The sequence below is a fragment of the Urtica dioica genome, chromosome 12, assembly GCF_054948205.1.
Source record: "Urtica dioica subsp. dioica isolate 48M chromosome 12, U.dioica_male_clone48M_v1_H2, whole genome shotgun sequence".
Taxonomy (NCBI): domain Eukaryota; kingdom Viridiplantae; phylum Streptophyta; class Magnoliopsida; order Rosales; family Urticaceae; genus Urtica; species Urtica dioica.
Genome location: NC_142767.1, coordinates 15,916,816 through 16,058,380, shown reverse-complemented (window position 1 = coordinate 16,058,380; position 141,565 = coordinate 15,916,816). Strand labels below are relative to the sequence as shown.

Below are 141,565 nucleotides of genomic sequence, written 5' to 3'. Positions count from 1 at the left end.
TAGTTTGTAATATGATTGTTCTCTACTTTCCCTACACTCATCCTTTCTAAGCTTTTGGTAGTCTTTTAGGAACAGTGGCTAGAGCAAGACAAATTTATTTATTTATGAAATCTAGCGATTGGTTTTCCTTTGAATAACAGATCTAGATAACTATTATTGGTTTGAACATTCTTCTTCTTGAACTTATTTTGGCATGCAAATCTTTATTTTCCTTTTCTCACAAACATTCTTGTTCTTAACCTTTCCCAAACAGACGTCGTGCTGTATCTCTGTGAGAAAGAGCACATTGAAGGGGGCATGATTTTTCAGCTGCTGGAAGATTTAACCGAAATGTCTACAATGAGAAATTGCAAAGATGTTTTCGGGTATATAGAGGGTAAACAGGATGTACTGGGGAAGGTTGTCATTTTCTTCTTCTTCTTCGTATTTGAAGCAGTGGATGGGCTTTTTGGATCTTCCATCAGTTTTTAATTCTCAACCAGTGTGTTAAATTATGGTCAGTAATGTGTAATGTGCAGGTCGAGCTTTTTGCACGCGGTAAATTGGTAATGCTGAGAACATGCAATCAACTTCTTCGTCGATTGTCAAAGGTTTGTTCCTGGTTTATAACTCGTAATTCATGTCAACCCTCTACAGAAATTTGCAAACATTTCAAAATTTGACTATCTAATCTTTCGTTCATTGGAATTCGCTCTTCTAGGCAAACGACGTTGTGTTCTGCGGACGAATTCTCATGTTTCTTGCACACTTTTTTCCATTATCTGAGCGCTCGGGTATTTGTTTGCTACAGTCTCTCTCCTTTTTTTTTTTTTAATTTTTTTTTTATTCTTTTTAGCATTTTTTTTAAATTTTTTTTGCTTCTGGTATTAACTTTGATGTTCTTGTCATTCCATGCAGCTGTAAATATAAAAGGAGTTTTTAACACATCAAATGACACAAAATACGAAAAAGACCCTCCTGATGGTACAGTCTTTCTTTATTCGGTGAATACTTTTTTATTGATTTAATATAATCTACTATTTTTATTATACCAATTCGCCTTTGTGTATCAGGGATTTCCATTGATTTCAACTTTTATAAGACCTTTTGGAGTTTACAGGTACGTTTACCATTTGATGTACGATCACAAAAAATATTTCAAACAACCCAACCTGTATTTCTGTTTTATCGTAAAAAAAAAAATACGAGTCAATGACGTCATTGCGAGAAAAAAAAGTTGTTCAGCTAGTATATGTCACAGCATGGAGTATGATAAAGAAAAATTTGATTTTTATGTAGGAGGTATAGACTGTAGACAAATTTGTTAGTAACTGCAGGTATTAGCTCTGATATTGCTTGGTATTGATTTGGAGTTCTTATTATAAAATATAATTTGATCCGGGAAGTCATTAAATTTTTGGTCATCCACCACTTTCCATCATAGTTGTGGGTTTAATGGGCCGTATGATGGCAAGTGCTTATTGCACACCACAGTGATAAGTATTCCGAAATAATTCGGAAAGAACCTGGTTCTTTCGATATATTTCTTGATAGAAAACATGCTCCAGAGTTATTGCTTAACAAATGCATATATGAGTTATATTTGACTCCCCTTTTATGGATCTAAAGGAATACTTCAGCAACCCAGCTCCCCTAGCTGCTACTCCCGCCAAGTGGCAGAAATTTTCTACCAGTTTATCGGTACATTGGATCCCTTTATAACACTTTTCATTTATTTTGTATTCACATCAAATTGAGAGCCAATTCAAGTATTCTTGAGTTTAATTATCTCCAGGTTGTGCTAAATACGTTCGAGTCTCAACCTTTAAGTGACGAAGAAGGGGATGCGAATAATTTGGAGGAGGAAGCAGCGACTTTCAGTATAAAGTATCTTACTAGCAGCAAGCTTATGAGTTTGGAGGTAAGCTCTATGACAATTGATGCTAATTCAATTTATACTTTCCGTTTGATCATTATTCTGATTTAAGGTTTTTTTTAAAATTTTTTTTTTTTATATGAGGATACAGTTAAAGGATCCGAGTTTCCGACGCCATGTTCTTGTGCAGTGCCTCATACTGTTCGACTATTTGAAGGTAGCATGATATGTATATATATATATATATATATATATATATATATATATATATATATATATATATATATATATATACTGATTTAACTTTTTATATGTGCCTAATCTGACTCATTATCTACCACTAGGCCCCGGGAAAAAATGAAAAGGAATCGGCTTCTGAGAGTATGGTAAGTGATGATCGTATTATATAGTTTGTTTGAACACTTGAATTCTTGTTTATGTTTTCTTTAATAATATCATGCCGCTTCCAGAAAGAGGAAATAAGGTCTTGCGAAGAGCATGTTAAAAAGCTGCTTGAATTGACACCGCCTAAGGGTAAAGATTTTCTTCAAAAGGTCGAGCATATATTAGAACGTGAAAAAAATTGGGTAAGACATTGATTATATCACTCTTCTCTCGCCACCTCTTGTTTGGACCTTAAATTTTACCAAGGGCGAAAAAAATGACACTCATCATTTTTTTGCCTCGACCTAAAAAGAAAAAAAATATTGCGGAAATATAGTGCGGAAAATATTCGCCTAATTGTAGAAAACCGTGAGAAGAACATTGTTTCCTCAAAGTTTATTCGTTCTAGCCATCACAATGCTCTCTTTCCATCTGTTCAAATTCCAAGCATCATAAGAAATTTTGATTTCACGCGAATTTTACTGTTTTCTATATTTTATTTTATCATGTTTCTTAGACTTTGTGATAGAAATATATGATCATTGCAATCAACCTTAGTTTGGTTTTTATTTTTCTAGGCCTGGTGGAAACGTGATGGTTGTCCTCCATTTGAAAAACAGCCGATAGAGAAGAAATCAAGCCAAGACGGAAATAAAAAAAGGTGTAGTTTTTAAGCTTTCTTCACCATAGATCTTTTCCATTTCCAGTAGTAAATTCATCAATTTCTCATTATGAGCTAATTTCTTCTGTTAGGCTACGACACCTTGAAGTTTTGAACTTATGGAATTCATTAGCAGTTTGGAAAATTGAAGAATTATTATTTTTTTCACCGAAAGGAAATATTAAAGTTCAAATTGTTTTCTCACCAATAAAATCATTTAATTAGTTTAGAAATGTGCATTTTCAATTAGAAATGTAGGAAACATATTCTGAAAAGAAAATATTTTGCCCATTTTCTTATATTTATTTCACCGATCAGGAGGCTAAGATGGAGACTTGGAAATAAAGAACTCTCTCAATTATGGAAGTGGGCAGACCAGAATCAGGTTAATTAATTTGAAGTTTACTTTTGAAAGATAAATATACCGTTTCATGATACTGACGTTTCATTGATTTGAGGAAAAGTAATTTTGAAGCTAATTCGCGATGTTTTCATGATGCCAACAGTTGCATTAATTTTTATTAACTATTAAATACGTACAGAACGCTTTAACTAATCCTCAACGAGTTCAAACACCGTCCATCTACGAGTACTGGAAACCGTTGGCTGAAGATGTGAGCTTGTTCTTCATTAGAAATCGAAAAATTTCTTTTTTGCAATAACCTTGTTATTATAATTAATATCAAGCGTTTATTCGATGCGATCACAGATGGACCCAGCGGCAGGTATAGAGGCCGAATATCACCATAAATATAACAAGGTGTGTTTTAGTTATTTTTCACATTAGTTTTTAATTCTGATTTCCCTACCAATGCTCATAATTTGTTAATTCTAATGTTGATTATTTTATTGAAAATACTGAGAAGTGGCAATATGTTTTGAGGGTATTTTTATAGTCTTGTCTACCGAATGTGTATACTCTAAGTTGGGGTTGATGCTTCTGAAAAATTCATAAAATGAACCGAAAATAAAATTACACTATTATTAAGTGGGAAAAAGTGTACTGTGTCTTTTTATCTTTGTAAGCCATCCAAAATATAACAAGTGTTCTCTGTGCAGGTTTATTGCTGGAAAGGTCTACGGTTCTCGGCTAGACAGGACTTGGATGGGTTTTCTAAAGTATGTCTAACTGATATCGGAGACATTGATTTGCGTAAAGTTATTCGGCAATGAACCATTTTGTATTTGATTTGTTTGCAGTTCACTGACCAAGGTATTGAAGGAGTTGTGCCTTTGGAACTCTTACCACCCGATGTCCGCTCCAAGTATCAAGCAAAGCAAAACGAAAGATCCAAACGGGCTAAGAGAGAAGAAGCCAAGAGTGTTGCACCGCAAGGTGAAGAAAACCAGGTATAGAATTGATGAATTTTATTTCGATTTTTATTTATTATTATTTTAATTTTTTTGACAGATTTTTTCAGGAATCGTATTATTACAGGACAATATCATATATTATTATTATTATTTTTTTGAAAAATGCTACATACCTTCTATTTTCAAGTGCATAACAAGAATCCCCTGAATTCGCACAAAATAATAATATCTCCCTTTTTGTAATTTGGCGTTTCAGCCTGTTAATATAAGATTCTTGTTTCAGAAAAAATTAAAAATAATATCATCCCTCTTAACACAAATTTTGTTCAATTTTTTTTAGCATATTTAGTTATAAAAAGACTAAATTACCTGTGTATAAAAAGTATATAAACACAAGTAAACAACATAAAAAATCACAAAATATATTTTACTCGGTTCATATATATTTGGTCGACATGATAAGCTATCATTACTTTATTTGTTTTTTTAGTCTATTTTAGTCTAGAAAGATTAATCATAGAAAAAGTCGACTGTATTTGAAACTAAGAGTAGATTGGTAATGTCTTTATATACAAAGGATGATATGGCATTTTATTTGTGATTGTCTTTATAAAAGATATGATGGGTAGCATTTTCTTAGACATACGGAAAATCTCCGATTTTTCCCTATAATCACTACCAAGGTTTTTTTTTTTTTTTTTTTTTTTCATTAAAGAGAATGAAACCGTTCCAACACTGCAAATCCCCACAATAAAAATGTGAACTTCATTTTATTATTTGTATGTATAGACTTCAATGCCGGATGCGGACGAAGGGACGAGGGTTGATCTGGAAGCCTCTGCGACCCCAATGGACGCCGAAGCAGCGACTGTGGGCGGTGATGTGTCCCAAAGCGAGAGTCCAGTGCTCGATGAACACCAAAAAGAAGGCTCTGATACAGAAGCCGGGCAAGAGGAAGCAGAGGCCGAAGTAGAAGAAGGTACAATCGACGCTGACGCTGACACGGAGGTCGACTTGGAGACAACTACCTGACACATTTCACGCAGGTTTATTTTTCATTTATTTGTTTATTTTATATTTCTCATGCAAAATGGTTTCTTCCTTCCAATCGAAAATTTGACGACTTAGTCCTTATTTGGTACTAATTTCGACTTTGTTTTATCTCTTGTGGGTGAAGCAAATTTGATGTGTATTGTTCTTCGTATAGAGTACCATGAACTTCACTAATGGGAAAAGCATCAACCTGCTAAAACAAAGTAGCAAGGTTGAATTGATACATTGAAGCTTGGTTCTTTAAAAAGTACACTATATAATATCCATTCAAATATGACTTTAATCAGTACAATTGTCTAGGATAAGCCAAAAATTTCAAAGCAGGTATCTAGTGAATGTTCATATTGAAGTCTTTATACTACAACAAGCAATGGAACAGCTTTGAAGTCCCAATATAAAACCCAAAGCCACGTCATCTCCAAGCTGTTGATATTGATCCACCAAAAAACAAGCGCATGAGATTTGTTAGGGCAAATAGTTTAAAGCAAGTTAGGACATCGACTAAGGAGTTCCGAAAATACCTGAGTTTTAGGGTGATGCCGTAGGCGAACATGCAAACGGTTTCGGTGGCATAAGTATTGATTCAAGTTTACCTTCAAGCATTTCAAGCACACTAGTCATTGTCGGGCGATCCGGAGGATTAGTTTGAATGCACCATAGACTCACCAATACCATCTTTTTCACGATTTCATTTTCCTCTTCATTGTTGATATCGTCTAGGTCCAAATCCTCACCGGCCTCGACATGCTTGTACGCATAGTACGGAAAATATATTTTGCTCGTCTTGGATGCGTGAGGATTGACATTTCTCCTTCTCCCAGCCATCTCTAGAACCATCATCCCGTAACTATACACGTCGGACTTGTAAGATACTCTCCCAAAGTGGTTTGAACAAATCTCCGGGGCGATATACCCAATAGTCCCTCTAGGGCCCACAAGGGTCGAAATGTTGCTCTGACCAATCTTGGGCAACTTGGCAAGCCCAAAATCAGATATCTTTGCGCAAAACTTTGCGTCAAGAAGAATGTTGTGCGGCTTGATATCGAAGTGCAATATTTGTGTGTTGCAGCCCTGGTGAAGGTATTCCAATCCTCTCGCAATCCCAACCGTGATATTGTACATTGTTTTCCACCCTAATTGGCTCGTAGAAACGGACGGTCCTAGTTGGTCGTATATCAACTTGTCAAGCGACCCGTTTGGCATGTACTCGTATATAAGCACTCTCTTGGTTTCATAGCAAAACCCTAGAAGAGAAACCACATTGACGTGGGAGGTTCTACTAATGCTCGAGACTTCGTTGATGAAATCTTCGCCGTCGGTTTTTGAGTCGTTCAAGACTTTCACGGCTACGAGTCTACCATTGGGAAGTATTCCCTTGTACACGGAACCGAAGCCTCCTTGGCCAATCTTGTCCCTAAACCAGTTGGTCATTCTTTTTATCTCTAGGTAGGTGTGTTGCTTTGGAAGAGGTAGATCATGGCTTCTTAAGAATGCCCTAATTTTGTTGTTGTCCATTATCTTCCGTTCGAGGCAAAATTTTTCAAACAATGATCTACCGTTTCGAAAGATGTAGAGAACGATTGCTAAGAAAATCATGGCTCCAATGGCCGCGGGAACTGCTTGGCACAAAACAATTTAGAGTTACACACCATGTTATATATAATTCATAGGTTGATTTGGGACACATTGAATGTTGATGCTTGTAAAATATTGAAACCAAAAGAAGCCTCCTTCTATTACGTCTTTGAACTTTTTGAGCTGTAGTTAAATGGTCCATTTTTTTGCTATGTACTTTCTAAAACTTGGCACCATAATCTTTTCTAACTTTGATCTAAATTCAAACTGAAATTTACATTTTAATAATATGATACTTATTAAAAAAAAAAAAATTGTTATGATTTATTATTATTATTATTATTATTTTAAATAAGTATTAAATTGAAATAGCTGAATTGCCTCTAAAAAAACAGATCATGTATGTTATACATGCATGCCAATTTTCATTCAAAACGAAAATCAGAAAAGAAGAGGTGTCAAAGTTTTTTGGAAGTTTCTCGTGTCAAAAGAAATGTGTAACAGTAAAATTTTCGCAGGTGCAAAGAAATGAAAAGTAGAAAAGTCAAACTAAATAAAATAATAAGAATTACCTAGCAGGCGGACATTATTGCCGGGATCCCCTGGATTCAGGACAAAATGAAAAATGAAGGTAACACAAACATGAGTTAGGCAAATAAATATTATACATAAGCATAATTAAACATGTGAGACTTCAATTATGTGGAATTAAACTGGGTGGGTAATTTTTTCACATGCTCGATTTATTTCTCTTATACGTCTTGGAGGCTTGTCAAATTTTTGTATGGATTCAAACTAGGATTTAAAATTTTGGTTGCCAATAATGTACCGGGTCTTAAAAATTGGACATTACGACGGCCTATGAAAATTGTGATGAAAAAAAATGCGGAGAGAAATGTAGGCCGATGAAAAATTATAACGGAAATAATATTGTTGAATATATTATAAAAATAAGTTAGGAAAGTTTACAGGTTTAGTATTTTTGAAGTGTAACATTTTGATTGTTTTAAATCTTTTCAAGAATAGAGTTTTTTTTCAAACTTTAACTAATAATTTGAGATTACTTTCCTTATAAATGAAACTATAAATAGTAAATAAAGTTAGGTAGAGCCCAAAATAGTAAACAATTTTTTAATTTTTTTGTAAACATGAAAAAAAAAATGATTGCTTACATCTTGAAAAACATTATTTTTGTGATAAAAAAAAAAACTTTAGACAAGCTATACTTGCAATTAGTTTTAAAAAGTACCATCACATGCAATTTTCACAATATAAGGGAAAACATGTAGCCCAATCCACCTACCTCATTTAAAATACTAAAAGTATTATTTACATGAAAAAGTAACTCACTAAGACTAAACAATATCACACTATTCCACAAATACTCAAATCGACTATGCTCGTAATTTTAATAGACTAAAAACCTGATAAATCTCCAGACGGACTAGGAGAACCAGAAGTCGAAGACATGACTGAGAGAAATGAACTTTTTAATAAAATAAACCTGCAAAGATTTTGTTTTAAAAGTCAATCATCAAGTATATAAATTATAGGAAACTACAAGAAAGCTCCATCCCAATGATAAATTAAAGTTAATATCCTAGTAATTTTAATTTATCAGAAAAACGTGGAATATTTTCAAATGAACTACAAGAATCGAAAGCATAATTCGTGATGAATGATTCGAATTAATTAGAGAATAAACTGACAAAAGAAAACTTTCATTTAAAGTTTAAACAACATAATTCCAAAGAATCTAGGAAAACATAGAATTATACAATATGCATGGAATCATAAAAAATCACTAGAAGCATAGTATGAAATGAAACAAAAGAAAAAATTTATTCCCTGAGAGAATCTCGATGCAGGTAGGAGATAATAAGGAAGCTCTATTTGAATGGTAAATTAAATTTATTATTATAGTAATTTAATTTACTAAAAATACCTGGATATTACCAGATGAACTACAAGTATCAGAAGGAGAATCTGTGACAAAATGACTTAAATTGATAATCGAATGAACCTGCAAAATAAGATTTTCATTTAAATAACGTAGTTAAAAAAAAAGAGAAATTGAAAATTATCAAATAATCATTGAAAATCACGAAAAATTTAGAGAATGAACTGAAACAACAAAAGTTCTAATTCCTCAGGGAATCTTGAGTGGGTATGCGATAATAAGAAAGATTTATCCGAATGGTAAATTAAATTTATTATTTGGATCATTTTAATTTAAAAAAAAATTGGAAATTTTCAGATGAACTATAAAAATTATTAGTAGAAGGAATGACAGTATAATAGGGAATGTCTTAAAGCTATTTTGTTAAATGAAACTTCGACTAATATTTCAAGGAATGCCAATTCATATAAATTATTCTTAGTATATGTGTTCATCGACGTATAAATGTTATAAGTGTATAACAACTGACTAAATATACCTTAATTTAAGAAACTGTTTGAAATAGCTAAAAGGTTAACCTCGAATATTAAAAATGTAACCCAGCTCATGTCTAGAACAGAACATAACCAGAACTCCATTCCGTATTGATTGAAAAACAGTATTAAAATTATGCATAGCATGTTGAGAAATTGAGAGAAATAATACAAATTGCTTGTTACTTATAAAAAAAATAAACCAAAACTCAAATATTAACACATTTAATATCAAATCGGTCACGAACTGCAATCAGTTCGTGACCAATGTGTCACGAAATCAACTCAGTTCGTGATCGATTTGGTACTAGATGTGTCAATATTTGAGTTTTGATTGATTTTTGGTAAGTGACAAGTAATTGGTATTATTGTTGTCAATTTCCCTAACACGTTCACAAAACATAATTTCCTATACTATTCCAGACTGTTAACTAGATTATTTTTTGCTATATTTTTAATTTTTTTTCTTCGGGATATATCATAATCTAATTTGGGTTTTATTTCTTTATAATTTCATGAATAGTGTCATAATAAACCGGATATGAGTGTTGTGTTCCGGTTTGACCAAAATTCCAGTATTATTCGGAACGGAACACTCCGATCCATTAAGTCCTGGAATTTTGGTAAGCTTGTAATTGAAAAAAACGGAACATATATATTTAACTCTCTCATAGTTGACGGATGTGACTTGTCTTAGTTTGAACAGTTCTCTTAATTATTAAAAGATTAATATAGTTTTAATATAGTGGGTCTAAATGGATCAGATACGGGAACTTTCTAATTTAATGATAGATGACAAGAACGAATAAATTGACAAGCTTAATAGCTAATAATTTGTTAAATATATGCGTGAAACATGACAAATATAAGAACACGCATTTAACAATTGATTTGAAAAATTGTACCACACAACATACTATTTTAATTTTACCAAACGTCACATCAAATTAATATTTAACTGACCCAAAAACTTATTGAACTAATATGTTTTTTAATAATAATAAATAAAAACCTTATTGAACCTCTCAATTTGTTCCCCTCCCATTCTACATAACGAGCTAAATGACAGTCATCTTCATCCATTAGCTAGCCAATCGCACGATTTCTCCTTAATTTCGATGCAAAATCACGAAATTTTGAAACTTTGATTCAAACAACCACCAACACAGCAGGATGAAAAGTTTGACTTGATCATAATTTCGAACATTTGTCTCTAACATGTGCGATAAGTTTTTGCACACAAAAGTGCCTAATAAGATTTTCAAAGAATTCATATCAGATTGAACAGAGAATTTCAGATCTATAAATCTTTCAAAACCAACATCAGATCTCCAAAATACTCCCAAAGTAGTTTACACTTACGCAAACAAGTTATAATGGCAAAATCAGTACAATTGCGCTATAATCGTAAAAAAAAATTCCCTCGTGATATATTTCTCGACAGCCAAACAGAAATCGAGAAGTTCTTACAAAATTTTCCTTCAAGTTTGAAGGTGGAAATGGAAATGAAAATCAATTCGGGTCGAAGAATCTGATTTTACCTCGAATTTCTCAGTCTCGATGATTCGGAGTGGATGTACGTCGAAACCCTAAACCGCGAAATAGGGTTTTGGGATTTTTTTTTCGAACTGACCTTGTAAGATGAGAACTATGGTCGCGAGTTCACCTAATAGCAAGTTTACAACTCCAATTATATTTATATTTTCTGAAAAGCCCTCGTGACTTTACTAAAGGTGCCATTAAATTTCAGAGTGGTCCTTTGTTTTCCTGTTGTAATAATAAGGTAAGCCACAACTTGCGTAGAATTGTCTTTTTTTCTTTACTTTTTTGTAACTTTTTTTTTTGGGGGGGACAAAATGCGCCAAGTTTTTCATTCGGCATCGGTATAACAACTAACAATCCAAGAATTTTAACAAGGTTCTAATAAAATCTTAGTGTTAATAAAATCTGTTACTACAATCTTAGTTAATCATATTATGCTGAGAAAATGTTTACAGTTTAGGTATATAAAGTTCAAGGAAGTAAAAACCCCATTGAATCTAAGTGTTACACTTAAAAAACGATGGAAGAGTCATGGCTCGATAAGAATATACAAGTGCTGATGCAATGCACTCAACAAAATATAACATTCACATTAATATGATACTAGAGTGAGACAACTAATTTGCTAAAAACTTAAATAGGTATTGAATTTCCAGAGAACAAAAGAAGAAAATAAAATAAAAAAAAGGGAATAGACTTACTTGTTTGGGCTCGCTTTCTTGTCGAGGCCATGGAATAACCTGTGTCTCCTCTCATAATATAATAATATCTTTTTTATAACTTTGTTTGATCGATGCCAAGAACAAAATGAATATAAACATGTATGATATGAAGGCTGTTTCCTTTAAAACTTTTATTTCTTTTTTTCAGCTTAGAATACTGTGGAGAGACGCAATTTATACATTTTGAACAGAAGACAAAAAAAAAAAAAAAAATACTACAGAGGCACACCAAGCTTCCCTTTATTTGAAGTCTCTCTCTCTCTTCATAACTTTTTTTTTTCTCTCTTTCTTTCTTATTTGTAAGTGTAGATGAGTCTTAACTATCGGCCGTTGGTGGGATTAAGAATACTTAACATCCACGTCACATTTTGATGTGATGTTATAACATTCAACTTTTTTTAGTAACAACTACACACTTTATTTATCATAATTTATTAACTTATAACTAATAACTTATATAAACGAAAAATAAAAATCTCAAATCGTCAAAAACAAAATCTCAAAATTCACAACATATGATCTAAATTAGGCCACCTGTTTAGTTTAGTTATGTTTCTTTAATTTTTTTATCATTTATAAAATCTTTTGAAGGTCATTTAATTTGTCACACTCATAAGTTATAATACTGTCGTTTCTATACTACTTCTTACCATTATAATATCTATTTTTGGACTAATTTTTTTATAAGAATTTTTTGTAATATTTTAGCAGTAATATATACATAGACGTATAAATTTAAAATGTAAAGATGGCATAATTTAAAGACTAGTTAGAGTAATAATATGACTCTGGTGAAGAATTTGAAAGTCAAAGGTTGTATTCATATGAGTATTTGTTTCTTCTCACTCTTTATTATTATAATTATTTTCAGAGACGCGTTTTTTCATCAGTAATAATACGACTACTCTGGGTGAAGACTTTGACTCACAGTCACATGAAAGAGTTTATTAACAAAAAAATTATCCTTATAATAACATATTTATTCAGGTTCCTCAAATGTATGTCCGTTCATACAGCAAGAGTAGTGCTAAAAAGACAACAAAGGATTTTTTTTTTATTTTACTATATATATATATCCAAAACAAGGGTTTGTTTAGCTTTGCATCTTTGAGTTTTGATAAGCAACGCTGCTTTATCTAGTAGGTAATTTCACACCATCATAACATGTTTTTAATTTTCTATTGAAGCCTTTTATTCATGTGAACATGTGATCAAATTTGTCCAAGAGAAGCATTTAGACGAATAGAAACAGACCGAAATATGCCCCATAATACGGGCCTTTGAATTGCTGTTTAAAAAAAAAAAAAAAAAAAGTCACTTATTTTGAATTGCTGTCCACAAAGTCACTTTCACACCCTTGAGTTTTGATAAGCAACGCTGCTTTATCTAGTAGGTAATTTCACACCATCATAACATGTTTTTAATTTTCTATTGAAGCCTTTTATTCATGTGAACATGTGATCAAATTTGTCCAAGAGAAGCATTTAGACGAATAGAAACAGACCGAAATATGCCCCATAATACGGGCCTTTGAATTGCTGTTTAAAAAAAAAAAAGTCACTTATTTTGAATTGCTGTCCACAAAGTCACTTTCACACCCTTGAGTTTTGATAAGCAACGCTGCTTTATCTAGTAGGTAATTTCACACCATCATAACATGTTTTTAATTTTCTATTAAAGCCTTTTATTCATGTGAACATGTGATCAAATTTGTCCAAGAGAAGCATTTAGACGAATAGAAACAGACCGAAATATGCCCCATAATACGGGCCTTTGAATTGCTGTTTAAAAAAAAAAAAAAGTCACTTATTTTGAATTGCTGTCCACAAAGTCACTTTCACACCCTTGAGTTTTCACCAAAACTCTCCCCTTTGTCCTTCACTTATTTTGAGTACATTCAAAACCATGAAAGCTTCAAACAAAGTAGTTTTACTGCAAAATCTCATACAAATCACTTCTCATGTGTCCTTTGGGCGCTCGCTCTCGCGGTCAAGTCAAGCCTTCTGCAACGTAATAATAATAATAAAATAACTCAGAGTTTAGCGACCCACATATGTTACACAGAATATAGTTTTTAATTTAATTTTTTTTTTTTTTTTTTTTTTTTTTTTTACCTGTGTTGGAAGGTACAGCTTGAACTCGGGCGGGAGTTCCTCCTCGGAGTAGAGGCGATCGGCGAAATAAATACGCCTCAACCGGCAATTAGCGTGAACCTGAACACGCAGCGTTTCAACGTAATTGGTTCCATATGCCCGTTTGGTAAAATCGGCAAGATTAAACTGTATTTGATTCCAACCCTCGTCCATCTTCAGCGGCATTGTGCAGATATACGGCTTAACTCGCGTAACACCCTTCCAATAAAAAGAAATAAAGAGTATTTAGGACTTGTCTGGCATCATTATTATAAATAAAAAAAAAAAAAAAAAACTGTTTTTTAAATCCACAGAGTTCCAAAAATAAAAGAATTTTGAGAATAGCATTTTTAATGTTTTCACTAGTTTTCTGGTAAAAAATAGTATACAAAGTTACAAACCAAAGACAAAATAAAGTGAGAATTCGTGTTTCTTTTTTTTTTTTTTTTTTTTTTTTTTTGCATTTTATAATTTTGAGTATTTTCTGTGATAATTGTTGAAACGAAATATAATGTAAAACTGTTTTTTAAAAAACAATAGCCAGAAACACATGATTTTACAGCAAACACTATAAACTGTTTTTGTTTTGATTATTTAAACAGATTCATAGAAAAAAAAGTTAAAAAAAAAAAAGATAACGATGCAGAACAAGTAGAAGCTCCGTTGGGGCTTAATTTGTTTAACGTTTGTTCCCTAAGAAACGAACTAATTAATCCCAAAGGAGAAATGGTAAACAGGACTGAAAAAAAAATGGGCAAACTTACAGACTTGAAAATTTGAAGCTCGGAAACGCCGCCTGACATTCTTATCGTCGAGCACTTGAATCTCAAACGTGAAATATTTCTTCAGGTTCTTTACTATTATGACAAGGAACGGAAGCTTTATGCCGAGCGTTGCGTTCATGTCCGCCGGACAGGTGATGAACGTTGACTGTACATTAGAACCCACTATTTCGAGCACATTCGACTGTATATCTTCATCTTGTGGCCGTTTTATATGCCCATCAGAAACTGCTCGATTGGAATATAACACGAAAACATAATGAAGCTTTGAAGAGCAACATCTATATACAAAGTTATGAGATGCTAAAAATATGCTTCAATGACGACCGACTTTGACCATTCCATGACTGACTTCTAAAGAATCCTGTTTGATATTATTAGGATTCCTCTAAATGGATAATCGAGATCCTGATCTAATGCACCTAAATCTAAAGCTGAGCATCTCAATTTGGTTTTAGTTGGAAATCTCGGAATTGGTCCATAAAATTTAGATTCCATCGAAGTTGTATGCTTTCCTTTTTGTTTACAAGAAACTTCAGTTTTGTTTTTTTTCCAGGAATGAAAATCAGCCTAAAAAACCATGAAAGGCTTCGATTGATCATTGAACCACCTTAGCAAATGGTATATTCTTTTGCAAAGTGTTATGAAGAGGAGCTTCTGGTAAGAGTTTACGTATTTTAAACGAACATATATTAAAAAAAAAAAATAAAGGGCCTCAAAACCAGATTATGATGATGTGTGATACTAGAATTGACATATCTACTTATCAAGGCCTCAAATCATCAAGTTATCTTCAATATAGCGAGCACAGACCTTTGCTTTTTGAGACTCACATTTTCACTTATTAATCGGTATCCAATATAATCATTTTCGATGATTGTGGTTTTAGTGGTCACATAAGCTGAATAAGTTCAAATTTCAAAACAAGGACAAGGATACAGTTGAACGAACAAAATTTTATAGAACCCAGAAACACAGCAATTTGATTTTGATTCGGCTCAGTAATAATCCAATTACTACTCTCAAGAATTCTGTATTGTTAATCACACCCCTAAAAATTGGGGGTTTTTTTTTTTTTTTTTTTCCTTCTCTAAAAATACAATAAATAATTTGGTGAAAGAAATCAAACGATTAGCTCATACACCAAGATCAAATAACAAACACATTACCGAACAAGTTATGAATTAAGAAATTCTCACCTTCTTTGTCCCAAATCTGCAAAGGCTTGCTCCTAAACAAACACAAATAAGCGACACGCATTAACACATGCCACAAAACCTACACCTAAAATAACAAAAAATGGAAACTAAATAGCAAAAAAGAAAGTCGCATACCCAAGACTGTACAGAATCGAGAGAAAACCAGATTGGAACGTGTTCTTAAACATGGTTTTACGTCACTGCGAGGCTTTACCTACATATACAATCAGAATGAAACCCCACCTTTTTTTTATTTCAATAATTTTTACGAAAACAGCGATCAGGCGAAGAAAATATTGAATAGGAATTCTGAAATTTACCCAATCAAAGTTCTGTCTCTTTCGCTTGTCAGCGACAATGTGAGCGAGAGAACTCGAGAAGGACAGTGGCTCTTAACCGTTTAGCATAAACGACACTATTCAGGAAATTAAAAAATTTAATTAATTTATATATATATATATATATATATATATATATATATATGTTTTTTCATTTTTGGCTGTCTAATAAGTAACATAATTATCACAATCGAACTTTGGAGTTAATAAAATAAGGAAGTTAGTTTAAAAATTAGTGAAATGGATTAAATTTAGCTATTTAAAAAAGTGTTATAGCTATTTAGTCAATTTCAAATTTGATTTTAAGGAACTAGTCAATGTTTTGTTTATTTTAGTAAATTAGTCATTTATTGTCATTTACCAAAATTAACGTATTAAAATAAGAAATTTGTAACTAACTAAGCCATCTTAATCTTAACGTTTGAGATTTAGTCAACGTTTAGAAAGTTATTGAAAAATAGCCAAATGTATGAGGTGGCAGTTGGGGTAATGGTTTAAAATTTCAAAAGTGTCCTTAAATCAATTTAGTGGTTTTTTATTTTTATTTTTATTTTTTTAGATTCGTCACTTTCTCTCTTTTGGTTTTGAATTCTTACTTTCTCTCTTCTATTTTTTTCATTCAAACTTCAAAAATCCATATATATCTCACATGAACTCGAAATTGAGTGATTCCAAATCTACGAATTTGTGACGCTGAGATCTTCACAAATAGACTCATTGTGTTGGATGAAAAATAATTTTTTAATGCCATAGATGTAGAAAAATCATACTACTGTCATATATATAAAAATAACTGAAAATTTTCGGAAATCTTCTGAAAATAAATGGAAATTTATTGAATATTTATGGAAAAGTCATTACAAACATATGTAAACATGACCCATTAAATATGATTTTTCATCAAACACAATTGATTTATTTTTGAAGATCTCAGCGCCATAAATCCATGAGATTTGAAATCACTCCATTTCGAGTTCATATGAGATAGATATGGACTTTTGAAGTTTTTATGAAAAAAATGTAGGAAAAAAAATAGGAGACAAAAAAATGACGAATTCAAAATCAGAAGAGAGAAAGTGACGAATTCAAAAAGCTAAAGTCATAAAGTAATTTTTAATTAGCTATCACTTATGCCACATATGCCGTTTGACTATTTTTCCAAAAGTTTGCAAACGTTGATTATTTCCAAAACATGAATATTTTTGTTGGTTATTAAATTACACTGCCCTTAAAATAATAAAAATAATTATGTAAAATTTAATTAATGATGACACATCATCAAATATGGTTGTAATTTAAACATAATTAAAACGTTGACTAAATTGTAAATCCAACATTTAAAATGACTTAGTCCGTGAGAGTTTTTTAAAATTTATAATTTTTTTTTGTAATTATCAATTTTACTAATTTTGTTAATATTATTAGTAAAAAAAATATAAACTAGTACTCGAGCTAAATGAACACCAATTCAATGTGTTCGCTATAATATGGGGTTCGGAGGTCTAAATCGACCTATATATGCAAGAGACTTATGGCATTAATCGATTTTTTTAGGTAATTAGGCTAATAGTCTAATAATCTACCATTTTTTTTTTAAAGAATAACCAAATTTTTATTTTATTAACCAACATGTTATTAGGCTGAAATACATTAGATTATTTGGTTTAGAACTTAATGGGCTATACTTTTAATAAAATACAATTTTGGCTAAAATCTTAAAAGAAGTTAAGAATTGACTAGTTGTAACAAATTCTATATATTTTTTTTAATATCCTCATAATCCCTATGCTAAAATCTGGTCATTTTTCTCTATAACTTTAAGCATTCTCAATGCATTTTTATCTACGACCTATAAATAAATAAATAAACAACTATTAATATTGTAATCTATTTTATTATTCATCCCTATATATATATATACAGTATATATATATACAGTATATATATATATATATATATATATATATATATATTATCAAAGTAAATGGGAATCGGGCTCGTAAACAGAGTTTAAGCCCAACATTATAAATTAAAATTGGACTCTTATTCCTGAAAGCTTTAGATTATTTGAGGTGAATTAAAACACGCATGAAATGTCAATTCTAATTTCTACATATTATTACAGTCAACCATGACTTGCCATGATAATGAAACCAACAAAACAAGTATTAGGTAAAAACAAAACCAATGAATTGAGTAATTAATCCAACTCAGATTTCTTTTTCTTTTTTGGGAAAATATCAACAATAACTCATGCGTTTAATCAAAATACCTAAATACCTGACTTATTTTTCAGTTTTCAGAAATATCATACATCTCTCATTCGTTTAATATAAATGACATATATTTCTCCTTAATTTGCGATATAACATATTTTAGATTAGATATGTGTCATTTATATTAAATTGAGGAGAGATATTTGATATTTCTAAAAACTGTGAAGATAAATTGCTTATTTCGAATAAACAGATAAAATATTGTTGGTCTTTTTTTTAACTCCAACGTGATGAAACTTAACACAGATTCGAGGCGAATATTGAATTTTGAAAATTTGACCATCTCGTGATCTCTTTTGCCCAACTTTAGTCAGAACAAGTTGATACTTAAACCAACTCTACATTATGTACGACATCTTGTCTCCGTCTAAACAAAATTTCAATTGGTATCAGAGCGGACACTCAAACTCTTAAGTGGTTTCCTAGTCTTGTTGACTTTTTCTATTTATGATGGATAATACCAAGGAAGGAGGATTTATTGATCGTCCAGTGCTCTATGGGACAAATTATGGCTATTGGAAAGCTCGAATATGTGCCTTCCTCAAATCCGTTGATAGCAGGATTTGGACTGCCCGCACCATAAAAGATGATGAAGGTGTTGTTCCTTGCCTTTGGTCTGTTTTTGAGGCAATCATGGGGAAGATGTACTTAATATGTCATTTAGTTTGGCTTGTTAATTACTTGTCTCTTTGCGGAGCGTCCATCTATTTTTTACTGAGACTTTTTTTTTATTATTTTTTTTATGAGTACTGCTCTAGAAGTGCTTGCCTAAAAAAATAACTAAATGGGGAGTTTGTTATTACATGTGTTATTGGCTTATTTTTTTACTGCAAGTTTATTTGACAAAATGTCTGTTATGCTCCAGGATATGTTGAAACATCTTTACCTTTGTGTGCAGAGTTGTATTTTTTTTTGCAAGTTTCCTAAATTGCCAGAATGATTCGCCGATCGAAGACTTTCTACTTTGCTTCTCTTCGTGTGTATGAGTAAGGAAACCCTACATCGACTTTCAGAGGTGTTGACTACTATAAAAACCAAGCGTTTTTCCCTTAGTAGTCTTGAGACATTCATTCACACTTTTAGGGTTTTTAGACGTACACGATCGGCGGAGTCGAAAATTGAATGTGTGATGTTTGTGGTGTAATTCTCGAAATACAGCTTCTGTTCCATTGAATGTGAGAGAATTGTTGTGGATTCTGTAATTGCGTGATTGCTTGTTCACGTGCGTTGATATTGAGATCTACCAAAAACACGAGAGAGTGTTTGAGAGTGAAAGTGAGAGGAGCTCAGATTCAGGAAGAGTCTGAGTTGAAATTCACGAGTAGTATTAGGAAAATTGCATTGATGCATGGGTTGTTCATATAAGTCTATTGTACTTTTACTACTTTTCATATAGTGAATTTCCTTTTCACTGGGCAAACTGCAGTCCAAAATAAGTAACGTTGCACCAAATCGGATCATCACATCTTGTGTCATTTTATTTCTCCCTGTTTATTTAATTATCTATCTTTTGCATCATAGCAAGTTATCGCTTATATTGACTCTATATTTTCTGTCTTTTTCAATAATGTGACTAACAAGTAAACAACTAAAATATTTTTCTATGTAACGTATGATTATACTATATATACTTACAGATTTGTAGATTATAGATGGTGCATATCTACAAAAAAAAAAAAAAAAACTTTCTTTCTAATGACAAATCTTCATTCCATAGAAAGATGGGTTAAAAATCATTATATGATTCTATGTCTATTTTTCAATTCGATTATTTTTATTTTATTTTTTATCCCTTTATTATTATACTTTTTTTTAACATATATTTATATATTCATCTTTTATGAAGATTTCTCTATGGTATTTATTTCAACTTTTTTTTTTTTATGTTTTGGTATGTTTGCCTCTTTTGTTTGAACTTTTCTTTTAATGTAATCTTATAAATTCATGTATTAACTAAATAGAGTTCTCATATCTAAATAATTAATTTAAACTAATAAATTTACAAAATAATCAAGCGTTGTATAAAATTAGTGAAATAATTGAAAAGTTTAAATTTGTTGGGAGTATCAAGCGCAAATAAATATTTTTACCATTGTGTATAAGTTTATAATTAAGTATATTATCTTCCCCTCTATATATAAGTTATATGTTGGCATGGTGTTCATATTTTTATGGGCGGTCTAAACAAGTAGCTCAAACAACCCCCACTTTAAAATTACAAAAAATTGGTTACGTAAGCCACCTAAACTATAAGAATTGTAAATTAGTCAACCTTTGGTAAATAATTTGTAAATAACCAACTTGCATACGTGGCAGCCTATTAACTACCTAAAATATATGTTTGAATGTGTTAAATAAGTCTTTTACTAATCTGTTAATAAGTTTACTTGGCTATTTACAAGAAATTAACCAAATGTGGGCTATATCTCAATTCACTATATCCATGTGGCTATATAACTTAATAACCCTTAAAATTATAGTTCAACTATTAACATTTTTAGGAAAGTAGCCAATTTGTTATAATAACATTCAAATATTCCAATAATACCTTTTAAGGTTAATATATTAACTGTCATAGTAAATAAAATTAACAGTAACAAAAAAAGTAAATCTCATTAACGGTAAAAAAACAACAGTAAATATTATTAACGGTGACATGAACAACAATAAATCTTATTAACCGTGGTAAAAAAACATTAAATCTTGTTAACTATAACAAGAACAACTGTAAATCTTATTAATCATAGTAAAAATAACCATAAATCTTATTAACCATAACAAGAACAATAGTAAACATTATAACGGTGACACGGACAATAGTAAATATTATATAATCACCTCAGTCACGCGCCGATCCAGTACTGTATACCGAGTTGCAAGCTCAGTTGGCAGCACAACAAATGCAGATGGAAGAGATGCAGCGACAGCTGCTTTCGTTTACACAGATGCATACTCAGGCTTCCCCTACGCCGACATCAGCGGCAATGGCTGATAATGAAACGCCAGGTTCTGCGGAGTTTCAGCGTGATCGTCCTAGCGGTAGCGGCAATGGCCGAGGAGGAAGCAGCAGTAGTGGCCGCGGAGGCAACTTATTTGGAGGAAGAGGAAATTCCTCTATAGATAAGTTTTATAGGCAACAACGAAAATAGTTGCACTTGTATATTTTTATATTAGCGAACAAACTCGTATTAGTTGCTTGTATATTAAAAATATTTTAATATGAAATATTAATTTCTAATTCTAATTATAATTCTAATAATATTAATTCCAATTCTAATAATATTATATTTTTATTCTAATATTTATAATTTTTTTTTAAATAAATTGGGAATCGGGTGCTACTAGTCGCACCCAATACTATGGCGGGAAGGGTATTGGGTGCAACTAGTCGCACCCAATCAGTTGGCGGGTAGGTTATTGGGTGCGACTAGTCGCACCCAATACGTTGGCGGGTAGGGTATTGGGTGCGACATGTCGCACCCAAAAGTCAAATTCCCGCCTTATTCTTAAATTCCCACGGAAAAATAGGCGCGACTTCAGGTGCGATAAGTCGCACCCAATAGTATATACTATTGGGTGCGACATGTCGCACCCAATAGTATTAGCTGCGGACTATTAGGTGCGACTTAATCGCACCTAAAGTCGCACCCGATAGTACTATCGGGTGCGACTTCTTGGGCATCAGGTGCGACTTTTGTCGCACCTGATGCTCATATTTGTAGTAGTGTATTAACCTTAACAAGAACAGCCGTATATCTTATTAACCGTGTTAAAAACAATAATAAATCTTATTAACCGTAACAAAAACAATAGTAAATCTTATTAATTATGGTAAAAACAATAATAAATCCTATTAACCATGGTAAAAATAACAATAATTTTATTAACCGTAACAAGAACAACAATAAATTTGACAATAAATCTAATTAACTGAAAGTTAAACAGTATTTTTCGCATTGCATTTCTTATGTTCGATTTTAATACCAAATATAATCATAAATATAATCATTCGATATCGAGACAAATTTTTGCCATCTTACCCCTTATATTTAACAATATCCTGTTCAGAATAGTAACGTTTAGTACTAGCTTTTCTTAGATAAAAACACATAACCATATTTCATTCAATCCAATTTCCAAAAAAATTTAAAAATCATGCAATCAGATAATCTTAAGACAATACCATAAACTGACAGAATCTAATATCGAAACAGAGCTAATTTATTAATAGAAGATCAAAAAGTACATAGAGGATAGCTATTTTGGGTTTTTTTTTTGTCTTTTTGAGTGCCGTAAATAAGTCGAGGTGGCTAACTAAAAAAAATTACAAAAGGTTGGCTATTATACAAAACGCTACAAGTTAATTGACTATATAGCTAAAAGACCCTCTTTTTTTTGCTAATTTTTTAATAAAACACAAACCTTGACTATTATTTTAGAAGACTTCTCATTAAATGACTACTTGTTTATAAATCTCTATATTAAATAGCTTAACTATTGGAATATTAAATAAATACCCAACTCATACACACTTCTTTTTCATGGCGCATACCATTTGTCGTGATTTGAACTGTTCTCTTAATTATTAGATAATTAGACTAATATTGTGATCTAAATTATGAATTATAGGCCTAGCTCAGATGAACTCAGCTAAGAAAGGAAACACTACGAATATACAAAAAAAAGATTCTAATCCAGACACATCAAGCCAATCCTTGCAATATATACTAACAGATAATGAATATACAATCCATTTTAATAGATATTGTCTTCAAGCAGAACTATGATTTTGTTGTAATTTAGTCCAAATTGTGACTCTGTAACTTTTGAACACAAATTATCAAGTCGATAAAATATACATGATTTAATATGGGGTAGTTAGGCGTATGGTCACTTTAAACTCCTTGCATTAAAATTTAAAAATATAGTATAATTATATAAAAATCAAGAAAAATAACCCAAACTAAAGCAAAACACATAAACTATAGCGCATGCATGCATGAGTTAAGATATTATTTTAATATTTGAAGAAGTGAACTATTATTTTAATGGAAACTAATTATTAGACTAGCTATTCCATACATTTTCTTCATTTAATATTTTAAAATAAAATATTTGTTTAAGTTAATCAAATCACTGTATTAATTTACATTTGTTTGTATTTAGTTTTTTGTGTGAAGTGTTCTAAAACTGTGCTATTTGAATGGATAGGTCTTTTTAAGTGGTATCAGTGGTGGTGCTAGAATTTATAGCCAGGGGCAAATTGATTATTTTTTTCTTTCTAAAAAGGGCGTGTAAGATAAAAATATGATTTTTTATTTATTTATTTTTTTTTTTATTTTTTTTATTTTTATAATTTGGAGTAAAAGTTGTAAATTTATAAGTGGTGTGTAAGTAAAAAAAATTCAAGAGGGACGAATATGAACAAAATTATATAATTTTGAAATAAAAATATAAATATTATTGTAATTTTTTTAAATTTAAAAGTAAAAGTAAATTTTTTGAAAAGTCCCACCCTAAGTTTAACTTTAAACTGCCTCCGCCTTGGAGTGGGTCGTTTCTTTCGAAAGTCAGAAGAACTAGGCCTTTTTTCCCTCGGTAAACAATATATATATATATATATATATATATATATATATATATATATATATATATATATATATATATTAATATTTTAAAATCAAATATATATTAAAAAAAATGTTCCTATTTAACCGCGTATTTCAGTCCTTACTATATACTATCTGATACAATGAGGAATTTTATATTTCTATATTGATAACTTCGTCAAAATTATTGATTTTGTAACTCTTTAACGCAAACTATCGTTTTTATAATCGATAAAATGTACATGATTATTAATATTTTAAAATCATATATATATATATATATATATATATTAAAAAAATTAACAATTAGAATTTATGTAATTTTTTCTTCTTTTTTGACGAAAATGACTAATGTGGCTAAATTACAATACATTGCTCACGAGTTTCGGGACATCAAATAATTCTTACCAACAAATAATACTTTTATTCAGTAACAAACAAAGATGGTGCTCCATATATATACATACAGACAATTAAAAAAAGTTTCTTGGAGCAGCGCAGCTCACTTTATTTATTTTAAAACGATACAATAATGTTTGGTAACATAATTCTCTTTCCATCTCTCATTATTACCATATCTCACGACCCCCCAGTACTGCTGGACCTACATGATCAGCAACCACGACGGTCGAACACGGCGTCGTATTGAAGCCGTTGAAATTAGACTTGAAGACATAACAATACGCACCCATCTCCGGAAACCCTAGCCAGTCTCCGACCTCCATCTCCGGTAGCCGGTGGCCCTTCAGCACCACGTCCTGCGAATCGCACGTCGGCCCAAAAACTGTGGACTCAAACCACGTCGCTTCTTGTCCCTGGCATGCCTGGAGATTCTCCAATAAGGGCACGCACGTCAAGTCAGTCCCGTTCCCACCTCCGATGACCACTCTCCCAAGAAATGACCCGTAAATGCCGTCGTTTATCCAGTACTCCCTCTTATCTCCCCGAGCCCGCTTCCCGACGATCTTCACCGCCAGACTGAACGCCGACTCCGCGAAGAACCGCCCCGGCTCCGCAATGAGGCTAAGACCCGCATTGAAGTCTCCGCATTGACCCGCATCTATGTCAACAATGTTGACATCTCATAGTGAAACGCAAAAATAGATGTCAACATTGTTGACATAGGTGGTGGTATTTTGGGAAAAATTAGTCTTTTGGTGGAAAGTGAGAAAAAATTATAAAATTGGTGGCAAATGGGGTAATTTCATAATTCTTTTAAACCAAATTATAGGAGAGTGAGTATAATAATGGTGTTTTAAAGCGATACACGATCTATCGATGGCTCTTTAATCATTTGTGAAATTTTCATTATGAAACAATACATGATCTACAAATTCCAGCGGGGTCATGTACTGCGTTCTTCACACAACCATTTTTATTTTTTGCGGAATAATGGTATAAGGTATGATTATACCACCGTGATGAGCTTTGTAGATTGCAAATGGTGTTATTAAGTAGCGGATAGGGGACACATTAATAAAATTGAATTTTTTTTAAAGATACAAAATATATAATAAAGGATCTAGCGGCTAACTAGCCATTTGAAACTTTGGCCTTGGCAAAATAGCCAACATTTCACAATTTGAAGTAAAATAACCCAAACTTTAAAAAACCCAATAATATTCTTAGACCCAAACAGTAAGACATCAAACTAGAATACCCAAATCATTCAATCGTCAAAATACCCTATAAAATCGTGCCCAGAGATCGATCGAATAGCTTCGGAGACACAGGACCTTCGAACTCGTTGAATCGGAGGTCGAGAAACTTCAGGCGAGGAAGTGAAAGCACCGACGTCTGATAACAACCGGCGAATCAGTTGTTGGAGAGATTGAGTTTCGTGAAGGATTATCAGACTCCGCGAGAAGCTTCCGATCTTGGAGAATCCTCATTGCTTGGAGCTTTTTTAGGGTTCTGATTCAAATAGAAGGCGTCCCTGGAGAGTCGAGCCTCGTCCGGACATTCGTCGGCACTGCTCGAATCTTCCGGCGAGAGCGACGATCGGTGGTGGTGGTGGTGGTTCAATGATGGATCGACTTATGGTTTGATTAAGATCGGATTTGATCGACGAATATGAGGACGAGAAGAGCGGCTTGAAAGGCTCCGATTGATAATTGGAAAGTGGTTTCACCGTCGATCATCATCACCGCCATCTTCTTCTTCTTCTTCTTCTTCTTCTTCTTCTTCTTCTTCTTCTTCTTCTTCTTCTTCTTCTTCTTGGTTTATCGAACATTGGATTAATTTTTTTGAAAGCGGGATTAAATTTTTTGACATCTTCTCTTTCTTCTTATTTTTCTTCTTTTGGTTTATCAAACAGTGGATTAAATTTTTTGAAAGCATGATTAAATTTTTTGACATCATTTTCGTCTTTTCTTTTCTTCTTCTGATTTATCAAATAGTGGATTAATTTTTTTGAAAGTATGATTAAAGTTTTTGACATCTTCTTATTTTTCTTCTTATGGTTTATTGAAGAGCGGATTAATACATAAAATGCACTAGATTAAAATTTTGGAAGTTTAGATCAATTATATTGAAAATAATTAAGGGTATATTAGTACTTATACATTATAAGTGGCTAAAATGCATGAACTTGTGAAACCTTGACCATTTTGCTAAACACTAAGTTTGAAATGACTAGTTCATACAAAAATTCCTATAATAAAATCATCTAATAATATTACAAATTAATTTTCATGTTCTTAAATTATTAAAACATTGCATAATAACTACACAATCAATGCAATGTTTTTTTTTTTTTTCAATGTAGATAACTAAACTATATCATTCAACAAGTGATATGCACAACCTAGTTTTTACGAAATGCATTCCAAAAAACACTCTTTTGACAATATTAGTAGTAACAAGAAAAATTAACGACAATGTCAATAATCAATAGACTGAACTTTTAAAAAATAAATTTTTACCTCTAATTTTTTTACCCTAATATTTTATATTTTTAGCCCAAAATTATAAAATTTTTCATATTTGCCCCTCTTAAATATTTTGTTTTCTTACATGCCCCTTAGAGAATTAAATTATAAAACAAAATTTAATCAAATTTGCCCTCTCTAGCTACAAATTCTAGCTCCGCCACTGGAAGCATATATCTTGTCTCTTTCCTTTTCAACCATTTTTTTTTTGTAAGAGATTAATCTCCTTCAAATCTGAAAAAGTTTAGACTTGAGAACATAAATAAAGTTTTTAAGTTGATCATCAAGTGTCATGAGCTCAATTGCAAAAAAATATTTTGGATGATAACCGAAAATTAAATTAGGTTTTGCTTCTAGAAAGCAACAAACAATTTGTCAAGACACAAACACGATTTACACGCTACACAAAAAAAAGCAATATACAGTACTTACCTCGTTAAAACGATTACTCAGTTTTTCAAGTTGCATATGAATGATGGAATAATATAACTCCACGCGGTATAGTGATATAAATTCATAGTCTCACAATCTTGCGTCGTGATCTACTTTGGGGTATGTAGATAACACTTATGTCGGGTGCTTGTATTGTGACTTTGACATAAAGATGACACTAGACCAATAAAACAATCCCAACCATTTTCCCTCATTCCTTTAGCCGCTTACAAAATTTGACTAAGGACATTTATAATATGGACTAATTACAAAATTTTCCCCATAACTCTAACATCTTTAAGACTCCACTCCCTGATATTGAAAACCGTACAAAACTTGTCACTACAAGAAATACCACATTTAGCGACGAAACTATTAGCGACGACTTTATCGTCGCTAATAAATCGTCGCTAATCACCCATTTAGCGACGATAATCTCGTCGCTGATTGTTTGGTGCCAAAAATATAAAAGTTTGGCGGCAAAGATAATTAGCGACGAATTTATCGTCGGTAATTTGTTTTTGTCGTCGCTAAGTTCGCGGGAAAATCTTTAGCGACGAAAAACTCGTCGCTAAATAGTTGTGAATTCAGTTAGCGACGATATTATCGTCGCTAATAATTAAGAATTAATTTCGAATTGTAAAGAGGGAAAAATCCCTCCAATTTAATTAAAACGAAAACATTTAGCGACGATCAAATCGTCGCTAAATATTTAAATGTCGTCGCTATACATTTAGCGACGATCAAATCGTCGCTAAATGATTTCGAATTTTAACGAATTTTAAAGAGGGAAAAATCCCTCCAATTTAATTAAAACGAAATGATTTAGCGACGAGAATATCGTCGCTAAAGATGTACAAAAACATTTAGCGACGAATAAGTCGTCGTTAAATGCCTGATTATGAACTGAAAACGTAAGTTCAATTAGCGACGAATTGTAACAATTCAGCGACGATAAAATCGTCGCTAAATGTCTTTAAATACCAGATCGCGCGTTTCAGTTTTCTCCATTTCAGTTCACTCATTTCAACCTAAATCCCCAAATCAAAAACGCATTTTATCCCCTCCCCGTCCTCCGCCGCCGTTGTCCTCCGCCGCCGCTATCCTCCGCGCCTCCGCTGTTGTCCTCCGCCGCCGCTGTCCTCCGCCAATCCTCTTCGGTCCTCACGTCTCTCTCTCTCCTAACCGGCCTCTCTCTCTCCTAACCGGCCTCTCTCTCTCCTCACGGTTTTCTCTCTCCGGCCGCGCGTCTGAAGCTGCGCCGTCCTCCGCCGGCTTTCTCTCTCCTCACGTCTGTAAGTCGCTATCCCTCTCTCTATCTCTCTCACTTTCACTGCTCTCTCTCTCCCTTTTCTGCTCTCTCTCTCTCCCCTCCGGTCCTCACGCATCTCTCTCCCCATTTGCAGGTCACCCGAGTCCCGCCGCCATCCTCCGCCGTTCCGCCGCCGACGCCGAAGTCCTTCAGTCTGCGATATATACAAGTATGTATATATATACATATATAAATATTAATATTTACATAAATGTTTAAACTATGTATAAGTATAATTATTTATATATATATAAATATAAATTAGGATTAGATATATAAATATTTATATTACGAAAAAAAAATATATAATAATAATAATTAGCGACGATAAAATCGTCGCTAATTATTATTCCACACAACGTTTTAGCGACGACTTTGTCGTCGCTAATTCACGCGGGAATTTTTCCCGCGTCTATTAGCGACGACAAAGTCGTCGCTAATTATCTGTTTCACAACGAAAAAAACTTCTCGTCACAACATTTAGCGACGACTTTGTCGTCGCTAATTGACGCGGGATTTTTTCCCGCGGTAATTAGCGACGACAAATTCGTCGCTAATTGTCTGTTTCAAAATGAAAAAAAACTTCTCGTCACAACATTTAGGGACGACTTTATCGTCGCTAAATATTTACCGACGATTAAATCGTCGCTAAGATCATCGCTAAATACATTTAGCGACGATTTTAGGGTTATTACCGACGAAAAAAATCGTCGGTAAATGTTATAAATGTTGAAGTGTGTCTAATAATCCTACATCGTAACAAATGTAGTGTTTTTTGTCACGTTTTTAGCCCGTGAATTGATTTTTTCTTTGTGAAATTATCAACATAGCCCTAGATATCATATTAATAGGTATTTTTTTTTATAAGCATATCATATTTCAATGTAAAACACAGCCATGGATGAATCAAAATCTGAACTGAATACATCTTTCAAAAAACGGAATCTGTAAACTCTAATTTTAAGGAGATAATTTTGATGATTGTTGAAAACTCTTGCCGATCCTTCCATCGGGGTGAATAATCTCTAGTAAGACTCTTGGCCTCAATGAACGCGGCGGCGAGGGGTTTACCTCGACGGAGATGAGGGCGACGATGAGAACGCCGTGCGCGTTGGCGCAGGGATAAGGCCGAGGAGCTCGTTGGTGGAGTTCGCTTGGTGGTGCGATCACATTCTCGAGATCCTTGAGCTCTTCCTTCGCCGACTTCGTGTCCTCGAAGAACTTGCTATTGGCATTTGATTAACCAATTGGATCGGAGAGAGAAAGAGAAGAAGAAGAAGAAGAAGAAGAAGAAGAAGAAGAAGAAGAAGAAGAAGAAGAAGAAGAAGAAGAAGGAGAAGAAGTACAAATAGGAATTGAATGAGAGGAATAAATGTAAAGAGGTTTCCTCTGTTTGGTTGGTCGGAGAGAGACAAAGAAGAAGAAGATGTAGAAATAGGAAAACGAAGAAGACGAAGGAGTCTGGTTTTAGTATAGTCAAAATTGTGTTGGAATCCCCAACCATTTTTGTTTGTTTTGAACAAAATTAATAAAATAGGGTTCGTGTATGTATATACTATATTTTACATATTTGCGTGTGTACATGTCTGTATATCCTGGCTATACATGTGTGTGTGGGTTTGTGTATATGCAAATTTTTTTAGGAGCTGTGTATATGTATTTTGTTCGTGTGTTCAACTCCAATCCTCTCAATGTTACCGCAACACGACTTGTGCACATCGGAACAATACTTTACACAATGGAAGTTATTTGCATTTGTGTTTTCCTTTGGCAAATTCATCACCTCCCAAGTCTCATTTTTTTCTTCTATGCTCACAATTCTTTCAATAGAACATCTCTCCACTGTGAAATATATAGAGCTCCCTGTATACGTACAACTAGGAATCTCTCCAAAACAAATGCTCTAAATTTGGGGACAGGTTTAGCTAGGAGATCGACGTAATAAAGGATATAATATGGATATTTTGTGTAGGCCAAGACTCCTTTCCTAAGAGCTATAGGTTCTAATTCTCTTTGTGTTTATCAAACAGACTCACGCTATGGATTCTTCTATGGGTAAATATCGGTGAATAGTTGACTAAAGCTAGTTTATACCTAAGCTCTCGGATCTAACTTTCCTCTTTTGGTGAGAGAGAGAGAGAGAGAGAGAGAGAGAGAGAGAGAGAGAGAGAGAGAGAGAGAGAGATCATGTGAAAACTCGTGCCCTTTGATGTTCATTTGGAGTGCCTGTATCACGTGCACGGTACCGTATGAAAGCAACAAGATTGGTTGCGGAATAAAAATCTATTTTTTTAGAGCAAATAATGAAAATCTATTTAATTAGGTAAAAAAATGAAGTCGACAGATCAACTTATAGTGATATTTAATTAATTTATTTGCTTATCTTTCAACAGGATTAATTTTCGTTGTAATTCAATAAATATTGCTAGTATATGGTAAATAATATTGAAGAAAAGAAGTCTTAATTAATTTTGGAAAATGGAATCATTCAGTCTTTAAAATTGTATTAATGTTCCTTCATTTCTCACTAGTAGAAAAATGACTTTTAATGGCGCCTCTTTAATGGCGTTAGTGAAAAAAAACGCCATTAAAAATAATTATTGTATTTTCGAGATTGTGTTTAAAGCAAAAGACGAATTAGAGAGCGCCACGTCACTTTCGGAAGAGGTACAACAAAAAAATATTCATGGCGTTTAAATTTGAAACGCCATTAAAAAATATAAACCAACTATTGAATGCCATGTGGTTAAAATTATATATGATGACATTTAAAATAAAAACGCCATTAAAAATGTTAAAATTTCGCTGTTGACATGTGAGAATTGAATATATAATAGCGTTCCTTTTTCAAACGCCAATAAAAGATTTATACCAAGCCACGCGGTAGCCACACGGCGTTTTGTGGTTGGGTTAGAGTTGTAATGGCGTGCAGAATTTGAACGCAATTAAAGATATGTTTAAATTATTTTTACAGAACGCACTCTACCATATTCTGAGGCATATACAAAATCATAAAACTAATATAATATAAGCATGTGTGTGTAGACGATATAAGGGATTAATAATTATTGTCATATGTAGGGTAACGAAAATGTGTATCAGTTAGGAAATACATTTATCGTAGCTTTATGATGAATCCACAGGATATTTATTTATCAATATTGTTCTCGTTTCATTGAATTATTCGCGAATACGTAAATTATAATAAAGGAAATTCTTTACTTTTGGAGTCGCGTAAACTCATCACCACACAATTACACAAACAAATTACAAGACGCTTGACATTAAGTGAACACATTGCGTGAGATTTTTATATACCCCACGCGTTATCGTTATCATTTCTTACCGTATGATATATCGCCAAATGTTCACTCCAGTGGAGCTATACGTCATCAGCAACCACGATGGTCGAACACGGCGTCGTATTGAAGCCGTTGAAATTAGACTTGAAGACATAACAATACGCACCCATCTCCGGAAACCCTAGCCAGTCTCCGACCTCCATCTCCGGCAACCGGTGACCCTTCAGCACCGTGTCTAGAGAATCGCACGTCTGTCCGAAAACGGTGGACTCGAACCATGTCGCAGTGTCGATCTCGTTGCATGCATTATTCCCAAATAAGGGCACGCACTTCAAGTCGCTTATTCCGTTGCCCGTTCCGGTCACGACTCTCCCCAGAAACGACCCGTAAATCCCGTCGTTTATCCAGTACTCCCTCTCCTCTCTCCGGGCCCGCTTCCCGACGATCCTCACCGCCAGACTGAACGCCGACTCCGCGAAGAACCGCCCCGGCTCCGCCATGAGGCTAAGACTACCCTCTTTGCACTCGCCGCCGAAATGCTCGGAAACTGCCGAGTTGATGGCTGAGGCTGCGTCCTCGAAGACATCGTCCACGGCGAAGAACCCGCCGCCGACGTTCAACACGCTCATCCACGGCATGCCGAGATTCTCCGCAGTGTCGAAGACTTTTTTCGCTGCAGCGATGGCGGCGGTGTAGGAGTGGGGGTTTGTGGCGGCGCTTCCTACGTGGAACGACACTCCGATGACGGAGAGACGATATTTTATGGCGGCACTGAGGAGCGTCTCGACCTCGTCCGGGAGAGCGCCGTACTTAAACCCTAACGGCCGTACGGCTCCAGATTCGGTTGGAGGCTTGATTCGGAGGAGGAGGGTACACCTCGGGTGGAGCTTCCGAATCTTGTGGAGTTCGGAGACGGAGTCAAAGGTGGTGAGGTTGACTCCGGCGGCGGCGGCGAACTCGACGTCGGAGTTGAGCTTGCACGGGTTGGCGAAGATGATTCTGTCGGGGGAGACTCCGAGGGCGAGCACTGCCTCGATCTCGGCTCTGGAAGCGCAGTCGAAGGCAGAGCCAACGGCGGCGAGGGCGGCGAGGAGGGTCGGGTCAGGATTGCACTTGACGGCGTAGAACGGGCGATACTCCGGCAGAGAGTGGGCCCACCTCTCCATCAAACTTGCCACGACGCCCAAGTCGAGGACGTAGAAAGGGTGGTCGGAGTTGAGAGTGAGAGATCGCATGAATCCAAGGTCTTTTTTCGTGATTGACACTACTTTGCCTTTGATCAAGGGTGATTCTGTCATAATCTCTAGGTAGCTTTTGGAGTAGTTTGGAATTGAACCCATTTTCTGATGCAAAACTATTATTATGGGAGAGTATAACAGTGATGGTGTTCCAAAGAGATATGATATATCGGTCGATCTTTGGTGATTTGGAAAATGGGTCTTCATGAATCAATATATATAGTACTGAGGTTTGAAATCCCGGGGAAACCGGACAAAAACCAATCTGGAAACCGTTTTTTTCAAAGTTCTGGTAACGGTCACTATTACATATATGACATTTAAAGACTTGAATTTTAAGACGTTTTCTAAATTGAACAACTTCAATAGTCTAAATTCCAATGTTAGCTTTTCAAGTCATCTAGAAAATGACTCCTATAAACATTTCAAGACACTTGAAAACCTTCGAACAAATATTTTAAGTCACTTTAAAAATGACTTTAAATGAGTATATATTTTTAAGACGTTTAAAGTACAATTTTAAAAGATATTGTTATGTTTTTTTAAAAAACGACTTTGTAAATAACTTTTTTTGTATGTAAAGTCATTTTATAAATATCTTCAAAAATCTTCTTAAAGTTGTTTTATAAATGACTTCAAATACCTTCTTTGAATTACTTATCAATCATTTTTTAATATAATGCAAATAACTGTTAACGCCGTTTTTGGGTTAACACTTAGAACCGTCTGTGGTTCGGTCTAGGGCCGGACCCTATGACCGCACGTAGGTTGGGTGTGGTAAAATTTTCTCTTCTCATCGTCTTTGCCTCACCAGAAAGAGGTTTCCGGTTTCCCGTCACCCCGTGATTAGTTCACCTTCGTGTTCGTCGTGTTTGTCGGATTCTTCACGTTCTTCGGATTCGTCGAGTCCTTCTAGTTATTCGTGTTCTTCGGGCTATTCGCGTTCTTCGGGTTCTTCGAGTTCTTCGTGTTCGTCGTGTTCTTCGCCTGAAAAGACATGAAACGTGAACTAGAGGGACGCATAGGGGTTTCCCTTGGCGCGCGCTCCGACGCTCAACATTAGTCGAGGTGGGGGGCTTATCTCTCGTCTCAAGTGTCAAGAGAGAAAAATATAGTGAGTCGGGAGTGAAACAGAGATTTTCTAAGTCGAGAAAGACTTACCTTGAGAGTGGATGAAGACGGGGTATTTATAGTTTTTCATATTGGAGCTTGAGTTGGTTTTGGAGGCAATTGAGCCTTGGAGGTCGTTTTTGGCCGTGGTGTTCCTTGGATGCCGATAGTTCTATGCCGATAGTTTCATGCCGATAGTCTCGGCCATGAAGGTCGCCGATAGTTTCATGCCGATAGTCTCGGCTATGAAGGTCGCCGATAGTTTTTTGCCGAAAGTCTCGGCCATGAAGTTCGCCGATGGTCTAACGCCGATTGTTTTGTTTCGATAGTCTTTTCCGCCGATAGTTCAAAGATTCTTGTCTTTGCCGATAGTCTTACTTTGCCGAAGATTTTAGGACGCCGATAGTTTGGTCTTGAACTTCGCCGATAGTTTGGTCTTGAACTTCGCCGATAGTCTTGCTTTTCCAAAAGCTTTATGTTGCCGATAGTTTGATCTCGAACTTTGCCTATAGTATGGCCGTCGATAATTCAAGGATTCTTCCCTTTGCCGATTCTTGTCGTTTTTGCTCTCGGGGTATCATTTTTATCTTGTGAAAATGACGGCATAACAATAACTTTCATATATGTGGGTAACTTCCACGTTTATTGATGAAAAAAAATTCAAACGTTTGAATAATCATAATTTATTGCTAAAAAATCATAATTTATTGCTAAAAAATCATAATTCATTGCGTTTTTTTTATTATTTCCATGTATTTAGGTAACTGCCACATTTGTTGATGAAACAAAACCTTCCACGTTTGAAATTCTTATCTATTGCGTTTTATTTATTTATTTATAATTTCCATGTTAGTTGGTAACTTCACGATTCTTTAACTATTTTAGGGGATCCATTAATTTCTCTTACCCATGACAGTAAATAATTAACAAATATGAGTTTTGTCAAACATAAATATACGTGACTAATACTCCAATGAAAAAAATTAAAAGGAAAAAAAAAAACCTAACCATTATCCTTCAAAGAGGAAGAAGAAGTCGAAAAGCGGTGGATGCGGCAGAGCCGACTATTGTTGATTTAGAAGCTTATAAGGAAAAGAAGAGGCTACCAAAAAAGAGAAGGATTTGAAGACATATTTTATTTTTTAAAAAATGTCATTTAACATACATTCGTTTTTATTTTTTGCAGTCAAGAGATTCTCTTAGTGAATTGAAGAAATTGGTATGGATCTGTATCGATCCATTCTTAAAGTAAAATCCAAGCCGTCTGCGGTGTGTTCATTTTTTCGGGATTGCCTAACAGAATAGACGGTATGAATGCGTTACCAGGTTTTTTTCGTTTTAGATCTATATACGTGTTAATTTTTCATAGTCTAGGGTTTTGTGGTTTTATGTTGTACTGATTGTGTTGATCTCATACATTACTTTTTTGAGGATTTCATATAGCTATAGAACACATAATTTTGACCAGAAGAAAGCTCTTTGTTTTAAGAAATTGAATATCATTGAAGATATCATTTATTACGAGGAGAGGCTGCCTTGGTGCAAATAAACTATTATGTCAAAACCGGTCTATCTACACCACAAAGTCAAAACCTCTAAGCTCATGGAGGAGGCTTCTTTGCGTTGGTAATACTCTTAAAGGTTGTGTCTAATACTTAGAAATGTTGTGCATGATAGAATTAGTAATACTCTCATACTGTGTATGATTTCGGCTGTTGGTTTTGTCTGTGTATGCTAGGTGGACCTGACTTACTGTGGCGAGTCCAGCATGAGCAAGAGCAGCAACGAGTGTGCATATTCTCTTTCAGTCGGATATATATATTTTTTTTGCTTCAATCTTTCAGTCGGATTTAGTCGTACTATTTTTAATGCTCTTTTTATGTATATATATCATTGTAATCTAACACTTTACATTATGGATTTTTTGTAAAATATATCAGGATTTCTTCTTTGTTTGCATTTTATCAAATGTATTGTTATATAATGCTTTCATATTAAACTATTAAAATCTAAAAAAGAAAAATAAAAGGGAATTGGATATAAAATATAAAAATCCATATTTGGAGGTTGTTTTTTATCTTCAGAATTTGGAATCTTTTCTAGATTTGAAGACGTTTTATAAACATCTTCAAAACATAGACACGTAAGCAAATTTTGAATTTTTTTGCCCATGTGGACCTTTTTTTAAGTCATTTTTCATGATTTGGAGTTATTTTTCTTATAGATTTGATGACGTTCTTTTAAATGTCTTTAAAATGCATTTACACGTCAGCAATATTACGCCTACGTGGATAATTGTTTAAGTCATTTTTTTTAGATATGGAGTCGTTTTTTTAGAGATCTGAAGACGTTTTATAAACGTCTTGAAAAACATAGACTTTTTAAGTCACTCACATAGAGTTCATTTTTCTAAACGACTCCGAATATTTTTTAAGTCAAGTTCATGATGTCTTAAAATGCAATATATGTAGTAGTGGGTATGTACAAAACTGTTCACTTTCCGTTTTTTCTTGGATTATGAGGAAACCGCTCCGATTTCCGTGGAAATCGTCCACATTCCGTTTATCTTTAGGCAAATTTTTACGCATTCCGACGGAAATTTATCGGTAAGTGGTCAAATACCGACAATTTTTAAAATCTGATGATATTTAGTATTCTTCACGAAATTCGTCGTTAGTTTGTGATGATTTAGTTCAAATTCGTAGATTTTAACTTCATTATTGTGTTTAAACTTTAATTGGAGTTTGTATCCAATTTTTTTCAAGTTTTTTGTTACATTAGAAAATAGGATTTATATTTAAATGTGTTTTTGACTTATTTTGTTAAACTAGTTGTAGAATATGAAATTTTTATGTACAATTAGTTGATTTTATGAATATCGTCATTATTTTGATTTTGTACTTTTCTTTTTCATTTTTTGCTTTCGGTATTTTGATCTTTGATATACACTAGATATGCATGATCTGCCAATTCCAGTGGGGTCAACTAGATCGGTTAGCCAGCTGGAGGCGGTTAAGCAGTTAGAGTCAATGAAATGAGTTGACTGAAGCTACGGAATGAATGTAGATTGTATATAAATACATATTAACACATGATGTAATTATTAAATCATTTTTGAGAAATACAGAGATCATCATAGAGAGTTCTTATTCCTCTCTAAGATCCAAACACTTTGTGATTCTTTCTGTGTATGTATATACTATATTTGACATATATGCGTGTGTACATGTCTGTATATCCTGGCTATACATGTGTGTGTGGGTTTGTGTATATGCAAATTTTTTTAGAAGCTGTGTATATGTATTTTGTTCGTGTGTTCAACTCCAATCCTCTCAATGTTACCGCAACACGACTTGTGCACATCGGAACAATACTTTACACAGTGGAAGTTATTTGCATTTGTGTTTTCCTTTGGCAAATTCATCACCTCCCAAGTCTCATTTTTTTCTTCTATGCTCACAATTCTTTCAATAGAACATCTCTCCACTGTGAAATATATAGAGCCTCCTGTATAGAACTAGGAATCTCTCCATATCAAATGCTCTAAAATTTGGGGACATGTTTAGCTAGGAGATCGACATAATAAAGGATATAATATGGATATTTTGTGTAGGCCAAGACTCCTTTCCTAAGAGCTATAGGTTCTAATTCTCTTTGTGTTTATCAAACAGACTCACGCTATGGATTCTTCTATGGGTAAATATTGGTGAATAGTTGACTAAAGCTAGTTTATACCTAAGCTCTCGGATCTAACTTTCCTCTTTTGGAGAGAGAGAGAGAGATCGTGTGAAAACTCGTGCCCTTTGATGTTCATTTGGAGTGCATGTATCACGTGCACGGTACCGTATGAAAGCAACAAGATTGGTTGCGGAATAAAAATCTATTTTTTAGAGCAAACAATGAAAATCTATTTAATTAGGTAAAAAAAATGAAGTCGACAGATCAACTTAGATATTTAATTAATTTATTTGCTTATCTTTCAACAGGATTAATTTTTGTTGTAATTCAATAAATATTGCTAGTATATGATAAATAATATTGAAGAAAAGAACTCTTAATTAATTTTGGAAATTGGCCTCATTCAGTCTTTAAAATTGTATTAATGTTCCTTCATTTCTATATTGTTTTTGAAAGAGAGGAATGCATAATAACAAAACTTTACAAAAAAATAAATTTAATGAGGAATATACAAAATCATAAAACTAATATAATATAAGCATGTGTGTATAGACGATATAAGGGATTATAATTATTGTCATATGTAGGGTAACGAAAATGTGTATCAGTTAGGAAATACATTTATCGTAGCTTTATGATGAATCCACAGGATATTTATTTATCAATATTGTTCTCGTTTCATTGAATTATTCGCGAATACGTAAATTATAATAAAGGAAATCCTTTACTTTTGGAGTCACATAAACTCATCACCACACAATTACACAAACAAATTACAAGACGCTTGACATTAAGTGAACACACTGCGTGAGATTTTTATATACCCCACGCGTTATCGTTATCATTTCTTACCGTATGATATATCGCCAAATGCTCACTCCAGTGGAGCTATACGTGATCAGCAACCACGATGGTCGAACACGGCGTCGTATTGAAGCCGTTGAAATTAGACTTGAAGACATAACAATACGCACCCATCTCCGGAAACCCTAGCCAGTCTCCGACCTCCATCTCCGGCAACCGGTGACCCTTCAGCACTGTGTCTAGAGAATCGCACGTCTGTCCGAAAACGGTGGACTCGAACCATGTCGCAGTGTCGATCTCGTTGCATGCATTATTCCCAAATAAGGGCACGCACGTCAAGTCGCTTATTCCGTTGCCCGTTCCGGTCACGACTCTCCCCAGAAACGACCCGTAAATCCCGTCGTTTATCCAGTACTCCCTCTCCTCTCTCCGGGCCCGCTTCCCGACGATCCTCACCGCCAGACTGAACGCCGACTCCGCGAAGAACCGCCCCGGCTCCGCCATGAGGCTAAGACCACCGCCGCCGAAATGCTCGGAAACTGCGGAGTTGATGGCCGAGGCCGCGTCCTCGAAGACATCGTCCACGGCGAAGAACCCGCCGCCGACGTTCAACATGCTCATCCGCGGCATCCCGAGATACTCCGCAGCGTCGAAGACTTTCTTCGCTGCAGCGATGGCGGCAGTGTAGGAGTGGGGGTTTGTGGCGGCGCTTCCTACGTGGAACGACACTCCGACGACGGAGAGACGATATTTTATGGCGGCACTGAGGAGCGTCTCGACCTCGTCCGGGAGAGCGCCGTACTTAAACCCTAACGGCCGTACGGATCCGGATTCAATTGGAGGCTTGATTCGGAGGAGGAGGGTACACCTCGGGTGGAGCTTCCGAATCTTGTGGAGTTCGGAGACGGAGTCAAAGGTGGTGAGGTTGACTCCGGCGGCGGCGGCGAACTCGACGTCGGAGTTGAGCTTGCACGGGTTGGCGAAGATGATTCTGTCGGGGGAGACTCCGAGGGCGAGCACGGCCTCGATCTCGGCTCGGGAAGCGCAGTCGAAGGCAGAGCCAACGGCAGCGAGGGCTGCGAGGAGGGTCGGGTCAGGATTGCACTTGACGGCGTAGAACGGGCGATACTCCGGCAGAGAGTGGGCCCACCTCTCCATCAAACTTGCCACGACGCCCAAGTCGAGGACGTAGAAAGGGTGGTCGGAGTTGAGAGTGAGAGATCGCATGAATTCAAGGTCTTTTTTCGTGATTGACACTACTTTGCCTTTGATCAAGGGTGATTCTGTCATAATCTCTAGGTAGCTTTTGGAGTAGTTTGGAATTGAACCCATTTTCTGATGCAAAACTATTATTATGGGAGAGTATAACAGTGATGGTGTTCCCAAGAGATATGATATATCGGTCGATCTTTGGTGATTTGGAAAGTGGGTCTTCATGAATCAATATATATAGTACTGAGGTTTGAAATCCCGGGGAAATCGGACGAAAACCAATCTGGAAACCGTTTTTTTTTAAGTTCTGGTAACGTATGTACAAAACTGTTCACTTTCCGTTTTTTCTTGGATTCCGAGGAAACCGCTCCGATTTCCGTGGAAATCGTCCACATTCCGTTTATCTTTAGGCAAATTTTTACGCATTCCGACGGAAATTTATCGGTAAGTGGTCAAATACCGACAATTTTTAAAATCTGATGATATTTAGTATTCTTCACGAAATTCGTCGTTAGTTTGTGATGATTTAGTTCAAATTCGTAGTTTTTAACTTCATTATTGTGTTTAAACTTTAATTGGAGTTTGTATCCAATTTTTTTCAAGTTTTTTGTTACATTAGAAAATAGGATTTATATTTAAATGTGTTTTTGACTTATTTTGTTAAATTAGTTGTAGAATATGAAATTTTATCTACAATTAGTTGATTTGATGAATATTGTCATTATTTTGATTTTGTATTTTTTTTTTTTCATTTTTTGCTTTCGGTATTTTGATCTTTGATATACCTAGATATGCATGATCTGCCAATTCCAGTGGGGTCAACTAGATCTATGATTAGCGACATTGACACTTAATGCATAACGTGGCCAACAACTAAATCTTTTTTGTGGAAGCATGGTATGGTAAGCAAAATCGTAATATCCTTAATAGACACGGCGGAGCCAGCTCACAATTTTAGTCTAAAATTATATGATCTTTTTTTTCAACCCCTCCCCGGTGAATATGCATAAACTAAAATTGACTTATACAATACCCCAACTATGTCGTAAGCCTTCGTCTATAAACCATCGTCTACTTCGGGCAGAGAAAGGTTTTTATCGGTGTCAAGATGATCTTCTTGTCCAACGTTTTGTGTGGATACCAATTAGTTCAAGAATGGTGTCCCAAATCACATTATTTAAGTAATTTTTAGATTTATTAAATGAAAAAGAAAAAAAAATGAGAGAGTCAAGTTTTTTTGTAAACTTTTCTGGCTAGATACAAAAAATAAAATAAAAAATTAACTGACTATTTTTATAAAAATTTGTAATTATATTTTACTTTTCTAAACAATTAATTATTTTGATTTCTTATATTTTTTTTTTGTATATATTGTCCCTCTTTCTTAATTAAAAAAATCAGCTTTCCATAGAAAATTAGCTAAATGAAAACTGTTGCAGTAAGGTAAATATAAATGTATACCCCCATATATATTTATCAAGTTTTTTAAAAAATTATTAACCACAAAAAACATAATAAATTTAATACGTTATAAATATCTAAACTTTAATTTAATTATGTTTGAATAATTTCACATAAATTTTATGAATTAAGTAAGAGTCTATTATGCTAAATCACGATTAACAGTCTAATATAATTTTCACAAAAGTCTTACAAATTAATTTAAAATTTGTTGGATCCTTCTGTGGCATGGTTTAGTTTGGAAAAACAATTTTATTTAAGTACGTTGTTCAAGACAAGATGGAAGAAGTTATTCAAGACCCGAGTTACTAACGTCACTTTGCACCCGTGCGAATAAAACAAGAAATATCATGTTTTCTGTTTTTATATTATTTGGTGAATATGCTCTGATATTTGGTTTCCGAGAATATCAAGTTCGCGAGAGATTTTATGGTAACATAATAAAACTCATGTTGAGTCGAAGTAGGTTATTCACTTTTCTGTTAGGTAAAATCACGTCACCTTAAACCTTGAACCAGTCTCTCTACTTTGGAGATCATCATCGACAACTAGTTATTGGTGCTTGCAACTGTTGTACAACTTTATTTGAGTTTGTAAGCGCGTGTTTTTGCATTGACGTGCTTGTCAATCTTCGGGAAAGGATTGAGTGAAAGTGAGAGGAAATCTCACATCTAAGGGGAGTTTAGATTGCAGATCCATTAGAGAAGTCAAAGACACGAGGTGTTTGCAGAGGAAATCCTCAGCCTTAATATTCACGTACCTTTGACTATTGAGATTATCAGTCCCCCTGAGTAGGTGTTTTTATCACCAAACAAGGTTACCAAACCTCTCGAGTCCTTTATTGCTTTCTCTTGATTGCTTGTTTGATTGTTGTTTGATTTTAATATGGCTAAAAACAATCAGTTGTTCAACAAGTTATTTCACCCACTAGTTGAACAACAATCTTAATCACGTTAAGTAATTTCAAAATTTATTAAATGTGGAATACCCTCACCCTCAGCTCGCCTAAGATTCAAATGCTACAATTATAATTCAACCTTATCTCTTTCTCATCTCTATCTCACTACCTTAAACAATGTCACCACCACCTCGTGTTTTTCAATTGATCCAACCTCTCTCTGTAATCACTAAAAGAGTCATAAGAGCAAGAAAAGGCTGCATGTTGGCCACCTAACTAAGCCCTCTTTTTTAGGGTTTTGGACCGCTCTCACCCGCTTCGAAAAAGTGAAAAGTATGTTATATAATATCTTTTTCCCGAGCGTGATTCTAGCGAGTTTTCAAATGTATTTGAAGGTTATTTGATATTTTATGGTGAATTTAAAATTTTGGGTGCTAAATTGAGCTGCGGGAGTCACTTAGAAGAAAACATGAGTCAAAACATATCAAAAAGGCAACTTTTGAGCAAAGTCACCTCTTTTTGGAGGTGGTCAACGTTCTGGCGCGCCGCGCTGAAGTCCAGAAACAGATCGCGCTCAAATCAAGCTAGCAGCGTGCCGGGAAGAGCAATTTTTTGGAAATTTCCGCCATGGCGCGCCGCGCCATTCAAGTGCACATGACAAGCACCTCCGAGGTCATCATCAATGTCGCCAACGACAGCCTCGTCATCCAAGATGTCCTTAGCGAAAAGGAAATGATATTTCCTTAGTAAAAAAAATTGCAAAGCATACCGCGCTATAAAAGAAGCGCGTTGCGCCAATGCAAAAAACAACAATTTTTGTTACCCAATTTTTGACGTCTTTGAGCTTTTGGATCCAATCCAAAGACCCATATTGCTCTAAAAAACACCCTAAACCTAATATTTCCTTTATTTTTTAGTTTTTCATATTGTGTTTGACTACTTTGGAGAGCTTTTTGAAGAGAGAAAAATTGTTCTTCGTTGGAATCGACGCCTCCGACGAATCTCTTGAACTCTAACTCAATTGTTCTTCTTTCTTCTCTTCTTTGATTTATTTTGATGCTCTAGATTATTGTTGAACATCAATTATTTAATATGAATTCGTTTTTAGTTTTATTATGTGTTCTTTTGCTTTTGATTATTATTTTATGCTTAGCTTTGTTTATGGATTCCGTTAGCGGCTAAATTTTCATGGGGCTGCGACGTAGCCCGAGCCAATGTTAACGCATTGATGATGCTCTTATTTTCTTCTATTGCTCGTTCCCAATTATTTTTTTTCTTGATTATTAGTCATACTTGTTAGTTCATTGATTAGTTACCTTTGAATTATTCTATATGATTTGTTTGCTACTCGAGAGAGAGTAAATTTATCATGTTTTTTGTTATAATCATCACGATCGACCTAGGTTAGTAGACAACTCTAGGTGAAACTGTAATCGTTTGAATTCTTGTTCTTTATGCGTGTGATTGTTTTAATAGGATTAGAAGCCGAAAGGATAACAATTCGTCAATTGCATAGGTTTGTCGGAACGCTCGAGAGATGCTAGGGAATATGTTAGAAATTGTGAGATTGGTAACATAGGAACGAGACAACAATAGACAATGAAATTCTGATTAGTCACAAAGGCAAGATGTCGCACACAATGTGTTGACAATGTGTCCGACAACTTGCTTGAACACAGATAATGGATAATCAACAAACAGTGCGACAAATAAACGACACACAATATGGTTACCCAGTTCGGTGCAACATAACCTACATCTGGGGGCACTCTGCCAGTGGAAATGATTTCACTATATAGTAGTCAATAGTACAAGCAAGGTCTTATACCGTTCATTTCATAATCGTCTCCCGATAACTGATTACAACACAAAATCAACGCCCTAGAGACTATTACCACGAGTGAATACCTAGACCAGGGACTCCCTCTAAATTTGAGATCATCCTCAATTCCACTCTTCGAGCAAACGCCTATGCTCGGATGACTTCAGTCTTCAAACGCACGTGAGTCTTCAATCACGTAAACACATAACCCAAATCACACAAACACTCAATCTTCTGGAATAGTGTTTGAGGAATTACACCGCTCTTCTCAATACACAAAGCCTCCCAATCCGCCGGTCTTGCACGTCTAGGAGTTCTAAGTGTTTTGATAAAGCGTCAAGGCTGCTAAGGGGGGAGCGCATGGCTTTTATAGCAGCTGTACAATACCTGGAAGTGTATCTAGGGTTTCCTTACCCATTCTCGCAAGAATATCACGCAGTAAAGACACCAGCGAGGCAATCTGGCAAAACTGGAAACTTGCCCGAAATACTGTCTGCACACAGGAGGAAGGATGTCGTACCAGAAGCTGGAGCATGAAGACCGACATCTTTCCAAACAACTTGCACTAAAAAATAAAGCCAACATATAACGTAACAACAGACAAAATAGGGATAGTCAACGTAGTTGGTTCGTGGTGAAGTCGTAGCCCTGCTTTTCTCTTTGATTTACAAATCGTTATTGTTTTTTATTTATTTTTATTAGTCGTTTAAAACCATCTCTACATTACTTTGAAATCAATTCGCGTCAAGCTAAAAAAATCGTTAATATTGCTAGTCCTCGTGGGATCAATACTCGCACTTATTGTACACTATTTTACTTGGGCGACACATGCGCTTGTGTGTGTTGATTTATTCGCAACAAGTTTTTGGCGCCATTGTCGGGGACTAGTTTATTTTAGCGAAAGAAATAGTTCGTTCTTACAATTTGATTTCTTTTATTATTTGTTTTTTTAACTTTTGTGTTCACTTTGTTTTTTGAAGGTGCATGCGAAAGGACGGTACTTTGAAGCTTCTTTCGCTAGATCCCGAGATAGAAAAAAATGTGCAAAAAGAATCTGAAAAAGGCAAAAGCACAAGAGATGGGGAGACGCGCCAAATTAAGACTCTGTTCGAATACGGCTTGCTGCCGGACGATACGACACAATCGTCCATCGTGCTCCCGGTCGTTGGGGAGACCCAAAACTTAGAGATCAAGACAGAGGTGATCCACATGGTTCAACAGGCCCAATTTCACTACTAGAAATATGACATTTAGCGACGGAAGTATTAGCGACGACTAAATCGTCGCTAATTTTTCGTCGCTAATCAACCTTTTAGCGACGATAATTCCGTCGCTAATTATTTGGTGCCAAAACTTCTAAAGTTTGGCGGCAAAGATAATTAGCGACGATTTTATCGTCGCTAAATGTGTATATTCGTCGCTAAGTTCGCGGGAAACAATTAGCGACGATTAAATCGTCGCTAATAGTTTGGAATTAATTTCGAAATTTAACGAAATTCAAAGAGGGAAAAATCCCCCCAAAATAATTTAAATGAAACGATTTAGCGACGATTTTATCGTCGCTAAATGTGTAAAAAAATCTATTAGCGACGAGGAAATCGTCGCTAAATGCCTGGTTTATGAACTGAAAATTTAAGTTGATTTAGCTACGAAATTTAAAGACATTTAGCGACGATTAAATCGTCGCTAAATGTCTTTAAATACCAGGTCGCGACCCAGACCCCTCATTCGCTCCCAAACCCTAAAATCTCTAAAATCTCTCTCTGGTTTCTCCTCCTCCGCCGTGCGCTTCCTCCGCCGTGTGCCGCCCCGAGGCAGTCGACGCCGTGTGCCTCCCCGGTAAGTCTCTCTCTCCTCACTTCTCTCTCTCTCCTCACATCTATCTCTCTCCTCACTATCTCTCTCCTGTCTGCAGCTCCGCCGTCGCCGACGCCGTCGCCGCTCCACCACCAACGCCGTCCTCGTCCTCGTCGTCCTCGTCCTCGTCCTCGTCCACCGTCCTCGTCTTCCTCGTCCTCGTCCACCGTCGTCGCGCGTCCACGTACGGTAAGTTTTTTTTTTTTTTTTTTTTTTTTTTATTTATAACTTTATATATAAAAATTGTTATATATAGTTATTTATATTATATAGTTAGTTATTAATTAGTATATAGTTATTTATATTAGGTAATTTAAATTATTTTAATTAAATTAGTTATAAAAAATGAAATTGTATGAATTAGTTATAAATATTTATATATATATAACTTTATTTATATATTAGTTATAAATGGTAATGAATTAATTAGTTATAAATTGTTAATTAACAGATTAGGTTTTAAAAATTGTGATATTATGCTTATTTGGGTGTTATAAATATTTATATATATATAAGTTATATTTTATATAATTACATAATTTAGTATATAGATATAAGTATTTATATAATTAGTTATAATTATATAGGATATAAGTATTTACATAATTAGTTATATATATAATTAGTTATAATTATATATAATTATTTAGGATATAAGTATTTAATCTATAATTTAGTATATAATTTAGTATTTAGGATTTAATTACGATATAATTTAGGATGTTTGATAATTTAAAATTGTAAATTAGGATTAGAGATTAATTATGTGTATAAGTATAGTAGATTAGAGATTAATAAATTAGGAAATGTAATTTTGTTAATTACGATTAGAAAATTTAAAATTGTTTAAGTTTGTGTAGTTTATGTATGAATTAATGAATTAAAGGTAGTTTAACGAATTAGTTTAAAGGTAATTACTAACCGATTCTCTAAAGGTAACAAACTTAAATTAATGAATTAGTTTAACGAAAATTAGGTAGTTTATGTGAAATTAATTAATTGGTTATGGATTGAAATTGAAATTGGATTTAATTTTTGTTAGAAATGACTAAAAATGTGAAATTAATTAGTTGTTTATAGATTTAAAAATGATCGAACCACTGAGGTTGGATTTATTGTTAGTTTTAGGATGTTTCTATGCAGGTTTTAAAGTTAAAGGCTGATGCCGGGTTGTTAAGTTTATAAGGGAGATTCTGCCGAAATTTCGGTAGGATCGTATTTTGTTTTGAATTTCAGATGCCTGTAGAACTTCAGCGCCAGCAAAAGAGCGTTTCACGTCGAGGAGGAGGAAAACGAGCGGCGGGACGACAAAGCAAACGTCGCGAGTAGTGTTTTATTAGAAATTTTGTGTATAGTACATATTTCTCGATAACCGAAAACGTACGTAATCGGATTTTTTTTTATATATTTCTTGATTTGGATAATATAATTTAGTTTTTATTTGATTTTTCATTTTAGAATTTCATAAACAAAAAACCATAAAAAATAAATAATTAACGACGAAAAAAAATAAAAATAAAAATAAAAATAATAATATTTAGCGACGACTATTATTACACAGAAGTATTAGAAGTCGTCGCTAATTCACGCGGGAATTTTTCGCGCGTGAATTAGCGACGACTTTTTCGTCGCTAATTCCCTGTTTCAAAATGGAAAAAAACTTCTCGTCACGACATTTAAGGACGACATTATCGTCGCTAATATCGTCGGTAAATATTTAGCGACGATAAAATCGTCGCTAAATATATTTAGGCACGCATATTTAGCGACGATTATTATCGTCGCTAAAGAGATTTAGCGACGATTACGGGGTTTTTAGCGACGAAAAAATCGTCGGTAAATGTGGTATTTGTTGTAGTGTTTGTAGGGCTGCCCACCAAAGATCCCCAGGATCACATCACCAACTTTGTCGAGATAAGCAAAACATTCAAGCTCCAAAACATCACCGACAAAGCCATCCACCTTAGTCTTTTTCCGTTCTCTCTACGGGACCGTGCCAAAGCCTCGCTCTACTATCTTCCTCCGGGATATCCATTTTCTCATGGGCGGACATGTGCACCAAATTTATCTCCAAGAAGCCCTTCGAGAAAAGTTATCAACTTCTCATAAGTTTTTTTAAGGGTATTTGTTGTCCGGTATAGATTGAATCCATGACTTTTACTTTAGAGCTGTTGTGTTGAATTACCACTAGACTAAACTAGCTACTACATAAGTATGTCATTGTATGCTTAGATGTTCAAGTTTCACTTATGGCTCAACTAAAAATTAAAAGATAAACTGGATCATAACATCACGTTTACATTGAATTTTTAATGTACACGTGTCACAAGCATCTAAATAACTATAGCTAGGATTTTTGAGTTACGCATTCAATTTGTAGCATTTTACAAGCAAAACCAACATTTAACAACTCTTCGCGCCGAAAAGTAATAATTGAAGCATCCAATGAGCAGATTTCCTTTTCGTCTAAGGATCTCCTTTCATGTTTTAATAGGCTCATTTGGACAACAAAATTAGTCCGTAAAAAAAAAGAGGAAATGGCGGCAAAAAGACCCAATATTTTCGGGTTATTACACTTATGTATCAAACGTTTAAAATTGGTGGGTAAAGTATCCAAACCCAAGAAGTTACTACTCCGTTGGTATCTTGGACGTTAAAAATGAACGGAAGGCGACATGGCCGCATCTTAGAACACTTGTGAGAATTTTTTGTATATTAATTACCTAAAAAATCAACCGATCTCCACATTCCTCTTCTTCTTCTCCGACTCCGTCGCTCGTATTGGCGTCCCTGCTCTCATCGCTCGCCATCCTCGACTCGCTCGTCTCCTTCTTCGACGCCGTCAACTCCGGCGACCGAATCGGCTCGGCTCTCCAGCTCCAAACCCTAGCCGTGGCGTCTCTGTTCCTCCTCCACAGCGTCGCCGGAATCCTCTCCAGATCGTCCATCTCCTTGAGGACGATGCGGGCGCTCTCCCAGCGGCCGGCGTCGGCGTAGGCGTCGATGGGGAGGCTGTAGGTGTGGTCGTCCGGGGACACGCCGTTGCGCTCCATCTCCGACACCACCGACTCGGCGTCGCGGAGGGAGCGAGCCTTGACGTAGCCCGTCAGCAGCGCGTTGTACGCCCGCGTCCGCGGCTGCAGGGGATCACCGCCACCAGAGTCTCCGTCTTCGCGCTCAGCCCCATTTCTTTTTTTTTTACAATGTATTTTGCAATGTTTTATTTGATTTTTTAGGTAATTAATAAATTCTCACAAGTATCCTAAGATGCAGCCACGTCGCCTTCCGTTCATTTTTAACGTCCAAGGTACCAACGGAGTAGTAACTTCTTGGGTTTGGGTACTTTACCCACCAATTTTAAACGTTGGATACATAATTGTAATAACCCGAAAACATTGGGTCTTTTTGCCGCCATTTCCTCTAAAAAAAATAGTAAAGACCTAGCTTTTACTCTATAGCCGCCTTTTTCAAAGAACATATTTTTCTTGTTTCTCTGGTAGTATACTATCTTTTTTCTAAGGGTAACTCCAACCCTAACACTAACTTTTGTGTTAAAATAACACTATTTTTGTGTGTTTTTAGAACTAATTTTTTTCAACTCCAATCACAACACTAAATTTCACACTAAAAATACTATTATTCATTACTATATTATTAAAATCAATAAAATAGTACAATAAAATTGGTTTGGTAGTGGAATTGATAATAAACTAAAGTTAAAATAATATAAAACTTTTTTTTTCCTTTCCGTATGATACAATGACACACCAAATTTTGTGTGATAATGTACACACACTAAAATATAGTGTTGTATTTCCAGTGTTGTTGGAGAAAATTTTGTACTATATTTGATGATATAGCGTGTGGTAGGAGTTGGCCTAAAGTCTTTTGTGTCTCATCTTAAGGTAGAAGGTTGTACAAATCTGAGATCTTCCTTTTTTAGTCGTTGGTCTTTAATAATTTCATATATGCTCTCTGGTGATTTTTTTGGCTTACGAATTGGTGTCGTCGGACTTCCATTTTTTGGCGGAGGTTCAACGAGCGGTCAGCGATGGCGATGGTGCAAAGTAAGCTCACATCAGCAGACATCGTGAATATTAGCGTGGCACTGTAGTCTGTAGAGGTTGCACAAACCAGTCATAGTGGTGACGAGATCTGATTTTAATTTTTTTTTTTTTTTTACAGGGTGCTTGTGGACATTTTAATTTGTTGTTGTATATTGCTTGCTTTGTTTTAAAATGGAGACGGATTAGCCGCCTTCCACTATCCTTTTGTCGAATTCGTGCTAGGTTTTGGCTTATACAGGAAAATCATCTTTGTCATAATCATCGGACCATGATTGTTTAAATTTCGTCCAACTATGATAATCAGTATTTTGAAAGAGCCTAATGACTACTTGAATTTTAATGTGCTCTATATTTTTCACATTGTTAGAAGTATACACAAGATAATAGAACAAATGTACTTAGCGTTAGATTAAATCTCACATAGGTTTGCAATTCGTCTTGTTTTAAAATGTTATTTTCTTGTATTTATGAGTGTTTTCCCTTAAATCTAATGAAAAGCTCCGCACAACTTAAAAATAACAACAAAAAAACACGTGCCATATATATGTTATGTACTAATAACATATGCACAATGATAAGAGTTGTAGGAATGAATCTTTGTTTTATTTTTATGTTTGAAGTATAAACAATAATTTGAGATTATGTTTTATAAATGAAACTATAAACAGTAACAAAATTGTAAAGCTCAAAATAATAAACAAATTAAAATAAAAAGTTATAAAAATAAAGAAATATAATTATTATAGAATAATTAAACGGACTAAACAAATTCAAACGTTGAGATTGCATATTAACCAACGTTTACATTTATTTTGAGAAATAGCCAATTTCGCTGACGTGGTATTTCAGCCAAAATTTTTATGTCGAAAATATCTCTAATGCAATCTCGTTTTATTTAAAAAGAGAATCATATGAATAGGTCAACAAATGATTATCCAAATATATTGCATATTGTATTAATTCAATTGTTTCCTTTACCGTTTTCTTTATTCAATGATATATTTCATTGATGTCCATTTATTCATTTACCGATTCAATTTTATTTAGTGTAGTATTTCAAGCAATTTTATTTATTCATTTAGTGTAGTATTTCATTGATGCCGACGATCTCTATCTCTCACATACATTATTACTTCATATATCGTGGGTCCACAAGTCACCAGAATTAATTTCAATCATGAAAAAAAAAAAACAAAGAAACCTTTAAAGAAAAAGAAAAACATTTTGTGGTATTTTAACACAAGCCACGAGGTCAAGCCTCAAAGTTTCCATGCACTCCAGTGGGTACAAGGCAAAGAGCTTCTTCTAAAACTAATTATTATTTTATAACAAATTGCTTTTAAAACTATATATATATATATATATATATATATATATATATATATATATATATCAAGCCGATTCTCTCTTTCTCTCTCTCTCGGGCAAGCGGGCTTTACCGTCTGCACCATCGACCACCAACCACGGCTTCTCTGACGGCCTCGTCACGCACATTCCCAACGTCAACCCCGTCGTCGACGACTGCATAACCTTTTTCACCGAATTCTGATCCCGATTCTCCTCACTCCCGGCCATCCTCTACGCCGAGAACCTGTGCGTGATAAACGCCAAGTTCAAGCCGCCGTGGTCACTCGAGCACCTCATCTTCCTCGCCCCCTCCGTGGTCCCGACCTGTCGCATGGGGACCGCGGCTCCATCCCGGACGTGTCCTTCAAGGAGGAGCGAGCGCAGATCTAGCCTGGCGAAGGCGAGCCACCAGAGATCGGCTTGGATCTGCATGATGATCGTGACCAAACCTCCGCCTCGATCTAGAATTCGTGAGGTTAGGTTGGCTTTAATCCGTGTTAATGCATGTTAATTCGGTTTATATCTGTTTATTTCGTAATTAATTCAGGTTAATTCGGAATTAATTCATGTTAATTCGGTTTATTTCTGTTTATTCGTAGTAGTTTCGATTTATTTTGTAGGAGAATTGGCGACTTTGTGTCTCCGGTCGGAGAATTGGCGGTTCGAGACGGATCGGCGGTAAATTGCGTAGGTTGACTTGGCTTGAAGACCGACGGTGAAGATCGATGGTGAAGATCTCGTAATATCTTTAGAGAATTTTTTAATCTATTTAATGAAACAGTTATTTATTGTAATATTTTTTTTATTAATTAATTTATTTTTGTTAACTAATTTATTTTTGTTAACCCTTCATTTTAAATTAAGGGTATTATTGTCTCTTCAAATGAGTTTATGTGGTTTATTGGCTATTGTACAAAATAAACTTAACTTTGATTATTTTGAAAATTTTACATTTCAAATTAGCTATTATACTCAAGCTGAAAACATTGTTTACGCTATAAAAGCACTCCCCCAATACAACTTTCACTTGATGGAATTGCTGGTTTAGATCTATCATTGTTGGACTAAAATATATTTGAAAAAATAATCCATAGCACCTAGCTTGTTGCCGCAAAGTCCGTTACGACCGCAAAAAAGAGCACCGATGAATAATGGAAGAATTTTGTAACTAATTAGGCCATTACAAACAACACGTTTGGGATATAGCTAATGTTTGCATATTTTTCAAAAAATAGCCAAACAACATAGGTGGCAGAATTGATAATTAATAAAAATTACTTTTATGACATTAATTGTTTAAATTCGTCACTTTCTATTTCTTTTGGTTTTGGATTCGTTATCTTCTCTCGAACTTTTTTCAAACATTTTTTTTTTATCAAAACTTCAAAATGTCATATCTATCTCATATGAACTCGAAATTGAGTGATTCCAAATCCTACGGATTCGTGGCGCCAAGGTCTTCAAAAATAGACCCATTATGTTGGATGAAAAATAATTTTTAATGCCATAGATGTAGAAAAATCACGTTACTGCCTTAGATATGGAAATAACTAAAAAAATTCGGAAATCATCTGGAAATAAATGAAAATTTATTGAATATTTCTGGAAAATTCATTACAAACACAGGTAAACATGACGCATTAAACATGATTTTTCATCAAAGACAATAGATCTATTTTTGAAGATCTCGGTGCCACAAATCTGTAAGATTTGGAATCACTCAATTTCGAATTCATATGAGATAGATATGGATTTTTGTAGTTGTTATAAAAAAATGTAGGAAAGAAAGTATGAGAGAGAAAGTGACGAATTCAAAATCAGGAGAGATAAATGATTAATTTAAAAAGTTAAGGTCATAAAAGTAATTTTATTAGCTATCACTTATGCCACCTAGGCTGTTTGGTTATTTTTCCAAATGTTTACAAACGTTGGCTATTTCCAAAGCATGAATATTTTTGTTGGCTATTAAACTACAGTGCCTATAATGGAATATATAAATAAAATAAAATTCAATAAAAGATTTATATTCTTGACTTTAAATAAGTTTCCAATAAACTTTTTAAGAAGTTTATAAATAAGTTTATTATTTTTCTAACAAAAACATTAAACTGAAACATGTTTATAGCTAGCATAAATTTAAAAAGTTAATCATAGATTGTTGTTGATTGTTTTAATAAAGAAGTGATTTTTAGTTTGACATCGACTTCATGACCAGAAACATGGATTAAATTTTAAACCGTGGACAAAACAAACATGAATTCAAGATATTAAAAGTCCGGAGATTTCTATTTTGAATTCGAAGCAAATTTCATAGAACATTCAAATACAAGTTTTTTTTTTTTTTTTTTAAATAATAAAAACAGTGAGCCCGAGGGATAAAATGTTCAATCACTTCTTAGTACTCAATAAGTTCCCCCGTTAATAAGTTCCCACATTAAGAATTAAGAGAATCTCCAATGCAAGCAACTAAAGTTACTTTACACATCATAAATAATAATATTTATTTATTTTATTTTTATCAACATTTGTAGTATCTTACATAAAAATACTCCAGTGATGGTAGAACCAAAAGTTGCTAAAAATTGGTCTCACTCTATTGAAGACATTGGAGTGTTTAGTATTTTATTATTTTTTATGTTAAAAAATAGTTGGCATTGGTGTCATAATTGTCTACTTTACCATAACCATTACAACTCATAATATTAATATGCAAAAATGAAAATGACATGATATTGTCAAATAAACAACGAAGCAACTTTAATTGCTTGCATTTGATATGCTCTTAATACATCATTGATCACGTTACAGGTCAATCAATAACTAGCCCAGCTACAAGTCAACAAGGTGCCATAGAGATCTATCTACCGGTTATTACATATGTTTGACACTAAGGTTCACATGTGTCGGTGGACCTACCATATGCTTAAATATTTTTTTAATATTTGTTTAATCAACCCCAAATCCCAAATCCCAATTACAATAATTACTTTTTGGATTTTAACTGGCTTCATTTAGCTATTATAGCAGTTCATAATCCACAAATCATTCCCACCAGTCAATTTTTATTTTTATTTTTTTTAATATGTCCTTGAATTCATTTGAGTGAGTAAAACCCAAATTGAAAAAGAATATAAGTCATGGGATCTGCTAATGCTTTTTTTTTTTTTTATTAACGTTCAATTACACATAGTGTGAGTAAACCTGGTCGCATGTCTTATCTTGATGGGCCTGAAATCAATTTTCTAGGGCTCGGGATGTTCAAGAAAAATTGGAGTAAGAACTCAATTGACCGAGAGTTTCAAAAGATCTTTGAATCGTGAGGAATCAACTCCTTTTGAAGCTGAAAAAGAGAGAGCGATTTGGGGTCTAAACAAGAAACATCCCTCAATCTACCGTTCTAGAGAGAGATTTGAGTGTGGTCGTGGTGGCTTTTTCGCTCGACATCATGCCGGAAGTGAGTCCCCTCTAATTTATGTCGGAAGTGGGAAGTGAGTTCACTATTCGCTCGACTTCACGCCAGAAGTAAGTTCCCTCTCCGCTCGACTTCACGCCGGAAGTGAGTTAGCTCTTCGCTCGACCTCACACAAGAAGTGAGTCCGTCGTTGAAGTTTCATTAGAAAAGAGAAAACGTGACGTGTGTGATGGGATATTGCTCTTATTAAGTGAAAAACATGATAATCGATTTCTCAAGATCTTGGACAGATTAGAGAAGAAATGTAATTTGGCTTGGTTAACATTGGTTATGATATGATCCCACATGCAAAGAAACAAAGGCGTTTCAAGGAGCCAATTCCGAATTCAAGAGTTGAAGACTTCAAAGAAGAGTTTCATGGCTTAAGGGAAGAGGAATGGAAGAAATACAAAGACGAGAGCAAAGAAAATGGGAATAGAAGAAGATGAGAGCTTATTCACGTCATTCAAGTTGTTATTGAAGAAGAGTCATTTTAGTTATTATTGTTTGAGTTATTTATTTGTTATTTCGTAGCAAAAAAACAATGGGTTAAATTGGAGTCTTTTTAAAGTGTTTTTGAGCTTTATTTATGTTAAATGAAGCCCATATGTGTTAGGTATTAATTAAGTTAGCCTTTTAATTTTAATGTTATTAGGCCTAAATAATGTCTTCTAGGCCCATTTAAGTTAGGGCAACCAGGAACTCCGAATTTGCTTTGTATTTTCCTTATTTAAGGAGGTTTCATGAATGACAAAGGTTTCTTGTATTTTCCTTATTAAAAAAAAGTGAGAGAATTCTCTTTGTTTCTTGAAGAAACTTCTGAACTTATCAAGGTATTCCTTGTGACGTTCATCCCCGACTTATCAAGCGAACTTACACATTCGTTTGTGGCGTCCTCATTATTTCAAGGTTCACGTCTCTCTAGGCGTTGGGTCGCGGAGTCATCGAACTTGAGATCTTGGTTTGCGAAGGCACCAACATTGGTTCCGGGTCACCGTCACATTGTTGGCGTGGTTCGTATCAGGTTAGCCTTGGTTTGTGAGAGAAAGTCTTTGAACGAGATTAAATATTTATTTTCTCATTCTAGAGAGAATGGAAGTGAACTATTTCCTTTTTTTTTTTTTTGGTCTCAAATGCTCTTATGGGAGAAGAATCAAGAGAGAGGAGTAAAGAGAATTTTTCCATGGGTTTGCCTTAGTGAGAGATAGTTAGAGAGAAAAATTAGAGGTATGGGTATTTATAGAGTTTTTGAGTTAGGTTTGGAGGTTTTGAGTTATTTGTGGGCTTAACGGAACTTTGGCTTAAAATGGGTGATTTGGTGCTTTTGGGCGAGCAAAAATACACTTGGGCGAGTAAAAACGTGTATGAGTGAATATTGGGTTTCTTTGCATATTTATTGTTCTTTCCTAAATTATTGGTCAAACAAATATCTAATTTAAATGCCATAATGTTCTCTGTGTAATCAGCATATCTTATTTAATAAATAACATATATTTAAGGATAAATTACACAAATTCTCCTAAACTTTGGGCTCGGTAACAAACTTCCCCCTCATCTCGAAAAAACCACAAAAACTTATCTGAACTTTGATTTTCTTGGACTTTAACCCCTTCCATCAAGTTTTGACAGCTACCATCCATCTGTAAGGCACGTTTTAGGCACGTGAGGACTTGAATGAGGAAAATTATCATTTTGCCCTTTTATTCGACCTAATATATGAATGATGTTTTTAGAAAATAATTTCATAACATCATTTAATAAATCTCTCGATTTGAAATCCTCCAAACCCTAGATTCCCACAAATCATGCTTCCTAACACAGTCGAAACCCTAAACCTCATAGTCACACGCAATGGCGTCGTCTTCCCAAAGTGGTTTCTCACCTGTAGTCGGTGAAACGCAATCTTTCAATCTTCGTCGGATTCCTCGTTGCTATTGTGGCGTGTTTGAGTGTCAAGCATACGGCGTTGACCTCTGACAATCCAGGATTAAGGTTTTGTGGGTGTTCAGCATACAAGTGTTCATTTCTTCCATGTTCTTCGGATGTGTTACTTTCGTCGATATTTTGGTCCGTCTCTGTTCATTTCGATTGTGCAGAAGAATGGTGAACCAGGTTGTGATATGTTAAAGTGAATTGATCCACAAATGTGTAAACGATCTGTCTAAATCATTCTTGGCTTGCTGAAGAAAATCAATATACTCGAAGACGAACGAAATGTTGAATTTTCGAAGAAGTCCGGTAATGACAGAGTCTAAATTGAGATGAAGCAAATGAGCGGGATGATAAGAGAGGCAGCCAAAACAATTTACGTTACCTGATTGCAATTGTCGTGGGAGTTGTTTGGGTTATGTTGTTCAAATAGCCTCCTTGTTATATTGTAGCAATAGCCTCAATGGTTTATCATATTTGATCAGTGTAATGTTTTTATGTGACTTTTTTGTATGTTCAAAGAACTCCAATGAATGTCACTAATCTGTGTGTCATTGATATGTGTCATGTTTTTGAACAACTGAAAATGAGAAATGCAATTAAAAAGAGTTGTAAATAGCATACTGAATATGCTTGTAAATAATAGACTTCAAATGCAATAAAAATTACTTGTAATATTACACATTACAGAGTTTGGTACACAAAAGAGTTGCCAAGCTGAATATTGCATATTACATATGACCTAATCCGATACACAAAATTTGGGCTCCATGTTACCAAGTCAGATACACAAAAAGTTGGCACCATATTACCAAGTTTGATACACAAAATATTACACCATAATTTAGCAATAAGTTTGATACGCAAAATATTACACCATAATTTAGAAATAAATTTGGTACACAAAAAAGTTCAGAAAAAATGCCTAAACATTACACAAAATAATACAGTCAGTAACTACCATTCTCTGAGCATTTCAGCATCAAAATAGAACCAATTTACCCAATCAGATAAAATTTCTTGGCATTAAAACGTTTTGCCTTGTTGGAACCCTGTTTAGTCTCGGACTCCGTTGAAATTAGAGTCATTAAACATCATCAGATTTTACACATAACATATACTTTTAGGTATGATATTAAACATGACTAGATTAATCACTAACCTTTGGTTGTGGTTGTTGATTGACTTGGGTGGGTGCATTCTGACTACTACCACGTTTAGCTACACCAAATTGACCTCCATGATGAGAATCTCTAGTAGCCCGATGAGCATCTCTAGCAGCTCGTTGTTCTTGTCTCTACATGTATAATCCAATGATTAGTTTTGCTTTTTAGTATCCAAGTTAATTTAAAAACTTACCAAATCCTCTTATTGTCTCCGAAAGCATTTTGTAAGGTTATGACCTGAATCTAAGCATCGGATTGTGACATATTTCCGAGACATCCTTGTACCATTTGGTGGCACAAGCTCATCATGTTCCACTCGCCTTAGTTTTTTTTTTTTTGCCTTCCTGGTTCAACTATATTCGGAGGCATTCCCATAAGGGGTAATCATGTTTTTGGCCATTGCTCGATGGGGTTCATCGGATTGATCATGTACTGATAAGTCTTCATGTAGGTTTCTCTTTTTGTAGCAATCACTGATGTATTGTTCAGCCTTTTCATGTCTTGACTAAATACATGTAATAGCATGTGCACATGGAATTCCTAGATTTACAGATCAATTACAAAACTTAGTTTAGTCATGTTCATGAAGATAAATCAAAATAACTGCCTTAATGATAATATGGTGAAAACATACCTGACAAGTCTCATCGCTTGCACAAGCAGGTCTTTTTGCCCAAGTCAACTACATACATACCTCCGTACTGTTGGAATCGATCTAGGGTTTGAGAAAATAATTAACGCTTCGGTAAGCGGCGGAATTTTAAAAATTTTCTTTTACAAGTAAAACAGTTTTTACTAACCTAGACAAGTGCAAGTACATGTAATTAAAAACCAATATGAGCTAGAAGTTTACTAACCTTTCTTGAAGCTTGAACTTTGAAGAAGCTTGTGGAAAGTTTGCAACGCTCGTCTCCCCTCGCAGCACGTCTCTCTTTCTTTCCTCGGCACCTCGAGCAACCACGAAAGTTTCTATCACTAAATCACTCGAAAAGAAGGAATCAGTGAGTGGGCACTTTTAAACACTACGACTTAAGAACGAGTCTCGAAGTCGCAGAGCTAAACACTAGGTCGAGTGAGGACCTAGGTGCCAAGACAAGAAAAATCGAAAATAAACTTAGAGAGAGAGAGAAGAGGGGCGGCAACCACAAGTTCTAGAGAGAGAAGCTCTCAATCTCTAACTTATGTGGAATGAAAAAAATGAGAAGAATGAGGCTCCTATTTATAGGAGAGGTCTCACCTTCAATAAGGTAGTTTCCTCTTCTATAGAATATCACATATTCATGAGCCAATTTCCTCTTTTCCTCTATGATGCACTCGGCCAAGGTAGGCTTCATTAAGCCTTGGATTTGTTTCCTTTTTTGTTCCTTACCTTGCTTCTTTCTCAACTTGGGCGCCTACCTCTTGTTTCCCTTAGAGGAAATTTGTTTCCTCTTTTTCTTTTGGCAAGTATCTTCATACATTTATGCACAAAATATTCTCTCTATCTCTTGGGTATGTTGGGCGCCTATAGCCTTCTAGAAAAGACTTCTAGAAGCTTTTCCATTTGTTCATGACAACATGAAAAAGGCCCAATAAGAATTTTCAATAAAATTCTTATGAAATGAAATTAATTCACAAGGCCCAATGATCAAGTCATGGCCGAGTGAAACATGTCATAAAATGACCTTGTCAAAAATTTATTGACATTCATTTCATCCTTTGTCTCAAAAGACAAAAATACCCTTTCGACAATTTTCGTTCTTGTTTTGACTTAGCTTCCAGTTTAACAATTCCTATCGATGTGATTCGTGACAGTGACCTCATGGACCCAAATGAACAAAGCTTGAGCTAAAAACTTGGACTCAAAAGTTCACAAACCTTTTCCAAGTTTAGCTTAATGCCAACTGACTCCACTAAAGAGCTGACACTGAAAATCTCTCGGTTCAAATGAATTTATTTTCTACTCAAGAATTCACCTAATTGTAATGAGCGGATCCACTGAATATTATCTATGTTTACCCTTCATGAATGTCATCAGCTAGTCGGGATTTACTAAATTACCATTTTACCCTTCTAGCTGTTATTTCCTCAACTCCTTTGTCGCTTGTGAATAAGTTAGAAACAATGTATTGACGAGGAGCTAACAAGTCACATTGTTTCATCCAAAAGAGTCAGGACTCAATTTGGACACTGGCCAGTTCATTTATTCACACTCCAAGGAACAAAGCATGAGGTGACATACATTGCATTTCAGCAATCTTGTACATGAATTCCATATCTATGAGAACTTCACAAAGTTACTCATGACAGACTCACAACTTAGTACTTCACCAATAGGCCTTGTTCGGAATCACATAGTGAGTCCGAACTTTGACTTTCTCAAATGAGAATACTAAGGTGTGAAATGGCATGTCTCATTTCAGGATTAAGGTAAGCATGATGCAATTCATACATAGTGACTTCGAGACATAAGAGGTTAAATGGTTTGTTCTTATATTGTCTCTAGAAGTGCACTGGTCAATTCAGTACCTTCGGAAGATACCTAGAAGAACTATAGAGTCTCAACTCTCAATGCCTCATAACCAGACATCATAGATTCTTCTAACAATCATACTGAGGTCAATAGTCCTTTGACCCTTAGATTGCGAATATAACGTTTTAAGCAAACTACGAAGAGTTTGTTCATGCAAATCTACATTTGTCTCTTCGTAAGTTGTTAAGTTTGTTTATGGACTAAAAGACTAAGGTTTTATCATAAAGCTTCAAACAAAGAAAGAATGAATGAACGTTTCAACTTTATTAATGAATAGATAGGCAATTACAAGCAAGAGTCTTCATGAGACTTTATTACATCAAATGTACAAAATAAAGACTACAACTCTTCTTGTGGGCACCATTGACAACAAACTCCCACTTGACTCAAAGAAGGTGTGTGTAGTCCTTCATGCCTAATCCCTCCTGATGTTGGTCGAAGACCTTGTTCGCTAGGGCCTTGGTGAATGGATCTGCGAGGTTGTCCACCGTTGAGATCTTCTTCACTTCCACGTCTCCGCGCTGCACGATCTCTCGAATCAAATGGTATTTCCTCTCAATATGCTTAGAGCGCTTATGGCTTCTAGGTTTCTTTGAGTTAGCGACAGCCCCACTATTATCACAATAAAGGGTCATGGGCTCGTCGACGTTTGGAACAATTTCCAAATACTTAAGGAACTTTCTAAGCCATACAGCCTCTTTGGATGCTTCACAAGCAGCCACATATTCTGCTTCCATTGTGGAGTCAGCAATGCAAGATTGCTTAATACTTCTCCACACAACAGCTCCACCATTAAGGATGAACACAGATCCCGAAGTGGATTTCCTGGAATCCTTATCCGCTTGAAAATCGGAGTCGGTATATCCCGTCATAGTCAGGTCAGTACCTGAGTATGTAAGCATCAAGTTCCTAGTTCTTCGAAGATACTTAAGAACATGCTTAACAGCAATCCAGTGCTCGGGTCCAGGGTTGGATTGGAAACGGCTAACTACGCCAACGGCGAAACATATATCAGGTCTAGTGCAAAGCATAGCATACATGAGGCTTCCTACGGCAGAGGCGTAAGGAATCTTCCTCATGTCTTCAATCTCTTGTGCAGTCTTGGGAGACTGATCCTTAGAGAGTGAAACTCCATGCCTAAAGGGTGTTTGACCCCTCTTGCAGTCTTGCATCGAGAAGCGATCCATCACCTTATCAATATAAGATGCTTGAGAGAGCGACAGGGTCCGGTTTTTCCTATCTCGAAAGATTTGGATTCCCAGAATGTACGCGGCTTCTCCTAGATCCTTCATATCGAATTGCTTTGCCAGCCAGACCTTAACCTCAGATAACTTACCCACGTCATTACCAATGAGTAGTATATCATCGACATATAGTACCAGAAACACAACTTTGCCTTCGTGTATTAACTTGTAAACACAAGGCTCATCTATTGACTGTTCAAAGCCGAAGCTCTTTACAGTTTCATCGAATCTAATATTCCATGACCTAGATGCTTGCTTTAGTCCATAAATGGATTTAAGCAACTCACAAACCTTTGTCTCTTGACCTTTATCCACGAAACCGTCTGGTTGAGCCATGTAAATGCGCTCGTCAAGATTGTCATTCAGAAAGGCTGTCTTGACATCCATTTGCCAGATCTCATAGTCGAGAGCTGCAGCTATGGATAGGAGTATGCGGATGGATTTAAGCATTGCGACTGGCGAGAAGGTTTCTTCATAGTCAATCCCTTCTTGTTGGGTATAACCCTTTGCCACAAGTCGTGCTTTGAACGTCTCGACGTTCCCATCAGGACCCCTTTTCTTCTTGTATATCCACTAACACCATACGGGTTTAATCCCTTCAGGAAGGTCTACAAGTTTCTAGACTTTGTTGACATACATCGAGTGCATTTCAACTTTCATGGCGTCAAGCCAAAGGTTTGATTCAGAACAAGCCATCGCTTGGCTATAGGAAACAGGGTCATCCATGTCGGAGACGGCTACAAGATAGTCTCCATAAGACATGTACCTGTCAGGCTTTTGAGTAGCCCTCCCACTACGTCTAAGTACTACTTGACGAGATTCTGATGAGTTAGGTTGTGTTTCAGTTGGGGTAAGAACAGTTCTTACAGATGAGGTAGAAGCTTCCTCACCCAACTTTTCTTCAAGCACAATTTTGCTTCTAGGTTTCGCATCCTTCATAAAGTCCTCCTCAAGGAAACGAGCATTCGTGCTAACGAAAGTCTTATCGTCCTCGGGACTATAGAAAGTAAAACCTTTGGTTTCCTTCGGATATCCTACAAACAGGCACAATTCTGACCTACTAGCCAACTTGCTAGTCTTTTGCCTCAGCACGTGTGCAGGGCAACCCCAAATTCGGATGCGGCCAAGATTCACTTTACGGCCAGTCCATCTCTCATAAGGAGTACCAGGAACCGTTTTAGACGGAACTTGGTTCAGAATGTAGGCGGCTGTTTCGAGGGCATATCCCCAAAAGGAAAGCGGGAGTGATGAGTAACTCATCATCGATCTAACCATCTCCATAAGAGTTCGGTTTCTTCTCTCTGACACTCCGTTTTGTTGAGGTGTGCCAGGTGCGGTAAGCTGAGAAGCGATACCTTCTTCTTTAAGAAAGTCATCGAACTCTCCAGACATGTACTCACCACCTCGATCAGATCGAAGGGTTTTGATCACTTTGCCAGTTTGCTTTTCCACTAAATCCCTAAAGACCTTAAATACGTTAAAGGTCTCGGATTTGTGTTTGAGCAAATAGACAAACCCATATCGTGAGTAATCATCAGTGAAGGTAACAAAATATTCGTATCCTCCACGTGCCTGTTGGCTGAGCGGACCACATACATCAGAATGTATTAGTTCCAGCAACTCAGTGGCTCTTCGACCTTTATCAGAGAAAGGTCGCTTAGTCATTTTTCCTTCTATGCAGGATTCACAAGTAGGTAGTGAGCCTATTGCAGAGGCTTGGAGTGGACCATCCCTCACAAGTCTCTTAATCCTATCTAGACTGATATGACCAAGTCTTAAGTGCCAGAGGTATGTTGATTTTGTTAGATCGGAGGATTCAGAAAGTTTGATCCTCTTTGGCTCCCTAATTAGATCGTTATCTATTTCGGTGTCTAAAAGAGAAGGTTGAGTGGGATAGATGTAAAAAAGACCATTCTTCATACATGCATCAGTGACGAAAGAATTAGAAAAAGAAATACGAATTCCATTCTTTATAAACTTTAAATAATAATCTTGCTCGAAAAGTTGAGCAACAGATACTAGGTTTTTCCCAAAGGAAGGAACATAATAAACATTATTCAAATTTAAAGTTCGATCTTCAAAAGATAGCGTCACGGATCCCACAGCCTTCGCAAACACCACGCTCTCATCACCCCACTTGAAGCAGAAGTCGCCATCCTCTAAGCTTTTGCTTTTCCTAAAACCAGTCAAGGAGCAGCAAATATGGTTAGTAGCAGCGGAGTCAACAATCCACGATGATACATTATCAGCTACTAAACAGGCTTCAGTAACAAGTACAATACCTTTTGCTTTGGTTTTGAGGTAGGCGGGACAGTTCCTACGCCAGTGACCAGGCTCGTTGCAGTGGTGGCACTTGTCGTTAGACTTGTCCACCTTCGGAGCCTTTGGCGCCTTCTTCTTCGTGTGAACCTTAGGTTGGTTCTTCTTCTCGGCGTTGCGAGGTCTCTTCTTAGATCCAGAGGTGGAGGCAGTAGCATGTACTTCTCCTTGAGCCCTGTTTTTCTTAGTGAGTGCCTCAGCGGTTTGAAGTTCCTTCATGAGCTCGGCAACAGTGTACTCTAGCTTGTTCATGGAATAATTCAACTTGAAGGTATCAAAGGTTTCGGGGAGAGTTTCCAAGATCATATCTATTTTAGTCTCCCCATCAATCTCAGATCCAAGAATCTCCATCTCGTTGAGATAGCTAATGATCAGCATCATATGATCTCTAACGGGAGTTCCAGCCTTCATACGACAGTTCATGAATTGTCGGACCGCTTGTTGCCTAGCTTGACGTCCTTGCCCTCCAAACATCTCATGGAGATTGTAGAGCATATCGGTGGCAGTTTCATAATCACGATGTTGTTGTTGCAACACATTGTTCATCGATGCCAAAATATAGCATCTCGCAATCTCATCGGATCGAAGCCAAGCCGTCAGGGCGTCTTTCTCATCTTGCGTCGAATCTTCATTCGTTTGAGGACAGGGGGTGGTGAGAACCCATTTGTGCTTGTCGACAGTAAGGACTATGTCGAGGTTACGTTTCCAGTCGACGTAATTGTCGCCTTCGAGTTTATTCGAGGAAAGGATTGTAGAGAGAGGGTTGAGAGACATATTGCCTATAAAAGTTTAAACAAGTTTATGATTAGTCTTTGGTTTAGGATTTAAGTTTTATTAAGACTTTTGTAAAATCCAAATGTGTTATAAACCAAACGATAATTTACTCCCTCAAGAGAAGACCGCAAAAAATCTCCATTTATAAGTACATGACACATCATTAATGCTAAGCCAAGATGTCAATACATCTATTTTGACTAGCCACCTTTTAAATTGGTTTGATCACTCACATCCTTTCGCAGAGCCTCAAGGGAGGATACTAGGGATTGAGCCTAAGTGTGCAACCAACCACTTAGTCCAAAAGATCAGCTTTGAAAAACAATCCCCCAAGGGGAGGCCTTGCCATCATTGCATCACTCTCGGACGTAGCTCATTGAGCAATGATCGAAGCAATAACGCCTTGGAGTACTCACATTTAAGTGAGGGTCGCAAGAGCGGCTCTTAGTCCCACATTATTGCATCTTTCATTAGTGTTGGGGATCGTGGGTTACAAACAACGAATATAACCCTCCCACTTAGTTTTTGGAGTTGGTTCATCGACTCTTATAAGTTCGGAAACAAATTTCCTAGTTAGAGAGCGACAGAGCGGACAACTAGAAGAGAATCCTAGATCGACATGTTCAGAGCAGTATTAGTGCATAAAGGCACAAGGTACATACTCGATCTTTTCCTATTGTCTATTTCGGGAAAGTGCGTGAGGGAAGTGTGAACTTCAACTCACTCGAACACTTGAAAGTTTGAGATTACACATCTTTTTATTTTTCGGCTTGTCTACAAGGAGACCTCCCACTCAAATTTTCAAGAGCATATAGATTTTGAACATATGTGATATAGATATAGTTTTGAAAACATTTTGAAAATTTATTTGATTTGGATGACAAAAAATTTTCAAGTTTGAAAGTGAAAACGGTTTTTCAAAATTCAAACTAGTTTTGTAAAAAATCAATTTCAATTAAACTTTCAAAAATCAAAACATTTTAATCTTACACATCATGTTTATAATCATATGAAAAACATGTTTGCTCAAGAAAATTTTCTCATTAGAGTTCTATAACTCATGGCAGTGGGGTTTGAAAATCCGGATTTCTAAAAAACTGGAGTTTCAGACAGCCGCGCACCTCGGAGTAAAATCGCCATATCTGGCGGCTCCGATGTCCTTTTGAGCCGAAACCGGTAACATTGGACAGAGGACAGACAGGGCTTTAATTTGATTCAAGAATCATTAAATTTCGATTTCTGAGCAGAGAGTTATGCCACTTTTAATGCGGGTTTACTCCAGTTCGAAGAAAAAGAAATAAATTAAAGCTTGGTCCTACTTAGGTGCGAAAAAGAATCAAGTGTAACGGAACGTTTTAAGATGTTGTTTAAAGCTTTTATTTGTGTTTTATTAGCAGGGTAATAACATAGAATAAAAGAAATAACAACAAGCATAAAACGAATACGGTAAATAAAAGAAACTAGAAAGACAAAATAACTAGTCACAAAATTTACCGAAATTTCTCAAACCTTTAAAACACATTTTTCAATATAAAAAATTAAAAACTTTTAGAACTGATTCTAATGTGTTTTAAAAACATCCCAAACTCATAGAAAATCAACATGCTTTTTAATTTAAAGACAAGAGCATTAAATTAAAAAAAAATCTAAGATTACAATTCTAACTTGTCACAAAATTAGTAAACTTTCGAAAACGATTTTCAAGCTCATAATTTTAAAAACATGTACATGCTAATCTTTGACCATAGCTCTGATACCATTTGTTGGAATCGATCTAGGGTTTGAGAAAATAATTAACGCTTCGGTAAGCGGCGGAATTTTAAAAATTTTCTTTTACAAGTAAAACAGTTTTTACTAACCTAGACAAGTGCAAGTACATGTAATTAAAAACCAATATGAGCTAGAAGTTTACTAACCTTTCTTGAAGCTTGAACTTTGAAGAAGCTTGTGGAAAGTTTGCAACGCTCGTCTCCCCTCGCAGCACGTCTCTCTTTCTTTCCTCGGCACCTCGAGCAACCACGAAAGTTTCTATCACTAAATCACTCGAAAAGAAGGAATCAGTGAGTGGGCACTTTTAAACACTACGACTTAAGAACGAGTCTCGAAGTCGCAGAGCTAAACACTAGGTCGAGTGAGGACCTAGGTGCCAAGACAAGAAAAATCGAAAATAAACTTAGAGAGAGAGAGAAGAGGGGCGGCAACCACAAGTTCTAGAGAGAGAAGCTCTCAATCTCTAACTTATGTGGAATGAAAAAAATGAGAAGAATGAGGCTCCTATTTATAGGAGAGGTCTCACCTTCAATAAGGTAGTTTCCTCTTCTATAGAATATCACATATTCATGAGCCAATTTCCTCTTTTCCTCTATGATGCACTTGGCCAAGGTAGGCTTCATTAAGCCTTGGATTTGTTTCCTTTTTTGTTCCTTACCTTGCTTCTTTCTCAACTTGGGCGCCTACCTCTTGTTTCCCTTAGAGGAAATTTGTTTCCTCTTTTTCTTTTGGCAAGTATCTTCATACATTTATGCACAAAATATTCTCTCTATCTCTTGGGTATGTTGGGCGCCTATAGCCTTCTAGAAAAGACTTCTAGAAGCTTTTCCATTTGTTCATGACAACATGAAAAAGGCCCAATAAGAATTTTCAATAAAATTCTTATGAAATGAAATTAATTCACAAGGCCCAATGATCAAGTCATGGCCGAGTGAAACATGTCATAAAATGACCTTGTCAAAAATTTATTGACATTCATTTCATCCTTTGTCTCAAAAGACAAAAATACCCTTTCGACAATTTTCGTTCTTGTTTTGACTTAGCTTCCAGTTTAACAATTCCTATCGATGTGATTCGTGACAGTGACCTCATGGACCCAAATGAACAAAGCTTGAGCTAAAAACTTGGACTCAAAAGTTCACAAACCTTTTCCAAGTTTAGCTTAATGCCAACTGACTCCACTAAAGAGCTGACACTGAAAATCTCTCGGTTCAAATGAATTTATTTTCTACTCAAGAATTCACCTAATTGTAATGAGCGGATCCACTGAATATTATCTATGTTTACCCTTCATGAATGTCATCAGCTAGTCGGGATTTACTAAATTACTATTTTACCCTTCTAGCTGTTATTTCCTCAACTCCTTTGTCGCTTGTGAATAAGTTAGAAACAATGTATTGACGAGGAGCTAACAAGTCACATTGTTTCATCCAAAAGAGTCAGGACTCAATTTGGACACTGGCCAGTTCATTTATTCACACTCCAAGGAACAAAGCATGAGGTGACATACATTGCATTTCAGCAATCTTGTACATGAATTCCATATCTATGAGAACTTCACAAAGTTACTCATGACAGACTCACAACTTAGTACTTCACCAATAGGCCTTGTTCGGAATCACATAGTGAGTCCGAACTTTGACTTTCTCAAATGAGAATACTAAGGTGTGAAATGGCATGTCTCATTTCAGGATTAAGGTAAGCATGATGCAATTCATACATAGTGACTTCGAGACATAAGAGGTTAAATGGTTTGTTCTTATATTGTCTCTAGAAGTGCACTGGTCAATTCAGTACCTTCGGAAGATACCTAGAAGAACTATAGAGTCCCAACTCTCAATGCCTCATAACCAGACATCATAGATTCTTCTAACAATCATACTGAGGTCAATAGTCCTTTGACCCTTAGATTGCGAATATAACGTTTTAAGCAAACTACGAAGAGTTTGTTCATGCAAATCTACATTTGTCTCTTCGTAAGTTGTTAAGTTTGTTTATGGACTAAAAGACTAAGGTTTTATCATAAAGCTTCAAACAAAGAAGGAATGAATGAATGTTTCAACTTTATTAATGAATAGATAGGCAATTACAAGCAAGAGTCTTCATGAGACTTTATTACATCAAATGTACAAAATAAAGACTACAACTCTTCTTGTGGGCACCATTGACAACACGTACATGTTCTTTATATGAAAGCTTAAATCCTCGGACCACAGAGGTATGTTCTCAGCGCTTAGAATTTTTTCTTTTTTCGATAGTGTTGAATATGGACCAATGCCACCTTTCCATTTTTCCACTGATAAACGCTGCTTAATGAACCTCTGAAGCAGGTACATCCTAATTCTCCCTAACATTGAGAGAATTGATCTCTGTGTAGCTAGTAACACAACTCTAGTACCATTGAAAGACACACATAAATTGTTTAGTAGTATATCACACTTCGGAGTGGTCCTAAAATTGCTTCTGGCCCAATGTTGTGGTCCTTTATCATACAGCCAATCATGAGCTTCTGCATCCTCAGCCTTAATTAACTCCATCTCTTTGAAGAGTCTTTCAACTGAGTAAGATTTTGTAGTGGCCATCACCTTGTGGTTAAGAAACTGACCCTTGAAAACCTTGTACATATTAAGAACGTGGATTGAATTAGATGCAAGTGAATGAAATTAATAAACGTTAAGTGAATGGTATTCATACATTTGTGAAATTGGATTGCAAATGTTGTGCACAGTGTCTGTGCTCTGCTATTGTAGACCCCTCCTCCCACATTTCGTTCAGTGCATCTTTTAAGCCCTTCTGTTTATCTGTGATGAACGTCCAATGATAACTATTGTAGATCCTCACATCTTCTCGTAAGAAATTCAAAAATTAAGCCTAAGAGGCTTTGCATTCGGACTCGACCATAAAAAATGCAATTGAGAACATGCTATTATTAGCATCAATGCTAATTGCCATGAGGAGTTGCCCTGTATGATGTCCTTTTATGTGACATTCGTCAAAACCAATTACAGGTCTACGACCCTCTACGAACCCATATTTACAACCCGAACAACAAATATACATCCTCTTGATCAGCTATTTTCTTAGCCATGTACGTCTTCATTTTGGAGAATTCCAATCCAATGCCAAGTCTGTTTGTACCTTGTTCATGAAGTTAACTACGTTCCAAGAGCCGTTATCTTTGAAACTATGTATGTATCTATATGACAACCACTTTGAAGTATGTTCTGGTTTGTTCGAGCACACGTGTGCTCAGGCTCATAAGTCTTTATGCAAAACGTACTAGTCTTATCAAGTTGAGAGGTAAAGCACATCCATTTACAGCTTGAGTCCTTATAGATTGCCTTCACTTTGTTAGGATCGTTGACCTTGAAACGAACGTATTTCCCTGAGATAATAAACTATTCTCGAATAGCTCTCTTGAACAATTTTCCATTAGGAAAGAGTAATCCCAACCTAAGAGTAGGACTACTCATGTCTGTCTCTTCTCTGAACTTTGACAACTTAGGCAACACCTTCTTCATGTATAAGGAACATTTTGAAGTCTTCAATTCATCTCCACTAGACAACTCATAATCTAAGACTATGTTGTCTTCGTTGTTGTAGTCAGGGTCTGCACCAGACAATGAATCATCATCCCTAACAGGTTTTTTTTACCTTTGCCATTTAGACAACCCTCTATAGTCGCCCCGTCAACGTCCACATCATCCTCACTCTTCTCATAATCGATGTACTGCTCATCGACATCAGATTCTTTAGGTTCTTCTACTTGTGGTTGACTCGGTCCCGCTTCAGGTTGACTTAGTCCCACATCTGGTTGACTTGGTCCTACTTCAGGTTGACTTGGTCCCACTTCAGGTTGACTTGGTCCCATATCTAGTTTACTCTTTGGTTGTTTATTATCTTCAAATGCTAGTTGACTCTCTTCAAATGCAGTCCGACTCTCTTGAAGAACAAGGTTACCTCTTAAAACACTGGTCGACTCTCTTCAAGAACAGGCTGGCTCTCTTCAAGAACAGGTTGACTCTCTTCTGCTTGATTATCTCCAAAATCAGGTTGAGTCTCATCCTAAACATGTTGATTCTCCTCAAATGCATTCTGATACTCCTCAAACTGCTCTTTGGGATCTTCAATTACAGGTTGTGATGGTGGTAATAGCATAATAGTAGGCTCTTCTAATAGCTGGCTCAACGATGAGGTAATCACAATACAGACGCACTAGACACATCTGCTTAAGCAATTCTAGAAGCACTAACATCAGAATCTCATCTGTGTCAATGCAAAAAATTCAGTTGACCTTGTCGATACTATGCAGTAGACTGTTTTAACAAAGTAACAAAGAACTTTCTTCAAAATTGAGTCCAGATCCAAAAGCGACAAACAATCAGTGTCGACGTGGTCGACATGGGTGACTTTACCCTCCACGTATGACAACTGTTGATTAACCACATCCATTCTAACTCCATGGTGAATTTGGAAGGCAAACTTACCAAACCCAATAACTGCGATTAAAATAAGAACGAAGAATATATTAAATACAAGAAAATGACAATAACTAAATAAGGAATCAGATAGAAGTCAAACAACAACCAAAAGTGGTCCCTACAAACCAACAAAAGTTCAAAAACACGAAAACCAGACAACGGCAATGGTGGTCCCTACGCGGATGAATTTAAAGCTTCAAAAAGAACTCACCAACACCACAAAATGTGGTCCCTACTAAGATTCGACTCCAAAGAATCATATATATACATATTCTCACCATATTTTGGTATAATCTGGGTCGAGGCGCTCTTTTTCTTCGGAGACTTCTTCTGAGCCTGGAGTTTCTTCTTTTTCTTCGCCGGAGACATAGTTCGAAGACCTAGAATGCTTGGATTCGACGACCGCGGAGGATGCCATGAAGATTTGATCATTTTTCGTGGAAACCCTAGATTTCGCGCTTCTGAGATTTGATTTGGTTTTTAGTATCGATTTATCCTTTATATATTTTACGATTTAATTAATATAATTAATATTTAAACGTTTTTAAACGAAAATAGGGATTTAAAAATATTTCATAAATGTATATCACGTTGAAATGGTAAAAATACAATTATACCCTCATTCAAGTCCTCATGTGGCTAAAATGTGCCTCACAGATGGATGGTAACTGCCAAAACTTGACGGAAAGGGTGAAAGTCCAAGAAAACCAAAGTCCAGATAAATTTTTGTGGTTTTTTCGAGATGAGGGGCAGTTTGTTATCGAGCTCAGAGTTGAAAGAGAATTTGTGTAATTTATCCTTAAATATATTATTTATTAAATAAGATATGCTGATTACACAGAGAATATTATGGCATTTAAAATAAAATTTATAGGAACTAACCCAATTACACGCTGAAAAAAGAAGAATTTATACTAGTTAAATGCTAAATACATCGTGTGCAACAGTATTGTTCAATAAGTAAATAGAAATTTTGTTTGTTAAAAAAAAAAAAAAAAAAAAAAAAGCCACAAGCCATATATCACAAATTGTTTAGCAACCAATACGTACCACAAATAAATGAAACATGTGTTTTTTTTTTTTATAAACTATACCAATTACAAATTTTCATGAACCTTAATTATATTCTGTTTTTTTAACAAAAAAATTACCTTGCATATCGTCAAAACTAGATTTGAGTTTGTGGAGATTTGAGCCCAAAAAAAAAAAAAAAAACGAAAAAGCTATGTCAAAAAAAAAAATTCGTCAGAAATTAAATTTAAAAAAGCTAGTAATTTACTCATTCATATTTTTATAGCGCAAAATAATTTGATTTATAAATGCACATATTGGCTAGTCCAAGTTTCAATTTATTAAGTAAATAGCTCAACATTTAGACACTTCCTAAACTAACTATAATTAAAACTCGTTCAATTCGCTAAAAAAAACTATGTTCTTCACCTTCGTTATTTCTCTCCCGGTGAACCTCGGGTCTCTACGTGGTAATCGCGATCCTCTCTCTCTCTCTCCCTCATCGGAGCCCTAGCTCTAGTATTTCTCCTCTGCGCTCGCTTCCGGAGCCGGAAAACCAGGGTGAAGCACAGCTCCGGATCGCCGGAATCGCCGCCTCCGTCTCTGACGAGATCACCGGAGTCGCTGCCTCCGTCTCCGACGACGCGAAGTCATGCGCCGGAGCGACGGCGACGATCGAGGAGAGGAATATCGCAGTCCTCCAGGGTGAAGCACAGCTCCGGATCCATCCCTTTCATCTCCAACGAGATCGCTGGAATCGCCGCCTTCGTCTCCGACGAAGCGAAGCCAGGCGCCGGAGCGACGGCGACGATCGAGGAGAGGAAAATCGCAGTCCTCCACGGCCGCGAGGTCAGAGTCGAGTTTCCGGCGGGGAAGAGAGGATTCCGACGAGGGATTCGATGATTATTTGAGATTCGCGATAAGTTAATTTAATTAACTCACGGAATTGAGTTAGGTTAATTAAATTAACTTATTGGTTGAAAAAATTAGATTATGTTCTGCATTTTTTTGTGAGTAAAATTTAATTTACTAAATGATTGAATTAGGAATTAGGTTAATTAATTGAATGCTTTGAATATCAATTGACTTAAGTTATGATTTTTGTAAATTTTTTTAGAATTTCAAATGGATCAGTTAATTAATTAACTTAACTCACCAGTAGGTTAATTCAATTAACTTATCGCGAATCTACCAAGTGCATTATGGTCTGAGCTAAAAATATGAGCTATTTGCTTAATAAAATAAAACTTGGGCTATTCCCCCAATAAGAATGACAAACTTGATTAGTTACAACAAATTTCACTGCACAAATTGGTATTGCATAAAGATGGCTCGCTCTTGTAAAACAACAAACCAAGGAACAAATATTTTCGTTTAAAAATACTTAAGTTTATTGTTATTATTGTTTTTTTTAATAAATAAACAATTGAAATGATTTTAGGCACGAGTTACGACTCACGATCCTTTCCCACAAAGTGATAAACACTGTTTAAAATTGTACACTTGTCAATCCTTGAGTGGATCATTCGAACTTGTGAATCGAGACGAATAGCAATGCTCTGTTTTCGAGTTGTGCTATTTAACACGATTAACGACTTTAAACGAGCCATACACTCTATGACACGTGGATAATTTTTAAACAAAAGATAGTGTTTAATGCTTTGATTGGGAATCGTGAGAAAATCGTACACGTGTTATAAAGTTGTACTGTTTTCTATAACATTTTTTTTGTAATAAATTGGAATGCTTAAAGATGACGGTTTGTAAACCAGCGATTGGAGCTTCCATCTTCTAGTCCTTTTTTTGCAAACCCAACACTCTTCAAAATGGCTGGCTAAAAAAGAAACGAATTTGAATTCTTTTGAGAGCTTATGCTATCCACGGTTCACTCAAGAAAAAGAAGGAAGAAGAAATAAATGACTCATTAATCCGAATTTCAATCACAATTTATTTCAGCTACTAATTTCATAGTAAATCTTTTTTTAAGCGTGTAAGTGGAATAAGAAAAACGTTTTGCTTTTTTGAATCAGGAAGACATATTCCTGAGCAATTAAATAGAATAATTTTTTTTTTCAAAAAAATAGAATCCTTTAAAATAGGAAAGTCAACTTTTATGTAAGGATAAGGTATCAACGTTCAATTAAAAAAAATTGACTATAATTTAATTTGAAAACAAATTATAAGAGTAGGAGAAAAAAGTAAATCAATTTATCAAAAACTGCCTAAATAATTATAAAAAATGGCTAGTTATTAAAAATAACACAAATGCTGGCTATATCTTAATTGTCATAATTTAAAGTGGTGCATTTTTTTAATTGCCATAGCTTCAAGTGGCATAAATTGTGCAATTTTTTTTTTTCTAAACCCCAAAAACGACGACTATTTTAAATTCTTCCAAAAATAGTTTTTTTCAAACAAAAATAATTTTTTTATTTATAAATAATGTTGTTAGTTGTAAATAAAGTTTAATTGAACCCAAAATGTAAACAAAGTAAAAAAAAACATAAATTAAGAAAAGAGAAAAGATTATATCTATGCTGTTTTTGTGATAAATTAAAAAAAGTGGCTACCATAAGTATTACTTCGTATTGGGAACGTGGCCCTTTTTAAAGGACCAATTTGGGCCTATCTTCAGTTGGGCCGTTACACTTCGAAGCTCGCGCTGCAGCTTTTTTTTTTTTCCTGCAAGCAAAGACACTCATCAAACGCGTCACTTTGCCAAAAGCTGAACCGACCACGTGTCACGCGCACGATGAAAGATCCGACCTCGACTTTTGACATCTTGGCCCAGAGTGTCTTACAAAGACGAAACTGCCCTCATACTTATCCACTGCACTCTGTGGATATGGTGACAGTATCAGACCTTGAATTGCTTCCCCAAATATGGGTCCCGCTTTGCAACGTGGACCAATGCGCTTCGAGTTTTAGATGGGACGCTCTCTCAGCCACTAACTCAGAGTCTCACTTCTCAGCCACGAATTTCGAATACCAAAGAGGAAAAGTAAGAGAGAAGAAAAATAAATATATTTTTTTTTATTTGTTTATTTGTTTTTGTGCAACTTGGTTGGTGTAGTTCTGTGGATATGTGTATAAGAGACCAATAAGCCTCCGAAAATAGAAAAAAAAGCAAAGTTTGTTGTCTTCCATTTTTAGGAAAAAAAAAAAAAAAAAAACTTCAATAGCTTTTGAAAACTGAACAGAGCTCGTCAGGGTTTGTGTTATTTGCGTATCAATTTTCGATCTCCGCTTGTTTATCCCATCAATCAAGAGTCAAGACCGGAGTTTTTCTTGATTTTCGCAGAGAATCAACAACAAGGTAATTTATTGTATTTTAATGCTTAAATATGATAAGAATGAAGCTGTTCTTCGTGATTTGGTGTGTCTGTGTTTCTTTCCTTTAGTTCTGATTAAGCTTGCTGGTTGTGATTTGTAACTCGAAATGGTGTGAGAATAGTAAATCTGTATGTTTGAGAAAGTAAAATTGAGAAGAAAAACGGTAAGGTTTTGGATCGATTGAATTGGTTTTATCATATGACTTTTTCCTCGCTTCATTTGTAGATTTCTTTTTATATGAACACTGAATATAGATTTGATCAAATCTATGTTAAAAGTCTGAATCTCTCTAAAAAGAAGGTTAAACTAAAGTTCAAGTTTCACGTCTCAAGTGATGTTTCCAGTGGATTAAGAATTTCATTTGATCTATTTCCTTAATTAGTAACCTGTGCAATGCTAATTTATTACTTTGTTTGACCTTTTTTTTAGGGTTTCAGATCATCAGGATTCATGGATTGGTATTTTGGATGTGGAATCGATGATCTCGTCGTCCCTCGGGACGGTGGGATATCCGACAGGCTTCCGTCTCCGGATAGTTGGTCGGAGTGGGGGATCAACGAGCCCGGAATCTTCCAATCTCAATATAAACGCGGCGGCGGAAATTTCGCGCCGACCGGCGAGGAAGACGAGAAGAGCCTCACTGAAGATGCAGAGATGGAAGATTTCTGTGGAGGCTTCTCCGATGAGTGTTCTCGGAGAACCAGGGCTCCGAATTATCAGCTTGATCTGATGGGATCTGGGAGAGTTGATGACATTTTCTTGTAGGAATTTATTGCCTGTAGGAAAAAAAATTATTATGTGGATTTTTTTTGTTATTTTTTTTTTTTTGGTTCAATGTTCTGACCTGTTTGGACTTTTTTTTTTCCTCTGACTCAGGCGTTCACTGAATGAAGATCTTCCCCAGATCGAAAACATGGATGAATCGTACTATTCTCCTAGATCTAATCTCGGTGGTCAAGAGAGAGATGTGCGCGGCCATGGAGGCTCGAGATATCTGAAGACACATGACTTTTCTCCGCCCTCGGAGATGGTTGTGTGCAATTCGAGAGGCGAAGATGATCTCAATACTGAGGTGAGGCTCTATTTACCATTGATCTTTTGCTTTGCAACAAGTCTAAACTTGACTATAGACATGTTTGATAATTGTTTTTAACTGATGGTTGAAGCTGTAAACTCTGTATGAGAATTTCATGGTCTACCAATTTCACATGCTGAAATGAGTGTATATTTGGTGCTTTTGATCAATTTTTGCTCATTATTGTTGATAAGAGAATTATAAAAACAATGAAAGGCGTAGGACAGTATTACCGAGTTTCATATTTTTTGTTGTTTGTTTGTTTGTTTGTGTCAAGATTAGTGTGTATCAAAGCTGGATAAAAGTTGAGGAGTTTAGGAATTCGCATGTGAGATTATGTATCCATGTACTAATGTGTTAAACAGATCAGAAGGCAGGTATTTTTGTTCACAAAAATCTCAGTGGGTTTTTTTTTCTTTGTCTTCCATACACACTTGAACTGTATTTTGGATTTTCGGTATTGGAAGATTAATTTGTTTATCTGTAATATTGCCTGCAGGATCCATCCAATTTCGAGAACAATAACATGAACGGACACTGTGATGAAGAGACATCTCTCGAAGAATCTGTGCTGTGTGAGCTCAGAACTGTCATGAACCAGTTCACAGAAAAAACACGAATCTCCTTTCGCGATTCCTTATACCGCCTCGCAAAGAGCTCAGATCAACACCGTGGGAGTCAGAACCAACGCGGCGCCCTATTCATGGAAACTCATCCTAATCACTCACTCGATGAAGATACGGAAAGGTACAATACATCAGATGGCTCTTTTTCCTTTTTAAGATTTGAGAAAATATGACCTTACTTCATTCATAATCTACAGTTGTTGACCCTTCCATTCGTTAAGTAAATTGTTAACCTTAAACTTTATTAATCACAAAACTTCTCGATCAATAATAAGAGTCAACTAAACTGTCGATTACTGGATGAACTTATAAGGATAAATAAAACATAGGGTAAATTTTACAACAAAAAGAAAACCGAGGGAGGATTGTGACCGACATCTAATACATGATTGAGCATTTCAATGATATTTTCTTTTCCCTTTAAAATTTGACAATTGAGGCTCATGCTTTTTTTTATTTATTATTATTTGTTTAGGTGTGAGACGAGTAGTGCAACGGAGTCGGGGACCAATGTGATCGACAGAGCAATCGCGAGCCTCATGTTCAGCCGAACGGAGTATAACGAGCAAGACCTTCCCACGGACGTGTCATCAAACTTTGGGGAAGTGATCGCCGAATCAAGCAAGCCGTTCGACCATCAACAATCTTTTCAGACCCAAAATCTCGATTCCAGTGACACCAACGGATTCCAGATAGACGACGCTGAAGTTCCGACCTTCGGTCAAATGTACAATAGCCGTTCTGTCAACAGGTCCATGGTTCTGGATTTCAGCTCCGGAGCCTGATCGGAATGGTTCTGTTAAGTGTGTGTGTGTGTGTGTTCAGTTCAGACACTTTTTGTTTGTGTGTAAAGACAATGGCTTTGTTAAGGTGGTCAAAGAAGTGAGAGTTTAAAGTACTCGCTGTATCATTGATCAGCTCAATTTTGTTTATTAGAACCATACATATATAGCTTATTAAATAAATAGTATTGAAGGGATTCTGTGTGGTGGTGGTTTGTAACTTTTGTATATAGTTGAGTGTTGAAGAGTTCTCAAGCTCCTCTTGCCACATGTATTTAGTTTTATGGCAAAACTGGAGTCTTTAAAGTTTTAACCACCGACAAAAACATAAATGAAAAGCTCGAGTATCTTCTTCATTTTCTTCTTTCATTCGTATATGTTAATAAGCAGCACGTTCGAGAGCGAATGTGTTTTGTTTTTCTTTTTTTCCTCTCACCTTTCAGCGTTTAGAGTAGACTCTATGTATTTTGCTTTATGATGTACAATGATTTACTTGGATCAGTTGGATGTATCTGGAAAAGGAATGTGAACGGCACAAATTAAAACCAATCTACAATAATTCACTTGAAATATAATCTGTGGAGTGAGTGACATAATAGGTGGTTTGGCATCAGTATCTAGATGTGAAATCTCGTGAACATTATTTTGGACTCACTATAAATTATTTACAGATGTAATCTGCTAATAAATTCAAAGAAATTGTACCCAAGAAAATAAATTCCAAGTAGACAACAACTGGCAGAATCTAATTCTGGCCCCTTTTTTTTTGTCTGTCCACTATTATGCCAGACAAGTTTATCGAAATCATGATTCGTTTATTTGATCCCCTTTTCATGAACAAGGATTTCTATTTCGTTAGTATGTTGTGAACAGGTATTTAACAAATAAATATCATAGACAGTATAGTTTATTTTGTAATGGAAAATATAATTTATTCATTATCGGATAAGAGCACTAACATGATATACTTTAATACACACGTCTTTAATTTAAAGCATCTTCTGCCTGTTATCCATTTTCTTTATTTACTTTGTAAAACAAAAGATTTTGGGACTTGTTCACTAGTATAAGCCAAGCTTCAAAAATAATTTGAAAAAAGTTAATTAAGCATGATCGTCCTTTCTTTTCTCCGGATAGGACACCCATAACATAATTGGATATTTTAATGTTGATTTTCATATTTCAACATAAAATTACTTGCCCTTGACTTTTATTATTATTTATTCTTAAATCAAAAGCCTTTACCAAATAAGGCAAGAAATAAAAAATATAAAAACTTATCACATGAAAGCCACAAGACAGAGCTAATCTTCTCAACTAGTAAAAAAAAAAGACTTCAATCTAGCTACGCTATCTTTAAAATATAATAATAGTAAATAAATCAACATGCGATTTAGAGCTTTAAACACCCCCCCAAAAAAAACTTCCGCATTCTTTTGATTGATTTAACCTCTGTTTTGGCCGTTTTGATAGATCCAAACAATGATGACGATGCAGGGCAATGATCAATGGCTTCCATAACTTTTTTTTTGAGTCATACCCAATCAGGACAAATTCCAAGTTGAGCCCACAAGCCAACCGCATAGAAATATCTAGCCAACTTGTACATTTACAATATAATTTACAGCAAGAGTAGTGTAATCATTCAAGTAATATAGATTTAGTAAGGACGTTGAAACTTGTGTCAAATTCACATTCACTAAATACAAAGACAAATAAAAAAAATAAAAATAAAAATAAAAATAAAAAAGAAGTAAACAAAAACGAGTTTCAAAGACGAAAAAAAATTAAGACCTCGATTTCACTGATATTGACATGGTTGGCGTTTTCAAACGCTAATTAAGCATATTTGTTCCTAAAGATGGTAGTCCCATTCATGCAATTATAATTGCTAATCTCTCCCGAGTCGCTAACGAATTTATCTAATTGCCGAATCATCACCTCTCGGTCTCAAGTGGACTAGTCCGTTATATTAGCTAAAAAATATATATATACCAAAATGAGAACTTGCTTCAGTTTAAGGGTACAAATATATGATAAGTGTGTATATAACACACTTATCATTCACCATTATGCATATTGTCGTTTCTCATGAAGCTGGATATAATGATTAACCGATTTAATTGTTAATTGATTAAAACAATTAACAGTTAAATACTAATTATTTAAAATTATTACAAATTAAATTGGTTAATCTTTAAATATACGTATGTTTTACTCTTACTTGAGTAATCGGGAAAAATAGTTAGAAAGAACCATTTGGTTAATTATAACCGAAAACACCGGTTACAATTAATCGGTCTAACCGGTATTTCAAGTTGAAATTTTCATTTGTCCGATAAACTAACCAAACATTTATAATTTTAAATCATTTTTGGGTTAATATTTTTTCTTTGATATGAGTGGAGATGATACAGTGGATGTTTATTTTAGATTGTGTCGCTGGAGTGGAATAAAACATGTCTTCTTATTTTCTACCACTAACTTTATTTTACATAATATGAAAAAACATGTCATGTTAAGAAAATGTACTGAGAGACCTACCATTTCTCACTCTACTATTCATGATATATATATATATATATATATATATATATATATATTTCATGTTTGCCAATAAAGCATTACCTTTGAATATATATATATATATATATATATATATATATATATATATATATATATATATGTGTGTGTGTGTGTGTGTGTGTGTGAGTGTGTGTGTGTGTGTAGAATTATTCAAGCATCATTGACAAACATGAAAGTAAGGAGGTGAACGATAAATAAATACACTTTTTCTATAAATAAATAATATTATCCATTTTATTATTAATTTCCCGTTTGGTTATGATGTCTTGATGTGAAAAACTTCATTACACTTATTGAAAGCTCTAATTACAAGTTACTTTCTAGGCATACAAATCTCACTTGACTCAAAATAGTTGTGCACTATCCGTAACCCCCCCCCCCTAAGCCTTCCCGGTGGTCGATGCAGATTTTCCTTCTTAAATTTTTTGCCAACGTTATTTATCAATTCCACTCGGCATCTCTAGTCAATCTCTCGAATGAGGTGATACTTCTGTTCTGAGCTTTTATATAGCCTCTAAATTCCTTTTGTTTATGGACTCACTAGCTCTTGGAATGACTTACAAAGAAAGTGTTTTCCCTTTAGTGCTCTACAATTCTAATATTTTAAAAGCCCCTTAAACCTTCATCAAATCCCAGTTGCTAGTTTCTCATACCGGTTACGCCCGGCTCAAGACTTTTTTTGGCCTAAAGCAATTTAATTTTTTTGGGCATTTTCTCTATTTATCTAAACTATATTCGAGTGTATTTAAGCCCAAAATAAATTTATTTAAGAGCCATTTTTTCTTTAACATACAAGCAGTATGACCCGGATGTTACTGCGGAATAATTAACATATTAGAAAAATTAGTCGATCTAAGCCACATCAAACGTTGCAATTGTAATCTAGCCAACGTTTCGTTTTATTTTCGAATCTAGCCAAATTTGATGACGTGTCATATTTATGTAAGATGGTATTTACTATATTAGCCTTGGTTTGGTTTCAAAAATACTAGCCCACGTTTTGAAACTTGGTTTTGTAGCCGAATTTATTATATTCGGTTTATATTTCGAATTTTAAAAAAAATTATATACTTGACAAAGTTGGTTATTGAGCGTTTTTTTCTTTAATGAACATTATAGCCGTGTAAGCAAATACAGTGTAAATGTTCGTAAATTTTTGTTAATCTCCGTTGCTTTGTTAATTTCTGTTAATTATGGTAAATTTACATATGTGCAGGTAGAGCCGATTTCTTTCCTTTCCTTTAATACGCATTTAATACGGTATTTTTGTTTTCCAAATTTATTTTCTAATTTTGAACGGGATTTTATCATAATTACGTGTATTCATTATCTTGTTTGACTTATTCAATCAAATAAATATTTCCTTTCCCTTTTAATTACATCACCGAATCTCATATTATGAATTCAAAAAGCTGAAATTAAATTGTTGAACTTATAGCCGTGTAAGCAAATACAGTGTAAATGTTTGTAAATTTTTGTTAATCTCCGCTGATTTGTTAATTTCTGTTAATTATGGTAAATTTTTGTGCATTTATTGCATTAAATTTTCTCTTTTAATTACATCACCGAATCTCCTATTAAATTAGCTAAATATCCAATTAAATTGCGAAAAAATATGAAATTAATTGGCTGTATACAATTCAAACCGGTCAAACGTGGGCTAGTGTTTTGATCAAGTAAGTATAAGAAAAAGGGTAAGTTAGGTATTTTATATCCGTAAATTTCAGTAAATGGCTAGATTGCAAAATTTACCAAACGTTGGCTAGATTCCAAAAACCATGTTTCAAAATGGCTATGTTGCTAGTTTACCCTATTTTAATCTGGATGAAAAAATTTACAAAGACATGTTCAGAAATGTTTCAGTTTGAAAAAAATGAATTTAAATTTTTTAGAGACATTTTTATCTTTCTGATTAAAAAAATATCAGTACAAATGAACACTAGTTGTGTTTAAGGTCCAATTTTTTTTTATCTTTTCTATTTAAAAAAAATTAATGAACAGTGATTTTAGTCTAGAAAAGTGTCATTTACTTTATATATATATATATATATATATATATATATATATATATATATATATATAAAATAATGTGTCATCAAGTGTAAGCTTAAAATAATGACTTAACTTCCTCTTGAGGTTAAGCTGGCCCTAACACCGGTATAATTACCTCTTACATCCAAACAAATAGAGTGTAGAGTTTCTTGCGTCTAGTTCATCAAGTTGATTAATGTGGTCATTTTCATTAATATAGAATATGTTGGATGAACTAGACGCAAGAAACTCCATATTCTATTTGTTTGGATGTAAGAGGTAATTATACCGGTGTTAGGGCTAGCTTAACCTCAAGAGAAGTTAAGTCATTATTTTAAGCTTACACTTGATGACACATTATTATATATATATATATATATATATATATATATATAAATTATATGTATATATATAAATTATATGTATTATCAAGTTGCTCCGCGCAGAGATTCGAAGTAGGTACTCTGCTTATTTTCTACATAAAAAAAAGATGCATGAATCAATAAGGCCATGTTTTAACTCAATTTTAGGATGAGAAATGAAAATTTAAAGGAAAATGTGAAAGAAAAATAAATCCCAGTAAAGTAAATTTTGAGGGCGATAGAACATCACATTTCACATCACAATTGTGCACACAAGAAAACCATATCTCCAATATTTTTACGTATTTTTTGTATTTTTATTTATCACACTCTTTCCTAATATTAATTTTTTTTCACACATACATTCACATATAATCTATATTTGATTATATAAAACATTTAAACTCATATTACAAATAAATTCTCTAAACTTCGGGAGATTGAACTCATGCCCGCACAATTACACCTCATGCCTGCACAATTACACCTCATATTAAATCTCAATTTTAGTTTCGATTTTTTTTTCTAATTTGTTGTCCCTCAATTTTTTTTCGCAATTAAAAAAAAAACTATGATTTCTTCATTTTTTTTTCTTTGAATTTTTCCAGGTCTAAACATACCGTAATAACTTGAGAAGAAATATCAAGAGAAAGAGATGAAAAATTTTATTTCCAATAAGATGATATTTCATTCCTGTGCTATTGGCAGAGTGAAACCTTCATTTCGGTTTGTATAGGCACTATTCAATAAATATTTAAAAAAATAAATATATAATATTTTGAAGAGAAAAATAAAATAAATTTCGATGAACAATACCGAAACGATAATGGAATTTCCAATCCGTGAATAGTGCAGAACAGAATTTTAGGGACGGAATTTCCCATTCATTTAATTTCAATAGAGAAATTTTATTTTGTAGACCTAAAATTATCAAAATATCAAGACTAGACCCATTAGTTTAACAATATACTAAATTAGACTTTTGGACACTTTTCGGACAAAAATGCCCCTGAAATTCAAATAACCCTCTTCCTCTCTCATTTCAAACCCTCTTCATCTCTCTCTCCCTCTTCATCACAAGTCTTCATCACAAATTTGGAAATATCCGATGAATGTCATCGGAGATCACCGGATTTTTCCGATGACCTTCAACCAAAAATCTCAGCCAAAATCCGATGAAATCCGTCAAAATTCGATGCAATCTGATGAACCGATGCTTTATATATATATATATATATATATATATATATATATATATATATGGACTTTCAGGGGCATTTTTGTTCGTAAAGTGTCTAAAAGTCCAATTTATGATATTATTAAACTAATGGGTCTAGTTAAAGTTGGCCATATGGAGCCCGAAAAATGGGATCCCCTGGTCTCGTCTCATATTTTACGGGAAATGAGACTCCCGGAACCGTAAAAAATGGTACCGAAAAATCTTGGAATCATTTTCCACGGTAACGGGAATTTCCGGTACCATATTTCGCGGTTCCGGGATTCCCATATTTCCCATATTTATTTATTTTCATCTTATTTTAATCATGAATGCATTTAAAAATAAATAAAAATTCATATATTTTCAATTAAAAAATACAATTTTAAAAATATGGTACTAAATGGTGCTAAACAGGGATCCCAGTTTCGTCCCATTTACCGGATGGTTCAGGGACAAAAGTTCCGGTACCACATTTCATAATACGGTTTTTTCTCATTTCTCATATGATACTAAAAATACGGGAAACGGGATCCCGCGGGATCCCATATGGCCACCTTTTACCTCTAGTCTTGATATTTTGATAATTTTTAGGTCTATAAAATGAAATTTCTCTTTCAATAGTTCAGATTTGGATGCAACCATTTGATTCGCGGGATCCCATATGGCCACCTTTAAGTCTAGTCTTGATATTTTGATAATTTTTAGGTCTATAAAATGAAATTTCTCTTTCAATTGTTCAGATTTGGATGCAACCATTTGATTAGGATTATGTAGCTTCCCAATCAAGACCTAGAGAAATATTGTATATTAATAGCACAACTACCCCCTTATTACATTATTCATACTGGGATCCTTGTTGAGGAGGATCCAAATTAAAACACACACACACACACACACACACACACACACACACAAAAAAATAAAATAAAAAAGCCTAGAAATAGCTAAGTCATGTAAAATGAAACTAGTAGCCAAAGAAAAGTAACGAGATTAATTAGACCCATTCCAAGCCAACTATGGAAACCCAGACCGTTTCATTCCACCGTTGACTTGTAAAATATTACTAGATGGGATAACGATCTTGTGTCTCTTATACAAGGCCAAGTGTATCTTTTTTTCTACAAAGCTAGATCTGACTTTTTGGCATGTCACTTACCCACGTCCAAGCTATCGGCTGTATAGAGACATCCTAATAAATATATAAAAAGTTTATCATACTTTTAAAAAGACAAGATTCATGGTACTAAATTATGCTTCATTATATGCACTGTCAGTCCAAATGCTGATAAATTAAAATGCTATTCTTGGTTTCCTTGTTGTTGTGAAGTATAGCTTGTAATTACCCATAAGGTTTGCCATTCTAGTTTTAAAGTGGCTATATGTATACCAAAATAAAAAACAAAAAAATGTTTGAATTAAATGTCAATTTACGACAGAAGTCTTTACTTTTTTAAATTATAACATAATGTGCTATGATAACAAGATAATACACGACATCCTAAATTTTCATTACGGAGAATCACTTGAAATATAGTGTTATAGGTAAAAATTGTTGTCACTTGAAATATTGTTTTGCCTATAAAGTTGAATCAACATACTTGCGAAAGTAGTGCTAATCTATAGAACTGCACAGTTGGATAAGAAATAAGGTCAATGGCAGCTCTATGTATCGTGAATTTGGTATTTTGTATTTTTATTAAAACTTTTAAATCAGTGATAATCGGATCAGTGTCTATTAAATTTTAATAAATTTAGGTTTAGGCTATTATCTAACATTGAGAAAAAGATGTTGTCATATAAAATTAATAATGCTAATAAAACTAAACAGATAAATAACCATTAAAATTCAAATTATGATAAGAAGAGCATATCATACTTTATAATAAAGCCAAATTCTATTCAAACTTAAATATTAATCATAACACAAAATAGATACATATATATAGATACATATATATATATATATATATATATATTGAACAAAATTGTGGAGCGGAATATGAATCATGATAAAATATTTTTGAGATTTGTAAATATGTAGCCCAAATAGCCTAGCTCTTATAAAATTATAATCAAACTATTAATTTATATAGGAAAATAATCCAAACTTAAAATTCACATTACAACATTACAATTATACCCCTCTACATAAATACCCAAACTCAACGGAACCCGTTTTCAAAATTAGAAACGTCCAAATTGAATTACGATTTGGACGATTACAAACCCCGATTTTTACGATTCACGATTACAAACTTCCGAATGCGATTTTTCTCCTCGTGAAATCTCCGGCGAGCTTCAAGACATTCTTCTCCCTCTCGATCGTCAACCTCAAGACATTCTTGTTATAATAAATTAGCTATTTTTTTAAATATGTTAATAATTGAGTTACAATTTCAAAAGAGGGGATTATTTGAGCTAGTTATTTGGCTCATCGTAATTTCTAAGACATTGGTCCATATATTTATTTTCAACTCTGCTACAATAAATAAGCACATAAACCCTTGAATATATTATAAATATTTTTAATTACGGCTATAAATTTTTATTACTTTTTTATAAAGCAATGCTGTAACAGTATAACCACGTACAAAATCCATGCCATTTATAAGTGGTACGGTATGGTTTTAAATATATTCTACGGTTTGGTAACTGGTATAGTATGGGTAGATTAGACGGTTTTTAGTTTTATTATTATTTTCTTTTCATCCCTCGTTCTGTCTGTAACAAAAACTGATCTACAATTGTTTAACAGAAATAATCCGGTAAAATAAATCGAAATCGTGAAGAACAAAAAAAAAAAAAAAAAAAAAAAAAAAAAACTCCGACAAATGACAACTAAAGCCAAAACAACCCTCTAGCAGTAGCAGAGTTGTCTTTAAGCTCAAACAAAATTAAAACCTAAATAAAGACAAAGTAATCACACCATGGGGGCAAAAGTTTCCATATATAGAAGGACGACAATCAAATTCAATGTCCAAAGCCAAAGCTATATATATATATATATATATTATCAGAAGAATATATCAGATATTAAATTACTTAAAACCCCATTAATAATGTTATTGATCATCTCGTGTCAGGTATACAATACACAGTGCCCATGTTTTGTCAAATATCCCAAAACACCTCTTAATTTAAGTCAAACTAATATTCAACAAGAAATGCGTTTATATTTTCGTTGTCTACATTATTTATAAACCGACACACATTCCTTCAGTAAATTAATTATTTGAGACGATAACTATCACCAACCTATTTTTAGAAAAACTATATATACCACATATATATATATATATATATTTATCATGTTCCTCAACAAACTTACACATAGACACATACCAATAAATAAATTTTAAAACAAAAATCTTCTAGAAAGAAAACATCAATCCCCCCATAAAAATTCCTCTTCAATTCACAACTCTTTTAAAAATAAAAAATAAAAAAAATTCCACAAAAAACGTGCGATCCACAAACAAACCCTTTTATAAATAAAACACAAAAAAAAGAGTCCATATCCCAACACAAGACCAAAAACCCGTTCATCATCATCATCATTATCTCATCCATATTCCATACCAGACCATACCATCAACCAATAATCAACCGACGAGATCGAGCCAATCACGATGGCGATACCGCCGTCGCCGAACAACCGGCCGGCGATATCCCTGCAAGCCTCCCACAAGGGCTCGGGGCGGTCGAGCCAATCGGGCCCCGCAAAGATCCTCCGCCGCGTCCGGTCCGTGTTCCGGTCGTTCCCCATCATCGCCCCCGCCGGCTGCAAGATGCCGAACATGGCCGGCGGCGGCGGGGACCACCACCACGCGCACGTGCGCGTGACGGGGACGCTCTTCGGGCAGCGAAAGTCGCGGGTGAACCTGGCGATCCAGGAGAGCCCGCGGTGCCTGCCCACCCTGGTCCTGGAGCTGGCGGTCCCCACGGGCCGCCTGCTCCAGGACATGGGGGCGGGGCTCGTCAGGCTCGCCCTCGAGTGCGACCGCCGCGGGCCCCGCGACCGAGCCACCAGGATCGTCGACGAGCCCGTCTGGACGCTCTTCTGCAACGGCAAGAAGTCCGGCTACGCCGTTCGCCGCGAGCCCACCGACGACGACCTCACCGTCATGCAGCTCCTCCACGCCGTCTCCATGGGCGCCGGAGTCCTGCCCTCCGCCGACGCCGACGTCGCCGGCGAGCTCACCTACCTGCGCGCGCACTTCGAGCGGGTCGTCGGCTCCAGGGACTCCGAGACCTACCATATGATGAGCCCCGACGGGAATAACGGCACCGAGCTTAGCATCTTCTTTGTACGCTTATGAAAAACGTCGTCGTTTTTTTTTTTTTTTTTTTTTTTGCACGTAAACAGATATTGATTCTAATTTGTATATGTGTATAGGGCTAATTTATTGTTTTAATACTCGAGTTTGATCATACCTTACGTTATATTTAAGCCACCCCCGGCTCTAACATTTTTTTTTTCATGCGTCATATGTGTCTTTCTTTTTTTGTTTGACGTCGACCTTAATTAGCATCTTCTTTGTACGGATATGAACATGAACATGATGATCATCCTCGTTTTTTTTTTTTTGGACGTACGTACGGTCGCGAAAGATGTTGATTATATGATTTGTATATGTATTATGTATGCGTAATTTGTTGTTGTATATTTGACTTTGATGATACTTACATTTAAGCAACCCCTGCTGAACACATTTTTTTATTTTGATGTCGAGCTATTTACTTACATGATTTTTTTTGGCATCAATGTCTTGGTGAAATTGTAAATAAAATACAGAATGTAATTTGTGCTTTCTTATCATAAGATAATTATATATATATATATATATATATATATATATATATATATATATATATATATATATTCGTGTGCTTGTCTCCTACCATTGTTTTTATGGTCTAGTAATTAGTCAATGAATATGTATGGGTAATTTTTTGTTTTATACTTACTTTGAGGATTCTTATTACATTTAAACCCATCATTTTATTTAATTATTAATTTATATTTATTTAAATATAAATTAAAATGATTAAATTGATTTATTTTGATTGGATTGACACGAGACATCAAAAAGAGATAAAGGATTTGGATTTCACCCCCGGCTCTAACACATTTTTTTCATGCGTATTTTTTTGACGTCCAGCTATTTACTTACGTAATTTTTTTTTGGCATCAATGTCTCGTTGAAATTGTAAATAAAATAGATAATGTAATTTGTTTGATTGTGCTGTGTTTCGTGCTTTCTGATCATAAGATGATTATACAATGATTATATATATTCTTGCTTGTCTCATATCATACCAATTTTTTTTTTCTTGGTCTAGTAAATAGCCGATGAAACTAAGGAATTTGTAAAATAGTTCAATTTCGCCTTAACTTAACAAAATAGTCAAAATTGTAACAGATGTAGAAGTATCACGTATATCAATAACTTCTTCTTCTTCTTTTCTTTTCTTTTTTTCTTTTCTTTTTTTACCGTCATTGAGTGTTTATATAGTGCTCGATATTATTGTGAAAATGTCAACCGAATTTATTTTTGTAAAACGATATTTAGCTCTTTAGCTGAAAGCTTAAACCTTGGTATAATTTTGTATAATTAGTTTAAATGACTATTTGTATAAGCTTTTCTGTTATAATAAGCAATATGAATATTATCGTTTGCAACAAAAGTGTACGTTTACCTATGAAATCTTCGGTTAACGACAATGTCCAGTAAAAAAATAAATTTGAAACCATATTAAGTCTTGTTTCACTTTTTTCTCGTAGAGTTTATAGGGAAGAACCCTAATGATGTTCTCAAATGTTTGTATGTATTTAAAGAAGGAAATTCGGTTAAATAGATATTTCTTATTTATTTTTTAACTGAATTTAATCGAGTAAAATTAATTGAACAATTAATTTTAACCGAATTTTCGGTTAAAATTAACCGTTCGGTTAATTTTAATCGAGTAAATTATCAATTAATTGAGGTTAACCGAAATCTTGCAATGTGAATATGCGTTGGTACTCGTGTCTGCATTTTAGTCTGCATTGGTAATGTGAATATGCATGTACAACAGTACAAGAAATCAATGACACGTATATAAATTATCAGACTCTCTCTGGATGCATTGGTACACGGTTATTTCGGTTAATTGAAGTTAATTGGGTTGAATTTTTTTCGGTTAAAAGTTAACCGATAACAGCTCACTTCGGTTAACAATTAATTGAAGTTAACCGAATATTCACTTTTATATGTATTGACTCTTTTTTTTTTTTTTTTTTTTTTTTTTTTTTTTATTGTTATGGCGTCTTAATTGTACATATATGCATATATTTGTTTTACAGTTTGAAAGATATATAATATGGACAATCTAGCTACGTAGCCAATCTCAAACTTAGATTTAAGGAAGTAGTCAATTTTTAATTTATTTTGTAATCTAACCATTTACAAAAATAAATGTAGCAAAATAAAAAAAAATAATAAAAAAACTAACTACTAGCCAACGTTTGAAGATTCCGTAAATAAAAATCAATTAAATCAGTTAAATATTGCATAGTCTATGCTTGCGAATTAAAATTCAAATTTTTTAAAGGAAAGTCATTATGAAATATAATAAAAGAATAAATTATATATTGATTAAAATAAATTGAAAAATCTGACATGATAATGAACAAAACAAAATAAATTCGTTTAACGAATTAATATTTATAACTAAAACAAGAAATTAAAAATTTGGAAATAACAAATAATGGTCAATTGCCTTTTTGAACTGTATTTGCTACGTTAAAAAAAAAAAACCAAAACTAATCTCTAATTAAGGGGATTTATATAATAAACCATATCAAACGTGTGAATAAAAATAGAAAGTCAATGACACTCAAATGGACGTTTCAGAGCTACTAATTGGACTACAAATTATGAAAGGGAATATCACAAAATAAATTAGTATAACGTGTATCAAATATTGCCTATTTCGTTGCACCCAAACGTTATCTACGTAGGCATTTTTTTTTATCGATTTTTAAACGAAAGATAATCACGTAATTTGTTAAATGAATAATAAAGTCACGTTAATTGTGATTATATTTAAAATTTACTTAAAACGTTAACTAATTATAATTTCAGCATTTCAAGTGACTCGTTTATGTGATTTTTCGATATACTATCGAGAGGCAATCGGACAGAGAGATCTATTTCATTATACGCATGTAGTCAGCAAATTTCAGAGACACATCGTGCATCCCTCTCCTTATTAATATTTTCTTTTTTCCTGATGTACGTTTTCCACCATATTGTGTGGAATGGATGAATTAGAATAATATATTTCGTGACATCATTTACTAATTACATGATCAATTCATGAGTTAGCTTCGAACCCAATAATTTTACAGTAATTTTACACACACACACACACACACACACACACACATATATATATATATATATATATATATTAAAGAAACATGACTAAGGATCTAATAGATGAATCCAGTACTCGACTCGAGTGTTTTATTTATTTTTTTGTTTATATTTTGATCTTGAAATAGTGTACAACTCTCTTCGTAGCATGGCTGGTTAGGGATTTCCTTAAACCAATGGTAGCTCAAAGTTTTGAGTCGTAGAAAGAGGGAGAAGAATAGAAAAGAAATGAGAATTTTATTTTTGGACCTCAAAAGTTGAGAAATATCAAGATTAGATTTCATACTTGCAAGATATTTAAAACTCGACTTTTAACAAAAAATCGAACAAAAATATCATTTCAGCCCATTTTTCCCTTTTTCACTCTCTCTCTCTCATTCTCACTCAAAATGATTTTTCTTTCTTTCAAATTTAGGATTCTGATGGTCAAACAAGTGATAAAAAAGTAAGATTTCTGTTTTTATTTCGTGTTTGTATTATTGCAGGATAGTTTTAATAATGATTAGAGTGATAATTAGATTATTTGGATCAGTTTTGAAAAAGTTAAGATTTTGAATTTGAAATTTTTTCCAATAAAATCCGATGAATTAAGATGAAATCAGATGAAATATTACTATGAAATTCGAAAATTTAAGATGATTTTATTTTTTTCTGATGAAGGGAAAATAACACATATATACTCTGTGTTTTAGTGAAATATGTCGAGTTTAATATTTAGTTTTAATATCATCTGTTTAACTAAAAGGACGAAATTATACATTGAAATGGATAACAGTGTTACTAATCTCATTTTGATTGATGTTAACTCTTATAAAAAAAATGGAATCAAATCCAAACGAGTACCCTAACTTTTAAATTCAAAATATAAAAAATAACCTTTAATCGAAATTAAACAATGAAATTCATATTTCCTAAGAGATGACTTCATTCCGTGTTTGAATTGCAACTCTAAATCCTGAATTCTCTGTTTGAATCTATAATTTTCATGACTATCAATTGTCAATTTTTACCCCTTGCCTCTTTCTGTCTTCTCCACGATTCAGAGACTGTTGTTTTTTTTTTTTTTTTTCCATTTTTAAATAAAATAGATATATAGCGCGAATGAATAAAGATAATTGGTGTTTACATATAAATATTATAGTCAACGTTAATGAAAAGTCAATAAAAAGAAGATTCGTGGCATTGTATCTATTTAAAGGTATAATTTTGTCATTTTAGTTAAACAGAAGGTATGAACTCGATATTTTTGAAAATAAAAATTTAAAGTCGATATTTCATTAAAATGTGGGGTATATATGTATCATTTTTCCTACATTTAATGCTTTAATTATATCTTATATCTTTCTCTCTTATTCTCAGTTCCTCTTCTTTCTTTTCTTCATGTTAGGTCATATAATTTTAGGTGGGCTTGATGATATGAGTCAATGGGGGTAACTCAGTGCAATGTTTTTGGTTTTTGTAAATTTAGGGAGTTACCGACCCATATTCGGAAGAGAAATTGCTCAAACTACCACCTACTCACTAACTTTTTCCAATAATCCACCAAAACATAATTTTGGCCAAAAATACAAGTTGACTCATTGTGAAAAACCAATTTTACCCTCCACTTGAAATTTTCTTTCAATCTCACACCTACCTCTCCAAACTAATTAATAACATCATTTAATACTATTTTATTATATCTATAATTAATAACCTCATTTATTATCATTTGTTCATTTATCATTTAATATAACTTGTTCATCTCATCTCTCTCTCGTCATTTTCTCTGCAGCTAAGAGAAAAAAAAAAAAAAAAAAAACCTCAAAACCAAAAGAGAACCAAAACCCTAGATTTGAGCTCACCCAATCCTTACCAAAGTTGAGCTGACCCAAACTCTTGGATTTGAGCTCCGACACGCTCAAGGAAGCACGACCAAAGCTCATAGATCCGGTCACGACGAAGAACGTAGCTCCGATCCTCGTCCAAGGTTAGTTTTTTTTTTCTTTTCAAACTTTTCATTGGTTTTTGGGTATGTTTATTATGGGTGCGTTTGAGATTGGCCAAAAAAATGAGACTCTTTTTGTTTTGGGCAATTTTTATTGTTTTTAGGCGAAGTTTATCAGTTGTTGACATCAGATGTCAACAGTTGACGCAACAGAGAACCATGGAGCCGACCGATCAATGATGATGAGCCTCCTTTACCACCATTATCTAATAATCATTTTGATGAGTATTTTATATATATATATATATATATATATATATATATATATATATATATATATATATATAAAAAGGCAAAGACGAAAAAAACATGAAACAAAACTGAGAACCATGGCATTGACCGATCAATGATGATGAGCCTCTCTTACCACTATTACCCAATAATCATTTTGATGAGTATTTTATATAAAAAAAATAATAATAAAAAAGAGAAAGATGAAAAAAACATTAAACAAACAGAAAACCATGGAATCGACCGATCAATGATGATGAGCCTCTCATATGTACGTAGTAAGTTTTTTAAAAAAAAAAAAAAAAAAAAAACATTATGAATTTGTAGCTAAAAATTAACCAAATTTCAGTGTCAGTTTACCACAAATCAGCCTGTAAGCAGATATCCAAATTTATTGCACTACAGCCACAACCATATGAATAACTACTCTCTTTTTCAGGCCTTTCGTCAAACACCTAGTTGTCAATATTTAAACAACAAAAGTTAATACCAGTTTTATTTATTTGCACCATTCTTGGACTCTTATTAAATGATTCTATCCCCCAAAAAGCATTTTTGAATTCAATATGATCATGATCAACTGATAAACAATTAAAGTTAAAAGTACGTATTAGCTTATTAACATGGCTATTCTTTGTAGATTATGTTTAATACTTAGATGGTATTGGAAGCAAAAAAAACTTTGGAAGAGAACCTGTGATCTTTTTTTTTTTTTTAGTATTTTTTTAAAAGCAAACAAATTTGCAAGGGAAACGTCAAGAATAGCGATAGAAAAAAAAAAAATTCGACCCAATATAATATATATATATATATATATATATATATATATATATATATATATATATATATATATGTCCTTTCTGAATCGCAAAAGAGACTAAAAGTCTAAAACAAAAGAAATTATCCACTGATCTTGGGGTGAAATTTCGACGCGGCCGGCGAAGTTATAGTATTTGAAGTAAAGGATTTTCACGATTATGTATTGATCGGCAATTTTGATGTTCTGGTTATTGTAATTGAAGAATGTGTTACGTGTGAGTGCATTGAGGACTCTAGGTTACTTATTTTTTTTTACTGTGATTATTACTATTTTTTTATTATGAAAAGATAAAAACGTGAATTAAAAAAAAAAAATCAAACATTGACGCGTTAGTGGAATCTAAAAGTCACTTTTTAGGTAGTATTAAGATTATCTCGTTTTAAGATAATCTTATTATTTAGAAAATTATATTTTTTTAAATTATCTCTCACCAAACAATGTAATAAAAAAATATTTGGAAATGTGATTAACATTGTCCCCGTACCAAGAACAGATTAGATTATGGTTGCCCTTTACTAATTTATTTTATTTTTTTTATAAAACGTGGGCGGGACCACGGGAATTAAATTAAAGCCCTCACGTATGGCGGAGGAATACCGTGGTTACAAGTTGACAAGATCATTAAGGACACCACGGACGGCGCAAGGCCGGACAAGCCCCGACCACCGAGCCTCCGAATCAATATCAAGAGCATATTTGGCCAAATTATGAGCCACCTCATTACAAGAGCGAGGAATAAAGATAAAACTAGACTCAATAAAAGAAGATGAGCTCACCTTGATGTCTTCTAAAATCGTACCAAGCTCCGTCGGGGGTGGGTCTCTATTCTTAAGAGCATTCACCACTTGAAGACAATCGGATTGGACCACCACCCTCCTGAGACCCAAATAACCCGCATACGCAAGTCCTTGCCGAATAGCCGCCACCTCCGCAAGCACTGGCGAGAGACCAAAATGACTAACCGAGACCTCCGAAGCCACCACCATTCCCCGGTGGTCCCGAATCACGCAGCCGGTACCGTAGCGGCCCCTTGTGTCATCAATCGCCGCGTCAACATTAATCGCGTGCACACCGGGTTTCGGGGGAGGCCAAGCCGACACCGCCCCTTTGCAGCTCCCGTGGCGCCGAGCCTTGTTAGCGGTCCTATACTCGTCAAGGAAGCCTCCAGCCCACTCCACAAGAGCTTTGGGGGACCATTTCGCATTCCCGAGGTAACCTTGTTCCTATGATTCCAAATCTCCCACACCATAACTATAAGGAATTCAAAATTACTACCTTGACGTCTTCCGAGATATTGGCAAAGGTTCCCACCACGTCCTCCCCTTGGTAAGTTTTTATGATATCTTCAAAGCTAGTGAGAGCCCACACTTTCTTTACCCACCGACACTCCTATAAGGCATGAAAGATCGTCTCCGGAGCTCCGAGGCAAATAGGACAGCGGTAGTCGTCGGTGGAGGATCGTTTTCGACGGAATCCACCCTTTGCAAACTCTCCAAATGAAGAGCTTAATTTTCGGGGGGATCGAGAGTCTCCAAAGAAAGTCCCACCACTTAGACGAGGACGAGGGAGAAGAAGGGCTCGGTCTCGGCAAGGCATTACAAGCTTGCCAATAGCCGCTCCTCACCTTGTACTCCCGTTGTCGGAGAAGTGCCATCGGAGTACATCAGTTGCCCCCCCACGGCTCGAGGGAATAGCAAGAATAGCATCGGCATCCTCTCTCTCGAACATAACTCGGACCAAGGCTTCATTCCACTCTCCATCATGATTTTTTAGTTCCGCCACACGTATGTCATCGGGTATAAAAGGTGGATCAATAAGCGAGAAGTCCCGATTCCGGGGAATCCACTTATCCGTTGCCACAAAGACCGATTCGCCATCCCCCACTCTCCATCTCGACCCCTTGATAATCACTTCTTTACCCTACACCAAGCCTCGCCAAAGGTTTGAGCCGTAGGAAGGACACGAGGCTCCGAGAATGTTGCCACCCGGGTAATAACTCTCCCGAAGAACCCTCTCGATGAGGCTGCCCGATCTCCGGATAAGACGCCACACACTCTTCGCAACAAGGGCTTGGTTGAATTTTTCCAAGTCGCGAAAGCCGAGGCCCCCTTCGCTCTTATGCTTGGTAAGTTCCTCCCATTTGCACCAATGAGTCTTCCGCTCATCCCCGCTATTACCCCACCAAAACTTGGCCACCGCTTTGTGTATCGCGGAGACGAGCGTTTTGGGGAGTCGGAAACAACTCGCCGCGTAACTCGGGATCGCTTGGAGGACCGATTTAATTAGGACCTCACGTCCCGCTTGCGAGAACCAAATGCCTCTCCAAGCCCGAAGTTTAGCCCAAACTCGCTCTCATATAAACGCGAAGACTTCCACTTTCTTCTTACCGGTAAGCGTGGGTAGACCTAAGTACCGAAGGTGGCATTCCGTTATGGAGACTCCGAGCATAGCACTCTTGGTTTCCTCCGCCACGTCACAACCGAAGCTAATATCGGAAAATTCACTCGACCCGGTCGTAGGCTTTGGCCATATCGATTTTAAGGGCTGCAAAGCCCCCATTCTTGAACCTTCCCCTCTTCATAGTATGAATGCCCTCGAAGCATACCATGATGTTGTCGAAAATTTGGCGTCCACCCACGAAGGCTCCTTGGTTCTCCGAGATCACCCTTTCCATGATCGCCCTAAGCCTTGCCACAAGACACCGCGAAACCACCTTGTAAATCACATTACAAAGGCTAATGGGTCGGAACTCACTAACCTTTTCGGGGTTATCAACTTTGGGAATTAAGGTGATAACGGTGTCATTAAGCTCCGTCACCGGGTCGCCGTTGTTGAGGATGCCCAAACAAACGCTCGCCACTCGCTCTTCCACCATCTCCCAATTCTTTTGGTAAAAGATCGCCGGAAATCCGTCATTACCCAGGGCTTTGATGCCCCCATAGAAAAGACTTATATTTTCTGCATGTAAGGTTTTTCCAAAAGTTTGCTGATATGACATCATCAATGTGGAATAGAAAGAGAAATTTCATTAAGTGGGCTTAAAAACCCATTAAATATCTCATTTAGACCCTAATATTGAAAAATATCCCAAAATGGACTTTTGTACCATAATCGGACAAAAATGCCCTTATAACCTATTTGAATCTCAACTCAGTCTCATTCCCCCCGAAAACAACTCATCTCTCTCTCGCTCACTAAAAAAAAAACTCTACGATTGTGTACGAGTCGGTACGACGGCAGACGATCTTGTACGAGTCGGTACGATAGATAACGATGGCGTACGATGGAAATTCTTCGAGATCCGGCGGCGGTGATGCTCAGAAATCCCGACATCTCAAAACGTCGAAAAAGGTGAGTTTTTCAACTAATTTCTTGTTAAATCTCATAAAAAATAGTCAGAATATGTATTAGGACTTAGGATTTATCTGATTTGTGGTTATTTGAGCTGTTTATGATCGGATTTAGAAAGTTAGGGTTAAAAATTGGGGGCAGTGTACGATGATATTCATGCATCGTACGATGTCGTACGATGCTGTACGATGTCGTACGATGAAATGCATAGGTCTGTACGATGCGATACGATGGTGTACGATGGGTTTATGTTTTTTAAAAAAAAGTGTCGTACGATGCTGTACGATTCTGTACGATGGTTTTTAAAAAAAATTAATTATTTTGTTTTACGATGCTGTACGATGATATACGATGCTATACGATGGTTTTTTAAAAAAATAAATTTTTGTCTTACGATGTTGTACGATGCTATACGATGATGTTTTTAAAAAATTTAATTTCTTGTTTTACGATGATATATGATACTGTACGATGCTGTACGATGTTTTTAATTTCTGACTTAATTTTGTTGTTTTTTTAGGACAATTTGAACTACATGTACAACGTCTCATTCCCGGGGCGTATCACGTACGGTGGGACGGGGATCTTGAAGCTTGTACGGAGTAGATTCGATGAGCTCGGGATAAAAGAAAGAATCCTCGGGACTCCGTTCGAGCAATTTTTTACGGAGAGCGAGCTTGGTTTCTCACCGGTGCTCGTACATACTCTCCTTCAGAAGAAGATCGAGGCGACGGTACGCGGCGAGATACATTTTGGTATCGGAGGCAAACGGGTACGATTTGGACGCCTCGAGTACGCACTCGTCTCGGGGATGACTTATGAAGACGGTCCGACCAAAGCCGAACAAGACGAGCGAAAGAACGATGGATTGATCACGGATCACTTGAACGGCGTTGCCGGAAGCAAGTTGAGCGCGTTGATCAACGCGTTCACCATATGTCGAAGCCCTGACGCTGCGTTCAAGCTCGGGCTGCTCGTATTCGTCTACGGGTATCTTCTGGGGCAGCCGGCCAACAAAGCCATCGAAGAAAGGTGGCAGAAATTTCTATACATCGTTCAAGACCTCCCCTTCTTCTTCAAGATGCCTTGGGGAAATTTGAGTTGGGCAGAGACGTATTCCAGCTTGTCGGTGAACCTACGGCGTTATCACGAAACGCTGCAAAAGAAGTTGAAGGACAAGCCAAATGTGGCACAGAAAGAGGCCAAGTACACATTGACGGGTAATCTCCATACCCTTCATTACTGGGCGTACGAGGCTATCCCAGAGATCGGGATGAGGTTCGGGTCGAACCAGGGGATTCGTGTGCCCCGGATGCACTCGTGGTCTAGTAATGTGCTCATAATGGGCAAAGACATCGAGGCGGTCTTGAATAAAAAAACGGTAACTTTTTATTATTTATCGTTTATTAATGTATTTTACATTATTTTGGAATATTGGTAACGTTTATTAATGTATTGTAGGTGGGTGTTCTTCAAATGCTGAGACCAAGGGCACCAGAGAAAGAAATGTTCACTCTCCTCGAGACACAGACGAGCAAATGTCTGTATCCCATAGACATCGAGGGCGAAGATGCGACAGAGCCGCGAGACATCGAAGAAGAAATAGATCGAGTCGCGACTGTTGCAGAAGATGCCATCGTCGGAGACTCCGACGACGAACACGTGTCAGACACTCCACGTGTTCGTCTTGCTAGTCCGACCACTCCCGCAATGGGATCGAGGCCTACAGCGACCTCTCGCGCCGACATTCCCGAGGCCTTTGTCATAACACGGGAAATGTAGGGAGAAATGCGAGCTTCCCAAGAACAACTGCGAGCATCTCAAGAACAACTGCTAGCATCCCAAAAACGAATGATTCAGTCACAAGGGATAGTCTTACGTTCTCTTGCCACGACCGGCCGTAGAGTTGAGCGCATGAGTGTTAGACAGGTTAGAGTTCAAATTTAATTTAACGTTTTAAAGTTGAGTTTAAATTTAATTTAACGTTTTAGAGTTAAGTTTAAATATAATTTAACGTTTTAAAGTAGAGTTTAAATTTAATTTAACGTTTTAAAGTTGAGTTTAAATTTAATTTAACGTTTTAGAGTTACGTTTAAATATAATTTAACGTTTTAGAGTTAAGTTTAAATATAATTTAACGTTTTAGAGTTAAGTTTAAAATTTAGAGTTGAGTTTAAATTTTAGAGTTGAGTTTAAATTTTAGAGTTGAGTTTAAATTTTAGAGTTGAGTTTAAATTTTTTTGACAAGTTTAAATTTTGTGACATATTTTATTACTTTGACTTTCAGCTTTCTATGTGGAGGAGGCTGAACATTTTGTTCGAGGACGCAACGGGCTTGCCTGGGGGTGAAATTCCCACGACCCAAGATGATGGTCGTAAACGCCGGACCCCTCCTCCTCCTCCTCCTCCTCCTCCGGCGGCTAGTCAAAAGCCGGCGTCTCCATCGCATGAGGCAGAGCCGTCTTCTACGCATCGCGAGTCATCGAAGAAGTCAGAGCCGTCTTCTACGCATCGCGAGTCATCGAAGAAGTCGAAGAAGCCATCTTCAACGCATCGCGAGTCGTCGAAGCGATCGGAGATCAGGCCGGTGACTTCTCCCAGGTTGTCGACGTCTTCGTCGAGTCCTCGTAGAGAAGACATTTCGGATAAGCTACGCCCGCTCACAACTCCTCTAAGGAAAAGACAGAAGGCACAGCTTACTCCGGCACGTCCACATCGGCAAGTGCGACAGAAGACGTCGCGTTGGTCCGAATTCACTGATCCGACGAGGCCCAAGTATTTGGAAAAGCCGATCCCCAAGTTCAAGCCGTTGAAGGACGCGAAGCAAAAAGAGTTTGATAATTTCGTTAAGTGGTTGCGGATAAAAAAGTGGGACGGCAAATTCATGGAGTCTGTTCGACTGAAGACGTGCGACGCAGACACGATTTTCTTCGACACGATATTGACAGAAACCAAATGGCTACATGATTCGGTACGTTATTATATAATTTCACTTTTTCCAATCAATTTAAAATAACGCTATATGTTTGTAATGTCTCAGCATATTGATGCTATGATTCACATGGTTCGGGCTCGCCAACGAGGTCTCGACGGTTATCGGCAAGACGTCCGAATCATGGATTGTCGGTGGGTCCAGCACGTGTACGGCCGATTCAGAACGGAAGAAGCGAACATCAACAAGGCCATCGAACTGGGAGCAGAGCCCGAACCCGTGGACTGGGACATGAGGGCAACTATTAGCCCGATGACTGGGTATAGGGACGCCGATATTTTGCCTTGGGATGGTGCTCGAGAGATCCTGTTCGTCGTGAACTTCCAGAACCTTCATTGGTTCACATTTCGGATCGACATCGAGGCCTGGACCATTACCGTCTTCGACTGCCAAAAGGATCTCATGCAGTCGTCGAGACATCAAAAGGACTTCACTGAGCTGATGGAGGTACGTAAAATGTTATGTTATTCACAATTATTACCTTAGAGCAACAATTAATTAAATTAAGAGTTACTTAACATTGTTAAAATGTTTATTATTCAGACTTGGAGTCGAGCATTTGCTAGGGTTGTGGCCATAGGTGGTTTCTTCAAGAACCATCCCCACTCTTACCGGGAAAGTGAACATGGTGAAATTAAGTTCACTGTGCCGACGTGGATCGTCGATGACAAGGTCCCACAATGTGCTTACAGGTAAACAATTATCTTTTTATTGACAAGTTATTTTACTAGTTATTTGAACTTTTTTTTGACAACTTTCTCTAAACAATCATGTTTTTATTGACAAGTTATTTTAGAAGTTTTTTTTTTTTTTTTTACAAGTTTTAATTGACAAGTTATTTTACTAGTTATTTGAACTTTTTTTTGACAACTTTCTCTAAACAATCATGTTTTTTCAAGACAAGTTATTTTAGAAGTTTTTTTTTTTTTTTTACAAGTTTTAATTGACAAGTTATTTTACTAGTTATTTGAACTTTTTTTTGACAACTTTCTCTAAACAATCATGTTTTTATTGACAAGTTATTTTAGAAGTTATTTTTTTTTTTTACAAGTTTTAATTGACAAGTTATTTTACTAGTTATTTGAACTTTTTTTTGACAACTTTCTCTAAACAATCATGTTTTTATTGACAAGTTATTTTAGAAGTTTTTTTTTTTTTTACAAGTTTTAATTGACAAGTTATTTTACTAGTTATTTGAACTTTTTTTTGACAACTTTCTCTAAACAATCATGTTTTTTCAAGACAAGTTATTTTAGAAGTTTTTTTTTTTTTTTTACAAGTTTTAATTGACAAGTTATTTTACTAGTTATTTGAACTTTTTTTTGACAACTTTCTCTAAACAATCATGTTTTTTCAAGTTATGTTTCAACTATTTGTGACAACTTATTCTTGTGCTGTAGCGGTGATTGCGGGATGTTCGCATTGAAGTATGTCGAGCACGTAGTACTGAACGAATCATTTGACACTCTTCAAAGTGAGAATATGAGAATGTTCAGGAAGAAATGGTGCGTGGACTTATTCTACAACCACCTTATCCCGTGATTTTGTATTTTCGGATGTTTATTTTTTATCTTTTTGGTTTTCTATGTAATAGTACCTTATAAACATATTATCGAGATGGTTTGTTGACTATTGTGTTTTTTATTGTACCTTATAAACATGTAATTCAATTAAAGAGATTCACAAAAAAAAAAACATCAAAAATTCACACATTCACAAAGGGTTTAGAACTCGAGACATTTATAAACAACTAAAGTTGCATCTTGACGCCATTAAACAAGATAAAAAAGTGACTCAAATAAACGTTAAAGTTTTAAACTTAAAAATAAAAATAACACACAAAGTCTAAAGTTTTAATCCCTCCAAGTGCATGTTTTTCTGTTATGTCCCCTACCACCACATTTCCCGCATTTTCGCTGCACGACAATCTTTTCGCCTTGAGATGGGTATCGATTAATTCTTCTTCTTCCTTGTTTACTTTTCTTCGGTCGACCGGCTTGCTTCTTTTCAACGGGTTCCGAAACTTTCATGTTTTTTATCTCATCCGGGACATCCCATTGATCTTCATTGCCAACCGGATATATGGCTTCCTTGTACATCTCAATCCACGTCTCCTTCAAATAAAAGTCACTGCATAACGAGTACACGTCCACGCTTCGATGTTGGGCTGCTGCGATAGAATGCTCGCACGGGATATTCAATTGTTGTGGTAGTCCGCAAGTGCACGTCTTCGCCATAAGGTCTACATCGAAATCACCTCTTACGTCTTTGACATGACATTCATATAGACCAAGTCCGTACGCATTGACGAACTGTGCCTTATTATTTAGCTGTGCGAGATCATTTTGCCACGTTGGTGTCAATTTTGTGTTCAACTTGTTCGCTATCTCTTCTCGTTCAAAAAACCAAGTTTGGAGTGTGAATCGAATAAACTCGAGCAACGTCGTAATGGGAAACGTCCTCGCATTCCTTGTTTTGTTGTTGAAGCTTTCTGCGTTGTTGCTCGTCATTAGGTCGTACCTATATAAAACATACTTGATTTATATAATCAACGACATAAAAAATTCAGTACAAAAGAAGTTCTAGACTCTTACCGTTTTCCAGGAAAGAAAGCTCTGGCCCACCGATCGACACCAACTTCTTCAAGATACTTTGCCATCTCGACATCCTTACGTCTCAACTGTCTAAAATTAGCTTCGAATGCTGTTTTACTGAAGGCGTAAGCCGCATCGTAAAGTTCAAAGCGACAATGGTCTGTCTTGAACTTGTGTTGGACATTCAGTTGTAAATGATGGTAACATGCTCCGTGAGGGATACCAGGAAACACAACCTCGACACCATGTATGATGCTAACGTGGCGATCGGATATGAACGCCAAATTAGGTACGTCTTCACCGATAGCTTCTCGCAATCTTCTCAAAAACCAAATCCAAGAAGCATGACACTCGCTATCTACAACTCCGAATGCAAGTGGATATAATTGTGAATTCGCATCCATTGCAATTGCGTAAAGCAACTGTCCCCCGTATTTTGTCTTCAGAAATGCACCGTCCAATGCTATGACCGGCCGACATGCTTTGAAGCCTCTACGACACGCACCAATGGAAAAGAAAGCATACTTGAATTTATCACCATCTCGCACAAAGTCTGTTAACGTCCCAGGATTCTTTTGCTTCAACATGTACAGCCAAGACGGTAACTTCTGGTACGATTGTTCCGGCGTACCCCGCACGTACCCAATAGCTTTCTCCCTGGATCTCCAAGCTTTCAAATACGATACGTTCACACCCCATCTTGTCTTCACTTCTTCCCTGACGTTATGCGCCGAATACTCCGCCATAGAGTTAATTGAGTACTTGTCTTTAAATACGTGACCGATGACCCATGGTGCCGCTCCTCGATGGCCCTCTGTTCGAACAACACGCCCACATGAGTGTTTACCCTCGTACGACGTAATCTCCCACATCTCAGACCACTGCACGACACCCCTCAACCTCCATGTGCATCTCTCGTTTTTGCATAGAACATACCATCTCTTTTTCGAAGAAGATTTCACTCTAAATTCGAAATTATGTTTCAACGCGTACAAGTGGATATGTTTCTTCAGTTCATGCTTGTTTTCAAATTGCTGCCCAATATATATTTCTTCTGAGCTACCTGTTACTTTCAAAGGTTAGTTAAACAATATGTGGTTTCATATTATACTTGAATCTCATTTGAATCCACTTAAATTACCTGTAGAAGAATGACTTGGATAATGACTCGGGTTTTCCTTCACAACATCATCGGCGCTGAACTCGGGTGCTTTCCATGAATAAGGAACGATAGGTGATCCGATCATCGGAGGCTCACGCTGACATTGACCCGATGGTTCACAATGACCCGTTGGTACCGTAAACGTTTCCACAAATTCTTCATATTCTTCGGGATTGGCAAATTCTTCAAATTCTTCACCTCTACCATTGTTATCTCCGTCATATCCATCACTATTCTCTTCATCACCATCGCAACCTTCGTTTTCATCACCTTCGCCACCTTCGTTTTCATCACCTTCGCCATCTTCGTATTCATCACCATTGTGTCCATCATATTCGTCACTGTTGTGATTACAATCTCTATCACGCCTGTATACTTCGTCACCGTTTCCGGCACCCTTGTACTCGTTAAACAAGTCATCGTCACAGCCACCGTCTTTGTTTTCAATTATAGGATCTTTTTGTCGATCCTCGATAACAAGAGTATTCCGTCTCTTCTTCGGTTCATTGCGAGACACCATTCCAACTTCCACATCTTTCCCTTTACATAATCCTCGATACGCAATAGGTGCAATGACCTCGATCTGTTTCGGTACCAAACTTACACAGAGTGGAAATCTATTACGATATTTGTGCTTCATAAAATGCGAAACATCACCATTGTCCTTCAATACGGCAGGGCCTACTGGAATTGTACCGACTTCGTATGGGACTTCGAGTTTTAAGTCGAACGCGAATCTGTCTAACTCGAACTTCTCGTATAAGAAATCTACTAACTCCGTGTACGTTACCTCTTTCGGAATTACAAATGCACGAAATTCTGCATTGGTGAAAACCCATTGGTGTCCTTCCTTCTCCCAAGTGCCGTTAATCATGACAAAAACTGCAAAAAAACAGTCAAACTATGCAAAATAAGCTTCTATATCGCACACCATCGTACTGCATCGTACAACATCGTATACCATCGTACACTATCGTACATCATCGTACATCATCTTACTGATAGACATCGTACTGCATCGTACAGCATCGTATACCATCGTACAGAATCGTACATTGTAAAAGAGGCATCGTACGGAATCGTACAACATCGTATACCATCGTACACCATCGTACAGCATCGTACAGAATCCAATTTTTTTTCTAAATTTCATCGTACACAAATTTAAATTTCATCGTATACCATCGTACAAACAAGTTAAACCCAGATTTTGGACTTTGTTTTCAGATCTGATCGATTTTTTATGCTACATTCTATCATATACATTCATAAACTTTGTAAAAATGATTAAGTTAGTAATCTTACCCATGATTCTTTTGAAACCCGCTTAAGTAGAGAGGATTTGAGTGGATTTGAAAGAGTTTGAGCGAGTGTGAGAGTGAGAGTGAGGCTGAGCTGATATAGTCTCAGGGGCATTTTTGTCCATTTTCGGTACAAAAGTCCATATTTAGATATTTTTAAACATTAGGGTCTAATCTTGATATTTAATGGGTTATTAAGCCCAATTAATGAAATTTCTCAATAGAAACATTTATTAGTTTATTACTCGCATTTAATTTTGTCACGCCAACAAAAATTAATAACGTGAGTCACTATACATGGTGATTGGTGAATTGGCGATGAGTCACATTTGTAGGGGCAGAGTGTAAGAAGGCTTAGCAAAATTTTCATTTGGTCCCCCTTTGGTGTATGAATGCAGTTCTCATCTGTGTGGTCTTGTTAATTTAGAATAGATAATACATTAATTTTTTTCTTCAGGATATCAAATTGAAGACCAACATGATATTTATGTTGGGACGGGCGTGGCCGTCCCTAAATCGACTTTTATTGCCAAATTCATGTGAAGGATTTTTTCCCCATTATTTCCTTTGTCGTTTTGATTCTATTGTGGTTTTGATTTAGGGTTCTAATTTAGAGTTTTGTTTTGATAGGCTATTTAAGCCTCTTTTTTTATTGGTTGTAAATTCAAAATCCACTTTATATTTGTGTTTGACCTCTAAATGTCGTATTCTATGAGATTGAATCAACGAGTTTGGAAGAAACCGAACACCTCGCTGCACCAATTTTAGGTGTACTCACGATGTGACTTTGTTAAAATTATGGAAACGCTCAATTTTTTTTTTTTGTCTTTCAAAAATATTTTCATGTGTCTTGTACAATGTTCAAAATATCGATGATATATCCCGATATATCCACGATATCAAGGAAAAATGGGAAGTTCGGTAAAAAAAAAAATTACTATAACTACTAAAATATCGTTTTATTCCCAAAATACCGTTTTTATAGAAAAATTACTATAACAGCCAAAACAGAAAAGTTATTCCTGAAATACCTATTTTTACTGCTCTAAACAAGACCAAAATTTAAAATTGAGTTCTTGGGAGGATGAAGACCCATTTTTGCTTATTAAAATTCATAGAACCACATAGGTTTATATGGAGTGATTTCTTTAAATTTTTTAATTTCCCAATAAGGTGAACTTTATTTGTTAGCTAAATAACATCAAAGATTTTTATTTTTTATTTTTGCATTCCATTGTTTTAAGTTAAAATCAAGTGGTTCAAAATTCAAATAAATGTTATATATTCATTCATTACGTATATTTATAGATATAAATAATGTATATATATAACATAATATCTATTTTTTTAGGATTTTTGTCGATATATCCGTCGGTAGTCGATATGTCATTATTATATCATCGATATCATCGGTAGTCGGTATTGAAATTGTTATAAAATATCCGTCGATATATCCGTCGATACTCGATAGATCAGTAAAATCAAAACTTCGATATCGGGTATCGATATCGATATTTTAATCCTTGATCTTACACATGCAACTTCTGTTTAGTAACTTAATAACAGTGGTAATTTTACCCAAAATAACCAAATGTTATGAATAGGAAGATGACAATTTTACCCGCACATCCAGGTACCCGCAAGACCCTATCATAATAAACAGAGTCTTACCCGGATAAATGATTAATAGGTAGGATATGAGTATTACTCATTAAAAATTATATGGGTATAAATAAGATATGATTTTTAAGTACCATACTCAAGACTATATCTATAATCTACCCCATTTAAAATAATTAATCATCGTGATTTCTAATGTATTATCCCATATGTTAACCTGAAAAATTAGTACAACAATATCTCACGAAATACACTATGTATTCCAAGTGTTTAGAGAAGATTTATGGGGGATGAATGAAATGTTGAAAGACACTAGATATTCCAAGTGTTTAGAGAAGATTTACCTGTATGAATGAAATTAGAGGAATATTTTCCATGTGACATTGTTGATACCAAAATATCTTCCAAGGTTTGTAATTTTTTGTTGTGACATTGTTGATACCAAAATATCTTCCATGTGCAATATTTTCTCTCTATCGAGGTTCTTTCTTTGACCATAATGATAATTTCTCAAGACTGTATTCGATCAATATGAAGTATATTCTCCCCAATCTGACCTTGTCAAAAGCTGACGATGGTAGATGATCTTACCTTATTTTCTCCGCCATACTGCAAGACTATGAAGACTTATTGTTCAGACGATGAGAAAATTAGTGAGGAAGCTCTATCTAGACAATATAGCGACTCAATGTAGAATCTCTCCGTCTATAGCAGTCCAGGTGCCACCCAAATGTTGTGGGGTCAGGCAGGGAACAGTAAAAAAAAAAACGTAGCAGTTCAGGTGCCATGGAAAACAGGCAATGTTCGAATGTATTTTCCAGGGTCTCGTAGAGAACAGGGGTGACTTGAGCACATCTCTGGTAATTTCAGCTTTTCAAATTGTTTCCTTTTTAGTACTCCCAAACTCTCCTATTCTCAAATAGCCTATGGATTGCATATATATAATTTGGCTGCAAATATGTGTACTTCGCTTGTGCTCGAGTTTATGGTCTATGTTGGTGTAATCACATTGTCAAACCATCACTATTTCCCTTTCTCACTGCTGCCAAGCTAGCATGTCATGGTCCACTTGATACGGTCATGAATCTCGGATCTCGACTTCTCCAATGCCCTCAAGAATCACGTTTCTTCTGCGGGCGATGTTTAGGTGAGTATATAAGACATTATCCAATTCCTCATAGTGTGTTGTCCTATACTATCGACGGCATTCCAATTTTTTTTTTTCTTACTCTGGGTGGAATGTGAATTGAAATAGGATAGCTTGGCAATTAGCTTATTAAACTGGGGATTTGAAGATGCTGGTCCAGTTTCATCAGAGACCAGCCTCCTGGCTGGAAATGAGCCCCATCTAAGGGCACCCTTTGGAAAATTATGTTTGGAATGGTTGAAGACCTCAAATTCTGCTATCCTCTCTTTTGATGTAGTCAAACCAGTTTGCCCCGATTGGTGTTTCTATTTGTTAATCTAAATGGCTCATCATCTTCCGCCCAAAAAATAAATAAAAAAATATTCATCATCTATATGACCTTGCATATCACGCCTCGTATAAATCCCCTGATCTTTGATATTTAGCTACGTTCCATAATCTCAAGATTTAGTTTGATATTACAGAAAGGGCAACAAGTTATTGTCCCCTATGTTAGCTTTTGTTGTGTGTACTGCAAGCTCTTCAGTTTTGCTTGATATTCTTGATTTCCTTTATATAACGGAATGCGCAGTTTATCATGTTTGAAGAAGGATTTTCTTGTTCTTGTGGCATATATAGACGTGCATCTTGAATACAAGGCTTCGATCTGTCATCTATTTTCAGTAAGAAACTTATTTTCCGCTTTTGTTTCCAGCCTCAATAGAATTTTTATTTATATGAGATCTTACTGATTTTTAATTTTTATTTTGTTTATGCTCTACTGTTCTATTTTTTTTTTTTAATTACCTTTAGGATTGCAGGAAATGTCCATTTCGGTCTTGGGGCTATAGTATTTTATTATTATTTTTGTCAGTAAGATTCTTTGGAAGAGCTCCTGGAGCTATGGTTTGTGATTTTAAAGACTAGAATAAGAACGTAAGAGATGCAAGAGCACTATAATTTCAATAAGGCTCAATGTACTTTCTCTCTTTACCCTTTTTGACAACTTTTTATGCATGTAATAGTTTTTTTGTTTCGTATGTTTTTTGGATTTTGATCTATTTGGGGTCAATTGATTTTATGTCGGGATGGTATATTGGCTTGCCTTTATCTCTTCTTTCAGGATGGTTTGGGGCTGTTTAGCAAACCATATCTATGGGTTTCTAAGAGTTTGTTATATATTCTAGAATGGTATATCCTCATGGATTAGCTCTCACTTTCTATAAGGGTAATTATCACTAGTTTCTTTTACAATATGGTATATTGGCTTTCTTGTATCTTCTTCCAGGATGGTTTGGGGTGGTTATAGCAAGTGATTCTGGTTTGTTCTTTCTATTGGATTTTTCTTAGTATAAGGTACTTTTTTTTCCCTTCGAGCACGACATTTGGTTGTGCAATGGATCAGTGGTTTGATTTTACACGGTATTAGTATTTTTAGAGGCTTGCGTCTCAGTTTCTCTATAGGGATTCCCTCTGTGGTGAATCACTTGTATGTCAGGGTTTCTCTCTCTGGTATTAGTTCTGCCATGGGCTTAAAATTTCGGGATGTTTGTGCAATTGATCAGTGGTTTGAATTTATATGGTATTGATATTTTCAGGGATTGCGTCTCAGTTTCTAGCGACTCTTCTGTGGTGAGTCAGTTACATGTAAGGGCCTACTCTGGTATTGGTTCTGCAGTAGACTTCTATTTTGGGATGGTGTATATTTCGGGAGGGTGTATTAGCTGCTGTTTACTTTTTTCTCTCAGGTTAGTTTTGGTTATGTTAGCAACTGGTACTAGATTTTTTGTTTTTAATATTTTAAGTTGAACTGTCAAGGATGGGATATGTCTCCCTATATTAATTCGTAAATATTTCCTAGACGTTGGGCTTCCCTTTGGTGCTAACTGATTCTCACGAGTTATTGGTTTAGGCTTTTTTTTTTTTTTTTTTTTGTGACGAATGATTTCCACTGGTTGAGTTATCTGTTGCATTTAATCAAGGCTTGGTATGTTGGTTTATTTAATTATTGTGTTTTGACCGTTTATTATTATGTTGTGGGTAGTCAAATAACGTGGGAGTGTTTATAGGATCATGGACTTGGTGATAAGTAGATGAGTAATTATAGGATCTGAGCTTATTACGTTTTGTTATAAAAGGCACACCAAGTGTTTGTGTAATTGTTCAATTCAGAAAGAAATGAAAAAAACCTTCCCAGACTTGCTCTTTATTTTTTTTCAGTAAAGTTTTCTTTCTCTATTTCCTGTTTTGATGTGTTGATTTAGGGACCGTATCCAACAAGTGGTATCAGAGCGTCAGGGATGCCGAAGCAAATACCGTCGCCGAGCCGGGTCATCGCGGATGTAGCGATGCAAAAGGGCGGAAGAGAGCGAGTCATGACGCTTCAATATCCGTTGCTCACACGGAGCAACTACGGCGCATGGTCGATCAAGATGCGGGTCAACTTGCAAGCTCAATGTGTGTGGAATGCTATCGAGCATGACGAAGTTGACGAACAAACGGATAGAAATCTTCCGGGACTCCTTGATAGATGGCCGCGAGAGCCAATCTATCTGTGCGGTCATCAGCTTCGTCGTGCTCGATAGCCTCCCACACGCCTTGAGCCTGCAAGTTGACCCGCATCTTGATCAACCATGCGCCGTAGTTGCTCCGTGTGAGCAACGGATATTGAAGCGTCATGACTCGCTCTCTTCCGCCCTTTTGCATCGCTACATCCGCGATGACCCGGCTCGGCGACGGCATTTGCTTCGGCATCCCTGACGCTCTGATACCACTTGTTGGATATGGTCCCTAAATCAACACATCAAAACAGGAAATAGAGAAAGAAAACTTTACTGAAAAAATAAAGAGCAAGTCTGGGAAGGTTTTTTTCATTTCTTTCTGGATTGGACAATAACACAAACACATGGTGTGCATTTTATAGCACAACGAAACAAACTTAGATCCTAAAATTCCTATAAACACTCCCCACGTTTTTGACTACCCACAAACAATAATAATCGGTCAAACATAATAACACATACCAAGTCTTGATTAAATGCAACAAATGGTAAACATACTCTTTTGTTTTTTTGGGAGATCTGCTATGCAATGTGTGAACTTCAGTATGTTGTTGGCCATGTTTTCGATTCTTCATTCTCTTGAGTATCAAAGGTCCAGAGGAAGATGTTTGATACAAAGATCCATGTAAAGGTATCTGGTAACCATATATTTCTTATTGTGGGTTTCGGTTTATTTATGTCACCTTTTTTTTTATGTGTGGAAGACTAGGCCCTGTTCAAGCAATTTCTTTAGCAAGGTCTGATCTCAAAATTTATTTCGTGAGTTAGTCAAGAAACACACTATCTTTATCTTCTAAGGTATAATAAATCGTGCCATTGCAGTCCGCTAGTTCGTTGTCGTGTACACGTATTTCAGGTTCAAAATTAGAAATCATATGATTTTTAACTATTGTGTATCTAATCTAATTTTTCTCAACTATTCAGTCCAGCAAGTTGACACAGGATAGTCCAGGAGGCTAAACAATTCGATGAACATGGCTCGGATTTCCTTCCCTTTTCTTTCTACACTATTATATCCTTCCACAAATTAATTTTCTCATGACCGTGGATAAATTCTTATTTTTCTGACAAAAGTTGTGTTTAGCAAATATTTTTCTGTCGTGTCCGAAAATCGTAATTGAGGGGTATATAGGATACAGAGGAGCAGGTTGGTACAGGGGGGTCTAGGAAGCTGAACAAGCCACCCAACGGCTCTGAAAATCCCCACCGATGAATGATTTATATTTGTTGCTACAGCTTTCCTAATAACAAACATTTCTCTGTGTTACTTTAGTATTTTGCAGCCTCAAATTGAGTGGAGATAAAAGTTAGTATTCACTTTTTTAATTCTCTGTATCTGATTCTTTCCTTTATAATCTAATGTCCATGGTTTTATTTTCCGTGCTTGTTGTTTCCGTTATAATGCCTCATTCCGCTCTTGACTGCCTTGGTAACTTTTGGCAAACTGTTTATGTAATTGTGTTTAATATACATAAGTTCTACACCACTAACATTGAGAAATAAACGGTCTAAAAAAGAGTGAAATCTTATGAGGAAGAAGGGAAGAGGGTCTGAGTGAGTTTGTTCGTTACGGTGAGTCAGGAAACTTTGAGCGTGCATAGAGTCTTGTTGAGCTAATCTCTGTTATCATGTTGTGAGATTTGTGAACTATTAGTTTGAATGTTACATTGTTCATTGATGAGTATATCCTTCATACATTTCTCGACGACAATGGATATTTCTGGTTTATTCTTGTTCTATGATTTTTTTTTCTTCACTTATATGTATTATGCTAGTATTGGACTTGGATTGGTACTTTTTGAAGGTCTCGTGGATTGGTGGATCGTTGAAGGTCTTGCGGATTGGTGAAATTTACATATTGGGTGGTCCTAGTCTTATAAGAAATATCAGAACAGCACGAAAAAAAAAAGTCACAGAGCAATACTCGACTCTTTCAATAAGACACGCTTTGTTGAAAATACAACTGTTCCACGTCTACCAAAATAATCCAAAAGCCCGATAGTACTCCCACCTTTGCTGCACGCTTTAACCTAGAATTTTTACGGGGCATGTGGTAACAAGTTTTGCAAAGACACCGACAAGTTAAGATCGAACTCCAGCCTCAAGAAAAGCCACTACCAAACCAACTTGGACGGAGCAATTGGTGATGATTCAGGCGCTGAATAATGTCCGCAGTTTAACAAACGGGTCTCACGTTGATCTCCCCCTTTTTTTTACTGTTGCCTGGTCGAGCGTGGCATACAACAGCTGCATGAACTCCTCGTGCGTCACTTTCTCCGGTGTTAGGATTCACACACCGCAACCAGGACCAGCGTCGTATTATTCATGTTTCACTCATCTACCGTTATACTTGACGAAGGTATGAATGTCTTTCATCACTGCACATAGTCCAAATAAACATAACATATCAAAATATGTAACGAAGTATAGTGAAAAAATTGTCACGAATTCTCTATATCATGACTATGTTGCCATTGCATTCTTTGGTTTCGTGACACTATTGTCACTGCTTTTTTTTTTTACTTCGTGACAGTGTCACTAGGACAAAAAACGTTATCCGGTGCGACGAATGTCGCACCGAATACTTCAAATGTCGCACCTAAAAGTTTATTAGGTGCGACGGCGTCGCACCAGATAACCTGTAGCAAAAGGCATTAGGTGCGACATGTCGCACCTAATAGTCATACTTCTATGTGCGACATATCAGGTGCGACAATGTCGCACCTAATATGTTTTTTAAATTAAAAAAAATTACAAAATCAGAAATAGAGAAGGGGGGGGGGGGGGATGCTGATCGATCCAGGCGGCGGGGCGGGGGGCTGGTCCAGGCAGCGGTGGGGCGGGCGGGTAGGGGGCTGGTCCAGGCGGCGGTGGGGCGGGCGGGCAGGGGGCTGGTCCAGGCGGCGGTGGGGCGGGGCGGAGGGCTGGTCCAGGCGGCGGTGGGGCGGGCGGGAAGGGGTCCGGTCCAGGCGGCGGGGCGGGGCAGGCTGGGAGAGAGAGACAGAGTGAGAGATGGCCGGTGAGACAGAGAGAGAGAAATAGAGGGGGACGTACCAGGGAGGGCTGGCAGCGGCGGAGCGGAGAGGGACGGCGACGGGGACTGGCTGAGAGAGAGAGACAGAGTGAGACAGTGAGAGACGGCCGGTGAGATATAGAGAGAGAGATGGGGACGTACCAGGATGGGCCGGCAGCGGCGGAGCGGGGAAGGACGGCGGCGGGGGCTGGCTGAGAGAGAGAGACCTTGTGAGACGATGAGAGAGAGAGAGTGAGTGAATGTGTGAAAAAATGAGAAAAGTCAGGTTTAAAACCCTAATAATTATATTGGGTGCGACAATGTCGCACCCAATATGAAATCCCAGATCCAAAAAAAAATTCGGCGGGATTCGCTGACAAATTTAATTTTAAAACTCATTGGGTGCGACATTTGTCGCACCTAATACCTTTAGGTGCGACAAATGTCGCACCTAAAGGTATTAGGTGCGACATTGTCGCACCGAATAACACTAAACATTAGCGAAATTTTTAGTCATCCGGACGAGTATCCGGTGCGACATGTCGCACATAATATGGGCTTAGGTGCGACATGTCGCACATAATATGGGCTTAGGTGCGACATGTCGCACCTAATACCCTTCCGCACCCAATATGTTAATTTGTAGTAGCGTGTTGCCACTGCATTCTTTGGTTTCGTTATTATGTTACAAATTTCAGCTATAGATTTCGAGACAACATGGTCTCGGAAATGTTACTTTGGCCAACATTGTCACGAAATATGGGGTAAGAGTGGAATTTTCGTGACAGTCATACTAGGAGTTCACTACAGAGTTCATACACCAACGTTTTGTCATTTCTTGTTGTCATTTCTTCAGTATGGCCTTGTTTTATTGTAGCTAGCTAACTAGTATGCTGTAAAAGTGCATTTAATTGCATGAAATTTGAGAACTTTAGTTTTAATATCTTCAGATCATTCATTGTTATTTTTAACATATTAAAACAGATTACGGAGTCCGAAATGTAGAGGACCCATACTTGTAGTACTGTGAAAAGTAAATCAATTCTATAGATTCATAAAAGGCCAACTTAAACGTTTGATATTGCTAAATAGCCAACGTTTGGTAAATCTTAGGTAAATAGTCATTTTCATGTATTTAGAGCCGTAAATCTTAGATAAATAGTCACTTCCATATATTAGATCACATTATTATTTACGGTTATTTATCTAAGATTTACCAAACGTTGACTATTTAGCAATGTCAAACGTTTAAATTGGCTATTTTCCTATCAGTTCATAAAACTTATGAAGATATTATGATAAATTTATGAAAATATTGTCATATATCTACGGAGATATTGTTATAAATTATGAAGATAAAGTTATTAAATTATGACGAGTTTTTATTTATTTATAAATTTATAGATGAATCATAAACTTATCAAGATTTTTCGCAAACATGTTTGATATTTTTTAACATAATATTTTAGTGACTTGAACTTATCTCTGTTAAATTCATAAAAAAAAATGCATGGATGAATAGAGCCCGTATAATATGTAATAATAAAATACACTAGAATGTTAAATGGGATGAGCGACTAATGTTCCTAAGTAAGTCATCATTTCATTTTTATGAAAACTTGAATCAATTTGGTTGCCGTGTTTGCATGATCGCGCCGGATTTGGTTAGCTGATTATAGTAGGCAAGTTCTTTTTCAAAATACACTTCAAATCAATATGTGGCGATCTTCTCTGGAAGCCTAGTCAAAAATCGTTTTACGGTTTGACTCCCTATAAAAGAGATATTTTACCCTTAATTAACTCTTTTGCGCATTATGTGTTTTCACGAGTTCTGTGAGCGTAAACACGTGCTGTGATTGTGAGTGCGGGTACTTATGTCTTGTTTGTTACCACTTATATGTGAGCGATGGAGGTTGAGTTTGTAGTGTAATATTGTAAAGATCATGCACTGTTATAAACGAGAATCAAATTCTGCGTGGAAGTAAGAGAAACTCATATTTATTGGGACCCGAGTTGAGATTCATAAGAAGACTTAGAAAAATAATACTGAAGGGTTGATTATTCAGCTTAGATTGTCATAAATTACCATTGTTTTGTGAATTTTTTTTTTTTTTTTTGCATGGGGATTATCATTTCGTCATATGTAGATATCAGTGGTCGAACTGAGTTACTAATTTTGATGTGTTCTTTATCTTTATATATTTACTATTGTGCATCTAATCGATATATTTTTTATTGACACACACGCATATCATGTTAATAATGCATTATAAGTGACATCACCAAACAATAAATACAAAATTTCATATATTAATACAAATTTTCGGACCCTACCAAATTATTAACTTACTGGTAAAAAAAAACACTTCATGGGTGGACCAACATTCCATAACCGCAAATAAGATTTGGATCTTAATAAACCAAAACACGACCTTTGTAAGGCTCAATGAGGTATTAACATACCTTTACGAGTTTCCTCGTCCCATCCCTATAAGAAATATATATTGAAATAAATTAATAGAAAAAACAAACCCTTTTTTTCACGAGTTCATTTGAGTACTTAATTTGTTATTGTGGAATTTTCTAAAACTAAATAAAGATAAGAAGATAAATTATTATTTTATTGATACGAAACATCAATATTTATATAAGCTAGCAGTGTAGGAACTTTATAAAACGTTATCATCATATAATGCTTAATTCAGTGTATACTAGCACAACGGAGAGATATGATAAATTAATACCCCAAGTTAGAGAAATTTTAGAGAAATCTTAACATTACCACTAATGATTGATATCATTATTTATATACAAAGCGGTAAAAATATTTAGTGTTTTTGATTTATTGCAATGTAAACTTATTCTTTACAAATTGCAAAAAAAAAATACTTATAATATCCTCCATCCGTTAGTACATGCCCATTAAAATAGATGAAAAGACACGAGTTAACAATTTAAGTTAGCAAATTTTAAAAAAAATTAAATATAATTTTTTGTTATTATGTTAAAAAAATTAAAATTATATATCTATCTCCACTCTTTCTTTCATCACCATGAACATGTATATTTATAAATACATGATTTGTTATTTAATTATTTTTGGCAAACTTTCATATTTATAACATTTTATTTATGATTAATTTTTATTATATTAATGTTTTAGAACATAATTAATTTTGAATTAAAAAGGACATAAAGTGTTTTAAACTCTTTATTTATTGATACTTTAATAATTTTATAATTTATTTTAAAATAAAGAGTATTCAAACTTTTTTAGTGTAAAACAAATATTAAAATAAACGAAGATGCATTAGAGGGAAAGAAGATACAGACCAAGGAGAGAGAGAGAGAGAGAGAGAGCAATTTTTTATTTATTTATTTTTAATATTATAAAAAGTTTATGTTTACTTTCTAACTTTGCTCACATAGATAATTTATATGTGTATTTCCATCGATTTTTTAATGGACATGTCTTAACGGAGAAAATATATTGTAACATTGAATATTATTCTCGCAAATTTTAAAGAATGAGTATTAAATTGTACTAAATAAAAAATATTCAATATATATTTTGCCAATAACTCTTATTGGGACAATTTAAAATTTATCACAATGTTTTATAATACGTGATTGAATTCCGCTTTCACCTAAAAATGCATGATAGTGATGTGCCCTTTGCGGAAAATGTCATCGCTCTCATTAGAAAGCAAGTAGTTCTAGACCGCGTATGTCATACTCGAGCACTTGACTAGTTTTTTATTTATTTATTTATTTTTTATTTTTTTTATTTATTTTTTTTTATTGTTTTTGCCATCTTAATAGCATCGATTTGTTTATGTTGAACATTTCTTCATTGATGCACCCAGGTCATGCAGTGTATCCGCAATTTCTATGTTACATCGAAAAATTAGCTCAAAGACGTAAGATTATCAAATACTTATAAATGCCGTTATCTTCATTTTTCTAAATATTTTTTTAAGGCGTCTTTCAATTGCAGAAATAACAATGTCTCAATATCTCGTGGCTTTGCTTGACCAGCTTTTATGTAAGTAAAGATTTTAAATTATAGCATATTATATTGTTATTCTAAGTTTTTTTTTTATTATTATTATTTTATAATCGAAACCGATTGTTGTTTTAGCTTATCCCTGTGTTGTTTATTAAATATAACCATTTATTATGGAAAAAAAAAAAACAAACATAAATTTGCGGGGAAATGTGAAGTAGGAAAGCTTATCTTGTCGTTCTAGTAGTACCATTGGATTGGATCAATAATGGAGGCGTAGAATAAACCATATGTGATGAGAGAATATCCTCTTTCGTTCCCAACAGTTTCGTCTAAAGAAATATTTTCTGTCATTTGTGCTAGAATTTAAAAAAGAAACTAATAATTACAAATTTGCATTATGTGGTTGAGGATGGGGTTTGGTATCGTCATGGTTATGGTCCCATTATATGTAGCTTTTCTATTAGTGATGGATACTCTTTAAGTTTGGCAACCTTGGGTATGAGTTTTAGGCTCATTTATTTATGTTTGCTATTTATCTAAGATTTTTGTCTGAAAGTGATTATTTACTTAAAATTTATCAAACATATTTAGCAATGTCAAACGTTTAAATTGATTATTTTTTTAATTTTCTGTTTATTTAAAAGCTTTTTTTTTTATATGTGCATAAAGTCTTTGAATTACTATTACAATGTTTAATTAATTTTATGAGTTGGATGATCTATACAAACCATTTATTTGTAGTAGGTTTTTAAGCGTGCCAAAAACTATTAAAATGATCGTAGTAGTCATCTAGCCAATTTCAAACTTGATTTTAAGGAACTAATCAGCGTTTCGTTTATTTTGATAAATTAGTCATTTATTAAAATTTACTAAAAGATAAAAATGCTATAGACCCTGCTGTACGATTAATGAAGCCACGTTACCAAATGTGACTAGATTTTAAATATACTTAAAACGTTGGCTAGATTGGGGCGAGTGAGGTATTTATAGAAAATGTGGACTTAGGACCGTACGAACATGCATACTCGAAGGCCCATATATCGGGCGTTAAGGGCCGTGGAGGTTTGGCGAGTGATCCAAGGCAAGAGATCAGTTAATACCTATTTGTTTGCGAGAAGGCTCGGGCAAAGCCATATGAGCGAGGAAGCTCTTTTTCAAGAATTTGAGAAACGAGCAATGGTTTTCCCTTACTCAACCAGCGGCCTCGCCCTTTCTTGACGGGATTCCAACGAGGAGGCTCGGCGAGTGGCCTAGTATCACCTTGCTTAGATATATGAAAAAGGGTTTTTTCATTTCTTCGAGGAGTGAACAGTGGTTTGATGTGATGGGCCTTATTATTGGTATTGATGGGACACCTAATCTTATAAAAATATATAATTACCATGTCTTGATATTTTTTTTATATGTGATTAATTTTTTTGAAAGTGATAAATTACTTATATGAATCATCAAAAAATTTAACAACATTGTGAAACTTTCTTTGGATAACATAAATTTGACTATTTCGTTGAAAATTTACGATTTTGACAATTTTACTAATTAATTACTTTAAAATCTCTATTTTTATATAAATTTTACTGATGAAAATGTGTTTAATCTGGTAAGTTTGTTATTAATTTAATTCACTAGATGATAGATGAATGGTTAGTTGTTTATAATACGCGTGATTGATATATCAAGTTGAGAAAGATGACATTATGAATTGGATCGGATAAACACAAGAGAAAAGTAAATCATCCATAAATGTTGGTCCTAAACATTGCGTACAGAATTTGAACTCGGACTCCTCCTGTACATTGTTATCGGACGGCAAGTCAGACTATTTTTTAGTCAGTTTAGGTCGTGTTAGTTGTCATTTCTTAATTATCTTTATAATTTTACTTAGCTTTAGTCTAATGATATAGTTTTCTTGTCTCTCTGAAAGAGAATTCAAGGGCAGTATTGAAGATCCTTCAACTCGGACCTAACATGAGGATTGGCGTGGGATCAGAATAGCGCAATAACAATTCAAGATTTATTTATAATGAAAATTCTAAAAAATTAAAAACAAATAAAGTGTCCCCATCTAAATATAGTAATAATAGTGTATCAATAGCTTTGTGTGTCAAATATCCTAAGAAAAAAAGGTTGTATAGTACGCTAATATTTACAATTTACAATGAGTCCCGTAAGAGATGACCAATGACATCACAAATTATGTTAATGGGCTCATAATAAGATATGATTAAGAGACATTGAAAAGAAAGAAAAAATACTCAAATAACTTGCATCATCATAAATGGAATGACCGAATACAATTATTTTATTTTTTGCTTGAAACAAAAAGTTGGGATTGACCTTTAAGGGTCCCACAATGTGGGAAGAAAGAAGAAATGACAATTTAGCGCGTGTAGATATGCTCTGTTTAAAAACGCGCGTGATTGTCTCACTAAACTAATTTGGCAAGCTTTCGTCATATTATTTATAGTTTTTATTTTTTATTTTTATAAAAAAAAAAAAAAAACAGTACTTGGTACTTACAAACAATTGCTCTGTTGTATTTTCTTCGTCAATTTGATTTTTGGCAACAAAGCTCCGAACAGCAAATCGTCATTCATTCTCAGCAAAGACACCATTTTCAAGAGGTGAGCATTACTTTTTTCTTTTTCTTTTTTGAAGTCTTGTATTGCATGGTTTTTCTCTAATGTGGTGATGCGTGTTTTAGATTTGCCCGTGGGTTATTTGTGTAAATATGATATGCTCAAAGGAGCTTCCTGAAAAAGAAAAAAAAGGTTGATAGAGTAAAACATTTCCAGCTTTGGAATTAGCAAATGCGCTTATTTGTTGATTCTCTCTTGGTTCTGTATTCTGAGCTGAGAACTTTTTGTGTATCGCTTTTGAGTTTTTTTTTTTTTCTTCTTCTTCTTTTTACTCTTCTTTTTTTCTTTATTTTTTTGGAGGAATTTTTACTCTGTTTTAGATGCAAGTAAATATGTCTCTACGAGATTGCACCACCAGTTGGGACAATACCATTATTTTTCTCCCTATTCTCAGATACAAATAAAAATAAATAAAGACTTGAGCATTATCAAAGATAGTATAAGTGTATCATCTATTCCATGTATACAAAATACACAAAAGTTTACATATTTGTGAAGCGAACATTTAGTTTTTCAGTGAGCGTTAGTTTTTTGGTCTGATAACATGTATTTGGATCTGGAGCAAATTACATGAAGTATCTACTATCTATAACTACACGTGAATTTTGCCTCTATCTATTATTAAGGAACTCTGTTTTCTTCACACAGACAAGCTAGAGAGCAAAAATGTGAAAAAAATAAAAATATAAATAAATAATGAACCACCAAGAGGGCCGGAGTTTGTGGTCCGGCGAGTGTTTGTCGCCTTTTATCCGTCGAAATTCCGTCGAGCCGATGAGTCCAATCTCGGCCAATAAGCAGTCCTTTTCGCGGTCCTCGTTGTTCTGCACCAGCCTTTACCAGTCCTCGTCTTCGAGCTCAGAGACAACTCGCCAGCTCGGCAACTTGCCGTTCCTCCCGCCTCCTACGCCCACCCAGTCGATCTCAGCCGTCGATCTGAGCATCAATGATGACGAGGACGGCGGCGGTGACGAATCAGAGGCTATGATGAAAGACTTCCTCAACTTGGACGACGACGAGCCTCAAACGTGTCGTACCACTTTAGCTCTCACCGAGCAGTTGGAGCTTCAATACCTGTCCGACGAGCTCGACTTGGCCATCACCGACCATGGAGAATACCCTGGGGTCGATGTAAGTTTTTATTTTTATTTTTTATTTTTATTATTTTATTTTATTCATTCCAATTTACCGATTTTTGAAAACGTACTCACATGATAAAGAAAGCAAAAAGATGAATAGATTTAACACGTCACGAGTTTCAGACGACATAGCACCATAAGAATGAGTGAGACAAAAGAGCCATCATCTTGATGAAGCATATTAAAATAATCATACTTAATAAGGTTTTTAAGATTACGAGTTACTAATTGAGTTTAATAGATTTGTAAAATAGCTAAGGTTGATTTAAAATGAGTGAAATAGTCATTCAAGGATCAGGTTTCAATAAAAATTTTGATCTTATAATTAAATTTTTTGAAAGTAATAAATAGCGCTTATATAAAGTGTCTAAAAGTTTAATCATGTCAATAAATTTTTTTTGATAACGTAACTTTGGCTATTTTACGAGAATTGAAATTTTGACTATTTTACTAATAAATTAGTTTCAAATAACTATTTTGTATTATTTTTCCAATTATACCAATGCTGGATTGTTTCGAAATAAAAAAAATGAAGGAAATATACGAGACATATCAGCCTTCGCCGGAGCCAGTGATGAAGTTGGTGAGGTGTGAGAGTGCACGGTCCGTGGGGGAGTGTGTGTCGGACCACCCGTCCCCCGGGACAGCTGGCAGGTCCGGACACAAGCAGAGGATGCGGTGGACCCCGGAGCTTCACGAGCGGTTCGTGGAAGCTGTCAACATGCTCGATGGAGCCGAGAGTACGCGATTGTGTCATTTATATTCACCTCTTAATTGTATCTATACACGCTTATTTGGTTCTGATTATATATATATATATATATATATATATATATATATATATATATATATATTTTTTTTATGCAGACGCGACTCCGAAGAGTGTAATGAAGGCTATGAACGTTGAAGGATTAACAATTTATCATGTCAAAAGTCACTTACAGGTACTTTTGGTGTGTGCCGTTTGTTTTTTTTTTTTTGAGCTTCTGTTTATTCCGTGCCTTTTTCCCGCTTAGAAATACCGACTCGCCAAATACATGCCGGAGAGAAAAGAAGGTAAGGAAAGACAAGGAGAGGAAAGCTTTGGTGGTGTTGTATGTGTTTCTCTTTACAAATTGTTCCTTTTTTGTGTGTGTTCGGAACTTTCCAGAGAAGAAGCCTTCTGGCTCCGAGGAAAAGAAGACGGCCACAAGTAGCCGTGAAAACGATGGTCGGAGAAAAGGGTCGGTATTATAATTTTAATTTTTTTTTTATTTTTTATTTTTTGTTTTGTTTTTCTTCGGTTTTTGGGTGAATGAAATCGCTTTTTATTGTAGAAGCATCCAAATCACGGAGGCTCTTCGTATGCAAATGGAAGTTCAGAAGCAGCTACACGAGCAACTCGAGGTATGCAGAGTTGTGTGTATAAATTGACGAGAACATGCATGTCGACTAAGGCATGGTCGACTCGCATGTTCTCGTCAATTTATTTTGGACATAATTTGCCCATTTTTAAGCAATATGTTGTTTTTATGTCTTATTTCAAGTTTGTCAACAAACCAAAATTATATGCAATTTTTGGAGTATTAAGGAATAGAGTACATAGACAAAAACCTAGTATCATAACGCCGTTTTGATACTTTTTTTTTTTCTTATATAATTTCGATCCTTGATATTAAAAAAAAATATTCTATAAATAGCCTCGGCTACGGCAGGGTAGCAACATTAGGCCCGAAATAAATGTTTTGCAGTTTGTCAACAAAATTATAGTCTTTCGCTTTGTGCCCCTTGATTTTTTTTTTTCTTCCATACCCCTCCCGAACTCAAAGTCTAGCTCCGCCACTGCAGGCCAGGCTCATATACAAGCCGCACGGCCTCCTCAAGGGTCCTAAATCTTTATAATTTTTTTTTAGATCTTGTATATTTCTAGTTAAACTTTGTGATGACTACACATTTTCTCATAGATTGCTAAAAAGTCCTTTTGGTAATACTTATTCGACGCAGGTCCAGCGAGCGCTACAGCTGCGAATAGAGGAACACGCGAGATACTTGCAAAAGATCTTAGACGAGCAAAACAAAGCCGGGAATTCCTTTGCAATTTCCTCCTCCCAAGCCGTGTCGTCGGTGACTAGCCCGGCCCGCCAAGACTCGGGACAGAACGAGCCTCCGGGCCTAGAAGTTGGCCCATCTGCAGACTCGAAGCCCAATGCCTCTTTGGCATCTCCGACACCGAAGCGAAAAGCCATCGGAGTCGATGATTGTGACCGTGGACCGAAGGAGATCAATAAACGGTCGTGTCTCGAGATTGCTGAGGAATGACCGATGAGCAATAAAGGAGAATCTTGCGTGTGGACTGGGATTTTCTTTACTCAAATTTGTATGTATATAGTTTGTAGTAAATACTTGGGTTTGTTTCGATTTAGTTGATTTGTATGCTGTGTTTTATTTTTGTTTTTTTTTACTCCTATCAATTTTGAGTGAAATTAAACTTTGCCAGTAAAATAGTTGTTAGCTCTTTATCGTTTAACGGTCATGAATATGATTGTGATTCGTTTCAAGGACAGTTAACGTATGAAGCGGAGCAAAATAAATGATTTTCGAGGTAAATATTAATGAATTATGTGCCGACTAGAGGAAAATTCTTCAAAGAAACATACAATATTATGAGCTTAGTAGAAGGAAAAAAAAAATACTAAACACTAAAGTCTTCTTTACAATTTATATTTTTTGCTTTGTTTTTTCTTCTGATATTACAGATCGCTGCTACAAACTTTCAACGATTTCTTGCCATCGTTGGCCCAGATCTGCATCGACGCCAGGGCCGGCCTTGACCTAAGGCGGGCAAGGCTTGTGCCTTGGGCAAAAAAAAAAATTATTTTACACTTTTTGCCTATTTTTAAGAAAATTTATATTTTTTTACCTTAAAAATTTACACTTTTGGCCTATTTTCTAAAAAATTTACATTTTTTACCCTGAAAATTTAAGTTTTAATTAGTATTATAGGGCCCCAAAATATTGAATCACCTAGAGTCCCCGGTGAGTTTGGGCCGGCCCTGGCCGCCGCCATCACCTCTGTGTGACTCGGAGGTGCTTCCTTCGCTTCGCTGTATTTGGTCGCCGACGTTGGTGGTTATATAGCCCCGCCACCACACTTGTGCTTCTCCGGTGACCTGAGATGTGCGGCGAAAGAGCACCGTTTTCGTGATTGGGAATTTTTCAGTGTCGTCCACCACAGTCTCCGGTCCCGTAGCTTTGGCTCCAAGAGGATCTAGCGAGTTGTCAAACCATCAGTTTGGAATTGTCATTGTATCTCCTATTTTACTTTTTCTCTTGCGATTTGGACCGAGTTTATTAGGGTTTTAATATGGCTTTATGTGAAAGTCGCCTTTGTTTGGATAATTTTTATAATTATGCTGAAAGTAAACGCCAATCTTTTAATATTCTAGTAGGTATTGGTTTTTGGAGTTAGCTCACCCTCGCGGGATCGCGACCCTTTGTCTCATTATGCATTATGGTACTGGTACTATGTTTCTTTGTTATGATCGTTGTTATGATCTTGGAGACGGATTTATCATCTGCCACCATCTTTTTAAGAGAGTTTTGTTAGATTTTTGTCTATACAGATTGGAGAATTATTTCCTTTATGGTCAACGGGCCGCGATTGCTTGGTTATTTTCATCAACCATCGTAGGTATTTTGAAAGAGCCAAAAAAAGTGCTCGAAGCATAATGTGCCTGTTGTTCTTCTTCGTGTCGGAAGTAAGAGCAAATTGAGCAAACATCAGTACTTAGTGTTAGATCCCAGCAAACTTGAATTTGTGTTGTGTCGTGTTCAAATATGTCCTAAGCTCTATACATGGGTATTTTACCCTTATTCTAATAGAATGCTCTATGTTATTTTGTCAAAAAACAAAAAAAAAAACCCTTAAGCGACCCTTTGAGATAGGTTTTGATTGCAGTCTAATTTTGAATATAAGAGCAATTTGTAAAGCTTCAGATCACATAATTCAAAATTTACACTAGATTAGTGCTATTTTTATACCATTTATTGTAAACAGGCTAGATTTACATAAACTATTCAAACATTGACACTTTTGCAGCTCCTTAAATTTGAGCAGGGTATTTAGTCCAATTTATCATAAATTATTCTATTCTTGGGAGAAAAATAAATTAGGCCTTTAATTATTATTATTATTTTTTTGAAATAAACATTTGAAGGAAAAAAACTAAAGAAAAATTGTTTTTGTGGTGTTAGTCAATGTTAATTTAAGAGAAAAACAAAAGTAGACTTTTATGTTATCCGACGTCTTTGACGAAAAAACATATACAAAATCGAAAAAGTACAAAAAAAAAGCACCTGATCGAAGAAAAATGGCATCTCACAAGTCACCAAAATTTATAATATATCTTCAAACATTTCACAACCTAAATAAACTGAAGAAATTAATACATAAAATTAAAACTATTTAATTACTCACATTAACACACCTAATTGAAAAAAAATAAAAATGAAAGTTACAAAAAACGGACAAAACACAAAACGGTCATTTTGAAGGCCTAAACGTCATAATTTGACATAAATCACCCGACCCATTGCGTAACACTGGTCCTTTTTATTTTGCCGTTTCCAATAAAAAAAAACACTACTTTTTCGTCCATTTTCGTTACGATAATCCCAAGTTTTCAAAATCTGTAATCCAGTTTACTATGCATCATTCTCCCCGCGTTTGACAGAATTTGTCCTCGAATTCGATGCATCTTCAAGTGATGTGGATGTAGGATAATCTTATTGGGGAACTCTTTGTAACGAAATTCGACCTCCAAGGTAAAAAGTACATCAACAAAATCCTTCGGGGCTTCATAAGTTTCATTGCTCACCAGAGTTGATTTGTGCTGGTCTTTACTTCCTCGTCGCTTTCATCGAATACTAGACTACTCCATGTACCCAATGGCCCAAAAAAAAAAAATTCTTCTTCTTTGCCATCAATTTCAAACACATGTGGTAGTGGGATAATGTCGACGTGGCCGGTGAAGGATGGCATGATTCACGATCGTCTTCGGCTCTGATACCAACTGATGCAACAGAGAATATAAAGATTGAAAACCAATCTAAGAACCGAAATAAAAGGAAATACGTTAATGAATAGTCGAACTTGATCGTTGATTCGCAGACGAATACTTGATCTAAGAACCTTCCTTCGTCTATTGATTAGCGCACGAATTCTAGACTCAGGGCATCCAATCACCGTTGATTCGCGCACGAATACAACTTTCTGGCATCAACTCGGAGCTCCTCACGACGCTCAAATTTGGAGAAAACTCTCAAGTTTCAATTTTTTGTATTCATCAACATCTTTCAAATACAAAACAAGTCACTAAGATTTATGTTATATCTTGAGACCTTTCACAACCCAAATAAACTGAAGAAATTAATACATAAAATTAAAACTACTTAATAATTTGAAGGCCATATTGAAGGCCTAAACGTAATAATTTGAATTAAATCACCCGACTCCTTGCATAACACTGGTCCTTCCTTTTTATTTTTCCGTTTCCAAGAAAGAAAACACTACTTTTTCATCTATTTCCGTTATGACAATCCCAAGTTTTCAAAATCTGTAATCCAATTTGCCATGCATTTAGTTGCAAAGGTTAGCGATGATCATTAAGAGAGAGAGAGAGAGAGAGAGAGAGAGAGAGAGAGAGAGAGAGAGAGAGAAAGTATTTCGTTTGATCAATGGTATTTTTGTTTAAAATGGAAGTTCTTACCTAATTTTTCAATTTTGTATTATAAAAGTAAATTTGAAGTGTAAATGCATAATAAAGATAAAATGTCTATATTTAAATTGGGAAACATGCCAGGTCCATACCCGTTTATTATAGTCACTCTTGAATATTGATATAGGTATGACATAAACAAAGACGAAACCCGCTACATGAAATATCGACATACAAGACGTACGTTACATCATTATTTAGAGTGTGACACGAAACCAGAAGGGGAAAAAAAAAAATTAAATTTCATAAAGATAGATAGATATATAACACATACGTTCGTTTTTTTTTCTTCCCCACCTTTTCTTTTTTCTATAACTCTTCAATAAGTTGCTTGAAAGGGATAGCTCTCAAACACAAGCTCATTTTTCTTCCAACACTAGCCCCAAACTGCTCGGTCATGTCGAAATCCTCGGGCTTCATCCCATTGGGAAGTTCCCAATCAAAGTGGTACAACATTTGAGCCAGGACAAGCTCGGCAGCGACCATCCCAAAAAGCATCCCGGGACAAACCCTCCTTCCGGCCCCGAAAGGTATGAACTCAAAGTGGCTTCCTTTGTAATCGACCGAGCTGTCGACAAACCTCTCCGGCCAAAAACTCTCCGGGTTTTCCCAATAGCTCGGATCCCTCGCCATCCCCCAAGCGTTGATTATGACTTTGGTCCTCAATGGGATTTCATAGCCGTTGATTTCACACACCTCTCTACATTCTCTCGGGATCATCAAAGGGGCCGGAGGGTGAAGCCTTAGGCTCTCTTTGAGGACGCACTTTAGATAGGTCATTTTTTGAATGTCATGTTCTTCGATTTTCCTTTTCCCTTTTGAAACTCGGCGCACTTCTTCTTGGGCCTTCTTCATTACCGCCGGGTGTTTCATCATTTCCGCCATAGCCCACTCCGCGGTTTTTGCGGATGTATCCGTTCCCGCAATGAACATATCCTAAAAGAATTCATTTTCAAAAGTTATTTTTATGTTCACTACGGGAAAATTTACGTCCCTTATTTTATTTAAAAATATTTGAAATGCAAAGTTATTAGGTCATTGATATTATAATAAATCAATATGAGGTTTAGGTTAAAGAAGTGTTAAACTTATTAGAATATTATTAACGAAGAAAATCTTGATGATAAATGATAAGAAAAATGAAGGGACGACAAGATGATATTGATACTTACAAAGATTACTGCTTTTACGTGCTCAAGTGTGATTGGAATATTCAGAGAACCACTTTGTTTAATCTTAAGAAGGATATGAATGAGATCTTCCTTCTCTATCTTGTCGTCATCTTCTTTTATCATTTTTTCGATTCGATTATCAACAAGGGCTTGGAGAATCTTGTCCACCTTCTCGTGGATCTTCTCGAGTTTAGCTCTCATATTGCCGACGGATTCCAAAAACTTGAACGAAGGGAACAAATCGGCCAAATTGAAACCTGTGGCCATTTCTGATCCTTCCTCTATACCCGTTATCAAATCGAACCCATCGTCGAACTTAATTTTTTCGCCAAACGCGGCTCTAGAGGTCATAATGCTCATCAAGGTTAAAAGGAGCTCGGAGAGATTGACCAGAGACTGTGACGAGCGAATGGATTCGACGAAGTTTGAAACCTCTTCTTCTCGGATATGAGCGAAAGATGAAACCCTAGCAGGGCTTAGCAACTCGAGAACACACACCTTTTTCATTTGCTTCCAATACTCTCCGTACGGCGCAAAGGCAATGCTCAAATCATCGTAGGCCGCGTATTTTCCAGCGAGAAGTTGAGGCCTTTGTGCAAAAGAGAGGTCGTGAGTTTTCAAGACTTCTTTTGCGATGCTCGGCGATGAAACCACGACCGCCGAGATTTGGCCCATTTGTAGGTGCATGAGAGGGCCGTACTTTTGCGACAGCTCTCGAAGAGTATGGTGTGGAAGTGGGCCGATCAAGTTATGCAAGTTTCCTATGATCGGGAGCTTCCATGGGCCCGGAGGAAGTTTTTTGAATGATCTATTTGTGAAAATCAAAGTGAGGACTATGATGGTCAAAATTGTTGTGGGGATTATAATCAAGGAATCAAATTGAAGCTCCATGGTCATATTTGAAGGCATAGAGAGATGATTTGGTAGAGAATGAGTGAATGGTGAGATAATTTACTTGTGAAGGTTTCTGAATATATAGAAGGAAATAATACCTGTCCATAAATATTGTTCATAAAAATTGGCATAGGGAAGAAGTAATGAATGGGTGATATTTCATACGTTCTCATTATGGGGGAAAACGACATGTTACATGTATAATGAGAGACATGTATAATGAAATGATAATTTTTATTACGTATAGCTTTGAAACATGTGTGGCGACATATTTGAAATAGTAAATGCAGTGAATTATCGTTTTAGGGACTAGAACTTAATGCTGTAAAGTTTCAGAACTACGGGTTTTGAACTATCATTTTTTTTTAAATCTCAGGTAGGTAGGGTTCTAAAATATCAATTAGGGTTTTGCTTATAGCTACCTCTCACTCATCCTTGGTCTCTCTGCAAACCAACCGTTTTAAAAGTTTTCTCGGAAGGAATACTGTTTTTTTTTTTTTTTTTTTTTTTTTTTTTTTAAGTTGAAGAAAGCTTCTCGTTTGGGTCTGTAGAGATAAGGGTTCTACTTGAAATTTGATATTAATTTAACTCTTTCATAATTTGTTCTACTCCATAGCCTTTAATAGCAGGCATTACCTACAATTGAAGAACATTTTTTTTTTTAATGTTTTAACGAAATAAATTTGTTTGTTATTACAAAGCACACATGATTGACGCTTTAATTAATTAAAAACCTAGTAATTTAACAACATATATTTCGTTTGACATATTATTAGTGAATCGATTTTCCATCTGGCTAAGGCATAGCGGCATAGCTGATATATACCAAATTAGTTTAACATATAATTTATTATTCGTAAGAATTTATTTATTTTCTTGTTATATTTTAACGATTTCAGCAAATTGATATTAATCTGCCCACATTTTAGTTGATGTCAATTTACTTTCTTATATGGAAATCTCCACGAAAAACGTGCAACAATCACTGACAACGAGCTTAAGTCTGAGTTGAGTTGATACTAATCATGATCAAATCCGATTCTGGTATAAATTATTTTACTAATCATATAGATAATTAACTATACAAAAAATTAACAAAATAGCCAACTCAAACGTTGAGATTTGCTAAATAGCCAAGATTTTGTATATATTAATAAGTAAATAGCCTCTCGGATGACGTGACTCAATTAAATGTTTTTTCAATTCCGAAATCTGTCCTTTTAGAGTTTTGAATTATGAAAATATTTGAAATTTGAATTTTTTTAGGCTTTCCGAAACTTTAAATTTGAACTGACCGAATTTATGTGTGAACACGATTAAGTTGTTTAATTATTTCCTTATATGTAGCAACTGAATTAACATGGTTGTGCATTGTTATTTTGTTTCCTTATATATTTGATTTTTATTCCTTATTTATTGTTTTGATTATTTCTTTACTTTTTAGTTTGATCTTCAGACGTTATATTGTCAAACGCTCATAAATTATTCAAATGTATGAAAATATCACCGATCCACAAGATGTCTAGGTTTTCTCTGAATGAATCAGGTGGTTTTTTTTTTTTTTTTTTTTTTTTTTTTTTGAAATTTTAGGCTATTTTCGCTCTAGTTTACATAAAATTACTATTATATTTACGTACATTTACTGTCACTGTTATGTTGCAGTTAAGTTTTTTGAACGTCAATGGCAGGAAAACCATAATTCATTGTCACTTGGTGTAAATACAAAATGTAATCAAAATGATTTACAAACAGTTTTCGGTAGACGACGTTATTGTGAGCGCCTTATTTCTGACGGCAGATATTTTTGTTATCGCCATCGTGGTTGAGCCATATTAACTCTGTTTGCAGTAAATACGTGTTAATATTCCAATTTCATTAGATATAAAAAAAATTCATAACTTGACATATTCAGCAGTAAATACATGGAAATATATTCGTCACAACTTTTTAATTGACATTTTCGGCAGTAAATACACATTTTAACAAGAAACAATAACATCTAAATATATAGACATCATATTCTTTTTCAACAACATCACACCTAAGTCAATGACATCTACATGCACACATTTTTCCTTTTAATTAGACCACAAGTCATGTATAACTTGTCCACTAGTAAATATACACAAGTCATTGAAATATTATGCAGTAAATATATGTAAATACACACACACATCAAAATCATCAACTTTCCAACGCCATTCACAACATCCTAATACAATACCAAACATTGAACAATACATCTATTATTGATATGAAGGCATCATAACAAGATATACACATCAAGCTATTTAAAACCCGAACTCCCAAATCTCGTCTGAAAATTTCTAGGGTTTAAGGCAAAAATCTAAGATTATGAATAAGCTATACACGAATATTAACAACTATTAACAATACATGAATCTTTATCTCAGAGGAAGATGATAACACAAAATCCATGTTTTTCAAAAAATCAAACCCAAAAACCCAGATTTATCTTTCCATTTAGTGTAAATCTTTGTCGGAAATTAGTAAATACTGGTTAAAATAGCAAGAACATCTACATTTGCATATCAATTTGCTGTTGCCGAAATCGTACGTCGGAGATGTTTGACAGGTTTTCGTCGGGGAAGAGACTAGAGGTTTTTTTTTTAGCTTTTTTTTTTCTTAACCGAGAGATAAAGGAGGTAAGTGGGTATGAATGTGATTTAATTACCTCGATTATCGGAAATCATGATTTCCCTGTATTTTTTTTTAATATTAATCAGGAAATGGCAAATGGGCGGAAAAATTATTTGGGCATTTTAGTAAACTTGGACGGGTAATTAAATACTGCTGACTATTTACTTAATATTTATAAAACCTTGGTTATTTAGCAATTTCTAAGGTTTGAATCGGCTATTTTGCTAAATTAGCCGTGGAGTTGTAACTTTGACACATTAATTTCATTGACATGGATAGTTCATTTTATTTACTAATTCACGGTCAAAATTACCATCGCAGCAGTACTCTAAAAAAAAAATGCTAGATACCCAACTGTGACCGAAGTATTCAGGAAATATTAATTATCTATATTTTTTAAAATTCATCGAAGACATAACTATATTTTTGTATGTGTTTTGTGTCACCAGAATCTCATTCTTTAATATACTTATTTCTTCTTTAGCTTTATTATAACTACATTATCTCAGTGCAAAATATAATAATAATATAAGTTATAATAAGAACTAAAAAAAATTAAAACTTTTAAATTTGTAGGTTTTCTTTTTTCTTTTTATGGTGTAAGACTTCGTACTCTTAATAAACGTAGGGAAAATTACATAATTAGTATATAACGTGCGTCATTTTTCATATCTCACTCATATTTTCAAAATATTTCGTCAATAATCGTTTTTCTTTTTTCCGGACAAAAATACCCTTGTTTTTCAAATCTGGTTAACAGCTATTGGAATTTGATCAACAACCATTGAAATTTGATCAACAGCTATTGAAATCTGGTTAACATTTATTGAAATCTGGTTCAAAATATTGGTATATTAAATTCTGATTAACAGTTATTGAAAATCTGGTTCATAATCATTGAAATCTGGTCAACAGTTATTAAAATATGATTAATATTTATGAAGGGCAAAATGGACATTTCAAAAATCAAAACGGTTACTTATGTAAAATAAAAGATGTAGCGGCTAATATTGAAAAAATTACGAAAAATAGTTATTGGAGGCTATTTCCACACAAATGTACGTTTGGGCTTAAAGAACTATCGCGGCCCAAAGCATGATTGAACTAGGTTGTCCGAGGTCTAGCCCGATTTCATCGAGATGGGCTAAACCAATAAGCGGAATATCTAGCCCAAACCCTTAGCATGATCGAGCTAGACCGACATCTTGAATTAAGAATTGGATTGTTTGAAGTACAGCGAGCGCAGCCTTACCTAGCTCTGATCGGTCAATCTCATACCTTTATATTGGCTGCGTTTGGTCCATATTAAAAAGCACTGTTTTTGTTTTTAGAAAAAAAACTAAACTGCTTATCCGGTGTTTGGCAAAACTGTTTTTACAAAAAACTTCCAAAGCGATTTTAGATTTTGTACATGAGATGGAAAAGCTAGAATTCTTAGCTTTTAGAAAAAGTGTTTTTAAGTTTGCTATATAAATTACTGTAATATCCTCGTACAAAATATTATTCATATATATATATATATATATGTATATAAATAAGCATATTAATAATTATTATTTAATTATTAAGAACATGTCTATTTTAGTCTTTTTACTATAATATATTTAATTTACCAAACGCTAAATCAGTCTTTGTTACCAGCAACAACTGTTTTATAAACAGTTTACCAAACAGCTTGTCAATTTTTGAAAAAAAAACAGTTTTTTTCAAAAATTAAATCTAAAAGCATTTTTTTAAAAACAAAGCTATGTTAAACGGGACCATTGTGGTATACCGCCTCAACGAGCCCCCAAATCTCGAGACAAAAGACAGTTCAACCATATTCTGCTCAACTGCCTCACTAATTCCGGAGCAAACATTGCACATGTCCTGAGATGAGTGGCAAAGATCGATTCAACGATGACGTATCCTCCGGATGGTGGAGCTTGTTAACACTCCACGAATGCTATAAATATCATCTTCTAACACAAAAACTACACTTATTTTTTCTCTTTACGCGCACAATGAGTACGCTCAAGCTAACCACTACTATTCCGCTGCTTGTTGTTGTTCTTCTTCTAATTCTGTAATCCATTCGATAATCAATAAAAAAAAGCACAGAGTTATTTACATTTAATCAGTAGTAAATGTTATAATAACTTACAATAACATTTAGAGCACATAATCGATCTCTTAAAAAAGTTTGAGGCTCATCAAATTGTAATCAATCTATCTTCCTTGAAAGATTGAAACTGTTTGAGGTGATTATTCATGTCAAAATCAAAAGAATGTATAGAGATTTTATGAATAAATGAAATAAAGATGATATATTATACTATGGTTTCTGATGGATACGGTTGTATTAATTCCATTGAAATAATATATTTTACTATGGCAATGCTTTAAATTTTCTCATATATGGATTAAAGATATCATCACATTTCATCATAAAATAGTGAGTGTGTGCGTGCGGATGTGTGTATGCGTTGAGAAGACACGGGTGTGCGCGTTTGAGAAAGAAAAAAAAAAAAAAAAAAAAAAAAACACTAATTACGTTGTTTGAAATATGGTTATCATGATATCGTCCCATTTCTGCGCAATTCATCAAACTTTACAAATTTTTTATTTTTTTTTTATTTTTTTTAAATAATTGTATTCGATGACAACCCAATGTGTTCTCCGAAAATTGGCAACACGTTTGGGACGAGTAAGACAAGATATATATCTTCTTATTCTTTCTTCATTTTTTTTTTTTTTTTTTGCTAGCATATATATCTTCTTATTTACAGTATTTTTCTTCTTATTTTCGTTATTACTTTACTCTTTATTTTTTAATATTTATAGTTTTATTTAGCTTTTTCATGTTTATAGTTTCATTTAGAATAAGGCCTTATTTATCTGAGAAAAAAGTATTTGAGAAAGGTTTGAAAATGTGATATATACTAGGAATATTACCATCTCCATTTGCAATATTTTCCGAAATTCACCTATAGTTTACATGTCCGGAGGGACAAATTAGTACAATTCTCCGAAATATCTCAGTTTTACAATTTTTTTATTACTTATAAAAAAAAAAAAATTTGACTTGTTTTTACTGGTTATAACTTATAGTTTCATTTCAATTTTTCTTTATTACTTTAGAAATAAGATATTTGTGAAATTTTTTGTATGTTTTTTCTTACCTTTTTTCGACCCACTTTGTGTTTCTTTGGGACCCATGTCCTCTCTCTCTCTCTCTCTCTCTCTATATATATATATATATATATATATATATATATATATATATATATATATCCTTACTGTTATAACAACCAAAGAAATAACTAAAACAAAACAACTATAGCAATAAATATTAAATGTCAGAGATTTAGAGAGAAAGAGTGATAGAGATATTGAGAGTATAAGATAAAAATCGGGATAAATATTTACTTCACCCACATCATGTATTTATAAGTGATTTTGGGCACCAAAGTCAATATTAAATTAAATGTTATGACTCAATAATAGAGCAACTCCCACTTATTTACAACACTTCCTAAGTTGTTCTCTACTAGCAAGTAGTACACGGAAAACAAAGAAACTTATAACAAAGGGGTAAAATGGAAGATATTAATTTATCTCACATCATTAGTTAAAAAATAGGAAAATTACACGGACTACGCTACTTTAAACATTGGTATTGCAATCTAACCAATGTTTCATTTAAGTTTCAAATGTAGCAACAAATGATGACGTGACTTTATTATTTATTTAACAAATTACTACATTAACCTTTATTAAAATCGACTGAACATAAACATGTAGTCAACGTTTTGATCGCAGTCAAATAACGCTGCTTTAATGCATGTAGTCAACGTTTTGATCGCAGTCAAATAACGCTGCTTTAATGCATGTTAATTTGATTTATTCCATAATATTTTCTTTACACTACTACAAAAACAGTTTTCCGGTGCGGATGACTTTTGGGTGCGACTATTCGCACCTAAAAGTCGCACCAATAAGACTTTCAGGTGCGAATAGTCGGACCCAAAAATCAATTAAGCGCTGGGAAATTTTTTGACGTTGGGTGCGACTAGTCGCACCCAAAAGTGTGGTACCACTATTGGGTGCGACTTAGTCGCACCCAATACTTTATCTAAAGTGATAGGTGCGACTAAGTCGCACCTAAATGATCTAAAATTTTCGGCGGCCAAAACTTCCCCCATTTTTTAATGATGATGAATGCATTGACTTGGCGCACCCAATGACTTGGCGCGAAGGCCATTGGGTGCGACCAGTCGCACCTAATGGTCTTCCCGCGGACTTTTTTGAACATCTTTTCTGACTTATGGGTGCGAATATAGGTGCGAAAATCCGCACCTAAAATTCGCACCTAAAAGTCATGACCTCGCACCCACGACCTTTAGGTGCGAACTTTCGGGTGCGACAAAGTCGCACCTAAAGTCACACCTAAAGGTATCAATGGGTGCGACTTTCGACCTTTAGGTGCGAAAAAAGTCGCATCCAATGCTGTTTTTTGTACTAGTGTTAATTTTTTATAGTCCAATTAGTTGCGATATCAAGTTTTTTTGGGTTACTTTCAGTTAATTTCCATTTATTCTATACGCGATGTTAGCTAGTAATTGGTTTATATGATTTATGTTACATAAGGGTATTTTCGATATTTTCTAACCGTTTATTTATGTTAAAGTCATCCTTACAAAATTTATCAAACGTTGACTACATCCTTAAAACCATGTTTGAAATTGACTGCGTTGCTAGATTATCCTAAAAAAATAAGTGATAAAGTGTAAAATAATATTTAGTATTATATATATTTGTCAAAGTCATGCTTATAATTAGTGAGATATCCATGTCTAGTAGAGTTTATATTTAAAAATTACATATATATATATATATAATATATATAAAAAGAAGTAATTGGTCAGGCAATTACTTTGGTTTTATTACTTTGCCCTCAAATAAAATAACTAGCCATTAAGAAGCAAAACAAAAAAAAATGAGGACAAAGAATGGATTCCCAAGTTTGCTAACATGTTCTTTAATCCTAAGTACTTTCTAAACTATAAAGGTAGAGTTGTGGACATGGGCTGTATAATAACTTATTTAAACCTCATATTCTAAAATTATAGTCTAAACTATCTAATATTTATGAAGAATTCAAACTAATGCTATTCAACTAGTGTAAAAGAGATACATGAGTTAAGTTATATGTTTAATATTTGAATAAAGAAATTATGAATTGTAATTGAGATAATGTTACTTGAAAGTAGCCATTGAGCTATTTAAAACAATTTCTTCTTAAATATATGAATTGAATTTGTAAAATTGATACAAATATATCTCATAGAGTGGCTTTTTTCATAATTGTAGCAGTTAAAAGTTCATAACTAAACTAAACTATGATATATTATGAAATCTTAAGCATTGAATAATTCATTTCCTTTATATTTATATAAACAAATACAGTCTGGTTATTATTTATTAAGCTTGTAAATAATTTGGTTTTTTTTTAAATGAGGGGATATATTTGGATTATTCTAACAAGCAACATTAATATGTTTATTGTATTCCTACAAAATATCAATATTAACTTCTTCTTCTTCTTTTTTAGTAAAGTAAACTGAGATAGTTAAGCAGGTACCAACAAAATCCAACACTGCACAATAATAGCTTACACCAAATGGAAGACAATCAATTAGAGGGTCACAACTCACAAGTACAATGCAACTTCAAGAAATTATTGTCTTTGGCTCACCGAAATCAGAACTTGAATTAAAAATATGAATCACGAGATATTGAAATTTGGGCGTAGCTCACACCAATATGGTTGAGCAAAAATAACCCTTAATAAAAATACTGGGAGAATTAATTAAAGAGTAATTTGCAAAGATTTATTTTACCACCCGAAACAACCTTCACTGAATAACACGGTGTAGTTCTGCATGTAAAATTGTGTGTTCTCTTTTGCCTTATTACATTTATTTTGAACATCAACTTTAAGTAAGCACACTTCAAGGAAAACAAAAAAAAAATGACCATATGGATTTAAGAAAACAAACATTGAGCTAGACATTGGGTACGTAACATGCGAAGTTGGCTTACACAAACTTATCACACAGTAGTTATACATATTATAAAACATTATTTTTGAACTTCAAACCAGAACTGCCCAATTTTTGTTCCATAACTCTTGACATTTTGTCAACCATTTCAGGGCTTAAATGGTTGACCCAATCTCCCACCTCTCCTTTTCTGAAGAGCTTCTTATTCTCAAAGTTCTTTATAGATTTTCCCTTCTTGTTGACCTCCAAATCCTTTAGATTCTCAAAACTACAAAGCTTGACTACCTTCTCCACCACCCCATCTCTCTCCTCCTCCAAAGAAAAGGGACACCCCAAGAAATTGGCCAACCTCTTGAGCTGGAAAGAAGTGTCTTCTTTGAGGTCTTCATATGTCAGGAACAACACCTTCTCGGGCATCTCCAAGCTCTCTTTCCAATACCCCAACATGTGGTCCCAAAACGGCCCAAACCCTATGACCCCGTCGCTACACATCTCAAAGGCCTCCTCTAGCGAATAGCGCGTCATAGACCCGATGAAATGCCACGACGACACGAAGGTGTCCAAAGGGTTTCTACAGAGATACACGACTCGGCAATCAGACTCCTTGATGGAATCAGCGAGTGAAGGGTAAGGAATGTGTGTCCCGAAGAGCCTAGGCTTGTTCGAGCTAATTAGGTCAATGTCATCCCTCGAAAAGTCGGGGATTTTGTTATTGGCATAGAGTTTGTACTCAAAGAAAGGGACGAGATCGTGGGGGTTGGTGTAGAGCAAAGGGTTGCGACGTTTGGTCTTTGGCGATTCTAGGTCAACCGGGAAAATATCTCGGTTGACCAGAGCAAAAGTCAAGGCTTTAAGCCAAGTGGTGCCGGATTTTGGTATGGTGGCCAAGACAATGTCGTCGTGACGGGCTTGAAAGTGTTTTTGGAAGGTGGAAATGGCTTGAATCTCGGCGGCTTGGCACCAAAAGCCTTGGTATTGGTATAGATAGGAAGTTCTCCAACCTTTCTCCTTTGGGAGCAAGGCCAACATTTTTTGGCACTCATCAGTTAGAGTGAGCTCTTCTTCTGATGTGATGGCAACACCGTTCGGAGGGTCTTTGGCGAATTTGGTGATTCCCATAATGGCAATGGAATTATATTTAAAGGTTATTTGTTTTTGTGGGCGTTGTATTTGAAGCTAGCTAGTCTTGGAGTTGCATTAATATATAGCCGCCGAAAATCATGCAATTGCGTAACAAGTGACGTCAAAAGGTCTAGATGAGTCAAGTGCATGCAAGTATTCCGTGTATATATATCTTATGTAACTCATGAGTTATATGCGTGGAAATTGTGTAATTATTTTTGTACTATTGAATTAGATACTGGCATATTAGTTGGTTTTGACGTGTACCGGCCGACTAGAAAAATGACACGTGGTTGTCACTTTCCAACCGGATTTCTTTTCATGGATTTCACGTTCAAAACTTTTGATTTGTCACCTTTTTATGTTTAACTTCCTACTTTATAGCTTCTTTTTTTTTTTTTAATATAATTTGATTTCCTTATTCAGATTATTTATTTTACAGTTGGATTAGGTGGTATAATATTCCGTGATTTGAGCTTATCCATCCAAACACTAAAATAGCAATATATCCCTTATAGTGTTAAAATCATAAATTTAAATTTGAGATCTGCACATGGTTCTTTATTATATGTATTATCTGTTTAATAAACTATTATATCTAAAAGGAAACTACGCTTTCGTTTCCAAATTACACTTTATATTCTACATGATCGTGAAAATGTAAAAAATAATGCGTCTATGATAATTATTTAGTTCTTATAGAAGTAATATGGAGGTTTGAATACCAAATATTTTCCTTTTTTCATGCGTATACATCTTTTTTTTTTGTTGCATAAATATATTATATTATTTAGTTGCATCCTCGCTATCAACACTTAAATTTAGACGGAAGCACACATAACATTGACTCAAATATAACATATAATTTTAAAATGGTGGAATTATTAAATACTGAATATATATTTTCATAATTATATACCCATTTTTTCAGAGACATAATACATAATGTTAGTTATATTAGTAGCACCGGATCTACCAAAATCGTTTACGTTCTTAGAGCATTTCATCCGGGCTCCGTGGTGGTGTTTGACGTTCTTGAAATTCATAAGAAAGCTCATCTACTTGCTCGTACACATAAATGGAGATCAGTCAAATCCCCTATTGATCGTCTTCTCCTAAATCTTGTCTTAGATATGCTTGTTTGGCTTCGACAAGTCATTCTAATGGCAGAGCGGTATTAGGATTCGAACTTTATCCTAGACTCAAGTCTTGAGACGGTTCCTTAGCATCAACGACGTTGTGGTAGAGACACCTCATCGGATATTGAGTCTCCAATGACGACGATCATCGATAATAATTTTTATAATTAAAAAATTTATTATAGAAAAAAAGTACGGCTTTTTGAGTTCAAACTATAAACTGTTAATCGCGTTTTTTGGATTAGCATTCAGAACCGTCCGTGGTTCGATCTAGGGTCGGACCCTATGACCGCACGTAGGTTACGTGTGGTGAAGTTCTTCTATTCTCGTCGTCCTTGCCTTGTCTGAAAGTGGTTTCCGGCTCCTCGTCACTTCGACAATAGTCGGCCTTCGTGTTCTTCACGTTCTTCGTGTTCTTCAACCTGATAATCAAGAAACAGGAATTAGGGGGCGCGGAGGGTTTTCCCCGACGCGCGCTCCGACGCTCAACATTAGCAGAGGTGGGGGGGTCTCATCTCGTCTCTAGAGGGTAGAGAGAGGAAATATTTCTCTAGTGAGAGAGAGGCGTAGTTTTTCAAGTTAAGAGAGAACTTTTCAAGTTCAGAGAGAATTTATGAGTCGAGAATGACTTCTCTGAGTTTTGAATGACTTGAATTTTGATTTGCGTGAGTGCTCATTTATAGGGAAAACATGCCGCTTGTCGCAAATCCGCTTGTCGCTTGTCTCAAATTCGCTTGTCGCTTGTCGCTTGTCTCAAATTCGCTTGTCGCGTGTTACAAATTCGCTTGTCGCTTG

At 35.2% G+C, this 141,565-nt stretch overlaps 15 protein-coding genes, 1 long non-coding RNA gene and 1 pseudogene across 22 annotated transcripts in view; 7 read left to right on the top strand and 10 right to left on the bottom strand.

Annotated features, from left to right (window-relative positions):
* The window catches only part of THO1 (nuclear matrix protein-like protein), a 7,186-nt gene extending 1,633 nt beyond the window's left edge, over positions 1-5,553 (top strand). The window contains exons 6-22 of the mRNA XM_089602561.1: positions 254-399; positions 519-590; positions 701-773; positions 898-963; positions 1,053-1,099; positions 1,609-1,680; positions 1,775-1,900; positions 2,007-2,072; positions 2,200-2,241; positions 2,326-2,442; positions 2,818-2,900; positions 3,219-3,285; positions 3,443-3,514; positions 3,610-3,660; positions 3,960-4,019; positions 4,101-4,250; positions 5,004-5,553. Coding sequence (XP_089458687.1) covers positions 254-399; positions 519-590; positions 701-773; positions 898-963; positions 1,053-1,099; positions 1,609-1,680; positions 1,775-1,900; positions 2,007-2,072; positions 2,200-2,241; positions 2,326-2,442; positions 2,818-2,900; positions 3,219-3,285; positions 3,443-3,514; positions 3,610-3,660; positions 3,960-4,019; positions 4,101-4,250; positions 5,004-5,246 — 1,553 coding nt within the window. The 3' untranslated portion in view covers positions 5,247-5,553. The remainder of the gene's footprint in view (positions 1-253; positions 400-518; positions 591-700; positions 774-897; positions 964-1,052; positions 1,100-1,608; positions 1,681-1,774; positions 1,901-2,006; positions 2,073-2,199; positions 2,242-2,325; positions 2,443-2,817; positions 2,901-3,218; positions 3,286-3,442; positions 3,515-3,609; positions 3,661-3,959; positions 4,020-4,100; positions 4,251-5,003) is intronic.
* On the bottom strand, positions 5,472-11,800 carry LOC149379575 (rust resistance kinase Lr10-like). Of its 3 annotated transcripts, none has more exons than XM_089602564.1 (7): positions 11,519-11,800; positions 8,788-8,865; positions 8,267-8,346; positions 7,415-7,444; positions 5,934-6,883; positions 5,789-5,860; positions 5,472-5,690 (listed from the first exon to the last, which is right to left on the bottom strand). In XM_089602564.1, exons 3-7 carry the CDS (start codon positions 8,310-8,312, stop codon positions 5,607-5,609), a joined length of 1,182 nt encoding a protein of 393 aa, XP_089458690.1. In that variant the 5' UTR covers positions 8,313-8,346; positions 8,788-8,865; positions 11,519-11,800; the 3' UTR covers positions 5,472-5,606. The 3 variants fall into 3 exon arrangements, with proteins under 3 accessions (XP_089458690.1, XP_089458689.1, XP_089458691.1); XM_089602563.1 differs by lacking the exon at positions 11,519-11,800 and adding an exon at positions 10,817-10,960; XM_089602565.1 differs by lacking the exon at positions 11,519-11,800 and adding an exon at positions 10,817-10,959 and having other exon boundaries at positions 5,789-6,883.
* A 1,399-nt stretch (positions 11,801-13,199) lies between these two features.
* BUG22 (cilia/flagella-associated protein) lies at positions 13,200-16,013 on the bottom strand. Of its 3 annotated transcripts, XM_089602348.1 has the most exons (6): positions 15,973-16,013; positions 15,788-15,866; positions 15,653-15,684; positions 14,440-14,681; positions 13,654-13,890; positions 13,200-13,542 (listed from the first exon to the last, which is right to left on the bottom strand). In XM_089602348.1, exons 2-6 carry the CDS (start codon positions 15,838-15,840, stop codon positions 13,534-13,536), a joined length of 573 nt encoding a protein of 190 aa, XP_089458474.1. In that variant the 5' UTR covers positions 15,841-15,866; positions 15,973-16,013; the 3' UTR covers positions 13,200-13,533. The 3 variants fall into 3 exon arrangements, with proteins under 3 accessions (XP_089458474.1, XP_089458475.1, XP_089458473.1); XM_089602349.1 differs by lacking the exon at positions 15,973-16,013 and having other exon boundaries at positions 13,200-13,539; positions 15,788-15,964; XM_089602347.1 differs by lacking the exon at positions 15,973-16,013 and having other exon boundaries at positions 15,788-15,957.
* An 8,431-nt stretch (positions 16,014-24,444) lies between these two features.
* Positions 24,445-25,767, bottom strand: LOC149379573 (ornithine decarboxylase-like). The gene is made up of 2 exons (XM_089604036.1): positions 25,671-25,767; positions 24,445-24,935 (listed from the first exon to the last, which is right to left on the bottom strand). The coding sequence occupies exons 1-2, from the start codon at positions 25,765-25,767 to the stop codon at positions 24,445-24,447; spliced, it is 588 nt and encodes a 195-aa protein (XP_089460162.1).
* Positions 25,768-31,678: 5,911 nt separating this feature from the next.
* Positions 31,679-33,361, bottom strand: LOC149379572 (ornithine decarboxylase pseudogene; annotated as a pseudogene).
* Positions 33,362-38,451: 5,090 nt separating this feature from the next.
* On the bottom strand, positions 38,452-39,930 carry LOC149379571 (ornithine decarboxylase-like). Its single transcript, XM_089603827.1, has one exon. The coding sequence runs from the start codon at positions 39,906-39,908 to the stop codon at positions 38,766-38,768; it is 1,143 nt and encodes a 380-aa protein (XP_089459953.1). The 5' UTR covers positions 39,909-39,930; the 3' UTR covers positions 38,452-38,765.
* Positions 39,931-75,100: 35,170 nt separating this feature from the next.
* Positions 75,101-78,073, top strand: LOC149379570 (protein LNK3-like). Its single transcript, XM_089603336.1, has 5 exons — positions 75,101-75,318; positions 75,765-76,096; positions 76,212-76,407; positions 76,910-77,157; positions 77,512-78,073. The coding sequence occupies exons 2-5, from the start codon at positions 75,786-75,788 to the stop codon at positions 77,819-77,821; spliced, it is 1,065 nt and encodes a 354-aa protein (XP_089459462.1). The 5' UTR covers positions 75,101-75,318; positions 75,765-75,785; the 3' UTR covers positions 77,822-78,073.
* Positions 78,074-87,351: 9,278 nt separating this feature from the next.
* On the top strand, positions 87,352-88,469 carry LOC149379569 (MIZU-KUSSEI-like protein (Protein of unknown function, DUF617)). The gene has a single exon (XM_089603671.1). It carries the CDS (start codon positions 87,646-87,648, stop codon positions 88,333-88,335), a length of 690 nt encoding a protein of 229 aa, XP_089459797.1. The 5' UTR covers positions 87,352-87,645; the 3' UTR covers positions 88,336-88,469.
* Positions 88,470-95,077: 6,608 nt separating this feature from the next.
* LOC149379568 (uncharacterized) lies at positions 95,078-96,129 on the bottom strand. Its single transcript, XM_089604035.1, has 2 exons — positions 95,857-96,129; positions 95,078-95,698 (listed from the first exon to the last, which is right to left on the bottom strand). The coding sequence occupies exons 1-2, from the start codon at positions 96,127-96,129 to the stop codon at positions 95,078-95,080; spliced, it is 894 nt and encodes a 297-aa protein (XP_089460161.1).
* A 266-nt stretch (positions 96,130-96,395) lies between these two features.
* LOC149379567 (uncharacterized) lies at positions 96,396-97,350 on the bottom strand. The gene is made up of 3 exons (XM_089604034.1): positions 97,081-97,350; positions 96,863-97,019; positions 96,396-96,793 (listed from the first exon to the last, which is right to left on the bottom strand). Exons 1-3 carry the CDS (start codon positions 97,348-97,350, stop codon positions 96,396-96,398), a joined length of 825 nt encoding a protein of 274 aa, XP_089460160.1.
* Positions 97,351-97,503: 153 nt separating this feature from the next.
* On the top strand, positions 97,504-99,608 carry LOC149379566 (uncharacterized). Its single transcript, XM_089604033.1, has 3 exons — positions 97,504-97,826; positions 98,347-99,207; positions 99,288-99,608. The coding sequence occupies exons 1-3, from the start codon at positions 97,749-97,751 to the stop codon at positions 99,606-99,608; spliced, it is 1,260 nt and encodes a 419-aa protein (XP_089460159.1). The 5' UTR covers positions 97,504-97,748.
* Positions 99,609-99,623: 15 nt separating this feature from the next.
* On the top strand, positions 99,624-102,488 carry LOC149379565 (uncharacterized). The gene is made up of 5 exons (XM_089602454.1): positions 99,624-99,755; positions 100,114-100,797; positions 100,867-101,265; positions 101,362-101,510; positions 102,219-102,488. Exons 1-5 carry the CDS (start codon positions 99,678-99,680, stop codon positions 102,358-102,360), a joined length of 1,452 nt encoding a protein of 483 aa, XP_089458580.1. The 5' UTR covers positions 99,624-99,677; the 3' UTR covers positions 102,361-102,488.
* Positions 102,489-103,875: 1,387 nt separating this feature from the next.
* On the bottom strand, positions 103,876-105,098 carry LOC149379564 (uncharacterized). Its single transcript, XM_089604032.1, has 3 exons — positions 104,554-105,098; positions 103,934-104,475; positions 103,876-103,902 (listed from the first exon to the last, which is right to left on the bottom strand). The coding sequence occupies exons 1-3, from the start codon at positions 105,092-105,094 to the stop codon at positions 103,876-103,878; spliced, it is 1,110 nt and encodes a 369-aa protein (XP_089460158.1). The 5' UTR covers positions 105,095-105,098.
* Positions 105,099-108,554: 3,456 nt separating this feature from the next.
* On the top strand, positions 108,555-112,561 carry LOC149379563 (uncharacterized). Of its 2 annotated transcripts, XR_016294071.1 has the most exons (4): positions 108,555-108,642; positions 108,751-109,304; positions 109,435-110,369; positions 112,107-112,561. It is a non-coding gene; the product is annotated as an uncharacterized LOC149379563 (long non-coding RNA). The 2 variants fall into 2 exon arrangements; XR_016294070.1 differs by lacking the exon at positions 112,107-112,561 and having other exon boundaries at positions 109,443-110,549.
* An 8,136-nt stretch (positions 112,562-120,697) lies between these two features.
* On the top strand, positions 120,698-124,533 carry LOC149379562 (myb-like HTH transcriptional regulator family protein). 2 transcript variants are annotated; one of them, XM_089604461.1, is made up of 8 exons: positions 120,698-120,828; positions 121,492-121,974; positions 122,518-122,722; positions 122,850-122,926; positions 122,999-123,038; positions 123,133-123,205; positions 123,302-123,368; positions 123,966-124,533. In XM_089604461.1, the coding sequence occupies exons 2-8, from the start codon at positions 121,540-121,542 to the stop codon at positions 124,278-124,280; spliced, it is 1,212 nt and encodes a 403-aa protein (XP_089460587.1). In that variant the 5' UTR covers positions 120,698-120,828; positions 121,492-121,539; the 3' UTR covers positions 124,281-124,533. The 2 variants fall into 2 exon arrangements, with proteins under 2 accessions (XP_089460587.1, XP_089460586.1); XM_089604460.1 differs by having other exon boundaries at positions 123,299-123,368.
* Positions 124,534-128,034: 3,501 nt separating this feature from the next.
* On the bottom strand, positions 128,035-129,709 carry LOC149379561 (desmethyl-deoxy-podophyllotoxin synthase-like). Its single transcript, XM_089603696.1, has 2 exons — positions 128,911-129,709; positions 128,035-128,674 (listed from the first exon to the last, which is right to left on the bottom strand). Exons 1-2 carry the CDS (start codon positions 129,595-129,597, stop codon positions 128,048-128,050), a joined length of 1,314 nt encoding a protein of 437 aa, XP_089459822.1. The 5' UTR covers positions 129,598-129,709; the 3' UTR covers positions 128,035-128,047.
* An 8,760-nt stretch (positions 129,710-138,469) lies between these two features.
* LOC149379560 (cytosolic sulfotransferase 15-like) lies at positions 138,470-139,684 on the bottom strand. Its single transcript, XM_089603353.1, has one exon. It carries the CDS (start codon positions 139,626-139,628, stop codon positions 138,579-138,581), a length of 1,050 nt encoding a protein of 349 aa, XP_089459479.1. The 5' UTR covers positions 139,629-139,684; the 3' UTR covers positions 138,470-138,578.
* Positions 139,685-141,565: the final 1,881 nt, after the last annotated feature.

Excerpts from the sequence above, each read along its gene's own strand:
- LOC149379575 (XM_089602564.1), bottom strand. The coding sequence starts at position 8,312 with ATGTCTTCGACTTCTGGTTCTCCTAGTCCGTCTGGAGATTTATCAG. Across the intron at positions 5,861-5,933 it reads TCGTGAAAAAGATGGTATTG|GTAAACTTGAATCAATACTT; the intron begins GTGAGTCTATGG and ends AAATGCTTGAAG. Across the intron at positions 5,691-5,788 it reads GGCATCACCCTAAAACTCAG|CTTGGAGATGACGTGGCTTT; the intron begins GTATTTTCGGAA and ends CAATATCAACAG.
- BUG22 (XM_089602348.1), bottom strand. The coding sequence starts at position 15,840 with ATGTTTAAGAACACGTTCCAATCTGGTTTTCTCTCGATTCTGTACAGT. Across the intron at positions 15,685-15,787 it reads TCGATTCTGTACAGTCTTGG|GAGCAAGCCTTTGCAGATTT; the intron begins GTATGCGACTTT and ends GTGTTTGTTTAG. Across the intron at positions 13,891-14,439 it reads TCCGAGCTTCAAATTTTCAA|GGTGTTACGCGAGTTAAGCC; the intron begins GTCTGTAAGTTT and ends TTTTATTGGAAG.
- LOC149379573 (XM_089604036.1), bottom strand. The coding sequence starts at position 25,767 with ATGAGGATTCTCCAAGATCGGAAGCTTCTCGCGGAGTCTGATAATCCT. Across the intron at positions 24,936-25,670 it reads TTCGCCGGTTGTTATCAGAC|ATGCGGGTCAATGCGGAGAC; the intron begins GTCGGTGCTTTC and ends TTGTTGACATAG.
- LOC149379571 (XM_089603827.1), bottom strand. The coding sequence starts at position 39,908 with ATGCGATCTCTCACTCTCAACTCCGACCACCCTTTCTACGTCCTCGAC.
- LOC149379570 (XM_089603336.1), top strand. The coding sequence starts at position 75,786 with ATGGATTGGTATTTTGGATGTGGAATCGATGATCTCGTCGTCCCTCGG. Across the intron at positions 76,097-76,211 it reads AGAGTTGATGACATTTTCTT|GCGTTCACTGAATGAAGATC; the intron begins GTAGGAATTTAT and ends CCTCTGACTCAG. Across the intron at positions 77,158-77,511 it reads CTCGATGAAGATACGGAAAG|GTGTGAGACGAGTAGTGCAA; the intron begins GTACAATACATC and ends TTATTTGTTTAG.
- LOC149379569 (XM_089603671.1), top strand. The coding sequence starts at position 87,646 with ATGGCGATACCGCCGTCGCCGAACAACCGGCCGGCGATATCCCTGCAA.
- LOC149379568 (XM_089604035.1), bottom strand. The coding sequence starts at position 96,129 with ATGGCACTTCTCCGACAACGGGAGTACAAGGTGAGGAGCGGCTATTGG. Across the intron at positions 95,699-95,856 it reads CATGCCTTATAGGAGTGTCG|GAACAAGGTTACCTCGGGAA; the intron begins GTGGGTAAAGAA and ends TTGGAATCATAG.
- LOC149379567 (XM_089604034.1), bottom strand. The coding sequence starts at position 97,350 with ATGGTGGAAGAGCGAGTGGCGAGCGTTTGTTTGGGCATCCTCAACAAC. Across the intron at positions 97,020-97,080 it reads AAATTTTCGACAACATCATG|CCCTTAAAATCGATATGGCC; the intron begins GTATGCTTCGAG and ends GGGGCTTTGCAG. Across the intron at positions 96,794-96,862 it reads AGGTCTACCCACGCTTACCG|GCATTTGGTTCTCGCAAGCG; the intron begins GTAAGAAGAAAG and ends GGGCTTGGAGAG.
- LOC149379566 (XM_089604033.1), top strand. The coding sequence starts at position 97,749 with ATGGCGTACGATGGAAATTCTTCGAGATCCGGCGGCGGTGATGCTCAG. Across the intron at positions 97,827-98,346 it reads ATCTCAAAACGTCGAAAAAG|GACAATTTGAACTACATGTA; the intron begins GTGAGTTTTTCA and ends TTGTTTTTTTAG. Across the intron at positions 99,208-99,287 it reads CGGTCTTGAATAAAAAAACG|GTGGGTGTTCTTCAAATGCT; the intron begins GTAACTTTTTAT and ends AATGTATTGTAG.
- LOC149379565 (XM_089602454.1), top strand. The coding sequence starts at position 99,678 with ATGATTCAGTCACAAGGGATAGTCTTACGTTCTCTTGCCACGACCGGC. Across the intron at positions 99,756-100,113 it reads AGCGCATGAGTGTTAGACAG|CTTTCTATGTGGAGGAGGCT; the intron begins GTTAGAGTTCAA and ends TTTGACTTTCAG. Across the intron at positions 101,266-101,361 it reads ACTTCACTGAGCTGATGGAG|ACTTGGAGTCGAGCATTTGC; the intron begins GTACGTAAAATG and ends TTTATTATTCAG.
- LOC149379564 (XM_089604032.1), bottom strand. The coding sequence starts at position 105,094 with ATGGTGTCTCGCAATGAACCGAAGAAGAGACGGAATACTCTTGTTATC. Across the intron at positions 104,476-104,553 it reads TCCAAGTCATTCTTCTACAG|GTAGCTCAGAAGAAATATAT; the intron begins GTAATTTAAGTG and ends TGAAAGTAACAG. Across the intron at positions 103,903-103,933 it reads ATGGTGATAAATTCAAGTAT|GCTTCAAAGCATGTCGGCCG; the intron begins GCTTTCTTTTCC and ends CGTGTCGTAGAG.
- LOC149379562 (XM_089604460.1), top strand. The coding sequence starts at position 121,540 with ATGAACCACCAAGAGGGCCGGAGTTTGTGGTCCGGCGAGTGTTTGTCG. Across the intron at positions 122,927-122,998 it reads ATGTCAAAAGTCACTTACAG|AAATACCGACTCGCCAAATA; the intron begins GTACTTTTGGTG and ends TTTCCCGCTTAG. Across the intron at positions 123,206-123,298 it reads AACGATGGTCGGAGAAAAGG|AAGCATCCAAATCACGGAGG; the intron begins GTCGGTATTATA and ends TTTTTATTGTAG.
- LOC149379561 (XM_089603696.1), bottom strand. The coding sequence starts at position 129,597 with ATGCACCTACAAATGGGCCAAATCTCGGCGGTCGTGGTTTCATCGCCG. Across the intron at positions 128,675-128,910 it reads ACGTAAAAGCAGTAATCTTT|GATATGTTCATTGCGGGAAC; the intron begins GTAAGTATCAAT and ends GAATTCTTTTAG.
- LOC149379560 (XM_089603353.1), bottom strand. The coding sequence starts at position 139,628 with ATGGGAATCACCAAATTCGCCAAAGACCCTCCGAACGGTGTTGCCATC.